A 144,179-nucleotide genomic window follows, 5' to 3' on the forward strand; every position below is an offset into this window, starting at 1 on the left:
CATAACACGTTATAAAGTTGCGATCTAAATGATTCAACACCCAATGCAACATTTACAATCTTTCCGCTGTCTGCAATAAATCAATCAAATAAGAACAATTTAAATAGCCAACCCCAAGAATATTAGTAAACTGGAGGATGCTGGCCAATAGGAAAGAGCTACGATTCCTCAGGAACGCTGCCAAAAGGGAGTGTATAGCTATGCATCATGTTTGGTTGCAGCTTGTCGTGAAGGTGGCTGAATAATTCAGAGACTTCGGCGGTCGTTGAATATGCCTGCTATGGTATAGAATTAATGTGGAACGAAGAATACAAAGCAGACACAAAATCAACTCTTTTTCTACCAAAATGTAAAAGTCGTAAGACTGATTCCTGGGTTCATTTAAGGTGATTCAACACTGCTATAGAACCCAACTTATATTTACGGCAATTAGCAGACATTGTTTACACTGTTTAGTCTATCACTCTTTATTACCAAGGGCTCTTGGTACAGATCTGTTTTTGACCATTGCCATCCATTGACCAAGTACTGAGTGGCTGGTCCATTCTTGGCTTTGTAGGCCAGCCTCAGGGTTTTGGATCTGATGTGGGCAGCAGCTACAGGAAGCCAGTGGAGAGAAGACAGCAGAGGCTGAACTTAGAAAGACAACCTGTGCCGCCGCTTTCAGGATTAGTTGCAGTGGCCTGATGGTATATCAGGAAGACCAGCCAGAGAGGAGTTGCAGTAGTCAAGTGTTGACTGAACAAGCACCTGGGTGGCTTCTCTAGAGAGGAAAGGTCTCCGGATGTTTTAAAGAAGAACTTAGTACAAAACAATACCCTCCTCCCAAAAAACACCCCATTGTTCAGTTCAGTTAAATCACTATACATTGCTGCCTAAATAACAATGACAGCAATAACAATAATGACTATTAAAATATCTAAACACTTTTATATTCAGTCTTAATGGAAGCAGGGGTGTGATTTGATCATGGAAGGAGACGAGCAAACGAACAGACCAACAACAAACGCAAAGCATAGAGCACATTACACTGTAAAAATGAAAAAGGTAAGAAAACAGTAAATTTCAAGGCATCTTACTGCACTAGATTTATTTATATAGAGTTTTGAGGCCAACATTGCACACCCAAGCCCGCTGTATATTACTGAAACTGAAGCACGGCTAAGTCAGTTCCTGGTGTTTGCTGAGAAAAATCAATCTTTATTTTAATGATTAAATCCAATGGCTGGTGGGCTAACCCCGCTCCCCTCCTGCCAGAATTGTCAAAATGAGCATGTGCAAAGTAGTTGGCCTGGCCTCAACTAGGGGTCAACCACAATTTGTGTATTTTGCCAACACAGGTTATATAGTGAGGTCAACTTTTACTAAGAACCAACTAATGTTAGTTTAGGCAAATCAGTTGATATAGTTCACAGTGCAATTCAATATGTTTTGTAATCCATATTAAGGCAAGCAATTTTAAGTTCTGTTTTTTACAGTGTCGTTTATTAATTTATTATACACTGTTTAACCAAACTCAAATATGTAGCATACCTGAATGTAACTTCTTGCTACTGCCTCTTCCCTTTTTAGCCAGTTTAGTCTGCCCATGCCAGCTGGGTGCTTCCAGTGATTTGGAGACTTCCAGTCTTTGGAGAGCAGCTGCAACAATAACATTCAAGGCATTATTCTGCTGTGAAATATACCTCAGTGCTAACAGCTAATCTCTAACAGCTAAACTCTGGTTTGTGCCATAGCAATCCTTCTCCTGAAATGGAGTATCAATAATTTGACCTAAATATTAGACTTCAAACTTAGAATGGTCATAACTTGGAATCATCTCTGGGGTAATATGTAGTTACGCATAACAAGCAGATTTAATCCTGAAGAAATATCAGAAATCAACTCTGATCAATGTTTTTTCCTGATGTTTATTCCATCCGAGGAAGACCATAGTAACACCTTGTTCATCACTGATGGGTTACCATGTGTATTACTTTAATGCATGCTCAGGTTTTCTGTCTTATTTCTTGTTTGTTTCACAATAAAACAAATGATACAACCCCCCCCCCCAAAAAAAAAAAAAAAAATCCATGTTTCTTGTAATGCAAGAAACAAATGAATACTTTTGCAAGGCACTGTACCTTTTAAAGAACAGCAAGTGGCACCTAATATATTATCTAATAATATAAAAATTCTTCATTTAAACCTCCCAGAGAATGAGGACAAATGCTAGAGCATAATGAGCCATATACTTGCGTGAGTTTGATTGACCATATTGTCGGAAGGTCTTTAAAGAAGCACTGCTTTGGAATAAACAACAGAAGAGTGAGACTATGAGATATTGTCGTATGTATGTAAGAGTTAAGAGTTTTTTAGCTGAACAGGTGATGTCAGTAAAGCCAGAAATGAATGAATAGTTATGAAGAAGAAGACATAATTAGTAAACAGTTCTCGAAGGAGATATATAAGACTCAGGAGTTCTTGTTGAGTTAATAGTGAACTACCATAGTCATTGGTTCAGTCAGTAGTTACCTACCTACTGAGTAATTAATCAGTACTGTTTGGAAGTTCACAGTAGTGATGTAGGTGTTAATGAAACACTATTCTTTAGTTCCAGTACCTGTTAACTATAAAACAGTATAGTGAAGTGTTTTACTGGTGAAGGTGTGGCTCATAGTCCCTCAGGCCTGGTTGTGGAGTAGCCTGAGTCCTGAGATATTAAATGGCCTCCAGAATCTCAATGAGCTGCTGGACTTGACATTGCAGATACTCCCACACTGCAGTGGCCAGGTGCCCAGGATTTTCATACTCACACTCCTCCAGAGAGAAGATGAGCGAAATTTCAAACGAGCAATGAGCAATCTCCTTCTGAGAGGCAGAGAAACTGTTAGCAAACGTGACAAAGTATTCTGAACTGCTACACTGTAACACGTATGTGAAATTTGCTCCAAATTGATCCAAATTCAGTGACAGGTTCATTCTACAGTAAACATATTTTATCCTGTAAATCTTAATATGGTCATTTTGAGCAGTTTGAACAACAACCCCTCTTTGCTAAAGGTGTATTTTCTATCATGTCCAACTCAGATACTAGTTTTCCTTAACACTAAGACAGAAGGACGCCTTTATGTCCTCCATAACTGTTTCTAGACACAGAAATCTGTAATGTACACAGAGAAAGGCACCCAGTCTTTTAGACAGACAGACATGTGCTAGTGGTCTGTTACCTCAGCTTGCTAACGTCACTAACCGAGCCTTTTTCAGCTCGTATCTTTCAGCTGGTGAACAGTCAGTCTGAAAGCGTGAAAAGTGGCGTTGAAAGCTTAATTTCCTTCAGTTTATTTTAGTAGAGAGTGATGAGGAACTCGGCTGAACTCGACTCTCCCTGCTGCCATTCTGTGGTCCTGCATTGCTACACTGAACTGAGAGAGAGAGACACGCTACAGAGAGATGCACCTGCATTACCACAATAAACTATCTGTACTATTTTGTTATCTGGTGACATTTAGTTGATAACATCATCAGTTTGGTGTAGGAGTAAAATTAGATAAATGTTTGTGTGTGTGCTTGTGTGTTGGTGTACTAGCTAGCTAGCACTGGCTAGCTTGATTTGGTGAAGGTAGTCACTTGTTTTTTTTTGCTAGCTATAAACAAATTAGTATCTATATATTTTTAAACAGTAAAAAATTACATAATAAATTATTTATGTGACAAAATCTGACTTTATTTTACACTATATAACAGTGTTAAAATGAAATAAGTAATGACTTTTAAAGGCATTTATTTTCTCTAATATTTGATATGATAAAAATAGAGTGACAGTGATTATTACTGTCATTAAAAAAATATTTTAATATGACAATATTTTATAGGTAAGGTGATTAAATGTACAGTCAGCATACTGTCAAATTTACTACAGCAACCTACTAGCTAATTGCTACTGGCAAGTTACTGTACAATACACCATGACCCTGAAACCATAGAGGAGAGAGTTCTAATGAAGTTCACTTGTTGTGTGATGGATACAGATTCTTGCCTGGACGAAAAAACCTGTTCTCCAGCCCTCTCTATTATCTATGAGGTAGTGACAGACAAGAAGTAAAGTATGGCCATCAAATGACAAAGAAACCCACCTCACCCTGATTCTGAAAGTACAAGGAAACATTAGCAACCCATGGTGATAAACAGTGCCATGAATTTGACTAAAGCATGACCAGTCAAACTTACCGCAATCTCTGCCAGCTCCATCTCAATCCATTCAGAAGACATGGTTTTCTGAGCCACTAGCAGGACTCTGCGGTAGACCCCCTGGAAGACAGCAAGATCCTGCAGAAATAAGAGCAATAACTGATTAAGTTGAATGATTCAGTTCATACTGATTCAGTTGGTAAATGTGTTTAGACCATGATGGGTTTGTTAGTCTGGTGTGTCAAGAATTATCCTACCAGCCACAAAGGCATAATGGTAACTCTGTGAGTAGCTCAGAATGGTCTGTAGAAGGAATGTGAGAAGGACGAGGTGAGAACATGTATGGACAGGACACACATCACTACTTTAAGATGATGAGGACCCTTCAACATAAAAAAATGATGCAATGCACTTGCAGTGAAATCCTGATGGATGGCATTGTGGTGCAGAGGAAAATGGGAAATCCAGCATTAGGCAGGCACTGTAGGAACAAACACTGAAGGAGTTAAAGCTGTCACAGTACTCACTGTAAAGTGGACACTGGCCAAGTTTCACTGTTGATACTGTCTCCAGCTGTCCTTAACACCAAATGTTAAGCATGTCAATATTTAAGTGTTGAGTTTAATCTCAGGAACACTCTGCTCAGCAGGGGCTGGGCTGGGATGGGCACAGAGAGCTTCCTGATGAAGGGATGCTGGGTGGACCAGAGGGAGGAGAAGTAGGCCAAAGATTTGGCTCAACTTGAGAGGAGGTAGTGGACACAACATAAAGGAATTGGCTCGGTCTGTGGTGGAGATGTGGGTTTATCTCTTTATGAAGACGTGGACTTAATCTAAGGCAGAGGCATGGGCGGAGCCAATGGTGGAGATGCGAGCTGAAGAGGATGAGAAGAAGAAGTTGGCTCCACACAGGGAGGATGGCTGTACATGAGCTCCCTTTTCTCCATGATGGTCTGCTTCAATGAGAAGAACAAGATCGCTGAGCTTGGTGACCAGCCTTTTGGGGATGAAGGCTGTGTTGAAGGCGAAGCTAAAGTCAATGACCAGCATCCAGATATAGGTCTTAACTGCAAAGGCCTCTGATGGCACCTCACCTTCTGATGCATATGAAACCCTGCATCTGCCAGGCTGCCAGGTATGCAACATTCCAAAGGGTTTTTTTTATATTCAGCTGTTGTAGTCATCATCATTATCTTTATTATCATCATCATCATACAGGACTACAGGAATACCTGGCACCCTGTTTCATTTTCACAGTGTAAAAGCACTGCTTACAGGGAGATGAACTAGGACACAAGGAAAGTGGTGATTTGAGACACAGCCTGAGTTTACTGGGTTTTTCCCAGATCTGATATGGACAGTATTCATGCAGCAGCTTCATCTGTCTTCATGAGTCATGGGCTGGACAACAGTGTGTATGTGTGTGTGTGTGAGGCACTAGAGGTGAAGGGTCTTTTGAAACGAACCGACCTTGTCTACATTATGCCTCTCATTCACTGTGTGATTCATATGCTGGTCAGCATAATGGAGGCTAATAGACAGAAATACAATATTAGCTGATATATATATATATATATTTATGTAAAGTTTCTGCTGTTGGGAGTCTTCTATACTATTGGACTAGTTTTGGGTAACACTGGTTTTACACTGAGGAGCCCACTGTGGACTCTTTGTAGATGCTTATCTTGCATTTATATGACTTGGTAATCAAGAAAAGATGGTAATCAAATAATTATATTATATTATAATAACAATATTATCTGCATTAGGATTATTAGCTGAATAATAAACCTAGGATTCTAGGGGTTAAACTAAATATCCTTAATATTGTCAATATTAAAAAAAGCCATAAGCTTTTCTGTCATGTTATACACTGGCCATAGTTCTTCATTATTTCTAGAGGGAGGAGAAGTAGGCTAAATATTTGGCTCAACTCAACATAGAGGAATTGGCTCTGGAGACAATCTAAGGCAGAGGCATGGGCGGAGCCAATGGTAAAGAGAGGTGGGCTGAGGAGGAAAAGAAGTGGGCTCCAAACAGGGCAGGATGAGCTCTTTTTTGTCCGTAACTGTCTCCTACAATGAGAAGAACAAGATCACTGAGCTTGATCACCAGCCTTTTAGGGATGAAGGCTGTGTTGAAGGTGGAGCTAAAGTCCATGAACAGCATCCAGATATAGCTGTTAACTGCAGTGGCCTGTCATGGCTCTGCACCTTCTGATGCATATGAAAGCCTGCCAGGCTGCCAGGTGTGCAACATTGGTGAATGAGGCCCACTTACTTACTCTACTGTAAGTAATCCCTTCTGTCTTGGCATGGTCCTTTGCCTATGCTTGTTTTAAAATTTTAGTAGTAACCTTCAATTACTCACACAGAAAGTACAAGAACCTCTGATTCATCACAATCTGCTAAGAATCCCCTTAGAGTTTCTCCAGATAGTGTGTTAATATAGAAGACAATCTAAATGGGCTTTCTATCTTTAAGAGTCTTTATATTATTATTATTATTATTATTATTATTATTATTAGTAGTAGTAGTAGTAGTAGTAATAGTAGTAGGTTAGTAGTAGCAGTAGTAGTATTTGCTGTTATTATTACTAGCATTATACACTGTAGTGCAGTGGAGAGGAATGCCAGTAATGGCCTTCTGCAGCTACAGTACAGTCTGCTAGCACACTGCTACTGGCTGCTAATTGGCCCACATCAAATACCAGGTGGTCCTGTGGTCATTATTAGCCATGCACTGCTCATAAATGAGCTCAGGCAATAGAAAGCTGGGTGTGCCCATTCTGATCTGGCCATTGTTGCATTGCTCCAGCACCATCAAACCATATGATAATGTATCACCGACTTGTTTAGATGGAAAGACAGAAGGAGGTAGAGTGTAAGGGGGAGACAGAGATGAAGAGAGAGAGAGAGAGAGAGAGAGAGAGAGAGAGAGCCTTTGTCAGCAAAGACAAGCTCTCAGATTTCTCTGCCATTTACGTCTGCAGGACAGGCCTCTTCAGCTAGACCCCTTAATGTGCATCAGCTTGTGTAGAGGCTGATGGATCTTCTGGGAGTATGTGTGCATGTGTATAAGACTCTGTGTATGTGTGTGTGTGTGTGTGTGTGTGTGTGTGTGTGTGTTTTGAGAGCCTTTGACAATCCTTTTAGATTCTGTTCCATCTTGACATGATTGCATCACACATTTCCTGCAGATTTTTCAGGAGCATGTTCATGCTGTGAGTCTCAGAGTTTTATTGGATTCGGATCCAGTGACTGGGAAGACCACTGAAGCACACTAAACCCATTGTCATGTCCATGAAACCAGTTTGAGACAACCTGTGCTTCGTGACCTGGTGCATCAATATGTAACTTGTGAAGGGATAGCCTATGGTCAGTAACAGTACCCCAATAGTCTGTGGCTTTCAAGCAATGATTTTGGTATGAATGGGCCCAAGGTGCGCGAAGAAGACATTCTCCACACCATTACATCACCTCCACCAGCTTGGACTGTTAACACAAGCAGATTCCTGCTGTTGATGCTAAATTCTGACCCTACCATCTGGGCCTGAGCAGAAATCGAGATTCGTCAGACCAGGCTACATTTTGCAGTCTTCAAATACCCCGTTATGAGGAGCTTATGTTTACAGCAGCCTCAGCTTTCTGTTCGTGACTGAAAAGAAATGGAACCTGACATGGTCTTCTGCTGTTGTAGCCCATCCACCGTTGACTTATTAAGCATTCCCTTTTCTTTAAGCTAACCACAGTTGTTATCGGAGTTACTGTAGCCTTTCTGTCAGCTCGAACCAGTCTAGCCATTATGGCCTTTTGACACTAACAATCTTGCTTCACTAATAAATCAGTGAGACCACTGACAGTGATTCTGATGGTCGATGTGAATATGAAGCTGCTGGCCTGTACCTGCTTAATGTTATGCACTACAACCCTGCCACACAGTTGACTGATTAGATAATTGCGTTAATGAGAAGGTGTTCCTTATAAACTATGCAGTGTGTGTATATATAAAATACATTGGGACATATAACTATTATTACATCCCTACATGGTCCTTACATAAATACAAATACATATGTGATACACACACACAGTTCCCTAGTCTTTGTTTGAGTATTTTAAAGATAATGACACTTCATGAGCTGCAGGTTTCTGACCAGTGAAAAAATGATTGAATTAATTAATTGATTTATTTTTACAATTAACATTTTTTATCAGTTTTTTTGGTCCTTACATTTTCTTGGCTATTTACTGCTTGCCTTTGTACCAATTATTGATGTATGTTGTGTGTGTAGAAGCTGTGCAGCTGGACTGAGAAATACAGTAACATCGGATGCTAATGTTTCATTACTCATTGTGGTGGAATAAAGTAAAGCTGCTGAATGAGAATTCCCACATGAAGCTTAATGCATAAAAAATAAAGCCATCTTTTCCTTTTTAATGTGCTATTATCAAACATGACCATCAAATTACATAATATCATGCATATATTAAATTATGAGCACACACTCACACACCTCATAACACACCACATAAAAAGGAGCATGCATTCAGAGGAGGGAGGGAGGTAGCCCATTGAGCAGCAGGAGTGGAAAGAAAAAAAAAAAACTTTGCAAGGCCTCAATTTTAAAATCCATCACACAGGACAAATTCAGGTCTGCTGAAATTCAATCACAGCAGACTTTGATAAATGTAGAAAAGTTGATATGGAAGAGAGTTTAAGTTTATTACAGAAACTGTGAGTGAATGAACCAATATCGCGCTATTCACTGTAGGTATTAAGCACAAACCTGAAAGAACTTAAAAAATATCAAAAGGTCAGAATTTCTGTTACCATGAATAGTTCCTCATAAAGCATCTCAGAGGACTGATCTCCAAAAGACTGAAGTTGAAGACGAAGTGTTCTTTTCAGCATTTTAATTTTATAAGATTAGTGCATTTGTTTTGTTTCGTACTTTTTTTTATTTAAAAAGGGTGAAAAAAATGAAGCATTCATGCAAAAGTGTGGGCACTCCAAGAAATCTGAACTACCAGATAACTTTGACCAAGATCCAGCCCTTAGCTTAGGAAAGTCCAGGAGATGCAACATTTCAGAGCTTCATTTAAGAGATATCATAACATTGGTACATATCCCACCAAAGTACACCCCAAGAACTGTGTTACATACTTTACGATTCAAGTGAAGCTCCAGTCCAGTGCTGTTTTCCGAAATACACACAACCCAGCCTGTGATGTCCTCGACAAAGAATTGAGATAAACTGCGGCATTCTGCTTGCTGGTCTATTATAGAGTTTGAAAAAAGGAATTAAAGGATGGAAATTCCTGCAGAAAAGTTTACATTCTGCTATGGTTAAATGTAGGGTTTGAGTAGGTTTATGTTAGGTTTAGGTTATGGTTTAGTGTTTGGTTAAGTTACGGGTTACATTAAGTTTAGCCTGTAGTTTAGCATTTATGTTAAAATAAGATTTAGGTGTAGTAGGTTAGGTTAGGTTGTGGTAAAATGTTTGAGGTAATATAGTTATTAATAATTAGGTTAGGTTTAGGATACAGCCATGGGCTCCTCTATGCAGCGGCTTTCTAACCCATCCTACATTCTTACCACAAAATGTATCGTCTAAACAAGCCAGATGCATTTTGGAAACAAGTCCTGATGGAGTTAAATTAAATTTTTTGGTCACAATGAACAAATGCATATTTTAAAAAATATGCAAAATGTAATGGACAAATGTATTTTATTTTATTTATTTTTTACCAGCCAGACACCTTTTACTTTCTAAGCACACGATAAAGGCACCTCTGCAAATGCTCCTTTGTAAAAAATCCTTTATAAAATCTTCAAACATTAACATACCATAAAGTCAAGAAGCCCCCTCCTCCCATTCTATAAAGGTACTGTTTCATCATTCATTGATTTCTAGGATATATAATACAAATAAGCTTAACTGTTGTGCTATGAATATACTATGAGTGCTAAAACTAACAGACCTTACAGCTTTTACATACCGTGGAAAAGAGAGTCAAGAAATTATGCTTCTGTTCAGCATAAATAAAGAATACAGTGCACTCATATGTATTTTTTAAGCTACAGAATGGTCCAGACGGAATGCTGCAATTATTGATGCTGAAATGATGATAGAGCATATCTATAAAGACACACTTGATGCAATGAAAGTGCAGTAAATCAGATTTTAGACAAAAAGGTTTTTTGATAACAAAAGTGCTAGCTTATTGGTACTGTATGGAAGCACAAGAGGTTCTGCATTATAGAGGAGAACCATTTAAGCCTGCAAATTGAGTCATCATAGTTTTATCCCCGTCTAGAAGATGAAATAATCCTTGAAGAAACTCCTTTTAAGGCTAAACATAATCTTAATAACTGTATGCCTTTACCACCTTGCCAGAGTTCACATAAAAATCACATACCTTATTTATGTGTCGGGCAGAAGCCAAACCGGCAAAGTAAACACTGCTGTAAACCGAGAGCATGGTAATTCATGTCAATTAGTAACTGCTTCACTGTTTTGAAGAGATGATTTATGAAATACTAAGCTTAACATTTATTAAAAGCTGTTTCTGGTGTAAGATTGAAAGTGTAGTGCCTAACGCTAGCACTGCACACATGCTGAGCACTTGCCAAGTGGCGGGCGGTCCTTTTGCCAAGCCTTAACTCTGCAGATTGCCAATATTCTTGCTGAGTGTGGGCTTTATTCCTGACAAAGAGTGTAGCTCGAAGCAATGTTCTTGTTTCTCAAGATAACAGTTGTGTATGTGCACCTGAACCCACTGGGCCAGGGTCAACTGTACAGAGCAATGAAAAGGTAAGGTCAAGGAGGCCACATAAGCAATTCCCAACATAGGCAGCAAAAACTGCAAGCACCAGACCAAGCTTTTAGGACCACTCTTTCTTTCTCATTCGCTTTCTGTCATTCTCTTATTTCCCGGCCTCCTTTTTTTGTTTCCAAGAAGAAGAAAGCATGGGCTATATTTGGGAATGGGTAAACAGCATTGAAGTGAACCATTGAACACCATCAAAAATTATATTTGCATTATATTTACAGATCTGTCATTTTCCCAGTTGATCATAATGTTGCTGTCCAAAAAAACAAACATGTATCTCAATTTTTGTTGTTTTTAGTTTTCTCCATCATTTGAACCATGTAGCTGCTCTGTATACTGTGGATGAATTATGGACAAATAGACCAATAGAAATGCTCTGACTGACTTGGAGTGAGCTTTTATTTTACATGAACTTCCATTCATAGTTCAGAAAAGTTTTCTTCAGAACAGTAAAGTCAACATTTTGGGGACACAGGTTTATTATTGGACAGCGATGACACAGTCAATTGCCACAAGGTTCTTTACACTCACATCTCAGTTACCACACACAAAGAACCACACATCAAAAACACAGCAGCCCTACACAAGGCTCCCCAGTCACAGGACACTTCAGTTTCTTGTTCAACCAATAGATGAATATACGGAGCTAGCGCAATCATTTTATTATAATTATTATTATTACCCCTTGAGAGAGAGACAGAGAGTATATCACTCAGGCAGTGAGTATGAGAACACAGCAGAAAGTAAACACCACCAACCACAGTGCAGACCACATTTTACCACCACCAAAAGTACAGTAGCAAAGCTAAAGGAATCATGCCCAGTGTGATGGAGTTTTTAGCACTAGATAAGCAGCCCTTTTCAGTTGTGTTTTTACTCTGAGCTCCACAAGGCAGTTCTGCACAGGAATTCAAGGACTCTCTCAGTTGGTGCTCAGTGTCTCAGAGTTCAACAGTGTTTTAAATGTGGTTGATTCCAAAAAGTACATTTCATCATGAGAGACAATGCAGGAACATGTTGCTTTCATATCATTACTTGATTCATTAAAAGTTAATAGATAATAGATCTTACAATTCAGACTAAAAAACGGGGTTCAAATGGGCTAATAAATCTAGCTTCTTCAATGGTTCATTAGTAAAGGCAATTATTATATATAGAACCATTAAAAAAATAATAACTGACTCCTTGGCTGTTGTGTATATAATTCTTTAAGCAACAATGCTTTTAAAAACAATGGTTCTATACTGCACCAAAAAAAAGTTATTAAAGCTATTGTCACTTGTACTATATGTTTTTGGTATTATGTTAAACCTCTTTTTAGTGTAGAGTGTATGCATCTTTTTTCAAAACCATTTTTTGCCATATTTCTTTTTAAAAGTGGAATCATAACTACGAGGTTTAAGGGTTAAGGATTAGCAGTGCAGTAAGAAATCAGTAGGAAACCAGAGGAACAGTGAGAGAACAGTGAGATGCAACAGTAATATATAGAAACAGCAGAATAAAATGATTCATTCATCTGCATGGTTCTTCCCTGTGATGAAAACCCTAGTAGATGATTCTTTAAAGAACCTTCTACATTTAAGGAACCCTGTTGAATAAAGTTAGTATGATATAGAACAGAAATATAACAGGGTCATAGATAACATATAAAGCTATTGGTAATAAATAAACCATTTTAAAAACTGCCAGAAAAGGCATAGCCTTCTAAAAAACACTTCTGGTTCCCCGAGTAAAAAGTTTTTTTTTTTTTTGTAAATGAGATGTGCAAGTATGAAGAAACTTTGTAAAGTTTAATTCAAGCTAAAAGTCATTTAGAAACATTTATTTTGCAGAGTGTACAGTTAAATCTCATTAAGTTAACAACTGTGAGACATGGCAGCAGTGAAGACCTTGAGACCTCAGGACCAGTACATGGGTTTGTGGCTTAAACATTGAGACTGAAGACATGAATCTCTCTCAGTATAATTGCCACTCCAGGGAAACCTCGTGCTGACCAAAGTGCATGGCCAGAAGGTATGGACCTAACCTCTTACCTTCACAAAATGGTATTTCTGCAGAATTACACATTAGGTAGAGCTTCATGCCTAGCCAAACTAATCTGATACCATTTTCAGGGCCTTGGACAGCAACAACAGGCTCAAAAATCATTAGGGATTAGAAACTGAATTTTGATGGAACTTCAACTGTAATGCACCACCCGAAATTTGAGTTGGTCAACTGAAACCACCTTTCAGATAATTTAAGGTCTTGCAGAGAATAGTTCAATTAAATGAATCTGCATATTCTAATGACATGTCATACACTATTTGTTGACCATGAAAAGCAGCAGTGAACGAAAGCTAACCCACCAACAGTGAACATCCACTTTGAGCTATTTAAAGAAAGCCAGGCAACTGCTGCACTCCACAGCAGCAGAAAAGAGCAGCTCTTGAGAGGTAGAAGCATGCATGTATTCATGATTACAGCTCTGGCCTACTTACAAATGAATGCACAGAGATCCCTGCTAACTCCATGCACAACTCACTCCCTCTCTGAGGAACATGGTAGTTTATGGAATTGCACAGCATGAAAAAAAAATGGAGAGTGGCGTCGTTTGTGTCTTAGACAGTGGTGATTATTTTACCTCTATAAAGACCTTTTGTGAAAGGCTAGTGGGTGTGGAACGATTGCTGTCCGGGGTGCTGAAAATCGTTTCGATTTCAGTTGGGCATTAGTTCATTAAACTGTGGCTGCAGGGCAGGGCAAGACGACTTTCCAAAATTCACCATGACTGTGATGACATCCAGCTCCAAAAAAGCCACCAGAGGAAAAACCTATCACACGCTTGAAACTATTTAAACCTCACTAGACCCCCTGAGCAAATGATCAAAGTCGATGAATCACATGGCAAGTCGAAGGCATGTGGCGGTGATTCCCAATGCAGAAGTACAAATATAAGACAAATTTGAAAATAGGGTAAAACTAATAAGCATTTAAGTAGTTGGGTAACCTACAGGAGTTCTCCGACATATCCAGTTCGAATGGCACTCTTGGGGTTGAGGACAAGGGAAATCATACTTAAACCACAAAGACAGTTATCTGAAACTTATCTGTCACAAAGTGACAGTTGGAAGAATACTCAAATTGCGGTGGATCCTACTGATGATTTCTAGTCTGCTTTACAAATTCATGATGTGATTTATTTGATGCATTTTAAAGGGAAAATCACTGATTTATTTTTTTTGGTGTCAACAAGATTGAAAGTGTTTTTTTAGGTCCAAACCAATGGCATCAGGCCAAACATTTCTAACTGTTTTGTATTATAACTTTAGATTTTTGAAGCATTAAACTCTTTAACCCCCTGGATCCTCACCACCACCACTATGGGCAATTGCATTTTACACCAAACCACACAATATTGTCAGATAAAATGTCCCAGTATTGTTTAGAAAAAATTAAGAACTCTCTTTTTTCATTTTTAAAATGTAATTAATAGAAATGCAATCTTCTTGAGGAAAACATTAGTACACCCCATGCCCTAATAGCTGGTATTTCCATACTTTGGCTGTAATAACCCTAATTAGACATTAATCCTATTAGACCTACAACCATCGATCAGTCTCTGACACTGACTGGGAGAAAGTGTTTCCTACTCCTTCATGCAGGATTCTTTCAGTTCTCTGATACAATAGTGGACTCTCTGTTTGAAAGCTTGTCAGGCCCTCTTGCAGCAAAGCAAACCCTGACATTTCCACCTCCATGCTTCAGAGTTGATATGGATTATTGTGCTCAAACGCTGTGAACCTTGGATTAATTTGCTCAAAGCACATTATTCCAGAAGTCCTGGTCTTGGTCTAGGTGTTGTCTGGCAAACCTGGCCATTTTTTTCTTTTTTTCTCTTCCTCTCATAAAAATCACACGTTAGGTCTCTTGTTGATGGTAGATGTTGTACCTTGACATCAATGTGTGGCGAGAGCTGCCTGTAGGTCTTGCAGTCAGCTTATGGGATGATACTTGCTAGGACTGTTTGACTTGGCCATGTTGGCAGTGGTTTCAGTTAATTTGTGGACAGTGGGATGGCTGATTTCTAATTGTTCTGAGCAATGTGGTCATTAACTGATCATTAGGGTGGACCTAATCTACCTTTGCAGGGAATTACTTGTAGGATGAAGTTCATTCTTATTCTTCTTTTTCTTATTGTTATTATTATTATTATTATTATTATTATTAAAGGATTGTTAAAGGACAACCATACATACTCCCACAATCATGGCCAAAAATATAAAAATATTGGCGTTTCAGAAATGCATCAGTTCATGCTCACTTTTATAGTTATACGCTTTGGTATTCACATGTTTGACTTTTTCCTCTGTATTTTTGTATGGTTCCAATACAAACTAATGTGAATATCAAAATATTATTAATAGTGACCTGGGAGAAGCGGTTTCCTAAAGGAAGTGCAGAAGTCACAATATTCTTGGTCTATATAAATATGTCACTATTATATATGCACTATTATATGAAGACAAGTCTATATATTAAAAAAATCTGAAAAGATTTAGGAAATTGTTGTTCTTATTTACCTACACTTAGGTGGGCAGCAGAGTCCTCTGCTCTGCTCTGTTCTACTCCCCTCTAATTTACTGCTGTAATGACAATATTCACCATCAATATTTTCAGTATTTGTTCTTTTTATCACTTATGTCTACGTCCCCTGCTCTTTCTGTATTTTCCCACTGCTCACAGCTATACTTGTTGTAGAATGTAGGCTGCAGAATGTCACTGCCACCCTTCCTCTTGCTCAACGCTTACTTAATAAATTAAAGCTACTACTCTCCACATCATGCATCACTTCAATGACTGACATTTTACTGAGACTTTATGCATGATTTCTAACAAATATAGCAAATTATAAAGAAAGTAGTGCTAGTTGAATATGCCGTGGCCATTGTTTGCTGCGTAAATGTGTGGCTAGTTCAGTTTCCACATTACTATTTCTACAGAAACAGCTCTAGTGTAAAGTGTTGTATTGGTGTCAACATTTCCTTTTCATGATCCTAACGTTGCTCAAAACTAGTGAGTGAAATATTTTATTTCTATTTTGTACATCAATACGAGGGCGGGAGGCATTTTGAGCATATCTGAATTTTGGAAGTAACACGTCCCTCCCAGTATATATTGTAATTGCTGTGATAGAGAATTTGCAGGTCCTCGTGGTTTCCTTGGTTCGAGCCCCCGAGTGTTCTTGTTTGTTATGTTTTGGGGCAGAGGTTAGATCAATGGGCTGTTGATGACAGACTTGTGGGTTCTATACCCAGGCTCAGCAAGGCTGCAACTGGGCTTGGGCCTTTAAGCAAGGCCCCTCACCCTCCCTGCTCCCCAGGCGCCGCAGCGATGGCGGTCTACGACTCTGGGCTTGTGTGCTCACTGTCACTGTGTGTGTTTGATCACTAGTGGTTTAGTGTGTGTTTACTGCTTAGATGGGTTAATGGTGGAGGCCAAATTCCGTTTTTTTAAATCCCTTCCCAGGCTCATCTGCATCTACAACCTTTTTTCCAGCTTGGTGGAGGATTCCTCCAGAATCCTCTCTAACCATGTTCCAATCATCTGCAGGTGATTCTAATTTGACATAGTTTTAGTAGTTAGAAATGTGGGGGTGTTCTCATTAGAAATTGCATTTCTATTCATTACATTTTACAGATCATTTTTAAAGAGTGTTTAGTTATATTAGCTGCCACCTACCAGTCCGACCATCAGGCCCCCCACCCACCACCACCCATACCAGACCAGCGGCACACCCTCCTACCGCTGCTACCTGTCTAATGACAATGTTAAAACCTAAATGGACTCTATCTATCTATCTGCCACTATTAATATCACCACTATTAACTATCTGTTGTATCTGGTTTGGTCATTTTTATCAATAATGTTTATACAGCTCTGTCCAGAGGAGGACGGGTCAGGTCCCCCTTGTGAGTCTTGGTTCCTCCCAAGGTTTCTTCCTCCAGCTCTGAGGGAGTTTTTCCTTGCCACTGTCGCCGTTGGCTGCTCACGGGGGGTCTTTGATCCTTCATGTCTTACTTCACTTCTTTTTTTGTCTCTGTCTTTTACTAATTACTGATTATGTAAAGCTGCTTTTTGACGGAAACAGTTGTAAAAAGCTATACAAATAAATTTGACTTGACTTGACTTATATTAGCGCCATCCTTTAGTATTGTACACATGAAGATCAAATGTCCAGATGTTCAAATATGATTGTCCTCCAAGTTTTCACATGCTTGGATGGGGTTGGATAGTAAACAGAACTGCATAGAATTACATCACGACCCACCTCACATATCACACCTCCAACATAAAGAAACCACAGTAAGTTTCTGGAAGTTATTTATTACCAGGATGAACCCCGTTAAATGAGGGGTGTGCTCAAGGCTTGTGTCCCCACTTGCTTTTCGGAGTGTGTGTGTTTTAAGACACATCTCTAGAAATGGACAATAAAGTAAAAGGAGCAGTTCTGTGCAGATTTACAGCCCTGCGACCGTCCACCAGCATACTGCTTTAAGATGATGTAATTCTTTATAAGCCATTATGCTTCTCTACCCCCCCCTCCACCCCCCTCTCCACCACCACCACCACCAAACCGCTGAGGCAACATCAGCTGAGGCGCTTCTTTTTCTTTTTTTCCCAGGCACCACCCTGATCGGGAAGAGAGTCGGTGCGCAGTCTCGAGCTGCTCCCCTGCTCTCCTCCTCCTCTTCCTCCTCCTCATTTTGCTCCACCGAGCGCGCGCATCCACCGGACACAAATGACTCCTCTTTCCGAGGCAGAGAGGTGATAAACAAACAACACGACAACCGGGATGGGAAGCTGGGGACTGCTGGGATCGTTCGCTTTGCAGAATCGGCGCGCGGTGCTGGAGCACTCCGAGGGTCCCTGATAGACAAGACGCGAGTGCTCCCTCTCCGAAGTTCCGACCCGGACCACTGCCTTCACGCGTCCGCGAGTTGACTTTCTCCCCCCCCCCCCCGCCTGGCTTTCCCTTTGGTCCGTGGTCAGAAGTTGGACACGCGTTCACGGTTTCAACTTCAGAAGTTGGCGGTGGACTTCCACTTCCAGAAGCGCTGCTGGGGTCCTCCTTTCACTGGCTGTTCTATGGAGGCGTGAATTCTGTTGGAGACAGCCGTCCATCTATAGAGAGAAGCCCCTCCCGGGCTGGTGCAGTTTTACGCACGGATATTTCAGCGTATGTAATCGGCTCACAGAGCCGAGGATCCTGAGGTGAGGGCTGACGCTTCCCACCCAAACTCATCAGTCCAGGGCGTTCAGGTCGGCGAATGGTTTCTGGTGATGTTCCTGGTAAGCGCTTGATCGCAACTCGCTTTGGAGAAGCCTTACGCTCGAGATATTGCGCGTTGGAAGTGGTGGTGGGGGGGCTAGAGGAAACTTTTTTTGTCCCCCCAGCTCCAACACCGTCTCAGTGCAGATAGGTGCCCCTCGCCCAGCCTCCCCATGACCGAAACGATGGCTCTGAGTGGGAACTGCAGGACTCAGCCCACGGCCAAAGACCAAGGGTCCGTCCAGAACAGCTTCCCGGACGTGATTGAGCTCAACGTCGGGGGACAGGTGTACTACACGCGCCACTCCACCCTGACCAACAACCCGGCGTCGTTTCTGGGCAAGCTGTTCTCGCCCAAGAGCAACGCGTCCAACGACCTCGCCCGCGACCCCAAGGGCCGCTACTTCATCGACCGCGACGGCTTTCTGTTCCGCTACGTGCTGGACTACCTCAGGGATCGCCAGGTGGTCCTGCCCGACCACTTCCCCGAGAAGGGCCGCCTGAGGAAGGAGGCCGAGTACTTCCAGCTGCCCGACTTGGTCAAGCTGCTGACGCCCGAGGAGCCCAAGCCCAGCCCGGAGGAGTGCCTGCACAGCGACTATGAGGACGGCTCGCAGGGTAGCGACCAGCGCGCGTGCCCGCCGCCGTCGCTCGTGCCCGCGGACCGGAGGAGCGGATTCATCACGGTCGGCTACCGGGGCTCGTGCACGGCGGGCCGGGAGAGCCAGACGGACGCCCGCTTCAGGCGCGTGCCGCGGATCATGATCTGCGGCAGGATCGCCCTGGCCAAGGAGGTCTTCGGTGAGACCCTGAACGAGAGCAGGGACCCGGACAGGACGCCCGAGCGCTACACGTCCCGCTTCTACCTGAAGTTCAAGCACCTGGAGCGCTCCTTCGACATGCTCTCCGAGTGCGGCTTCCAGATGGTGGCGTGCAACTCGTCCGTCACGGCCTCGTTCGTCAACCAGCACACAGACGACAAGATATGGTCGAGTTACACGGAGTACGTCTTTTACCGTAAGTCCTTATAAATTGTACGCGTACAGTGTCACTCCTGAACGAGCTGCTATGATTAGACGCACATTGAGGCGCCTGCATGTCCTCCAGTCGCCGGCAGAGGGCGCGCTTGGTTTGTAGTCCGCGTCGTGGCTGAGGTACAGACTACAACACGTGCTAAACACCATTTTTTAAACACCATTTTCTCCGTTTTTGACACGATCAAAAGTCTTACAGTGTGTACATGCAAAAAAAGAAAAAGAAAAAGAACAACCACCAGACAATACTCCCCCTCTACAACCCCCCCCCCCCACACACACACATCTACATAAGATCTTAGATCTCTCGTTAGTGCTGTACTGTTTTGTACAGAACAGAAATTCATCAGTTCTATCTAAAATATAAATTGAAGTCTTACAGTGGACACATACACCATATTTAACACCTTTCTGATAATATTTAACCATAGTATATTTGGAAACACATGATCTCACTTCCTGTCGCTTCAGATCAATAGCAGGCTTATGCTATATGGATACTGCAATACATATTAATTATCATAAAAAAGTCTTACTGTGGACACTTACACCTTCTAAACAATTCCAATTTGGAAATGCATGACGCAGGGCGACACATGATCTTACATCCACCCATCAGCGCCATACTGTTCATCTGCAGTATGTCTAGGCTGTAAAGAGACCATGTGTCATTATTTGTTAAACACCATGTTTAAAAAATACGTAGACTTGCAACTTTCCCCCCTGTGGTGCAGGGTTGGTCGTTAGCGCTCTACACTTTCAGCTCAGTAGCAGACCTTGTGCTATTTCCTAGCATAGGCTACTACTTACTTTGCTAATGAGCTGAGCTGATGGTATAGTTCTGTGCTGATGCAGTCTTCAAAGATTTGCTCTAGGTCTACGCTTAGCGCTGTAAACAGTAGGACTTCCTCACCATGGTCTGTTATTGCATGTGTACTGCTTAAGTGACTAAGCAGGTAAAGGTACGGTCAGTAGTTATCTTTGAAGCAGACTAGTTGGCAGTTGTGAATCTCACTATGGTGAAATTTCTAGGACATAATTCGTCCTTATCGGCCCCCAAACCGTTGCCCTTTTTGTTGGCACGCTACTGTTGTTACTATATACAGTGAAATTATTGCATGTTTCATAGCCTTTCTGTTCTGATGCCCAAGTTTTGGCTGTTCCATGAATTGTTTGACATGAATTTTGTTTTATATGAGGCTGGTAACTGCCTAAGCGAAACTCTCCCCCCACCTCCCCTCTTCATCTCAGTCAGCCATCTCAGTGAAGTGGCGAAGGATGATGGCTTTTGTAATGGCTCTCATAATATTTTATAGCGCAACAAAGCACCACCCTCTAATGCGTTACTTGGCCCTAGCACAAGGTAAAATGGAGGAAGCTCATAATGGGGCCTATAGTGGGCCCATTAAAGAAATTACAGCTGCCATCCTCCAGAGGGTTTGCACGTTTTATGTGATGAGGCCTGTTCCATTGTAGTAGTTATTACCTCACAAGCACATTAGAGTAACATAAGCAGCATAATTTGCAATTCTGCATGCTGGACCGTCTCCTGTGACTGGCTGTGTTTTATATTTGTCACAAGTTCCTGATGAGGCTTGCTTGTGGCGCTGACTGATGTGTAGAGAACGGGAATGGGAATATACTCAGGTTAATGATGTTTTGCACAACTGCTTTGCACAACATTCCTGCGGACATGCCAAGAAGTTGCAATGACCTTACGCAACTGTACTGAGCTGTACTGTAAATATTGCACACAGTTCATTCTAGTGACCCTGCCATGTCTCTTGTTCATTATTTATGACATATAAGCATTTCAATGAAGTTGTATTAATGTGGTGCATCACGGCCTGTCTGCTCCATCTGTAACCTTGAACACAGTGTGCACATCGACAAAGTGCTCAAGAAAGTTCGCTGCAGTTTGTTGGGAGTTGCTGGAGTGCTGCCTCACCCCTTCTGTGCCTTCAGCTCTGCTGCCAGGCTGCCACGCTGGCTTTTGCCCCTGGCAGGGGTGCACCAGTTGCTTTTTCAAGGCTTCGTTGCTCCGTTGCGGCGTCTGCTCAGGGTGAGCTCCCCGACAGGCAAATTTATTTACCAATTTGTCGCATGGTTAGAGTGACTGACAATCAATCACTGCTTGTGACAGGCCGAGGACTTCGCCGCTGCGTCTGGCGCCGCTGCCCTCGAGCACGCTATTTGTCGCTTTCAAGGTGGGATAACCTTTTCTCAACCTTTGGAAAAAAAACAGTCCCACCCTCGCTCCTCCCTGGCCTTGGTGTCTGTATCAGCTCAGTCTGGTCTGGAAACAGGGAGACAGTATCTTTTAAAGATCTCAGACTGTCCACCGCTGCCAGAGGATATACTGTCTGTATTGCAATGAACATTGATTTTTAGATGTAGCTGTATTGATAGATCAAGACTATGTAGTTTACTGCCAAGGAACAGTTCAAAATAAGCTCTAAAAATGAACACATCTTAGCAGCCTGTATCATTTCCTCTATAATACTCTGTAAAGTATCCCCTTGCTTTAATTAGAGCAGCAAACAAGTCATGTAAGGACCATGACCATTTCAGACCAGGTACTGGGTAAACATAAAAGCCAGAGTAGGGCCCATAATGGATATTATTCATCTTTAATTAAGTATGACCAACATTTTGGTACCTTTGGTATTAAGGATCCCTGTCTGTTTTTTTAATAATTTAAAAAATATTTTTTCTTAAATTTACACAATGTAAATTCATGTAAACCCCCCTTATCACCTGCCTCTTTTCAAACTGCTGCTCATGCAACACCTTTAGGTGAGGTCAACATGCTCAAAGGAATGCGTGGCTCTCCATCTCCAATACAATAGCTAACCAACATCACACTAATAGTGATGTGGAGGGGGAAGCACCATTAGCCCAATTATGCACTCTCAGGCTCCAGTTGCTGATGGCAAACAGCATGAACTGAGATTCGAACCAGCGATCCTTACTCTACTGGTATTGAGTACTTGTTACCTGGGCAATGGTTATCAAGCCTTATAGAATCACCTTAAGCATTTGTACTAAAAGGTTACTTAATGACAGCACTACCTATGTTGGGTAAGGATTACACCAATCTTTTGTTCCTGTTTATTTGTTTTTCACCAATAACAGGGTGCATATCTCAGCTACTATTATCAGTCAATTAAAACGTTTTTGCACACCACACCATGATTGAGATTAGCATTAGTAAGGAATGCAGCTGTTCATGCTAATCAAAGGCAGAAAACCGGTACTGCTCTTTAGTGGAGAGTAAATGGATGAGCTTGTCCAGAACAGGCTCGGCATGCCCCTGACTGCACTATGTAACTTTGTTGATGCGGGCAGAACAGCGCTTGTGAGAACTGCGTAACTCTGGAACAAAACTCTACCGCACTACTCTAGTGCACATGCTTCTCTCACTTTCAGTGGTGGTTCTGTGTCTCTCAGCTTGTCCAGAAATGCTTGTCGAATTGTGTCCTTTAGGTGCTGAAAGCGTGAATTACACTAATCAACTGTAGGGAGAGCCCAAGAGCAAGAAATGCTAATTCTCACATAATGCTCCTACAGTTGTCTGGGGAGTTTACATCAAAAACACATGAACAGTACGCTGGCAGATAATGAATTTTGTCACTGGTCCTTGTCATACCTTACTATGCCTGGCCACTCCAACAGTGCCACAGAGGAGAGGGCATAACATGGCAGGGGTGGGGAGCGTGTGGCGTGACAGGGACAGGGTGGTTAAAAAAAGACTGGACGGACAGCACAGTGTGGTCTTGTTTAAACTCATTTGCCCAGTGAGGAGATGAGCCATGACAGCTCGGATGCTCCTCTTGTTAAGTGCAGCTGCTCCCCAGTTCAGTCCATCAGGGGACCTGCCACTGAATCCAGCATCTGCATTATTAACTACCAGAGAAAGAGAGAAGGGGGCGATCACATTTAGTTGGGAAAATGGTGGGAAAAACAGGCCTATTAGTTCATTTTCTTGGTAAGGTCATCTTTATTTGCTGTAACTGACAGTGTTGTTCATTTAATGAACACTCGCGCAGTGGCACGTCACTTATGTCGACCACGCGGGCGATTTTTGTGAGCGCATCCTTTTCATCTCCTGGCACATGACGTGTGAAGAGAGAACAGTGTGACTTTCAAAGAGAGTGAATGTGCAGAGTGGTGAAAGACAAGGTTCCATGACAGCAGTCCTGCTGGGCATGTTGACATTTCCAAAAGAGAGAGTGAGAGCGATAGAGCCAGAACCCAGAGACAGTGGTTGGATGTCTGAATTAGTTAACATCAAACCCAATACCATTAAACACCAGTGTAACCAGTATAGTTGGAAATAATCTGGTTGTTGCTGTGGTTGCTATGGTGTAGCTAGGTGGTTGCTATGGTGATATCCATGATATCTCAGGTAAATGCTGTGATGTTGCTCAGTGCTTTCTAAATAAGTGGGATAGAAGTGCAAGGTGGTTGCCAGGGTATTTCAGAAGGTTGCCATGATGTTGCTTTTTGCTTTACAGTGCACATACTGAGTTACTGTATTTTGTTACTGTCTTTTACTCCTTAAAAAAGGAAATTGTTATTACAAACTTCTATTACCAAAGAATAGCCAATCCAGCTTGTACAGAAGTCCCTGTAGTTACTGTGTAATACACCTTAGTGTGTAATAAACCTTGCTGTGTTAAGTATTATTTTGGAAGATTTTGTAATTGGACACTATTAAAATTGAATATGTGTGCTTCTACTCAGTTACATTTGTAATTGTAATTGTACAATGTAATTGAGTAAAAGGTCACTAACAAAAGTACTGTACTCTTTACTTATTACATTTTCTTTTGGACCTTTAAATTGCTTTAAAAGTTTATTCAAGAATAAAAATGGTTACTGGTCAGTTGGACAAAAAAGCAAATGATCAAGCCTCCTACGCAGATTCTAATAAAGGACTACAGCCATTCTTATAAGAAGGAATACCATTTTAGTTTGTATATCTTGATGACATTTTATAGTTTTACAAAGTAATGTTCAGGAATGTTATAAAGGAACATTGTAGTGATATTCAGCCTACATCTTTCCCCAGGTCTTTCCCCCCAAAGTATTCCTTCCTAATTAGTCATTTCCAACTAACTAGTGGAGAAATGAATGAATAAGTGAAGTGAAGTCAGCCAACCACTTATTTTTATGGAGGACACTAACTGCCAATTCCGTAATGTTAACTAACAGACATCTGCATTGGCTAGCATTGTGTTTAGTAATGGGGGGAGAGGGAAAACCATTCTACTCACTCAGAAAGGAATAGAGAGAGAGCGAGGCCAGTTATACTCTCTAATAAGGCTGGGCGAAATGGTAAAAATATTGTATCACAATATTTAAAGACAGTTTCACGAGACACAATATTTAGCATGATAGATGTGATCGCAGACAAAATGCATCAGTAGTGACATATTTTAACAAACTACTATCCAAATACTCTCCCATATTTAGTCATCCAGTGATGTTTATTCCAAATCCGTTGCATGTCATACAGTGAAATCAGACTGATTGCACTGTTTGTAATAAATTGCAATCAGTTTAGCAGTGTTCTTTGAGCACTGACGATATCCTCAATATGCTTAGAAAAGTATATTGTGTATCACGATAACAAGATTCATCACGATACGATAAAAAAATGGATATATTGCCCAGCTGTACTCTCTAAAACTTCAGGCCACAGATGGTTGGGGCATAGATAGGGGTAGAACGGATAATCTCCAATGAAAGGGCTGCAATCAGACTATTAATATGTTTGAAAGATGACTTTGATTGGTGCAAAATAAAGCAGAGATGAATAGAATAAAAAAACATTCCAAATGCAAAACAAATACTTACTTACAATCAGGTCACCTCACTGTGCAGCTTATTTTAAAGTAAAGCAAGAAAAAAGCCTTCCCTTAACACAGTTGCTTGCTTTTTTTGCCTCATGACAGTCATCTAATGGCAGCTCCTAGCTGTTAGAAGTCCTTGTCATCTCTGTTATTCATACCCAGAGATATGACTGCTTTTATGTCGTAAGAATGTTGATAATATAGTTATTCCTATGCCTGCTATAGTTACATAAAAAGGTTGATAACTGCGAGCCTAGGAGTTTGTTTCTCCTTATACATTATTCATTTACATGTTTTTTTTAAGTAAATTGCAACCAAATGAATTTCATTGTAAAATTAGAAAATTTGATTAATTGAGCAAGAATATGATTCAGTCTGGACTCACTGTGGACAGAGATAGCTATTGTTTTTTTTTTTTTTTGTCACAGCATACAGCAGCAAAGTGGAGTTAGGCATGAAAAAGACTGAGACTGAGAGGGTAAGAAGGGTGCAGGGGAGACTGAGAGAGATTGGGGAACCAAAAATACCATGACAGAATGTCTTTAAAGAAAATAAATGGACAGATTTGCTGCCCGCAGAGGTGTCCTCTGAACAACGTTAAGACTATATCTCAAGGACTGAAAGAATCTTCACATAGGTTATCAATCTTCACACGTGTCAAACTGTGTTCTACCCAAGCCACAGTTCTGCAGAGATTGGTGTTTCCAGTTGTGTCACAATCAGAATTCTTGCTTTGCTGACGAACTGTATCAAGTGTGTTTATCAATCAGTAACACTGAATTCAGAGCTGTGGCTCGGAGTGATGGTAAAAGTTATATACAGTGGGGAAAAAATGTATTTAGTTAGTCACAATTGTGCAAGTTCTCCCACTTAAAAAGATGAGAGAGGCCTGTAATTGACATCATAGGTAGATCTCAGCTATGAGAGACAAAATGAGAAAAAAAAAATCAGAAAATCACATTATCAGATTTTTAAAGAATTTATTTGCAAATAATGGTGGAAAATAAGTATTTGGTCAATAACAAAAGTTCACCTCAATACTATACTTTGTTATATATGCATTGTTGGCAATGACAGAGGTCAACCGTTTTCTGTAAGTCTTCACAAGGTTGGCACACAACGTTGCTGGTATGTTGGCCTTCCTCCATGCAGATCTTCTCTAGAGCAGTGATATTTTGGGGCTGTCGGCAGGCAACACAGACTTTCAACTCCCTCCAAAGGTTTTCTATGGGGTTGAGATCTGGAGACTAGCTAGGCCACTCCAGGACCTTGAAATGCTTCTTATGAAGCCACTCCTTTGTTGCCCTGGCAGTGTGCTTGGGATCATTGTCATGCTGAAAGACCCAGCCACGTTTCATCTTCAATGCCCTTGCTGATGGAAGGAGTCGTCCAAGTCCCTTTGCAGAGAAACAGCCTCAAAGCATGATGTTGCCACCCCCATGCTTCACAGTTGGTATGGTGTTCTTTGGATGCAACTCAGCATTCACTCTCCTCCAAACACAACGAGTTGTGTTTGTACCAAACAGTTCTACTTTGGTTTCATCGGACCATAAGACATTATCCAGAACATCCAAATGCTCTCTAGCAAACTTCAGACGCGCCCGGATATGTACTGGCTTAAGCAGAGGAACACGTCTGGCACTGCAAGATCTGAGTCCCTGGCGGCGTAGTGTGTTACTGACGGTAGCCTTTGTAACGTTGGTCCCAGCTTTCTGCAGGTCATTCACTAGGTCCCCCCGTGTGGTTCTGGGATTTTTGCTCACCGTTCTTGTGATCATTTTGACCCCACGGGCTGAGATCTTGCGTGGAGCCCCTGATCGAGGGAGATTAGCAGTGATCTTGTAGGTTTCCCTTTTTCTTGTTATTGCTCCCACAGTAGATTTCTTCACACCGAGCTGCTGCCTATTGCAGATTCAGTCTTCCCAGCCTGGTGCAGGTCTACAATTTTGTTTCTGGTGTCCTTCGACAGCTCTTTGGTCTTCACCATAGTGGAGTTTGGAGTGTGACTGCTTGAGGTTGTGGGCAGGTGTCTTTTATACTGTTTACTAGTTCAAACAGGTGCCATTAATACAGGTAATGAGTGGAGGACAGAGAAGCCTCTTAAAGAAGAAATTGGTGCAAATTGGGGAACAAATCGGATCAAATTTATAACAAAACAAAACAAAAAAGTTCAGAAGGTGTTTTTTTACTTCTCCAGTAAAGTTGGAGATTTCTGTGTGACAGTGATGATTTATTAATAAAACGTTAGGAAGCCAATATTATGATATCTTTAATGTAGAGAAAGCAGAATTAAATGCACAGCTTAACAGTCACGAACTTGACATGACCTGTCATGAACGACAATATTAAAATATAAAATTGTTACAAAAACAACACCGTTTGAACAGAGATGCAGCTACTCCAAGCTATTGATATCATTTGCCTGTTACCTTAAATCTAAAATTATATAACAAATAATCAGGCTAAAACCCTGGGAATAACTATTGCTGTAGTACAATTTGAAACATACACTATGGACACAAGTATTGCAAGTATTGTAAGTACAAGGACTCCTGCTCATTCATTGTTTCTTCTGTAATCAAGGCTATTAAAAAGAGTTTCTCCTGCTTATGTTGGAGTAACTGTCTCTACTGACAGGGAAGACTTTCTACTAGCTTGTGGAGAATTGCTGTGAGGATTTAATTGCATTTAGTGACAAGAGCATTAGTGAGGTGAGGATGTTGGATCTAAAAGCAGCAGTATCTACGCTTCATTGTCTCTGTGGGCTCAACACCCTCCATGCACTGCCTGATTAATCTGGTGACTGAGTCTGCATACTCATCAATGTTGTCTGACAAACCACGGAACATCTTCCAGCCCACATGATCAAAACAGTTCTGCAGAATAGATTCTGATTGGTTCAAACAGCGATGGAGCTTCCTTAAGATGGGCAGCTCCTGTTTCAGCTTCTGTCTACAAGTTGGCAGGGGGAGGATGGAGGAGTGATCTTATTACCTGCCAGATCCACTGATGATACAATAGACCTGGCTTTGCACACTGCCCTTTCCCTCCTAGACAATAAGGACACATATGTGAGAATGTTGTTTGTGGACTACAGTTCAACATTCCACACCATTGTTCCTCTGAGGCTCGACATCATGCTCCGGGATCTGGGTCAGAACGGTTCCCAGTGCAGCTGGAACTTCCTGATGGTCGACGGCAGGTGGTTAGGATGTGTGGCATTATGTCCTCCTCACTAACCCTCAAAGGTGGTGAAGAAGGCACAACAGCAGCTCTTCTACCTCGCAGATGGCTGAGAGGGATATGTTATGAATCTCCACATTCTCAGGACATTCTACACCTGCACTGTGGAGAGCATTCTGACAAGCTGCACCACCACCTGATACGGGAACTACACCACTCTCAAGTGAAAAGCTCTGCAGAGGGTGGGCGCAAGGCCCAGCATGTCATCGGGGTTTAGCCCCCAAACCTTCTGGATGTATTTACCAGTTGCTGTCTGAGGAAGACCAGAGACATAATAAAGGACTCCACCAACCCAATTCACTGTCTGTTCTCACAGCTGCCCAGTGGCAAGCGGGACAGAAGCATGAATGCCCAGAAAAAGCCGGTTTCAAGACAGCAAATAACTGGATCGGGACATCCCTAGTTTGATATGTAGTGGAGTAAACATCTCAAAATGTGGAAACATCTATAGTAAATAAAATAGACCTTCCTTCAATCTGAGCCATTGACAAGGGCCAAATTGTAATGACTAGGAGACAAGGTCAGAGCATCTCTGAAACTATCGGTTCCCTGGGGTGTTCCTGGTATGCTGTGGTTACTACCTAGCCACCAAATATGGTTTAAGAAAGAACAACATGGGCACCCAAGGCTCATTCATTGCGATCAATGGAGACTAATAACATACAGAATTTAAGGATCTGCTGCTAATGTCTTGGTGCCAGACACAACAGGATTCCTTCAGAGCTCTGGTGGAGTCCAAGTCCTGATGGGTCAGAGCTGTTTTGGCAGCATGAGCACCTACACAATATTTGGCATATTTGGTTTTAATGTTATGGCTAATTGGTATAGATGCCCTGCTGTGTTGAGAGGTTTCTGACTGGGATGCAATATTTCACACCCACATTTCACCCAAATTACCACAAAATTAGTCTCAGATCAGAGGTTTAGGCTAGCTTCTCCCGCCCTCAGTGAGTGACGGATCAATATTTCAACGAAACTGCAGATTTCTGACAGCAGCGGGTGCAATAATTAGAAGACAAACCTCATTAGAACAGATGAAGTACCACTATACACACTCAGACTGATGTCTTAGCAGGAAACGTGTACGATCCGCCGTACCTGATCTCAGCTAACACCAGCTGGATTCCGGAGCTAAGTACTTTAGGGCCGTGTGAATGAAAAACTCCTAATCTCTCTTTGATAAAGACTTGCAGTGAGCACCCAGCGTTATTGTTATTGATTCACGAGTGCAATGATGCAGAATACACTGCTTCTAATGTGGGCCCGTATCCAAGAAGGAGTGGCTTTGAAGCACATAACACATAAATAGACATCATATCGCTTCTGTGTGGTAAATCATTTGAGCTCATGAAAAGCTTCATCTGCTGGCACTGCTGTTGAGAGTGCAAACAGTGTGTATGCTGGAGTCAGTTAGCATTCCGCTCCAGGCCAAGATACATCCAAGCTGACTGTTAATAATGAAGCTGCCAAAAAGCTTTTTTAGATGCTCAAAAAAGATCCACTTTTGGTTTATTAAAAATCGTTCAGTTGACTGCTTACAAGCAGCTTTGTAAAGAACCGTACGCTGAAAATGACTTCTGTGGTGGTGTTTTTTTCAACCAGTGGGCCACAGTCCCCACCGCAGTCACGTGTTTAGCGACATGCTGAGCTCGAATGAAAGGCAGAGCAAGCAAACCTGGGTTGAAAGCACTCCTACCACAATTCCCTCGACTCTGTGCCCTGAAGTATGAGGCTTCATCCTCTAAACGTGTGTGTTTTGAGCCTCCATTAGCTGGAGCACAGTCTGTGCTGTGGTGTTTAGCCTGCTAACTAACCTATCTTAGGCCGGCTACAAGTCCAAGCATGGCAGAACCGGTCTTATTATTTCCAACACCAGTCGCTCGACTTCTCTCTCAGACACACAGAAGGTTTTCTGGTCAGCGCTTGTGTGGGAGCTCAGCAGTTAGTCAGCAGCAGCTCGGTGGAGCTGTAGCTGAGCTAGCTCAGCAAAGACTAGCTTAGCGAGTGAGCTACAGATCCAGAACCATGGAGGAAAACGTTCATTTCAGCCTCTGTTCTTTTAGCAGCAGTTGCTCGATCTAAGTGATGGTCAAACACTTAAACAATTGAATGACTGATTTCAAGTTCTGCACAGTGTTCGCTTAGGGGCTGTTTACACTGCCATTGAAATGACTCATAGTGTTCCAAACGCCAAAAAACATCCAAACTTGCCCTGTTCAAATATTTGTGTTAACAGGCCAGTACTAGAAGTTATGGACCAAACGGGGGGCAAATAACTGGGTCGGGGGCGTCAGGATGTCCCTAGTTTGAAATGTAGTGGAGTAAAAATCTCAAAATATGTAAATAAAGTGGACCTTCCTGGAGGTGCTTTTCTGTTGTCCACCACTGCCTTTGTGTGGTTTCTCATTGCTGCTGTCATTTATTGGTCATGTTTAATTTTTCATGTTTATGAATTTTTCTGAACTGTGCTAAACTTTGAAAAATGGAATATCTGAGTGCCAAATTGTGATGGCTAGGAGACAAGGTCAGAGCAAGGTTTTGTGGGGTGTTCCTGGTATGCTGTGGTTAGTACCTAGCTACCAAATATGGTTTAAGAAAGAACAACATGGGCACCCAAGGTTCATTCATTGCGATCAGTGGAGACGCATTAAAATGCATCCGATTTTATCTTCCTGTGTAAAAACCACACCGATGTGTACATCATTTCCATTTAACGTCCTGTAAACAACAGTTTCTCATCAAAATTGTCCTGATTTGAGAGACTATGAACAGTTTCGAGAAATGGTGAGGGTTCTACAACGTGGATTAATAGACTCACAGTTCTCACATTCCCGTAACGACGCTATCAGAAAATGTGATAGACTGTTTAAACAGCATGGGAACTTACACTATAATACTGCTCTCATATATAAGGATAGAGAGATTGAGATGGAGCTCCACGTATTTCCGCCTACCCAGAGAAATACGATCACAGGAAACGCATTCTGTTCACACTCGCATTAAATGTGGACGAGATCCGTCCCTGACCACCTACAAATGTGGCTTTTCATGCAAACATGTAAAATTCAAATGTGATCTGATCACCCAAAAAGACGTGTTAATGCTAGGTGTAAACAGGCTCTTTGTTAGTCACCCTATGAGCAAACTGAGGTTTGTATTTGATCGTTATTCTGTTTAAAATAACGCAGGACGAGATGGGCTACATCTGTGCTACTTGCGCAACTTACGCTACTCTTTACTTTCTCATCATGGCCTTACACACTCTTATACACATGTTTCTCCACAAAGGAGTGCTGCAGGTACTCAAATAGCGATTGGTGCTTTGTATCAATATCACTGTGTGTTCCTATTTGCATACATGGACAGTAATCACATTGGGTAGCAAGCACATAAAAGGTTAGAAAGTATCCGCTCACTAACGGGTTATTTTTCGCCTTCAATTGTATGTTGACTTGCATACCCACCCTCTTTCAGCTTGCTATCACAATGCCATATAATTGATAATTTATGGAAAAATCCTTCTCAGATATATGCAATCAATAACACAAGCCAGGGTTCTCCAGTTCAGGTCATGCAGAGCTAGTGTCTAGCAGAGAAAATCACCAAACTATGCAGGACACCAGCTTTCTAGGACTGGATCTGAAGAACCCTGATATAGGCTATGTGTTCCCCTGTGATTTTGAGCCACTGCATTTCTGGAATATTTATTTCTGGGAGTGTTTGCACAAGAATTTTTAATCGCTTTAAACTCACTCATAATTATGTTTACAGTGTGATGTTTGTTGATGTAAACTAGACTGGCTTTGAATTGAATAAGTATGAAATTCTTCCTGAACTTCAAAGCATATAAAAAAAAAAAAGGCCTTCGGGGCCAGTGAGGAGTCTGTCAGTGTGGAATCTGGCCTTACATCTGAGCTGTGGCGATCAAGTGAATGTTAGTGTCCCGAGTCCAGTGTTATCTAAGAACTTTGACACATCACTAATACTAAAGTGAAGGTGAAGCTGAGGTAGAGTTCAAAAGGCTTATATTATAAGGTTCTGAGAAAAGAAGTCCCAAAGCCATGTGCTGGTGAGAGCTTGGAGCCTTGAAAATCTGCTTGCATTAAAAGCAGGCTGTCACCTCTCCCATTATAGCGCCAGGACTAGCTCTTAATTGTGTAAACGTTAGCATTGATCAGCATGCCTCGGAGGCAGAGGGATAATTGTGTGGTGTGCCTGCTCCGTGGTCTAAGCTGAGGTCTGTGGAGTTAATATGCAAGACACTTTGCGAACCTTGCGCTCCACAGCAAACAGGGCCGACAATTATCAAAATCCATCACCCATGAATCTCATTTTCGCCAATTAAAACCAAGTAAAGTTGCGGCCTGACATCGCGGTGCCAAGCTCCTCTTTAATCATTTGGCTTTTGGTCTTGATGTGCGAGGAATGTTAGCATTTAGAGCAGCCTGTCCAGCTCATGGACATGGGCCAGCAAATATTAGCATTTCTGTTGTGAATCGGACACCCTGGTCGAGTTGATCTGACCTCGCCGTTTAAGCAGTCGATGGATATGCAGTCTCTGGTAAAACAGTACACTTTCCATTCTCCACCTTGAAATATTTCAAATTCCTGCATTTAATTGAGCCACCTTATAATCAGCCCAGGCTGTGTTTTCTCTCCTTCATTTCTTCCTGCTCTGTTGTTCTCATTTTCTCTGAGCCTTGTTTCATACTGAGCACTGACTCGTCTCGTGTTTCCACCCCCGTACCCATCCGGGCATGCGTCTGTTTCTCTTTGAACTGCTCCACAGAGCCAAATTGTTTTCTGTAGCTTGTGAATTTAGACGGAATGCTCATGGCTGCACAGGCAGTGTTTGCCACTCAAACATGGCTAATTCTCTTGCATGCCGTGCATTGGAAATGAGGCCTAAACGAGGCTTCCACTAAAGAAGGACTCTGTGTGCTAAAAGCTTTGAAGGGAACATTCTGGTGCACATGGTATGTTCTTCCCTTTAGCTCTTTAGCTGTCTTCAGCAAAAGTCCAGAAGCAGATCCATTGATTTTTTTTCTTCTTCTTCTACTTCACCTAGCAGTGCTGGAATGGTCTCACTGAGCTTGCAATGCCTCATTATTTCATTATATTTAGGTGAGCACTGTGGGAGTCAGTGGTCTGCTGCATATGAGTACCACAGTTATTATAGCGTTAGTACAGTGTTCGAATGCGTGGTATAATGGGTGGTATCTCAAAATTAGGACGGTATTTCAAAAACCTAGCATGTCTGATGTGTCAGATTTCTGTTTTTTGGCGATCTAGTTCACAGCCAAACGAACGCTCTGAAAACAGGTGGAAAAAATAACAAGCCCATTGTAGTTGTGAGTTAACAACGTGTGGGAGACCATTCCCTTGACTCTTCACTCTCAGGTATACTGCTTAATCCCCTAAAGTGTGTGATTTGAGCCTCAGTTAAAGTCCATACACAGCAAAACCGTCTCATTATGCCTTTATATTTCTCAACACCAGTCGCTTGACTTCTCTCTCAGACACTCAGAAGGTTTTCTGGTCAACGCTTGTGTGGGAGCTCAGCAGTTAGTCAGCAGCAGCTCGGTGGAGCTGTAGCTGAGCTAGCTCAGCAAAGACTAGCTTAGCGAGTGAGCTACAGATCCAGAAAACGTTCATTTCAGCAGCTCTGTCCTTTCTTGTCTATGTTAATTATGTTTGAACGTAAATCGTGCTTGGTCACATGTTACCATATTTGCTGTTGTTCCGGTTCTTTTTCTTCTTCTATCGTCTGATGGATGACGATAGCCTGCCTCAACCTTCTGAAACCGGGCCAAAAGTCCTCACCATCCAAAAAAAGGTTTTCAAACTGCAAACTTTTTTTCAGTTTTGCAGTGGAGCTGCAGGGCTAATGTAACGTCTCAAGGCTCATCTATGCACAGTGTTGCTTCTGCACTGGAAGCCATGGGGGCAGTGTAGCCAACGTTTCAAGCGAAACATGACCACTATGTAATGGCCACAACGAAGAAAAAACGTATGGCGAATCTGTTACGTTGGTATGTAAGGTCAGATAGACTTGCTAGACTTCCTGATAACGTACTGTTATCTGTAAAAACAGTCAAAACCATAGAGAAGTGATAATCAAGTGATAAGGGGTGAGACTACTGAAATATAGAATGTGATTTTATTCATTATGAATGGAAAACTGAACATTTAATTTTTAATCAATAAAGTGCAAACCTCCAGATGTCCCAAATGTCCACACAAAAGATGGTACAGAATGTACCTCTGTGTTTTGCTTCAGTACCCTGTTCACTGTTCTTTTACTTGAGTGCAACGTCTGAAGAACTAAATTCTAAAGCCCCTCTGTGGGTTCTAGCCTAGAGGACACCTGGAGCCCCTGGCTGATTGACAGCTTTGAAAGGTTACGCACACTTCGTCACAGCACCTCAATCTTCTTCTGTAGTTGATTTACTGTGCAGCTGGATGACGCTAGAGACTCCCCAGGGAAAACAGTACCTGTGGTGGCTGGTCTTATCTGTCTACATCTTCACATCGGCAGGGTGGCAAAAAAAAAATAAAAAGAAAAAAGAAGCAAGGGCTAGTGGTCTCAAAATCCATTCGCCACTTAATAGGACCTAAAAGACTATCCTCTGTGAGCTAACGCTCGATTTCTTGCCTCCCGCCACACGGATTTCCTGCCGACCTTCCCAAGGTGAGAAAAGTGGCTCTCGATTGACGCTGGCAGACAGAAGTGGCCTCCCTGTGATTGATGAAGAATGATTTGCTCTGTTGCCTTAGTGCTGCACTTCTCCTCCGTGGACTCTGCGGTGGAGGTTGATCAGGTCGCCCACAAGCTCGTGAGGCAGAGCTTCTAGTGGCTGCACTGCATTAAGTCCATAGTAATGAGCTTTCGCAGGCTCAGTGGGCTGCTAATTTGAACGGGTGCGCTCCAGTTGTGCTGAAAAATTCACAGGCTGTTTGCACTTTAACATGTCGTGTGAATCACATCCAGGCAATGTTGTTCAGATTAGATGCCATTTACACCTAGCTATGTTAAAGCACCTCTGTTAGCTCTGCTTTTCTCATTATATTCACACCCAAGGACTCTCCTGGGATGATGTCATGTCAGAAATGCTGCTCTATACATTGATGCATTTTTGGGATGTACCGATACTACTTTTTCCATTCTGATACCGATTTCAGATTTTCAAGTATCTGCTGATACAGAGTAAGGAGACTGATGCCAACTCTGACTTAAATATTGGATAGATAATCCAGTCCTGATATTTATAGTGTTCTTCTTTTTTAAAGCCTCAACTTTTTTATATCTTATCCCAAATAAGATATAATAAGCTTGGAAAAACAGCAGCTAGTGGTTTTCAGGTCTGCCAAGTAAGACAATGGAGACTTTTGATATATTTTTGACTACATGCTGCAAGTGAGCATAAGTGTGTCTTTGTCGTGAAGAATGTCCGCCCTACGTCATCATTCTCACAACACTCAATCCATTTCCAATTACTCTGTTCACCCACAGTACAAACACATTAGATCCCATAGACTTTGACAAGGTGTACAAATATCCCACTGCACTGCTGACTATTGTACTGAAGTTCTTGTTTAAATCCACAGGTTTGCACTTAATATGTAAACCTTTGTTTACAGTTTAAAAAAAAAAACATAAATGTATACTTGAAATGCACAGTGTACTGTCTTTGGAGGAAGATTAATTGTTTAGAATAATCGGCTAATCTACAAAATGATCCAAAGATTAATTGCAGCCCTGAATGTGAATGAATTAGTCTAGTCAAGTTTTGAACTTGCTGTTCAGTGCTGCTTAAAAAACAGATTTCAGTTCTTTGGCTATCTAGTTCACAGCCAAATAAGCTTAAGTGGTGGTGCTGTGGGAGCTCACAGATTGGTGATGTCACGTTCTGAAAACAGGTGGAAAAAATAACAAACCCACTGTAGTTGTGAGTCAATGACGTGTGGGAGACCATTGAGACCCTTGACTCTTCGCTCTCAGGTGTGCTGCTTTATCCCCTAAGCGTTTGTGATTTGAGCCACAGTTAAAGTGATCCATCATGTCTTACGTTATTTCTTCTTTCTTCTTTGTCTCTGTCTTTTATTAATTACTAATTATGTAAAGCTGCTTTGTGACGACAACAGTTGTAAAAAGCGCTACACAAATAAATCTGACTTGACTTGACTAAAGTATATAAACCTTTATTTACAGTTTTGTCAAAAAATCTTAACTTTATACTTGAAATGCAAACACATTAGATCCCATAGACTTTGACAAGGTGTACAAATATCCCACTGCACTGCTGACTATTGTACTGAAGTTCTTGTTTAAATCTACAGGTTTGCACTTAATATGTAAACCTTTATTTACAGTTTTCAAAAAAAAACATAAATGTATACTTGAAATGCACAGTGTACTGTCTTTGGAGGAAGATTAATTGTTTAGAATAATCAGCTAATCTACAAAATGATCCAAAGATTAATTGCAGCCCTGAATGCGAATGAATTAGTCTAGTCCTCTCAGTTTTGAACTTGCTGTTCAGTGCTGTTTAAAAAACAGATTTCAGTTCTTTGGCTATCTAGTTCACAGCCAAATAAGCTTAAGTGGTGGTGCTGTGGGAGCTCACAGATTGGTGATGTCACGTTCTGAAAACAGGTGGAAAAAATAACAAACCCACTGTAGTTGTGAGTCAATGACGTGTGGGAGACCATTGAGACCCTTGACTCTTCGCTCTCAGGTGTGCTGCTTTATCCCCTAAGCGTTTGTGATTTGAGCCACAGTTAAAGTGATCCATCATGTCTTACGTTATTTCTTCTTTCTTCTTTGTCTCTGTCTTTTATTAATTACTAATTATGTAAAGCTGCTTTGTGACGACAACAGTTGTAAAAAGCGCTACACAAATAAATCTGACTTGACTTGACTAAAGTATGTAAACCTTTATTTACAGTTTTGTCAAAAAATCTTAACTTTATACTTGAAATGCTCAATGTACTGTCTTTGGAGGAAGATTAATCGTTTAGAATAATCGGCTAATCGACAAAATGATGGAAAGATTAATAGCAGCCCTAAAGGTGAGTGCATTAGCCTCTGCCTCCCAGTTATGAACTCGCTGTTCAGTGCTGCTTAAAAACCAAAAAATTAAGTGCAGTTCTGCCAGTAGAACAGAGCATTTCCCCCATAGTTTTGGTTCTAACCAGCCATAATTCAATAGTAAGGGGTGGTGGGAGGGAGTCCATTTGCCCAATCCATATAATGAAATAGAGTATCTTTGTCACTTCAGATGTTCAGCAAAACAAGGTAGTTTTGGCCGTGTGGAGAAAAATGACAATGAAAATGGGCAAACATTTACGGAAGAGTAACTTAAACACAGTCAAAGCTCAGAAAACACACATATTACGTTAAGTTTAATGTTCCGCTGTAATATAGCAGACTCTAAGCTGTTTCTTCTGAGTGCTCCAGAGGCAGCTCTGCCAGAACAAAACAAAAGATCAGAACTATATTGGGCCAATTCCCATTCTATAACAGCCAATCCCCAAGCCATAAAAACATGTCTGGATTGGTATCGGCATCAGGACATCCCTAGTTAAAACTGCTGCTCCGTTTAAGGTGGAATGGATGTCCAAATAAGAAGCCAGCAAGTAAGAAGCCAACTTTAGCAGTGTAAGATCAGCTTGTCAGATTCTGCTGAGGTTGATGTAGCATAGTGGATAACAACATTGCAGACTAGGGTCCAATTTCCCCAGCTGGGCAAGCACAGCATGCTTCGCCAATGACAGTCCTTGGGTAAGACTCTTAAGGCTGCATTCGCATCCCTGTGTAACATGATTTAAATGTAAATTGCCGTGGATAAGTGCATCAGCCAGATGCCTTTAGTGTAAAGGGAAATTCAATGTGCCAACGTGACAGGCAGGGTTCTGGAGACTGTATTACTGTTGGTGCATTACCAATGTAGCAATTTTCAAATGTACATCATGTGAAGATGAACAGCAGTGGCAAGCAGAATGTGCAAAAAAACAAAACAAAAAAAACCCCACAGGGGTGTTGAGTAGGCTAAAAAGAAAAAAAGCAGGAGAAAGGCTGTGAAGAGTTTGGACTGGGCTAGTCTGCAGCATGTAACTCCCAGCCCTCCTCCAGAGCGCATATTATAATCTTACCAAGGCCAAATAAATTCTGCCCGCTGCTGCTTAATTCATCCTTGCTCAACGGTTAATCGCCTTGGCGTGGTTCAGCTGCTACACAGTAGAAGAAGCCGAATGTCCAGCCTGCCCTTTGTTTGAGACCTTTGTTTTGTTCAATTTTTTTCTGCCTGCAAGTGGGTCATGAGTCACTCCCTCAGCGCTGAGAAGTGTGGTTAGGATTTCAGTATGTTCCCTAGTAGACTCAGTCCGTGCTGTACGCTCACGTCTGAGATAAAGAAAGTTATGTGCAGCCATGCGAACTGTTCCAAATAAGTTCACTTGTTCTTGCTCTCTAGTACGCTTGTCTTAAAAAGCACTTTTCATTTCTCTGCTGGCCCGCGTCTGCACAAGGGTGCCAAACACTGGAGAATTAATATTTGGATGCAGTGACTAAACCACGAGCCACTAAATGAAATGGAAATGAGTTACTGTACATCTGTGGAAGACGAGGAGACAGAAAGGGAGAGACAGCAATGGCATTGTTGACAGCGAGAGAACCTCAGAGATGCTCATAGTCAGAGGCCGAAGCCAAACCTAAGGCACAAAAGAGCCTATTTACACTTCATGCATCTTGAGTTGATTAAAGGGCTTTCCAGTCACAACAGATAAGGCAAGTGTAAATTCAGTCTGATCATGCAGACACTTCAGGAAGTGGTATGAGGAACACTAGAGGTGCATCCGAGCCAAGTGTACGTGTTTCCATGAGACACCTACAATACCTGTTCTTCTCTTTTGCATCGAATGTAAGATGATACCTAGAGAACATTATCAAACACAAACTCCTACTATCCATTTATTAATGGATCAAAATGAGCCAACATGCAAATCACCCATGTGAGAAAGCAGTGAGCAATGGTCTCCACAAAAATTAATAATTTGTTGCCTAACCTTGTCCTGAAATTTTATATCAGCCCTTAACACATTTGTGGAGGAACTTTTCAGAACTACTTTTAGCCATCTGGGGTCGGCGTAGCTTGCCGTATCGTGCCGGAGCTTCAAATTCGATGTTTCTTGATGATTCTATTAATATCTTTGTGATAATACAGCACAAAAACTGCTGCACCATTTAACGGAAGGCAGCAAATAAGAAGCACTGAGTCCTTGGGATGTTTCTGTTAATGTCTTTGTGGTAATACAACGGTTCAGGCATTTCCTGACTCTGTAGAGCCCGCCCTCTTTTATTTTATCTTATTGCCAGACTGTACATGACTCACATCTGGAGTTATGAGTCTATGAAGAAGGGTCAAGATCTCCTGCATCATGCATATTTAACTGGTGAATTTGTGGGTCCATCATCTGCCTCTCATCTGTAATTGCTGGATTCGAGGGAACCTAAGACTCTGGTAAACCTATTTTAAGCACCAAAATAGTTCGTCCACATAAAGGGATGTTTTCACAAGGAATATGAAGAATTTCTAAACTCTGATTTCAATTCTTATTGATTATCTTTTCACATAGTGCTCTTGGTCACATGAGGTCTCATTACAGATAGAGCTGAGATTGTTCAGAATGCTTGTGGGTATTATCTAATATACAAGTGCTTTTGAAAGCGAATTAAAGAAGATATGTAAAAATCGAGAAAATGCCCTTATGGTACGTCTCCACAATAAATTCTCTGTCCGCTCCCTTCTCCAGCACCTCATCGCTTGATGGGGGTGTATGTCTACAACACAGGATACTAAGGGACATGGTAATAATGAAGTCTTGGATTTTAAGTAGATCTTCTACTCTCATAAACTTGGTTCTAAAAAAGCCTTTTGGATTTTTTTTGTCTGTTTATAATGGCATCCAAAGAGCACATTCCCATTCAAATTGGCTTTTGAACGGACTGCTTGTGCACGGACAATGGAGTGTTGTTTTTGCCTGATTGGTCAGACCAGCTCTGGTGCAGTGTATAATTTCCATGAAGTTGAAGCCAGCTCAACTTTACTTGGTAAATCATGTTTGTGCGGTATTGTGTCGCACATTTTTCCTTCTATTTTCTTAGCCGTTGAAAATGGATGGAGGCGAAATTTGGATGACGTATCTGCATGCAGTGGATATGTACCATTAGACTCCAAAGGTCTACTAGAGTGATTAACTAGCAGTTGTGTTGCTGTATTGTTTATAAAAACACAAAGATCGGATCGGAACCAGGTGATACTCAGCATTAGGTACTAGGATTGGATTGAATCGGTGAACCCCCAGAAATCCTTACTGTACATTTGAACAAGACAACTTGAGTTTCATCTCATTTCCATCAACTGTATGAGACCACAACCGTAAAACAGGGGCTGTAGCACTTCAAGTGGGAGGTGCTGGTCCTTGTGTTTATATGTATGGGTTTGTGTATTATCTCACAGTTACTGGCCAAAAAAGTTTCCCAAAAGTTACCTTGCTATCCACTCTGGAGTGCTGTAATATGCTGACACACTACAGTGGAGCTGTTGAAATGTCCTTGGTTGCTGAGGAATAAATGGGCAGGTAGCTTTCATGAAAAAATCTTGCTATTCTCAGTGCATCTTCTTAAAATCTGAGAATGAAGAAGAACAAAATGAAATAAATCTCGCTTGCTTTCTCTGAACTTCTTTTCTTGTCAAAAGAGACATGTACTTGTCCCTGCACGTCCTTGAGTCATCAATGGATAAGGTCGTTTTTAATCAAGCAGTCATCTGGCATTATCAGTTCACATTTCTTCTCAATTCACCACCTGGGCTTGCCATCTTTATGGTCAAATTGATCATCTGAAAGCTGCTGCCCTGACAGTTTAGGGGCGTGCTTGGCAATTTGCCTCAACTGGCCCAGGGGGACCTGCGATACACAGAAACCAATCTGAAGTGTATTCTGCAAACAAGGCTTCACAAGGGAGTGATAAAAAGCCTCCTTCCCTTAATGTCTTCTTCTTATGCTTATTTTATTTTCCTGCTTCCTATGAGGGAACATGCTTTATTGATCTGTTATGGCCTTTTATAAGCTGCAGGAATCCCAGCTGAAATCTTGCAAATGTGGCCATCTGACACACCACAGGGCTTTTGTAGGTCCATAGATGACATCACAGCTCTTCTGCAGGCTTGGGCTTTCATAAGATTATATCTGCTTGAATCAGAAGCCCCAAGTGAAAAAGTGTATGAAGAGCTTTTACTTCAGTTGGAGCACAAACTTTTTGTAAAATGGTAAAGAATACATAAGCATGCTGCGCTTGTTTGATATTCGCCGTGCAGCGTTTAGGAGTCTGGCGGAATACTTCACACAAGAGTCCTAAGAGAATCCTGCCTTCAGAAAGAAACAGGCGAAGAAAGTTGAGCATAAACAGCTGACGCTTTTCAGGGGGAAATCAGGTGACGTGAAAGCTGCCACTGTTACACTAGTCACCCATGTGGCAACGTCAGCCTCCTGACACAGCTTCTGGGATGTTATATGATGACATTAGTCGGAATGAACACATAATACGCTTTAAACAGATACAAGTAAAGAGACATTGTTTATCCATCTTGTAATAGTCATGGTGTGTCCAGAGCCTACCCAGGGTCATTGGGCACAAGGTTGAAAAAACACCTGGAAAGGGTGCCAGTACATTGCAGGGTATAAAACATACATACCTAGGGGCATTTTTGACCCTGCATTTCCTGTAGGAAACCTACACACACATGGGCCCTACTTAGCAATCTTTTTAGATGAGCTGTCACCTGTGCACCGTGCAGCTTGATTTGGGCGTGTCAGTGTGTCTTTGCTAAAGTATGCCTTGCGTGACTCGAAATGCATGAAGGGCATGTACTAAGTCTCTTAATTAATCATCGGTGGGTTTTGGGCATAACTTGAAGTAAACCAATCAGTGTGTCACTTGCAATTCCCTTTAAGAGCCAGAGAGAGACTTCAGTGGCTCAGCTTCCTGGCCTACAATTAACTGGCAAGATACCAATGAAAGTCTGATGGTTGACGTCTGACTAGGTTGTTATCAGTCAGTGGAGAGCCTGTGTTCCTGTTGCCAAGATAGCAATATGCCAGAAATTTACCTGAACACACCTCATTTCGAAACCACCACACCCATCGATATAGATGTATTCACAAGCACTGCTGCTATTTAACCGATGCAGGCGGAAGGCGTGAAAATAGACTGTTGGCAATGAGCATCGCAACGCACCTTGCGCAGGGTGTAAGATAGGGCCCATGGAGAGGATACGCCAAACTCCTCCAAACAGTGACCAGTAAGAGTATCCCATTACTCACTACGACAAGCCCCTGGAGCTGTGAGGCACATGCTGCCTGCTGCATCACGTGCTGTCCTTTTTTTCATGTGTAGAAAACAATTAGCAGTTTTTGCAAGTGTTTAACTGACCTCCACACTCGCCATGAACTCTTTCTGCTCATAGGTATCTGTGGTGGCAAAGTTTACAAAGACTGTCTACTGAAACCTGTCTGTTTTTCCATCTGTTCCCAGGCAAAATCTAAGAAATGCTTTATTAGTAAAGTATTCGGACACATCTGTCAGAATACCAGAACACACAGTAGCCTGACCTAAACACTGCCTCGCTGAACTCCAAAATAAAACCGTGTCAGTATAAGAACTGGTCCAAACAACACATGCTTTTGCTTTTGAAATTGTATTGTTACATTTACTGTTAAAAACACTCCCCCACTCCCCTATATGTTCCCCTTTAGGAAGGCAGGTGGTAGACTCCTGTTATGCAGCGTTACGCAGTTCTCGCAAGATCTCACAAGTTCTGCCCGCTTCACCAAAGTTATTTAGTGCGGTTATCAGTGTGCAGAAACTGGATTAGCGTGTCATCCTTGGACAACCGGGTGCATTTCACTGCTTCACATGGACAAGAATTGCCTGCTTTGGCCGGATGAGGTCATGAAAGAGATCACTCAACACTGGTTTGGGGTGATGACAATGGCAACTTCCATGCATATATGTCTAAAAGGTACATTTTTCATTACAATGTTCAGTGCATTGACAGCTTTTCACTGTTGCTGGCTAGAATTCAGCTGATAGTTCATAGTTGTGGCTAGCTAAGCGCACAGGAGTTATCAGAAGCTTTTTTGAGGTTTGAGCACACCTTCTAAGGCTGAGAAGATCAATAGCTTACACACATGATGATCCACTCTGATAGTTAACTGCTATTATGATTGAACAGGCTCATTTAAACATTGCTACTACAGTTGGAGAAATGCATTATGCAGGGCTGATTCCAGGATTTTTTTAAATCAGGTGACACAGGGGGACCAAGAACCAGTCAGGGAGGCCCCTGGGAAATCAGAAATAAAAACAGTGTTGAAAATTGGCTTAGAAAACACTGGGCATGATTTTCAGACTCTTACTTGTGCAGTGCCCTGTGCCCTAATAGAGGTGGTATTACATAAGAAAGTGGCACTGCACAATGGCCTGATAGTCATGTTGTATTGAATATTGTTTTGGAGGAATAGGATAACACAGGACAAAAAAGCCTTAATTATTTATTTAACTTGTTTTGTGTGTGTGTGTGTGTGTGTGTGTGTGTGTATATGTTGTCTGCACTCCATGTTCTGAGCCTGAAATCTGTGAATTCATGTGGGTTAATTGCACCATCCCACATGTAGCCTAAGCTCTGCCTTTGAACGCTGCTGCCTAACATGGGAAAGCCATATCTGTTTCCTAGTCTGCCAAAGTTCCATTGACTAAGCTACCTAACCAGCTATTTAATATTATAATGGGTCTCTTGGGAGATTTTAAAGCTGTTATACCCAGAAGGGTCATCTTTACTAGATCAATAGAGGCTTTAGTAGCCTTCCGCCATCGGTAGGCTAGATCACAAACTACTGTTAATGTAATCTGGATTTCAATTGAAGCAGAGAATGACAACAGCCCTGTCCACATATTTAAAAATATAGAACTGAGTGTGTATGTACCATAGAGACACAGATACATGGCAAGTGGTTGAGTTATGCCTCTTCTCCTGTTTCTCTCCTCAGATTCCACATTGCAAATCAATTAGCAATTGACAGTGTGCTGATCCAATGGTTTACCTCAAGCATGAAGAAGAAAAAAAAATCTGAAAGCTCTGATTTTTGATTTACCTTGACATTGCGTGTCCATTTTGGCTGCCAAACAGGTGCTGGCTGTTGATTAATATGTATTACCTCATTAACATATTGATATGGATGGGCTTTTACCAAGGACTCACATACAGAGTTCTTTAAATGAGCATGGCTTTGAGCAATTTTGCAGATAGCAGAACAGACAAACCCACAGCGGTAGTTTGACCAACCGCAATTAAGCGCACCACTGTTATATGTAATATGTCCAGAGTAATACACTTCGGCAATTTAATTAATTCTCAGGAATGGTGCCATGCTCGCTTGGAATGTACTGACGCAGCATTACGAGGCCAGCGTTAGTCATTTTTGTTTCTGCTACCACAAATGTATGAGTTTCCTAAGCCAGGCACAAAGCCTGTAACATTTTGGGGAAGCTCGCGTCTCATTGGCTAGGCCGTGTTTTCATGCTGCTTCTCCACTGGGCTGTCTCCACAGCAGCTCTATGATTGGCATTCAATTTTCTCGTTTTTGTTTGGCCTGTCACTTTAGCTTATTCCTCAAGTGACAAACCTTAAGCCATCATGTACACTTGCAGCCAGGATTTGCTGCACATGATCAGAGAGGAAATTTAATCTGTTTTGTCAAAAGCCCGAAAGAAAGACCCTGTAGAGAGAAGCACGGCTTAATCTTCCCCATCTATAACAACTGCCCAGTCTTAAGCCGTCACATGGAACGCAGTTTAGCTGTAATAGTGCTTGATATAACAATTACTTTGCTTATTTGTGGCATTATAACTGTTTATCTTTTAAATGAAGGAATACTTGAAAACGTATGGGAGAAAAATGGCACACTTAAGTTGCCACAGGCACTGGCTTAATGATTAGACTGGATTTTTCTGGGTGGAAAAAAAGAACACACAGCAGCAGCTTCAGTCTTTTTCTTTTTTTTTTCAAGAAAATCACTAATGCACCCATGGTGTTCGCTGCTTTCTGTAATTTCTGTAATTAGCACACTGATTGCTGTTCAAATTTCATTAGCGTTGAAGGGACGCTACTGTTAAAGTCAAAGAGCTGTTATTCTTTCTTATTAGGGATTTCTAGGCGACATTCTCAATTAGGTGGATTGCCAAGACTTTACCTTCGTCTGCTAGAGAAAAGATAAAGACCCACACATTTGGGTATGACGGGGTCTGTATCTGTTCAATTCTGTTTGACCAGTATGTTTGACCTCAGCGATTTCCCATATGATCTTTGTCCTAATGTTTCTTCAGATACTAGACGTCTGAAAGTATACGGAACCAATACTCACTTGTGGGAGGTCTTATAAGGGAATTACATTTATATTTCAAAATTTGAACATAATTGTAGTCCTGGGCATTGTAAGGATGGGATTCACAAATATTTATTTTAATAATAAACTATTACACTGCCGTAATTCATAGAATATTTTATTTTAAACTGTAAAATATTTTCTTTTTCTATCCAGAGCCGCTGCATTGCCTGAGTTGCCTCCCCCTTTCTATTTACATGAAATGGTTCAGTCCACCCTCAAAACAATTGAATTGTAATTGTGAGCAGCGTATTGCCAATTGAGAGTGAAGCTTAATATTTCATATAAACAAACAAAATCTGGACACCAGAAATGCAGAACAAAGAAAAGAAAATGCCCTTAGTATGTCACCCAAGTTTTTTTATGAAAGACAGGTGGGTGGTGGAAATTAGCCTGTAAGCTTAATCCTTAGTGAGTTGGGCCAAGTTTGATGATTTAATAAATTCAAATCGTTCACATAAATCTCTGCCCTGTGCCACAGTATACCGGCTCAGTTGGTATAATTGCAAGGGCACTATTGTAAATCTGACACTAAATATAAGTTTAACACTAGTTACTGTAAAATATGGCCTTTAGCACTTTTTCTATTGAGGGTATCAAAAAGTGACCAATGTTATACTTTCAGGGTTGCCGTGGCCTGGGGTGGTTGAAGAAACATATGTTCAGACAGGCAGTCCAGATCCGATTTTTGAATAGTCTGGACAGCCAAAAACCACAGCCATTTGTTTATTTGTTTTTTTTTTTTTTTGCAAATTGCATCCAAAACACATTTGGAGGTGTTTTGAAATGCAATTACTACTGAATATGTACAGATGTGTCTCAGTCTGGATGCTCTGATTCAATCAGTCTTTTGCATCAGTCACAACGCTGATAACAACGACCACGATTCAGAGCAACGTCTATCTCTCCTGCTTTCACATATGAAAGCAGTTTAAAAATGATGTTACAAATGAGGGGACCAGTCACTAGTTGAAATATGAATGGGACATAAACCACACATGTTTTTTGTAACCCTCTGTACCAAACAGAGCCAATCAGCTTGCTGTTTACACTGCGAGCGGAGGAGGGTTGATGTGCTAGTGGAGAAATCCTAAAAATCTTTTTTTTTTTTGCATTATTGAGCCAAACACAATTTAAAATGTCTTTAAAATGGTCATTTGACCTTTAGTTTTGAGTATTTCAGTCTCCCTCATTCATAGAATGGGTCTAGTGTGACTGGAAATAACTGCCCAAATAAACAGACTTGCCTAGGACTTTGATGAAAGCGCCCATGTCTTTAACACAGACCCTCAAGCAGAAGATGTCCAGACACACAAATTCGATCTGATCACTTGCAAATAACAATGTGGATAGTCATCACCAGATTTGCCTGCAGTCTGAACATAGGCTTACTGATTTCTTTACAGTGCTGAGGATAGGAACCCAGGGTAAAAAAAGTGTCCACTCCACAAATATAGCTGTTTTACTTTCTATCCGAAATGACCTGTGATGTTGGTAAGTTGGTAAATATGCTTTTTCCAGAGGCTATTTTGCCATAAAACTCTCTGCACGTACCTCTCCACCGTGATAAGATTGAAAAAGCACACATTTTAAACAAAGCTTTATGCGAGAACTATCGTAAAACAGTGTCTCAGGCATCAGGGAGCACATTCATAAACATTTCATTTAATAACTTTGTGGGAAGAAGCTTTCAGAGACTATAAACTCTTCAGAGCTCCACCACTGTGAACAGTACGTTTCTCCAGAACGGAACATTTCACACCATGCCAATCTGAAAGACCTTGTTTACATCCTAACCATTTAATTTCACAGAGATTTTAAAAAATGGTTGGAATTCCCTTTCAAGCTACAAGACCAACTGTTCAGCCCCAACCTTCAGCCCCAATTGAGCTACTGAGGAAAAGTGTTCACCCCAATCTTAGGAATCGGTTGGGAGAGGCAAATTGGGTCTAAAACTAGATGGAAACGCATTTAGTGTGCCCAGCTTTGTAGCCATACCTCAAAGACAACTTTCTAAAACACATCTTCCCTCATTCTCTACTTAAAGCTCCCTTTTACCGCACTGTGCTGCTCCGTTCGTGGGCCCCAAATTTGCATCTAAAAACGTTAAGTATAATCCTAGCCCACAGACATTGATAAAATCTAATTGTGGCTCCCCCGCTGAAGTAATACTCTCCCTAATTCATTTCATTAAGATTCTGCTGGCCTATAGGTTTAAGCAGAGGAAAGAAGCCCATTGTACTCCAAATGCCCCTCAGCGTTCAGCAGAGTCACAGGGGTGCTGTAGTCTATTATGAGTACTGCCTTTAAGCATCTGTTAGGTTCTCTCTGAACTGCTGGCATTTTGTGGGAGAGTGCTGAACTAGACTGCAGATTTTCTTTATGGAAACATGACGCATGCTTGGTTTTGCTTATACCTTGTCTCTGTGACATAACTTTGTGCAGGAGTTTTTTATTGTGCCTTGCTTGGGTTGACCTGGCCTCTCTCTCTATAGAGGCCACCTAGATGCTCTTCCAGTCTCATGCCTCAACTACTGCAGCTGTCCTGATCCAGAATGCAGCAGCATGACTTGTCTTCAGTCTTTCTAAGCTCAGCCTTGATGTTGGCCTACAAAGCCAAAAACAGACCAGCCCCTTCCTACCTGATACCCAGAGTTCTTCAAGCTTCAAGCACAGCTCGGCTTGATCCGCCAAGATGTATGAAAGACAAGCATGTGGACTTTTCTCTCACCTGGCATCAAGGTGGTGGAACAAATTTTCCCTGGGTGTCCAAAATCGCTGTTTGTCTTCAAGTGAAGCCTGAAGAACTCACTTCATCAGACAGTGATCCTGTATATATTGAAATGCTTACGACTGCACTCTAGTTCTGCATTGTGTATTGCTGTACCTAGGTGTAGGCTGTGGTGCATCTATCTGTCTATCTATCTATCTATCTATCTATCTATCTATCTATCCATCCATCCATCCATCCATCCATGTATCTATCCATCCATCCATGTATCTATACTTTGCATTCTTGTACACTCTTGTGTCTGGCACAAGTTCTTGGCCAGTGAATATATTTGGCCTATTTACACCAGCAAGGATTACTATCTGAGTGGACAAGAAAGGACACTTGAAAGTTGCTCTGTATAAGAGCATTGGTTGCTTGTATGATAAGAAATTTTATGATAAGAAACTTTAATTGGACCTAAAATGTAGTGCATCCAAAAAGTTTTGCATCCAAATTCAGTCTGGGCCTGACCAAATTTTGTCTGAACCTGACAAACCCGAAATTGGGCCGTCATTGCTCAAAGACCCCGTTTACACATGCTCACTTCATGCACCTTAAGTATCAGGATTATATCAGGATCAGACCAAACCATGTGTAAACACACCCAAGACACATTTAAACCAGATACAGATCCGATCACTCACACCACTTCAGGAGCCGGTCTGAGACGCATTTAAACCACGTTGTTATAAAAGTGTAAACACACCCTTCTCCAATATGCAATCGACAAGTACAACCCAAAGACAAGTAATAAAAGCAGCGCACCAAGCAGATTTGCATATTCCATCCCACACGGCGATTGGATTTTGGTCAGACTAGCCGGAAACGTATTTGAAGCGTAAATGCATGTGGCTACAATTTAATCCGGATGCAATCCAGATGCTAGTCACATAAGCAACCAGGTGCAAACAGGGTCAAAGTGTCAAATAAAACCTTTAATTCCTAATAGACCAGGTTAAAATACCATATAGTGACAATAATACAATAGCAACTATTTATTTATTTAAATTTATGTATTTATTTATTTTAGTACTTCCAATTAACCCACCCATTCGAGGCTCCCCCTAGAACTATCAATGCTCCCAACTAAACACTTCTCCTATACATGTGAAGCCAGCCAACACCTATTTTCAAACATGCAGCATTGCGGCTAATTGTGCTTTCTTGCACTCTGGCCGCTGATAGCAAAGCAAAGCAGCATGGCTCGGAATTCGAACTTGCGACCCCTGGTCCATAGGGGTAGAGCATAGACCTGCTAGAGTCACTGTTGTGCCTGTTAAGTTTCAGTTCTTACTAAATGCTTTCATACAACATGCCAGACTTTTTTGTTCTCATGCAAACTGTGAACCCTCACCTGCTTAACCATCCCTAACCTCGATTGCTTTACATAGAATGTTACATACAGCACATTGAACATGTACATCCCTTCACATCTATTGTTGTAGCTGATGTATCACGACTGTACCACACCCAGAAACCTCTGGAAAACAGCTTGAAAACACAGGCTTGGACCATCAGTGAGCCATCAAAAATCTTCTTGTGGAGCTGAAAGATTGCCTCTTCATCTTCTCTTCTCATCTCCATCGCTCTCCCCACACACCATTAGGGGAGTTTTCTTCAAACGCCTTTCTTAGCCTAATCATGTTTGAAGTCTTCGGAGACAGACGAAGTTTTTCCACCGTGAGTTGCTACTTCAAAGCTCAGCCAGGTTTCACAGCTTTTAGAGATAGAAGGAAGCACGTGGCACCACAGCCTGGCTTCGTAGCTGTAGCTGATCAGACGTAAGGGAGAATTTGTGGCCTTTGGTGCATGAATCGCAAGGCATCAGTGCTAACTGCATTAGCTTTGCTGTTACGCACTGTGCCGTAGAAAGACGAGGTGTCCGTGCGGGGCTGTCTGGCTCCTTACACTTTGTAGAGCCACGGCTTCAGATGGGAGAATTCATTGAGGCCTGTCTGACAGGGTCCACACAAAAGCATGTTTGTTCGCTCTTTGTCAAAGTGAACGGTGTCTCTTTTAAGATGGGTTTACTTTCTCTTTGTCTGTGTTTTCTGCATATGACTGTTTTCTGAGCTCAGCATAACCAGCTGACTAGGAAATGTGTTTATTGTTTATCTAATAGTTTTTCCCACCAGAACCAATACCATACATTTGGTAGGCGGTATCAGTACTACTATAATTCTACTACATAATTGTAATAGTACTATGTATATACTACTACTACCACTACTACTAATAATATACTAATAATAATAATAAACTATTAATGCATTATTATTATTATTATTATTATTATTATTATTATTACCATAACAAAAAATATAAGCAATGAAATGAAATATTTAAAAAGGAAACTACACGCCTGCATTTTTTACATTTTGTTTGCTTGTCAGGACTACAAAAACAGTTCACATCTCATAACTTTTACTGGAAATTGATCATCTAGAGTAGTTTTGAGCTGAAAAGGCATGTTAAATGTATTGATTAGATATGGATATTTGTAAGACATTCATTCTAATACTTGACAGTAGTCCACATAAAAAATGAAGAGCGATCTTTAGGTTCCTAGTCCATACAAACAATCTAAGGGTATTGTCTGAGTGCACAGTGAAGCACTTTTGTAAATGTCACTAGATAAGAGTATCTGCTAAATGCTTTAGATATAAATGTAAATTATTGTATATATATAGAGCTGGTCTCTGGGTTTTTATTTTGAAGGGCAGAGCAGGCCTTCCTGCTCATTTTTCCTTAAATGGCAGACTAACTGTGACAGTGACGTCATCACCCCTGCCCCCTCGGCCTTCGTCGCATCAGCTCCTGTCCCTCTTGCTGAAAAACGTCAGAAACAGCAAAAACAGGAGATTTAAATCTGTAATATATTCTTATATTAGTGAGTAAACATGTCATCTGTTGATTGAAAACAGTCAGTATGTATGTGCATGATCCCCTCCTCCTCTGTATGTATGTAGCAATTCTCCTCAGGCTTCTCTGAACGATCAAGTTTCGGTAGTTCCCGTACCATACAAAACAAGTACCCAAAAGTTTTTGGATTTTGTGAGTGACATCCATACTAGCCAGAGATCCTGTTTTGTTGCAATATAGAACTCTTTGAGCCTTTGCATTTAGAAAGCCTGCAGACTTTTCTCTCTGTAATAGCGGAAAAGTGCCAACATGTCAAAACACTGCTTAGTCCAGCTATACCTCTCCACTATGCTGTCTGGGTTATTGTAATAGTAATGCAGTCTCAGTACAGTTTCATTACACTAAATGAAAGCAGGTTTGTTCATTTTATTTATATTTTATATTAGTTATTTTTTAAGGTTGCCAAAAAGGGTTTTGATGTATTAGAATGTTTTTTCTTAAAACAAAACAAGACAAAAATGAAAACATTGGATGGAGACTGACATTTGGGCCGAGAGATGTGTATATATGTAGAGCGCAACCTGTGATCACAACGTGCCTGAGACTAACATTCTTCCTGATCCACCCACATTGTTTTTGTGCTGCCTTCCAGCCAGTGCATTTGCTAGTGGCAGAGAAATGCACTTTATGTTTTTTCTATACACACGGCTCGCAAACTGCACCATAAGCTGCTCATACTCCAGTTCTAACGCGTAACACATGGGCAAAAAAGTGCCTGATTTGTGTCTGGAGCAGACACAAAAATGGCTTAGCACATTTGCCCAGAGAGCATAATTTGCCCGTTGCAAAAAAAGACCATGATTGTATGGACCGTGGCTGAATGCTTCAGAAGCTGGGCAACTGTACAGCGTCTATTACACCAATCAGTGGCATTGCCCTGGGAGACCACGCTGCCATAGCATGGCTTCCAGGGCGCAAAGAGCCCGAAATGTGTTGATAGCTACAAAAGATTCATGCCCAGATTGCTCACATAAGCTCTCCATTATCACGGATTGCTCTCCATCTTTGGCGCTGAACTTGACCCTCTCAAGCAGAAGTCTTTTCGGCGAGCCCCCTGAAGGCATTGCACTATGAAAGAAAAAGATGCTCTGTTGATCTGGTACTTCTTATGAGTATTGCTAAACATTGACTTTCTGATTTGCTTTCTTATTGATTTTCTTATTCATTCATATTCATTTTTTATTTACAGAAATGAAATGTTCTGCACTATGTCAGAATACATGTTCAGGAAACACTGACCATGTTAACAATGTGAACACTGTTTTATTAAAATGTTAGATGATCTTTTAGAAGCTCCTCCAGATGAATTTGATCTGCTCTTCAGAAGCTTTTTCACACATTTGTGAGTTCATGCAGCTCAGGTTTACAATTTTATTATAAAATTTAATTAAAGGCCACCATCAAATTCTCAGGAATTCAGAAATTTCAGCATTCAAAAGGATTTTCACTCATGCTGATCATTTCATTTATAATGAAAAACCTATTTTAGATTTAGAATTATTAGAAAGCAGTGCACAATAGCAGCATTTTCACTACTTTACTTTTGCACTCCACTGTATCTGTCTGCCAAAAAAATGTAATCTATCTAGATTACCTTTTATGAACAGGCTAGAAATGCAGTAAAAGTCAGGCATTTCAGTGTAGTCCAGCATCATCTAAATCTGCCAAAGCATCAGCATCTTTTCAAATATGCTAAATGTAACCATCTGTCTAATGTCCCCAGGTTTCTTTTAAGCTAAAATCTGTTGATACACATATACAGTCATGCCCGAAAGTATTCATACCCCTGTCAAAGTTTGACTTAAATTTACTTTTATTTAACCAGAAATTATATTTTTGCCTGGAAATGACACAGGCATCTCCCAGGAGATAACACGATGATGTACAAGAGGCATCATTGTGGGAAAAAATATTTCTCAGCTTTTATACACATTTGAACAAAAAGTGGCATGTCCAAAATTATTCATACCCTTCTCAATAATTAATAGAAAAGCCTTTATTGGCTATTACAGCAATCAAACGCTTCCTGTAATTGCTGACCAGCTTTTTGCATGTCTCCACTGGTATTTTTGCCCATTCATCTTTAGTGATGAGCTCCAACTCTTTGAGGTTCGAGGGTCTCCTTGCCATCACCCTGATCTTTAGCTCCCTCCACAGATTCTCAATTGGATTCAAGTCAGGACTCTGGCTGGGCCACTGCAAAACATTAATGTTTTTGTCTGCTAACCATTTCTTCACCACTTTGGCTGTGTGTTTTGGGTCGTTGTCGTGCTGAAATGTCCACCGGTTCCCAAGGCCAAGTTTCTCTGCAGACTGCCTGATGTTGTTGTTGAGAATCTTGATGTATTGCTCTTTTTTCATGGTGCCATTTACTGCGATCAAGTTCCCTGGTCCATTGGCTGAAAAACACCCCCAAAACATTAGGTTCCCACCACCATGTTTGACAGTGGGGATGGTGTTCTTAGGGTTGAAGGCTTCTCCTTTTTTACGCCAAATGGTGCACACATCATTGTGGCCAAACAATTAAATTTTTGTTTCATCTGACCATAAAACAGAACACCAGAAGTCTTCTTCTTTGTCCAGATGAGCATTTGCAAAGGTCAAGCGGGCTTTTGTGTGCCTTTTCTGGAGAAGTGGTGTCCTTCTTGGCCTGCGTCCGTGGAACCCAGCAGTGTGCAGTGTCCGTTGAACTGTCTGCCTTGAGATGTCGCCACCAGCAGAGTCCAGATTCACCAGGATGGCCTTGGTGGTGATCCTTGGATTTTTCTTCACCTCTCTCACTATTCTCCTGGCCAGCACAGGTGTCACTTTTGGCTTCCGACCACATCTTCTGAGATTTTCCACAGTGCGGAACTTCTTGTATTTTTTAATAATACTTTGCACTGTAGCCACTGGAACTTGAAAACATTTTGATATGGCTTTATAGCCCTTTCCTGACTTGTGAGCGGCCACAATGCACAGCCGCAGGTCCTTAGTGAGCTCCTTTGTCTTAGCCATGACTGTCCACAAACCAACTGCAGAGAGCTACCTCTTGTACATCATCGTGTTATCTCCTGGGAGATGCCTGTGTCGTTTCAAGGCAAAAATATAACTTCTGGTTAAATAAAAGTAAATTTAAGTCAAACTTTGCCAGGGGTATGAATACTTTCGGGCATGACTGTAGATCATTTTAGTACTGAACAGATACAGGTAGGGAAACAGAGAACCTTGAGGTAGACCCCAAATATTAATATTTATTCATGTCATTTACTGATTTGATATATTTGTATATCTATATATTTATATATTTATATATTTAGGCAGTGGTTAAAAAGAATTTAATGACAAAATTAATGAATTGGCCTAAAAAATTGGCCAAATGTTTCATTTTGTTCAGTCTCGGCCAAGAATTTTCATATTGGTGCTGTAGTGTATATACACTGCCTCTGCGGGTATTTATAGATCTGAAGAAATGGTATGGAGTTGAGAGACAATATGGTGAGGCCCATGGGTTAGACTTGGGGAACGTGATCCATTCTCAGGCCTAATTTGGTAAAGCCATGCATGAACTGAACAAGTATAGTATGTGACAATTGATTTACACCCCTCGTGGAGTTAGACAGTGACATCCTATATATGGATATAGTGCAACGCATGACCTGTAGTAGGGTATAAAATGTGAGGTGTTCCTCTGTCTGGAGAGAGAGCAGAGGGGCACCGAGAATTAACAGGCTCTCTCCACACTGTACTTTTGATTAAAATGTTTCATCATTGCAACTGAAAGACAGTGGACACGAGTCTCCTTTCACGAAGAAGTCCTTCCAAGAACACCACGACAGTGCACCCATACTCAGTGGCATTGACAACAATTCTTAATTTTAAAGGATTATACACAAGAAGAACCTGATCAGAGACAGCCGAATCCAGTACATGGAAACTTTCAGCATTGGAAACTTAAACATATCAAGAACATCAGTTGGCTGTATTGTTTGGAGCTTTGCAGGTGAACACATACAGCGATCGCACTGAATTGGAGTCATTACTGGTTATGCTAGTAGATTGACACACGGCTCATTTGGTCCATTCTTGTTGTGTTGCTTAGGAATTGCAAAAGTTTTCATCAGTCCTCACTTTTCTTTGCCAGCAGTTAGTCTTTGCTTTAGAGTTTGCGATTTGCTCCATGGATTCTGGCAGCCCTCAAAACTCTTTCAAAGAAGTTCTCCCAAATTCACGCCATGAATAATGAAACAATCCCGTCAGCAGCTGACGAATCGATACCTCTAAAACACAAGCCAACTTCCAGTGCCTGAGCCGTCCTAGGGTAGCAGCTCTCACTCTGGTGCTTTTAGTCTCGTGGATCCGCCACACTCAATAGCAATATGATTAGATATCCTGGAATAGCTTCCCAGTCTGAGGTCTCCCTTCATTAACTGGGTGCTAGGGCGGGGAGTGGACAGAGCTAACAGCCCTGGAGGCAGAGTGGTGCCTACGGGACTTTGTTCTTCCCAGCGCTAGTGCATTAGCTGTGGTAAAAAGCTGCCGGACCCTCATTAATTTTGCTGACAGGAGACAGACTTCCTGTACCAGCATCAGTATAGCAGTGTTCTCTGTTCTGCCAACGTGCTTCGTCCCTGGTTAGCTGGCCTCCAAAGTTAGCTCTGTTCAGTTGAAAACTGAAACTGAGTCTACACGAGTCAGCAGTTTGCACACTGCCCCCATTGTGTTAAAATGTTGAGTTATGGATCAAGCTGTCGTAGCCACTGATGCCAATACTGAGGAAGTCAGATGGAATGTTATGCCTCTGAAATATCTGTTTAATAGCCAATGTTTAATATCTGTCTAAAATTATGTTAAAATTTGTGTATTTAATCAGGTATGTAAATGTCTTGAGCACTAAGATTACTTTGAGTTTTAAAGACCTATTATTCAGTAACTACTATAAATGATTTAATAACTGCAATAAATGATTCTGTATCTGCCATAAATCATTCATTAACTGCTGCAAACAATTCAGTATCTACTATACATGATTCAGTACGTGCTATAAACAATTCAGTAACTACTACAAACAATTCAGTATCTACTATAAATGATTCTGTATCTGCCATAAATCATTCAGTAACTACTACAAATGATTCAGTAGCTGCTATATATGATTCAGTAACTACTACAAATGATGTAGCATCTACTATAAATGATTTAGCAACTGCTATAAATGATGTAGCATCTACTATAAATGATTCCACATCTGCAATAAATGATTCTGTCTCGGCTAGAAATTATTCAGTACCTGCTATGAACAATTCAGTAACTACTACAAATGATTCAGTGTATACTGTAAATGAATCAGTAACGCTATACACGATTTAGTAACAGCCATAAATGATTTAGTAACAGCTATAAGAGATTCTGTAACTACTACAAATGATTCATTGTCTATAGTGTCTACTCTACTAAATTACTCTGTAACTGCTATAAATGATTTAGTATCTGCAATAAATGATTCAGTAACTGCTGTAAATGATTCAATATCTTCTATAAAGGATACAGTATCTTCTATAAATGATTCCAGTAGCTGCTGTAAATGATTCAGTAGCTGCTATAAATGATTTGGTAACTACTCTAAATAATTCAATATCTACTGTAAATAATTCAGTAACTACTACAAACGATTCAGGAACTGATATAAACAATCCAGTATGTGTGATTTGCAGAAATGGAATGGGCCCGCTTGCAGCCCTTTAAAAGGGTTATAGGGCCCACATAGTGAAAGGTCTTCCTGTTGTATATTAAATAGTTTAATGTAATGTAACATCCGGGCCTGCCTTGCCCTTGATTCTGCCCCTGTTACTTTGTATACATCTGCCATGTGCTCCACTCCGACTCACGTGTGTCTGTTGCGCCCCCTAGTCTCGCCTAGTCTTCAATGTTTCCATTTCAGTAATCCCTATCAGTTGTTCCTCACTCTGTTCTATGTATTTTACTTATTTTGTTTCTTTTGCCTTTGTGTAGAATTTCCGGTCATATCATATCAAATGGTTTGTGGTCGTATCATTTATATTATTTGAATGTGGTGTGACGTAGCCTACTCCTGTTGACACGGATCATAAAGAGGCTAGATATGCTAACCCAACATTCCTACAGGCTCTTTAATGTTATTCAGAGCTATTTAGAGCAGAGCTGACTAGCTTTCACATATAACACAAAAAGACTGTAGTGTTGTGGAGCTCTAAATAACTTATATCCACCATCTTCCAATGAAGAGGACCTGCGTCTATATATAAACAGAAATATTTTTAAAACCTATTCCTAGCGGAGAGCTTCATGCAGGGCGATATAATATTATCTGATTTATCACTGTTTTACGATCATTAACAATACATATGAAAACGAAAATACACATGTAGCTTCACTGGTGAGTTTGATAGTAAACCTACATAGTAAACCCACTGTTTACCACAGCTTCTGCATTGCCACTGGGAGGAACTTGAAGTCCCTTAGGCACCACTCTATCTCCAGGGCTGTCAGGCCTGTCCTCTTCCCTCTCTAGCGCCCAGTTAATGATGGAAGACCTGTGACTGCTAGGCTATTCTGGGACATTTTAAAAATACATTTTCAATCTTAAAAATTTCCCTGTAATTGTCAGCTTCTGCTTTTTGTATACAGCTCACCAATCATATCACAGCCTTTCTAACTGCTTCCTATGGAGTTTAATACTGAGCATGATGTGAATCTACCTGATATGAGATGGCAGGTGTATGGGAAGCAGAACACCTCCAGTGTTTTTCTTAGCTCTCGAAAGGTACTGCAAGACCCCCCACTGCGTGCCTGTCACTCTGCAGACAGCTCTCATCTTCCTGAAGTTTGAAAAGAGTATAATTTTAGATCACGTTCGGCTCATCATTGAGGTGATTACTGAACAGGCAGTCGCGACTGCTGGATGTGTACCAGCCTCAGGAGCATGCTGTAGACGTAAGCTTTCGCTGTAGAAGATTAATAAAAACGTACTGCTCATTAATGAAACACAGCATTCATTCCATGGTGACACTAGTGCATGGGTGCGGTGGTTGGGAGGCAGGGAACACCGCTCTTGGTAATTTATGCAAGTATAAGTGTGATCCGCAAATCAAATAAGAGCCAGTTGCAACACCTTGTTTTCCCCTCAATCCATCATGGTGTGCCCTTTTATTGGCTAAAGTGGCCCTCCAGACGAAGTTACTGAGGTAAGGTGTTTGGGACTGTCTTTTAGATTTAGCGAGTTTACACAACAACACTGTCTGGAAGCAAATGGGCCGAGTCGGAGGTAATGTCCGGCAGCAGTGAAATTGTCGCTGCTCAGTTAACTCCAAGAAAGTTGAAACCAAATCAGATGTGGCCATGCAGGACAAACGTAAGTTTCCTGCAGCTTTACTTATGTGTTTTCATATGCAGGCCTCGCACAGTTGTCTGTGTTTTAATCGAGGGTCGCTTAACTATGTCTGTCATGCTTGTAATTACTGTAATCGCATCTCTTTAAACCCTGTAATTGCTTATTTATTTGTGTATTCCAAATCACAAGTGAGAGAACGTTAACCTCTTGGCTTCTTAGAATGATTGTCTCTACCTTAACCTTTTCATACCCACATTAAAGTCAGCACGTCCTCGGCTATTGAGATTACTCAGTAAACACTCCTGTGCATGACTAGAGAGTCCATACACAGACGAAAGTTTTATTGCTCAGTGTTGATCTGTGGTGTCTCAGGAGACTTATTTGTTGTGATCTCACTTCCGTTTCATTTAGAGATTTCTCCTGAAACTGCTTAGGAGAAATTGCATTAGACACAAATAAGACATAAGATCGCTTTCTTGTCTTGATTTATTCTCATTAAAGACTACATTTTTATTACATTTTTGTGAACTGTCTGATCACTTTTACCTTTTATTCCTCAACCTTTTAGTTCTTCAACAGTGCCATGGGCTGTCGTTACGCACAGTGGACACAGGAACATTAAAGATCTCTGGAGATGGACTTGTCTGTTTTTTTGTCTTTTCCACAATTTTGGTTCTCAAATCGTTTGACGATTCTTTGCTATTATTTCTTTTCTTCATCCAGTGGCACACAGACAAGATTTGGTTAATTTCTATATTGCCAGCACTTTTGACTTGCCGTAAGTACCAGTTGCCACAAGTGCAAGTTAAAGAAGCATCACATGAATTAAATTCAGTTATTTCTTAAGTTTTTGACAAGGTGGCAGTGATTTCATTGAGTTTAGAATCAGAATCTCTTTATTTCACCAAGTATGTTACACATACAAGGAATTTGTCTTGGTGAGAGCAACACATATGACAAGTAACAAAAACACAGAACACAGATTATTGACAGTATTAAACTAAAGGAAAATGACACTAAACAATAAATAGGATTGGGGATAAATTTTTAAAAGTATAAAGTACTAAAGGTAACAAAGAGATGAGAGATGTGAAACAGATTTAGTTGAAAAATATTATATATAGAAAGTTACACATGACCTGAATATTTACAGAAAGAGAACATCTATACAGGTGTGCAAATAGGCATAGTGCAAATAGCAGAGTGCAAATAGCTGTTCAGTCCGGTTTGGTACAGTTCAGTTGTATGTTTTGAGGTTTACAGTGGGAGGTGTCCACTGTGGTTGAGGAGCGCTACAGCTCTGGGGAAAAAGCTGTTAGCATGACGTGTTGTGCTGGTTTTGATGGACCGCAGTCTTCTACCAGAGGGGAGTGTCTGGAAGAGGAGGTGTCCAGGATGTGAGGGGTCAGATGTAATTTTGCCAGCACACTTCCTCACCCTGCTGGTGTAGATCTGCTGAAGTGATGGCAGGTTTCATCCAATGATCCTCTCTGCTGTCCTAATGATGCGCTGGAGTTTGGCTCTTTCTTGTGAGGTAGAGGAACCAAACCAGATGGTTATGGAGGCTGTGAGAATGGACTCAGTGATCGCTGTGTAGAACTGGATCATCAGGGTCTGTGGCAGGTTGAATTTCTTGAGCTGTGTCAAGAAGAAGTCAGATTTGGGCTTTTTTTGTGTTGTTCCAAAGCAAGTAAAAGTGGTGTATTATCTAAAAGAGGTTTTTGGCCATGACTGTATTTCTGGTTTCATACTTTTAATCGTACACTTTTACTTCGGGTGCTTTCACACCTAACTTGTTTGGTCTGTACTCTCAGACTTTCGGTTTGGTTCATGTGCAGTTTAAAAACACTTGTTTGGATGGTTCAGAGCTAGTGTAATTCAGAAGTCGAGTCACCCATCAGACAACAGACGATAAAAAAGAACCGGAAATGCAGCAAAAATGAGACGTGGTAGCATGAGGAGAGGAAGAGACGAAATCATGCAAAGTTCTTTAGTGAGCTCACAAAAATGCAGTGTGAAACCAAACTGAACTGGATCAAATGTATACAATCTAACAAAAAGACCAACCTTGGTTTGGACTTTTAGGTGTAAAAATGCCCCACAGTAGTCATACTTTTGCTGAAGCACGGTTTCTCTGGTCTTTTTCCACCTCTGAAGACAACTAGACTACGGGTGCATCAAACATATTCATGCTGAGCTCACTGAACAGTTAGAGTTAGATGGTCCCAGAAATCAGAAAAGGCATGCCTTGATTCTCAAAATGCAGCAAAAATCCCTTTTCTGCCTTTCTTGCTGACTCACTGTGGCTATGCTAGCTTTACCAAAAGGCCCTGTGTTCTTTGTACCAGTTCTGCACTTTAGACTCAGTCACTCCTGGCAGACTCAAAGACACACTAAAGAAGGGCAAGCTGCAGGCCTCTGAGCCTCATACACTGCCAAAACCTGAACATGCTAGTCAAAGTGTCAAATGCAGACAGCCAAAAAAAAAAAGAGTCCCAGAGCCTACGAGTTGAACAGTCCCCCAAGGTTTGATGGGAGATGTTGGTTGCTGGTGTTAGAAGTTATTGCTGAAGAAGCCCACGTATTGCTTTGCAGTATGAGCAAGGCAGCCACAGGGGGTGAGAAGTACATGGCATTACGATCCTGACTTGTGTGATTTGATTGCTGTAGCTTTTACAGCTAGTAATAAAGCACCCCTCTAGCTGAGCAGGGTTCTTAAACCGCACGTTGAAAAACAGTCAACTTCGTTGCTGAGTATCCACAAAAGCGCTCTATAGGTCATCACAGCTGACCAATAAAGGTTGAATTGAGAGGTTTTCAGTTCTTTTAAAAGTGTAGGAAGTTGTGCAGAAATGGCCTGTGGTAGCTGACCTTGCATTACAGGTGCAGAAGATAGAGATTTGCGTTTGCATTTGAACATTTATTCTCCCATGAAACGGAAATTAACCAAGAATATTAAAAGAAATGATTCATCATGAAAACTCATGCTTCTTTTTAGGCTTATGGAAGACTGAAGATGGCGTCATGCTGGTCATTTCGTACCTGGTTTTGAGCGGTAATTGCGTTCACAGACATCAGATATCAGGTCACATAATTCCCCTGGCCATTAACTCAGCTGTGGCTGACTGACACAGACTTGGGGTTGTCTCAAGGTTTATTTTTTTTACTCTGCCGAGAAGAAAAGGCTTTCTCCTAAAAACAATCACTGCATGATGGGGCTAGCTTAGGTCACCACCTGCTCAGGAGGCCCTTCCCCTGTCCTCGTTCGTCCCAGCACTGGAAAGCTTGGTAGGGCTGCCAGTCAGTAAGAAAGGCGTTGGCCAGCAGGGACAGGATGACGGTGTCAGGTTTACTCAGCCAGTCAATAACTCCCCTCCCCCCCTCCATGTCGGGCCAAACATCACCATCGGCCAGAAAAGTAATTTCGCTCTGACCAATTTTAATGTTTCGAAACCGAGGCGGCCTGTTCATTACATTTCCTAAATGTCGCCTGCATTGATTTCACCCCCGCTCCGCTCTCAGATGGATGTTTTTGGGCTGTTGGAGGCTAGATGGAGGAGAAAGGAACAGTGGCGAACCTTGTTTGTGTGTTTATCTTGTTTTTGAGTGGATCCTAATTTTCGACCCCAACGACCTCCTTCCTTTTCAGAGGTGGGTGATGTTGTTTACATCAGTGGTGTAAGAAGGTGTTGCAGACTTTCCAAGCTCTGTTCCAAAGGAAATCTTGTACATATCCTTATATAAACACGCAGTGCTTGGTTTATTCAGACATTTGGCAAAAGAGCTCTCTGCCAAGGTTAATTACTTTGTCAACATGAATCCAAAGGTCTGGAGAAGATGATTAATGCTGCCGCTCACTTTGCCCCTGTATCATTTCTTTTCAAATGCTCATAAGAGCATTCACTTGATGGGTGCTTGATAGGCCAGGAGTATTTTTAAATGCTGGCACACAGTTAGCGTCCTGTCCACTGTTATGTTCCTGAAAGATGCTAAAAGGAGATCCAGTTACCGAGCGGAGGAGGCATGCTGCTGTGAAACACCGCGAATATTCCTGTGGGTGGGCGGATGCAGTCTATTTATGGGGAGTCAATAGTAGACGCTGTGGCCCTGTATAGCACTGGACTATTTACTGACTAAGGCTTTGTTCCAAATTGGTTTCTTAAACCTGTTTTTTTTTTCGAGTGTTCAAATCACAACTAACAATCAGATTTGTTTTGGTATTGGGACAGCAGACTAGACAGCGTCACACAATCAGTTTCTGTGTCACAGAGAAGAGGACCCAGATGGGAAGGAAGAAGCTATATCTTTTTAAATATTTGGGCACTGTACGTGGTCAGGGGCTACTAATATAGATAAACATATGGAGTAACTGATGATGGTGATAATGATGAAGATGAGGAGCCACGCTTTAAAAAAAGTGGAACATGGCAGAAGTTTTAAAGCAGCATCATGCGAGAATTGGTGTTTTTGTTCCAGGGCTCCCTCTACTGTTAGGGTGTGTAATTCACTTTCACCCCACTGCCATAAATACATTAACAGCTTCCCCGTATGGACAGCTATAAACATGCATTTGTTAACAAGCGCATTGAAAGACACAGATCCGACATCTGAATTAAAATAATCATTCCGATTGACATGGAAGCGTAATGTTATAGGATTTTACACAAATATGACTCTGGGTGCTCAGAGTACACGGGAGACGTCTTGTGCATGCCCAACCAAAGTTACGAAGTGCAGTATTAGCATTCTGGACCGGAGTAGCAATGATAGAGATGCTATTTCCTCTATCACCAGTCAAGGCAACATCATCCATCTGCAGAGCCGAAAAGACAGAGATCCAGCAGTTCCAAGGCGTGCCATAGTTTAACCGTTTTTAAACCCTATAGCCTATTTTTGCAAACTTCCATTAGGCTTTACATCTCTTCATATCTTCTCTGGAAGAATTACAAAATAACAACAAGGTTCTTGTTATGTTATGTGGCTTCTGTGTCGTGGTGCCATAAACCAGCCAATCAGAGCAGAGCTATGTCAAATTATTCATCAGCCCACCATAAGAGGAAAATCACAGGGTTCTTATTCAGTATGTAAAACCACATTTGCGCATCTTTGAGTCCGACCAAAGTCACATACTTATATACAGACTTTATACATCAAAACCCAGATTACAAAACTGAATAAATGCATTCAATGGAACCTTTAATAAACTGTGCCGGATGCGATGCGTTTCACACTATATGACAACTTGAAGAATGTGTTTTCCCTTTGTTTATTCACCATGGCCTTTTAGGTACATGACAGATCTTTGCCCACCTGTGTTGTTAACAAAGCTAAGACATATGGTGTAACCCTCTCCCAGATGTACTCCAAATGTCTTCACTTTTCTCTGTTATCTCTGTTTTCACTCTTGAGAAAATCCATCACATATAAAGGAACAATTTCAGTGCTCGGTAAAGGTCTGCCTGTTAAAGCTCCACAATTGGGGTGGCTCAGGCTCTTGGCAAAATGGGGGGGGGGGGGGGGGGGGGGGAGTGAAGAAAAGGTTAAAATACAACCACGAACCTGCTGCAGGGGCCTCCACTCCGCCAACGTGAAGTCATGAACAAAACGTTATTTGCATTCGTAATGAAAGAGCGCTTAGAGAGGCACTCGGCGGTAATTGTGGAGGCGGCGGCAGGCAGCATGTAAACAAAACCAAAATGGGCCCCTCTCTTATTGGAGTTAATGCGTGCTGTCAAGATGTCCCTCGTTCCACGAATTTGAAAAAGACGGAGGGACACGGAGGTCGATCTATTTAATTTTTATTTGGATAGTGCTTTTTTGCAATAGACATGGTCACAGAGCTGCTGTGCGGAAATTTGGCCTAGACATAATGAGCAAGGTGAGGGTGACACACTTCCTAAAGCACTGAGAGGAGCTAGGACTCAAAAGAACAGCTCTAACGAAGCCATAAAGCTGAAGTCTGATGGGAGGTTTACAATTAAGTTAAAAATAGGAAGTGGAACAACCTGTGTGCCAGAGCCAGTGTTTAAAGTAAAACATCTGGTAGACTGTAGGACTTATCAGACGTATATAGGATCAGTAGTGGTGTGTAAGGATCAGTATAAGATCCTTGTCTAGTTTGTATCGGCTAGGATCCAAAAGATCTATAAGCTTAGATGCTACTAAATACAGAGGTCAGTATGTAGCCCACAATACTTGACACTACACTTCGCCCAAGTACTCTCCAGTCTCCAGTCTCCAGTCTGTGTTTGAAGACAGCGAGCGACTCTGCTGTTCGGACACCCAGGGGGAGTTCGTTCCACCACTTCGGTGCCAGGACAGCCTTCGGAAAGCCTGGACGCTTGTCTACCGTGGATCTTAAAGGATGGCGGGTCAAGCAGAGCCATACCTGAAGCACGAAGGGCTCTTAGTACTGATCAGCTTTCGACCATTTTGGAAGACCAGCCAGAAAGGAGTCTTAGTAATCAATTCTTGAAGTGACAAGAGACTGAACAAGCACCTGAGTGGCCTCTCTTGAGAGGAAGGGTCGAATTCTCTAGATGTTGTAAATGAGAAATCTATGTGACTGAATGGGATTTGCAACATGACTTGAGAACGATAACTGATCATCCATCCACCAAGGCTTCGAGCTTCTGTAGATCAGTAAGTTCTTAAAGGAGATGGCAAGATTATTGTGAAGTCCAGGAAGTTCTCAGGATATACAGCAGCTCTGTCCTGCTGGGGTTGAGTTCTACATCTGTCTTTTTGCAATACTACACTAATATATAGGATGTTAGAAAGGACAACGTGGTACTATAAGGCAAGTTTACAACTTAAATGGGTATACTCACCTGAATCTACTGTTTATTGTTATTCAGCATGTTATGCAGTGTTCTGTTGTAGCATTGTAGTAGCACCTCAGCCTCGATGGTGTTACAGAAACTGTATTATTCCTAGACACGGTTGAGACCTGTTTGAGACCAGTGTGAGACTTCTCTTGTACATCTCAGAGATCTGAGCAGTCTAGCAGAGCAGAGATCTCATGCTTTTCTCATTTGTGTCTAAAACCCTAAAAAGGGCTGATGATGCTCCTTTTTCAGAGAACGATGAAACAGTAGAAGAAATGAATAAACTTATAAAGTTATCATCCTGCCCTCCTGCTCTAGATAACCCCCACCTCAAAAGGGTTTACAGCATACCCCAAAGGTGGGGGTGTTCCCTCAGTCGGAGGTTGCAACATGTGGCCACTTTGGATTGGCTGGTTAGACCAACGCTTGTGTAAAGAATAACGATCTGGTCAAGATAAATGTCAGGATCTCTGAGTAAGAACTCAGAGAGAGAATCCCAGGTGGGTGGCATGGGCTCCTCACATGAGTCTATCCCTCTCCCTGGCTCTGTCTCTTACTCTTTCTCTCTTTCTCTCTCTTGCTTTACACAGTCTGAGCTTTCCTTTTGCACTGTTATACATGGTATCTACCCTGTTTTATCTGCATTATAGCCTCATTACCAGCTGGGTCATGTAAAGGCCCATTCACACCAAGTACGATTTTTTCTGATGAAAACGGATGTGATGTTTTAACATAGTGGAACCTTCACACAAAGTCTGATGCATTTTTGTGCCATCTGTGCTCTGGCCTAGAAACTCCATAGCTCTCACAAATTAACACTCATTGTTTTTCTCTGCTTCCTGTCCTTTTTTTTCTCTTTATTTTCCCTCCTCCACACGAGTGGTCATTGGAGAGAGAAGCTATAGTTCGTAGAGTATTTAGTTGATGTGTCAGATGTATCAGATTCCTGTTCTCTGTCTATCTAGTTCACGGCCAAATTGCTTACTGATTGGTGATGTCACACTCTGAAAACAGGTGGGGAAAAAGATAAGCCCACCAGCCCGGTTAAGGATGCGGTGAGTTCGTATGAAAGGAAGAATCAAGCAAACCTGGATATCAAATGCACCTGAAAACAGTTGAAAACAGCTCTGCTCCGTCATGTATTTCCCTCCGCATTTTTGCTCATCATAAAAGCTTTTGTGTACTGCTACAAACACAATAAGGTGTTCTGTTGCTGTCTGGAGGCTCATTTGGTTGGTCTGCAACCATGACAACGGAGCACTGACTGGTCAGCCAGATTTTAACGCATCCACACAACGCAGAAAATAGAGCAGGGTCCTATTGAAAAACGTACGCAGCATCACAGTCCGTCTGTTTCAGACTTGATGTGAAAGACGTCATTAACATACTCATGTTTTTGTCTGACTTTGAAAGGGCCTTAATTCAGGACATAGTTGGTTTGATATTAAGCCTACTGGTTTGCATTGTTTATTATTCTAAAATATAGACCATAATGCCATGCTAACCCTTAATAATACCTCTTTGGGTATTCATGTTTATACTTAGAGATTACTCATAGAATTGAATTTGTATGGGGTCAGATTAAATCAGCTATCATAGTGACACATTAACCTACACCGGTACTGGTAACTGCCGTTGGGCCAGGTTTCTGGAGTAGGTAGTAGTGGTGTTTCCGCATTAAGCATTGCTATGGAATGCCATGCTGTCTCCAAGATGAGCAATGGCACCTTCTCTTTCGTCTGAACTGAGCACTTCATATGCTTCAACACGTACGACACAGGCATGTTGAAATGAACTCTGTCCTGCTGTTCCAGAACAGCAAAATTTCCCATACTACCTTGGCGGTTGCTGTCTTCATCTGTGGATGTGGTAGCCTTTTTTAAGACACAGATTACTTCATGATTTCTCAATTTGACGACACTAAAACCTCACGCAGGAAAGTACATAGGCCGTATCCCCATGTCTGTCTCTCAGGCATGGAGGCTAGCAGGTTAGCGGGTCTTTGCAGGAGGTAATATAGGAGAGAAGAATGATGACAAGCTTTTAGATATTGTTTTTTAACACCCGTAACTTTTCCACGTTTCCACATTTCTCCAGCAAATGCCTCATGTAAAATTCAAAGCTATTCAGGGAGCGTTCTTGAGATGCAGAGCAAAAAGGGAGCAGTATTGAAACACCAGAGTAATGGTGCTAATAGAGGCAATTATACATTCAGCCATGGCCTCATTTGGCACCGCCTGTCGCGCCCCTTCCCTGCCGTCTATCGTTATTTATTTCCACTGACTCTTCTTCATTTGCCACCCCGCCTTTTTCTCCAGCACCCACCAGCCGCTACCCGTTTCCCTTTGCTCTCTCCATCTGTCTCTCCCTAATGTCGTGCTTGCAGGCGGCAAGGCGCAATTGCTGGCAGCCCGCCGCTTGTCTGGCGCAGCCACTGGTGTGTAGAGGCGCAGCGTGGAGAAATTGCCAGGTGCGCCGAGGCTAGATGGCCCGCAGGTTGTGTACGCTGTCAGCTGCGACGTCTTCACCAAAGCAAATGGTGCGCGGCAGATGCAGCTCCCAGATATTAGCATGTTAGCGGCGAGAGTTTTTGCTGGGGCTTGTTGCTTACATCAGGAAAATAAGACTTGTGTACATACTTGATTATGCCCTAAAGTTTTGGAGAAGATGAAAGGAGATGCGTTGTGTGGTTCAGGTTGCATTGTGTGGTGTGTTGGGTTGCGAGTACAGCACAGCTATAGGCTTACAGCATCAAGATCAAGTTAACACTGAAGATATTAGCAGTAATTTGGATATGCTTGGGTATGCTTCTTCATGCTTGTCAGTTCTCGTATTCGTTCATTTATTCAGGTAATTGGAGACAGTATATATACAGAAAGAAATATAAGACTTGAAAAGCTAGAAAATGAAAAGCTGTAAATAACCAGACAAGTAATATGTCTCTTTTTCCACTTTAGGCTAAGACTTTGCGGCCTGTGGGTGGTGGGCAGAAAGTGCGGATTGTGGAAAGCAGTCTTTCAGGTCAGAATGCCTCAAAAATGTGCGAATGCCTTGCTTTGAGCCAATAGACAAGCTATAGCAAGCAAGTGCAGCAATACACAGCAGTTATTAAAGGGTAGATGGGGATAAAAGGCTGGTGATATGGCTTTATATTTTAGGTGTGTAGTGATATGTGATAGTATGGTTTGGTGTGTGCGGCCGTACGAAGAAGACATCATTGGCATCTTGACTATGAGGAGTGCAAACGACGATGCACAGGGGCTAGAAGATGGGTGTTGCCTTTGGGAGGGTTGGACTTTGAATGCTTAAATATAGCCCAGGCAGAAAAAATCTAAACCATGGGTCTCCTCCTAAAGCATATGTTATTTTTTTTTTATTCTAATTATTTTATAATTTGTAACATCTTTTAAAGGAGATGGATTTCTGTTTTGTAGTCAGTTGTGACTTACTGCCTTTTTCTCATCTTCCCCATGTACCTATGATGACCTATGTTGTTAAAAATACATTAAAAAACATTACAAAAGTACATTAAAACTACATTCCACTTTGGATGAAAGTGAAACTTGAAAAAGATGTCGAGTCACCTTTCACTTTCAACAAAAATGGGATATTTTTCTACATCTTTTTAGTGACATAGTGTTAGGTGGGCTATTTCTAAAAACTTAAAGGATCAGTATGTAGCATTTTTACCTTAAATCTGCAGTTTCAAAATCATGTTAGTGCTCCACCAGCCTGTAAAAGGGAGAACAGTGTCTCTGTTGTTGCTACTCCTGGCTCGGCATGCTGCTAACTGCACTATGTAACTCATGTAAGTGCAGGATAGTGCTCGCGAGAAGTGCATAATGCTGCACAACCTGAGTCATATTCATGTAAAATATGGTAATATTACTCTACCGCTTCAGTTCACATGCTCTCTTTCAATGGTCAGGTTCTATATCTCTCAGCTTGTCCATAAATGCAGTGTGAAGCCTGTCCTTCAGTGGCGGCTCAAAGAAGGAATTACACTTCCTGACTGTAGGGGGAGCCCAGGGGCAAGATAGGACCAGTTCTTGCATAATGCTGCTTTAAATAAACATGTGCAATTAAATGAATTGACAAGTGAAACAAATTATACATGTGCCAGTGTCCAGGTTTTCAAACTGAAAGTAGGACCAGGTTCAGTTTTTACAGTTAATTGTTTCGTCCATACACCCTTGAGAAACTAAGCATTTTCAAATCAACACAGAAACCCTTTTGTGTACCCTTGATACAGCCTCTCTTTGAATCTAACCCTCCTGTATTGTGTTTAAATAAGCTGGTAACCATGTTTGCCTGGTTTTGTCACAGATATGCCAGGTTCAGCCTCTTTGTAAAGATCATCAGTCTTCTGCAGTATGTTACCCATCATCCAAGCCCCTCTCTGCCGCAGCTGTGCGCCATCCTCCCGACACCCATTTGACTCCCAGTTTGAGCAGTTTGTGTACCTGAAGCATTCTAGCCCCAGGTGTGCGTTGCTCCCTATCCTCATCTTCTGATCCATGATTTATGAAGCTCCGTGTGAATAAGTAATCTTCCTCCGCCGAATTCCCTGAATATGTTACAGGGGCTGTAGGCGGAGGGAGGGAGAAGGTGTTGAGATGGTAGCGTGCCGCGAGGAGGTGTTCGCTTCATTACCTTCCTGAGGTCAAGGCGGGCCTTTGGATTGACTGAATTAGACCTGCTCTGAAGGTGGGCAGCATAAATATCACACTTCTCACACTTCTTCAGATCGCTGTAGTGTAGCTAGCATAGGTTTTGCCCTGTTGCCAGGATATTGTGGCTTTGAAGACCACCAATTCTGGAAGCTAGCGATGGACCGATCAGTGATTTTAGGGCAGATGTAGATCGCCAGATTGCTGATACTGGTTAAAGGCGGGACCTTTCCAGGCATCATTGTGCACTTCACTCCCATGTCAGCCACATTTAAAACATTGTGGCACTCCAGCTAAAAGAGGACCAGCTGAGAGCCATGAATTCCAGCCATGAATTGTACAGAACAGCACCATAGAGCTCAGAGTGGAAACACAATTGACAAGGGCTGCGTATCTAGCGCTAACAAACCTCCATCACTTTGGATGTGATTCCTATAGCTTTCTGGTGGTTGTTGTTGTACTTTTGGTGGTGGTAAAATGTGGTCTGCACTATTTGCTGTTTTGTGTGGTTGGCAGTGTTTGTTAGCTGTGTTGTTAGCTGTGGTAACACCACTGTTGTTAGCTGGGATAACACCACTACCTACCAGTGAGCTACCACACCATGTGGGAGACTGGGGTTTGATTCCCGGTCTTGGTGACTATGCTGTGCTACACCAATAAGAATCCTTGGGCAAGACTCCTAACACTACATTGGCCCACCTCTGTAATACGAGTAACCTTGTAAGTCGCTCTGGATAAGAGCGTCAGCTAAATACCATGAATGTAAATGTAATGTGTTCGAGTCAAACACGTCTTTAAAAAAATAATAATTCCAGACTGACGAAGTGGAGTTAGCACGTCTAGCAGCAGACTTCAACATTAGCTCTAATGGGCTGCTCCAGCCATGTCAAGTCAAATTTATTTGTATAGCTTTTTACAACTGTTGTCGTCACAAAGCCGCTTTACATAATTAGTAATTAGTAAAAGACAGAGACAAAAACGAAGTGACATAAGACATGAAGGATCAAAGAACCCCAGTGAGCAGCCAACGGCGACAGTGGCAAGGAAAAAGTCCCTCAGAGCTGGAGGAAGAACAACTGATAGTTAACAGTGGTGATATTAATAGTGGCAGATAGTTACGAGTCCATTTAGGTTTAAACATGGTCATTAAACAGGTAGCAGTGGTAGGAGGGTGTGCCGCTGGTATGGGTGGTGGTGGGGGGGGGCATGATGGTCGGACTGGTAGGTGGCAGCTGATCTGATGCAGGTAGAGGGGACCTCTGTGGGCAATCTTCCAGCAGGTCAGGCTGGGTGGCCATGTGTAAAGTTCTGTAGTTCTTCAATCCTAGTGGATGAGCAAGAAACTGCAGCATTATGTGAGTCCAAGAAGCCTCATACAGAGCTGCTGCTGTAATCCTTTACCTGCGATTATGATCACATATTTTCCCTGAAAATCGGGAGGTACTGATGATTTGATTTTTCCATCTCTAGTGGAAGCCAATGGGAGCATGTTGGTTCTGTTTTACTGGGTGTGCAGTAACACATTGTGTACTCATGCAGATGGGTGTCCAATTAAAATAAAGACATTGTGTTCATTGGGCTTCATTCACCAGAATTTAATTTAATTAGTTCTTGAGAAAAGTCCTTACAAAAAGTCTACGTCTGACTCATGATGTGTTTTTTAAACCGCAGGATTGTTTACCGCTCTGTTCTTATAATGATGGATCCCATTGTCCCTGTAAACTGAACAAATCTGCCTTAAAAGTGGCTTTTACAAAGAAATTTCTACTTGAAACTTTGATGCAGTTGTGCAGTCTTTCTACAATGAAGAACCCTCTCTCATAGTCACTAATCCTAATATATGCTAACCGTTCACTAGAGGACTAAAGTCTGACACTCTCTCACTCTCTCTCTGATACTAAAGTCTGACACTCTCTCTCTCTCTGATACTTAAGTCTGACACTTTTCACTCTCTCTCTCTCTCTCTCTCTGATACTTAAGTCTGACACTTTTCACTCTCTCTCTCTCTCTCTGATACTTAAGTCTGACACTCTCTCACTCTCTTTGTGATACTAATCTAAAGTCTGACACTCTTTCACTCTCTCTGATACTAAACTAAAGTCTGACTCTCTCACTCTCTCTGATACTAAACTAAAGTCTGACTCTCTCACTCTCTCTGATACTAAACTAAAGTCTGACACTCTCTCACTCTCTCTCTGATACTAAACTAAAGTCTGACTCTCTCACTCTTTCTCTGATACTGAACTAAAGTCTGACTCTCTCACTCTCTCTGACACTAAACTAAAGTCTGCCACTCTCTCACTGATACTAAAGTCTGACACTCTCTCACTCTCTCTGATACTAAACTAAAGTCTGACACTCTCTCACTCTCTTTGTGATACTAATCTAAAGTCTGACTCTCTCACTCTTTCTCTGATACTGAACTAAAGTCTGACTCTCTCTCACTCTCTGATACTAAACAAAAGTCTGGCTCTCTCACTCTCTCTGATACTAAACTAAAGTCTGACACTCTCTTACTCTCTCTGATACTAAAGTCTGACACTCTCTCACTCTCTTTGTGATACTAATCTAAAGTCTGACTCTCTCACTCTTTCTCTGATACTGAACTAAAGTCTGACTCTCACTCTCTGATACTAAACAAAAGTCTGGCTCTCTCACACTCTTTGATACTAAACTAAAGTCTGACACTCTCTTACTCTCTCTGATACTAAAGTCTGACACTCTCTTACTCTCTCTGATACTAAAGTCTGACACTCTCTCACACTCTGATACTAAACTAAAGTCTGACACTCTCTCACTCTCTCTGTGATACTAAACTAAAGTCTGACACTCTCTCACTCTCTCTGTGATACTAAACTAAAGTCTGACACTCTCTCACTCTCTCTGTGATACTAAACTAAAGTCTGGCTCTCTCACACTCTCTGATACTAAACTAAAGTCTGACACTCTCACGTTTAAAGACAATTTGTTCTTACTCACAAATGATTTAACAGAGATTGAAAATTTTGCAGGCTCACCATTTGCAAGACTGCAGCATCCTGCAGCTCATTTCCCATCATGCTTCTGGTGGAAATATACAAGAAGAGAAACTGTTGAACAATGGGGCAGAAACAGAAGCAGCTTTTGGCCACAGCTGTCATTGTAGTTAAATGAACGACAATAGCAAGGGCGCTTTGCTGTGACCTGTTTGGTGCCGGAGAAAGCTCACCTATCGGTTGTTCATAATGCTGCAGTTTCTTGTTCATCCACTAGGATTGAACAAGAACTACAGAACTTTGTGCATGGCTGGAGTATCCCATTAGAGTTAATGCTGAAGTCTGCTGCTAGACGTGCTGCCTCCACTCCGTCAGTCTGGAATTATTATTTTTTTAAACACGTGTCTGACTCGAACACAGCTAACAAACACTGCCAACCACACAAAACAGCAAATAGTGCAGACCACATTTTACCACCATGTCCATAATACCACAATATCACAATGTCCATGTCACAGTTTGCATAAGCATAAGCCAAGACTAAAAACTAGCAAAACACATGTGATTTTAAGGCTGATGTTACTTACATACCCTAATCTTTTTCTCTTGCATCTTGATCCACAGTCGAGGGATCTGCATCCCTCATCCATAGTTTTGATAGGAATTGGTTATTTGATTATTGTATTGCTTTTTGTCAGTTCCAATTTTTTTAACTCCAGACAAATGTAATATTGGGTAAAATTTCATTTTACATTTGTATTGGAGAGAGAGAGAGAGAGAGAGAGAGAGAGAGAGAGAGAGAAATTATTCTGATGCAAACTTTCAGCCTATAGGTCTTGAGGAAGTGGTGGAATGTTTTAAGACGGCCTTCTGAAACACTTTGAGCTACTGGGTATGAGGTCACCATTACTCCTAGTAAGATGATGTCTTATCACCTGTTTCACTTACTGAATGTCAATCAATCAAAAGGTTCACATTGCTGTTTTTTGAGTTTGTGTTCTTTATCTTAAGAAATCCATTTTCTGCCCTTGTCTATTCTGGAGGTCTGTCACACATTGATACCTTTCCTTCAATAACTGCATCCCCAAACATTAAAGATCATGAAAGAGTTTGTTGTTGATCAACTTGACACCAAAAAGTGTAAATAACAAAAACAAACATCCCCCCAACATTTTAATTAATGTAATGATTAGGAGGTTGAGGCAGGATATAAGCACAGAGTAGCTTTATTTAATAACTATGAACAATACAATGCACAGGCAGGGGTCAGTACACTGGTGGGCAGCAACATCACAGGCTCAGATTGCACAAAAGAATGGCAAGCCTTTACAAATAGCAGCTAGAACAATGGAGTTATAAATGGTTGGAGCCATGGTGGAGCCAGGGTGGAGTCAGAGCTGGAGTGGGCCAGTCCTGGATTTCTTAGGCCACAGTCACAAAACCTTTTGATATCTATGATACCCCTTACCGGTTTGTTGTGGTGTGTTTGTGGGTGGGGATCAATGCAAGCAGGAAAGCTTGTTAAGTCCTCCAGGACTATGGTGCACCATGGAGGAAAACCAATGATACAGTACAGATAAATAAAGTGCAAACATGGAATACAACAGACACTAGATGCAGTAAACAGCAGTTAAGCACGTACTCCACCTCGCTTCCCGCGCATTCAGTCCGTCTGAATGCAAAGGTCGTGGCTGATTCCTCATCTGTAGCAGGGTCTGGGGTTGGGAAATGTTGGTGCTGGTTGTCGTAGCCATGATTTACTCAGAATCAATGTGACTGACTGAAGTCACATCCCATGCTGTCTTCTATTGGCTAGCATATTAGTATATCAGAGTAGGTTCTGTGAAAAGTTCATAACAGCGGAATTTTCACACATCATGCATTGGTATCTGCTTGCTATCAGCTCATAATTTCCATTTAAATCAATGGCAAAAACCTTTTTTACGCTCGTCGTTATATTTCCAGCAGAAGTATTTGGATGCAGTTACACTGGGTCAGTGTACGAATAGGAGTAGGATCAGCCAGCCAGATTTGAGAGGTCTCTTGACAGCTTTGGTCATGTGCTTCTCTTCTTTCTCAGCTATTGCTAAATGCCCTTCAGGCACACCCTGCACTTCCGATCCAGGGTGCCGACAGCATGTGTGTGTGATTAGTGGCTACTATCATCCTGTCCATCAATGTCCTAGCATTTGTGCCCTCATCTGTCTGGCTGAAGGACCAATTTAAGCAAACCACACTTGGTCCGAATCCAAATCCGGATGCATTTGCTCCGGTGATGCCCTGCAGGGTTTAGAAGGTCCTCATTCTGGTCATCTGACAGAATATGACAAGTGAAAAAAACATGGTTTCAAGCCCTAAATGTTCTTGCGCTGAGAGTTAATTTAGCAAAGCCTAGTCATTAGAAAGGTCACATCGGTAATCCCTATTTAAAGACACTTTAGGCCGAGTAATTGGCTGTGTGCTCTTGCGCTAATGGATTCTGGACTGGAGGATTTAGTTTGTGCTGGATGCCTCAGAGGTCTTGAAGTCAGAGCCACATGTAACATTCTTAAATTAGAGGAGTCAGAATCCAAGAGATTAAAAAAACTGTGAAATGAAAGTGTCTGGAGTTTTCCCCTCTGCATAATAAGGCTAAGATTTCCTGACATAATACAATTTGGCATTCATTGTGATAGCGGGTGAAAAGGTTTCAAGAGCTTATGAATGAATCAGCAGTCATAGTTCATGCTCATGCTTGAAGCTCAATGGCAATTCTAGGCTGGTGATGACAATTATTAGAACAGGCAGTCTATGAAATTGCTCATAAGCATAATATAACAAATGAGACTAGCTACCTTCTGTGTCCTCATTATTTCTGATATTAAAGGTTCTTACTAATAGAAAAAGCAGGAAAGGGCTGTGTTTCAAATGTTAAAACACACACATGCTGGATGCAGCTTTTTAAACCAATTTGAGAACTTCCGTTTTTTTAATTGTGCTACTGAGTCTGTATTTAATCACCACATCAATTATTGCGCAAAAAGGAAAGAGGATTAAATTATACCCAAAATCAGATTATCCTTCTGAGATTAATGGCAGGTGTTTACTTACAGGGAGGCAGCTAAAGCTGTAAGGAGCACCTATTCCAGACATAGGCATTCAGTTGTGTACACGCTTCTTGTATGATCCCTATTGAAAAGCATCACTGTCTGTAGAGTGGGATGCCTAACGTCACTATGCCCAATGCCAAGCATCAGCTAGAGTAGCAGATATCCCTTCCCAGCACTGGGCTGTGGAGCAGCAGAACAGTGGTCTCTGGAGTAATGGACCTTTGGGACGAGATAGAGTGGGGTTTGTGATCCGGAACTGAACATCCAGCACCAGCACCTGACTTTACTAATGCTCTTGTGGCTGAATGCAGTCAAATTGCCACACCAAACTTCTAAAAATAACTTGTATACTCTTTTGCCTTCGCAGAACAATAGAGGCAGTTACTGTAGTACAACAAACACACTATGATGACCCTGGATGTCAGATGGGCTTAATCTTGTACTTGGAGGCCAAAGTCTTTGTAGGACTAAGTTCGTGTATAGTATAGGATTGCATGACTTGTAGTGATCCGACTTCAAAATCCTCCTTAGTCTTGACCTGATCTAGGTTTGATAAATTGGCTCAGTGTGTAGTTGACCTAAAGTAATTAGTATACATGCAGCATATGGTTTAGTCAGGCAAGGCAGTTTTTTTCCTGTTCAAAAATCTAACTTTCCATCACAGACACGTGATAAACTAACGTTTATACCAGCAGGGCTTCTGTGAGAAGGATTAAACCAGGGGTGTGACAAGATAAGGGGCTTAGATAGAGGGTTTTGGGAGAATGCTCCCCCAGGATAAATAAAAAAGCCACAAAATGACTGGTCATCATGAATTCAGTAGGTGACAGGTTGGGACACTGTAGATGTGCCTCTTCATAGTTGGTATTAGACACTGATCTAATATGATTTAAATGCTCTTCATCGCTCTTCACCAAATGGCTTGCGCTCACTGGAATTTCCATTACTGCTTCACTTTACATGTATATTTACATAGTCTTGTTTAAGTATTTAGCCAACATCCCGTCAGAGTTTTATCTATTCTCTTAGCAGCTGAGATGTATACAGTCTTTTACTTCTATGTATATTTTAAAGCCATGCATGAAAAACTAAGTACACCCCATGAATAAATAAGTTGTAGAACAACCTTTAACAGCAATTAATTGATGTAATGGTTTTCTGTATGACTATTAGTCTGGAAGAATTTTGGTTTGCTTATCTTTACAACCAAGTTGATTGAGGTTTGAAGTTCTGTCACAGCATTTCAATAAGGTTGAGGCAACACCTTGATTCTTTTTTTTTTTCAGCTGTTCTATTGTGAATTTGCTGGTCATTGGGATCATTGTCCTGTTGCATGACCCAATTTCAGCCATGCTTTGACTGTCGGATAAATGGCCTACCAAAGAACACTTCGGTATACAGGGGGTCGAGGTCACAAACTTTGCAAACGTAAGTCATGCGTCCATGTTCTCTTTAAAAACAAGATGCTTTGTCCTGGCAACCGTTTCCAACAAGCCATACTTGTTCAGTCTTTTCTAATTGTACTGTCATGAACCTGAACATTTTACATGCTAACTGAGACCTATAGAAAGGTGTGGCATCTTGGGTTTTTTGTAGTTTCTGACCTTGGGGTAAATTTGGGGTAAACATCCACTCTTATTAAGATTGGGAACGTTATTTGGCCATAAACTAAGTAGACACATCAGACACTTTGTCATTTTGAAATGGCGTCAACATTTTAAAATTTCCATTCATTTATTAGGTCTAAAGAGCAATTAGAGATATGTAGCAACGCCCCTGGCTTGAACTCTGTTGCAGCGTTATTTTACCTCCTTAAGACATTTATGTTCCCCTAATTCATGGGCTATCATTGAACACGCAATTTAGAAAAATGCATTTTCTCAAGTAAAGGACAGCAGTGTTTTCCTTTCTCATTTAATAGCATGTGATGGATGGATGGATGAAATTCAACTAGCACTCATGAGCTACTCGTCTCATGTTGGAAGACAGAGCTAAAAGACTGTGATGATGCCCACATTCATCTTCTCCATCTTGCCAGTGGGAGAACATTCGACTCCAGAGAACATTAGCAATATAGCAATGTCAGTGGTCATTAAATTATTAATGGGTACTGACATCCCTATTTCTATTTCAAGATTCCTCACTAAATGGTCTCGGCCTGGCTGCTCACTCAACTTTATTTTCCATTCATTTAGATCTACTACCAAAGTCCATTAAAACCCGCAAGTAAGGCACTACCCTCATAAAGTCAAAGGCAGATGGATCCATTTGCCAATACCTGGGTGAATTGTAAATTGAAATCTCCTAATTGTCTTCTAACCCAAAACTGAGAGTGGAAAAAAACAAGATGTAAAAAGAATCAGTCAGACTGAGGTCTGATGGATGTTACAAATTAGCCGACAAGCAATCAACAACTCCATATTGGATTTTACCCCTCACCTGGTGATGGATGCTGCAATACCTTCCTTATGATGAAATCATGTACCATTCAGCTTCAGCACATCACTAGTTCTCTCTCCCATCCTTCAGCTAATGACAGCGATCATTTGCCAGTTACTAAAGTCAAAAGGTCTTGAACTGACATTTAGCTTTTGGAAATTCAGGCCTTTGCAGGAGCTCCGATGGAAGAGGGAAGTATCTGGCTACGTTCCGGAACTTCTGTTCGACATGCCTCAACGTGGTGATATTTGAGATGCAACATCTGGTCGCGGCGTAGGAAGAGCATTTTAGCTTCTAAAGACTAAAACATCGCTTAGGGGAGTGGCATCTGTCTGGAACCATCCGTCTCTCTGTGCCAGCTATTCCGTACCTTTACGATGTGGCAGCATCTGTCAGCTGTACTGAGGATCTGCAACGGGATTTGATGAGTCTTGCCGGGCCTCATGCTTTGCAAATGAAAAGACATAAAACTACAGGAGAGCTGGTCACGCACCAGTAAGCCCCATGCCTTCATTCCCCCAACGCTACATAAATCCATCCATCCAAAGTGCGCTCACTTCACAGCACGGAATTTTCCATACACAAATATTCTGCAGGAGTACTCCACATGCCATTTGGGTGATTCGATCAGGAAATTCTTTGCCTTGTACCCGGCACCATTCTACCACACTGCAGCAGTGCCTTGTGCATTTTAATATAGATGAGATAGGGTTGTAATGTGGCAGATCTGCTCCTGTAAAGACAGCCTGTGTGTATAGAGCTAAATTAACAGGCCAAACAGACACACGCTCACAAATGCCACATCTAAGCACTTCTCCTGAGTAGAGCACCCTGGGCTATGCCCTTGCCAGATGAGAAAGGGTGATAGGTGCATAATAAGGTGAAAACTGGAATTGCAGATTTTGGATGTGTCAAAAGTTGACAGTTAATCCTTGACTATGCCTTTGTTAACTTTCATGCATTTTTGGTTCAAACTGCAATTAAATTAGCAACAAAACAGACAGAGCATGCACACACACAATAAAATGAGCTTGAATAAAAACAATAGATGATTATTGTCACTCCATTAGATGATTTACTACAACATGATGTTGCATTTTTACCTTCAATAACAGTTTCAAAATTATTGTGACGCTCCACTGACTGTAAAAAGGTGAGTATAGCTCCTCTGCTGTTGCTACTCTGGGCTATGCCCACTGCTAACTACACATTGTAACTCTGGTGAAGCAGGACAATGCTTGCGAGAACTGTGTAACACTGTAACCCGAGTCACTGCCTCAGTCCACAAGCTTCTTTCCCTTTCAGTGAAGGTTCTATATCTCTTAGCTTGTCCAGAAAAGCCTCACCCTTTATGGGTGGCTCAATGTGCGGATTTCACTTCCCGACTGTAGGGGGAGCCCATGAGTGAGAAACAGCAATTCTCACATAATTTTGCTTTTAGACATTGTGTGCTGTAGGAATAGACAGGGTTGGGAACATTACTTTAAAATTTATTCTAGTAAAGGTTAGTGATTACCTGTTAAAAAACATTTTAAAAAAATTACTAGTAAAAGTTAGACTCAATACTAACATAACATAACATAACCTTTGTTGGCAATGACAGAGGTCAAACGTTTCTTTTTCACCAGGTTTGCACACACTGTAGCTGGTATTGTGGTCCATTCCTCCATGCAGATCTCCTCTAGAGCAGTGATGTTTTGGGGCTGTCGCTGGGCAACACAGACTTTCAACTCCCTCCACATTTTCTATGGGGTTGAGGTCTGGAGACTGGCTCTCTGGCAAACTTCAGACAGGCCTGGACAACTACTGGCTTAAGCAGGGGGATATGCCTGGCTCTGCAGTATTTGAGTCCCTCTCTGCGTAGTGTGTTACGGATGGTAGCCTTTGTTACTTTGGTCCCAGCTTTCTGCAGGTCATTCATCAGGTCCCTCCGTGTAGTTCTGGGATTTTTGTTCTCCGTTCTCATGATCATTTTGACCCCACGGGATGAGATCTTGCATGGGGCCCCAGATTGAGGGAGATTATCAATGGTTTTGTATGTCTTCTATTTTCTTACAATTGCTCCCACAGTTGATTTATTCACACTAACCTGCTTGCCTATTGTAGATGAACTTATCCAGCCTGGTGCAGGTCCTGGTGTCCTTCGACAGCTCTTCATTCTTGGCCATGGTTAAGTTTGGAGTCTGACTGTTTGAGGCTGTGAACAGGTGTCTTTTATACAGATAACGAGGTCAAACAGGTGCCATTATTACAGGTAATGAGTGGAGGACAGAAGAGCTTCTTAAAGAAGTTGTTACAGGTCTGTGAGAGCCAGAAATCTTGCTTGTTTATGGGTGACCAAATACTTATTTTCCACCATAATTTACAAATATTTTAAATTCTTTAAAAATCAATATATATATATATAATAAACAAACCATTAAAAAATCTAAATACATGTTTCGTTTAGTTTTATATAGCTTTTAATTCTAATGCTGAAACTATTGTGAATTATTCTGTAACCACTTGGTTTAGCATAGTCCCACGGAGGCCTATGTCACTGATGTTAAATTTGACAGCAGTGTAGTTGTGAGAGTGAGGAACTGAAGTGTAGGCTTACATGCAGTGTCGAAAGGTTTGATGACCTTAAATATTCTGTCTGACATTCAGAGATGAACTAATGTGCTTTACAAGACATATATACATTCCATATCTACCCAACCCTAGAAATACATTACAAATAAGATAATATGAGTAAAGGACAAAAAATAAGAAACTCAATGTTGCTTCATTGCATAGGAGAAGACCACAGCATCTGGTGGCTACATGAATTTTTGCTGCCAAGTCATGGCTAGTGAAATAGTGTGACGGGGCTCAGACACCCTGAAGCCTGACAATGCGCAGATGTGTGAAAAGCTGCCACTTTGCGAGAGCTTGCAAAAGTCTGCGTAGCTCTGAGCTGCAAAGTCGAGGAGAGCCAAAGTATGCTGTGCCTAATGACCTAGCCTACACTGAGCATAGCTCCAGCCAAGCCAGCACCACTGAAGATATATCAGTGCTAATAGCTGTTTCCAAGAATGGCCATGCTTTGCTGGAGAGCACATGTAAGAAGAAGGTTCTAGGAATGCACAAGCAGACTGATACTCAGAAATCTGGCCTGCAAAGGATAAAGTCTTTTTTATATAAAATACCTTGAATATGTATTGTTTTTTAAATGAAAAAGATGTACCCCTGATAGGCTAATTACCCCCAAAGCCATATTGGGTTGAAATCCCGTCAGAGCTGTTCATTTTCTTGGACCGTAATTGCGTTTTTGTGAAAAAGGAGCCCGTTATTTTCAGCATTGACAGTTTTGCCTGGACTGCTCTCCTCCTTAAAGACTTAAATGAGGATACTAAATGCAAATGCACGCATTCATTCCTAATAAAATAATAGATCTGAAGTTGACTGTCTCATTGAGATGCACCCAGCCTTTGGTAGCGAAATCCATTTGAGCGAGCTGTTGCAGTTACTCTGACGAACACATGGCTTAATTATTACGGGATGCATTAGCATCCCGCTTGCATATTTTGCAGCCTGCTTTGGCGCGTATATCTGCGGCCTCCAAACCTTTCCCAGAGTTGGCACTTCTCGTGCCACTTCTAATGAGTCTCTTGGGAAACTGTGCCATTGATTTCCCAGTGGTGCCAGTGGCTTTTGGCATTTGTGAGAAGAACAAACTGTTGGTGTGATGTTCGGTGATGATCCATTCACCAGCAAATGTGCTCTCCCTCCGTTTCACAGTGGAGAAACTGGTCAGCTTGTGACCATCTGCAAAATCAATACTCCTTCACAGCCTGTTCAGACACCGCAAGGGCCTAAACGTCAAGGAGTCCCTGTTTCTGTTTTCAAGAGGTATCTATTAACTCTTCATTTAGACATCACATACGTCATGGGACTTGTCTTAACATTGTTTCCTTTTTCGCATACCCTCGAGATCATTGCATCACGGGTCAGTTGTTTGGACACTGCAAAGAAAAGGGAGAGTTACTCTTTGCACTGTATTGATCCGCTCTCAATCGGTCTCCTCTGTCCCCCGTTAAAATATTTTCTCAGCGTTTCACACTGCTCTCGTTTGTGAGGAAAATGTTTTCCTCTACTCTGCTGGCCTCACACGGTCGTCCAGGAGACCGGAGTGAGAAAAAAGAGATAGAAAGAGCTCAATGTCTAGTTTCCCTCCTGTCACATCGCTTATCGCCACTCTCAATCCATCACCAGGAGCCGTGACGGATGCAGCATCAACACTTTGCACCCATGGTCGGCTAGATAAAGAAGTCTGCCCGGCCAAACCAATATGTTTGCTCTTTGTATGTGGCTGCAGCGGATGGCAGGAGATTGACACAAACAAGAGAGACGGAGAGCTCTTGGCAGCAGAAGTCTGCTTGATAATTAGCAGGAGGAGTTCTCGCAGGCCTCTCCGATCAAGTGGAAGACCGCTCCATTGTATCTAAATAGTTGAGTGGGGGTTTAGGGATAAATAGCCATTGGCCATTTGTCCTGCATGGTATCTGCATTGCATTTACATTTCAGTGTTATAACATGAGCGTTAGTTTCTATTTATCTTGGTTTTATTAATTTTAGTGGAAATATTATTTAGTTGGAATATTTTGACCACCCCTGGTTTGCAATCAGCTTCACTGACCATATATAAGCACTGTGTAGTTCTATAATTACAGACTGTAGTCCATCTTCTCTGTTAACCTTCTTTCACTCTGTTCTTTAATGGGCAGGACCTCACAGGACCACCACAGAGCATGTATGATTTGGGGGGGGGTCATTCTCAGCACTGCAGTGACACTGATCTGGTGGTGGAGTGTTAGTGTGCATTGTGCTGGTACGAGCGGATCAGTTATTAAACACTGAGTTCACTCACTCTCCACTCTATTAGACACTGCTACCTAGTTTGCCCACCTTGTAGATGTAAAGTTAGAGGCGGAAGCTCTTCGGTTGCTGCACAGTTTGGTCATCCTCTAGTCCTTCATCAGTGGTCACAGGACACTGCCCACAGGATGCTTGATGTTTCTGGTTGGTGGAGTGTTTAAAAACTCCAGCAGCACTGCTGTGTCCGGTCCACCATCCAAATGGTACCTGATGTTTACTGATGTTTATATTACTTCTGTTTTCAGGTCTTCAAACAGTGGCTTAGAAGAGCTTGTATTTGTTAAGTATTAGCACAGTGTTTGAAGATTCTGAGAATTTATAAAGCTTGGAAATTTGATTCTGAGCCTGAGCCTTTGCAATGCTTAAGGTGCCCACACTTTGGCACAGGCCACATTGATGATTTTATTTATGGTTTTTAATTGGAGAGTAACATTACCAACACTTTTGCATAAGACTTTATTTCCATTGTATGGCAATTTGCCATTCTCCTGAGAGTGGAACTGGCTGCAGAAAGGAACAATACCTTGCAGGAGTTACAGTATATTATCTGCACCTTTTTTTTCTTTTTTTTGAGGGGACTGACAAGCTGCATGCGCAGCATTTTATTTATTTATTTTTGTGCATCCAGTTGGTGTGAAAGCTCTTTTTTTCAGGAGCATTAGACAACAAACAAAAACATAAACCCAAAAATATGGTTATGCTTTCATGGCTTGAAATAGATGGGCCTAATTAAGACTACTTCTTCACAACAGAGAAAAGCACAGCAGGGCTGGCTGAAGGCTGGCATATTGCGCAGCAGTGGAGGCTGTCTTGCTTCAGCCGAGCGGAGAGAAGCCCGATGCTCGATAGGAATGAAAGAAGTCGTGGCGGTGCTGGCGCAGTAGGGACAGGAAGGGAAAGTGGGTTCAACTTAAAAGCAGTGCTTAATGAAAGAATGCTCTCCAAAGAGCCTTTATAATTGCATTTTAGATGACAACATAAAAATGCCCCAGCTTGTTCTGTGCTGTGGCTCGCCAGCAGAACGCTCATGCTAAGCACGCTCGTTACTCACATAATGGCTTGAAATAAACCCAAACATCCAGCTTCTGGTTTTTAGATGCGACAGCAGGAAAGGGTCTTTAAACCAGGGAGGCAAAACTCCTTACATATCAGGGCTGGTTTTGAGAAACGATGTCTGTCAAAAACCCCATCAACATCCATTACGAGTGTTCTGGTACTGCAGCGATTGTACAGGTTTGTAGTGGAACCACTTCAGTTCATAGCTACTGTACTTACAGGGCAGTATGTACAGGTACAGTCCAGGTGGAGGTTAAATAAGGGTACTTTTATATATTTGATATCTTTTCATGTTATGTATTTTATCCTTTCCCCTCTTCATGGCACTATAATGTTTGGAATATGAGGCTTCACAGGTGTGTTTGAATGCTATATCGGTACTGGTATGTGGCCTAAAGGTTAGAGGAGTGGGCTTAGGACACAAAGGTCGCTGGTTCTATCCCTAGTACAGGCTGGAAGTGGAAGTGGAAGTAGGGGTGAGGAGAAACAATGTCGTCTACTTCCTCAAAATTTAAGCATCTCTCTCCAATTGCTTTCTGGGCGCTGAGGTGGCTGCCCACTACGCCAGGTATGTTTTCTACCTGCCCTAATCTCTAGTATGTGTGTGTATGTGTTTGTTCACTGCCATCCATGAGTTAAATGTGAGGATTGAATTCTGTTGTGCTTGTGTGCCATTGGCATGAAGTGGCCATAAAGTGTGTTTTCAGTTTCTCTGTGAGAAACTGCTCTATTCAGCAGTATTTTGACCACAGTTGTGCCAATAAAGGTCATGGAAACCTTTTTAAGGTTGAGAAGTAAGAAAAAGATAGTTAGATATTTGTAAGAATTAAATTTCAGATCTGTTGACTCTCTCTTAAAAGAGAAATCATATAAAGAAGTGTGAAACTGTATTTCCTGAAGAAAACTGAATGTTCTTGCAGCTTAAGTGGTTCAGAATTTATCTAAGAAAAAACAAAACAGCATTGATATGATATTTCAGATGGATGCTATAATGTTGCTTACTGGTTGCTAGGCTGTTGGATTGTGGTTGCTAGACAGTTGCCATGGTATGCCAGATGTTTGCAATGGGGTGTCAGGTGGTTGCTCAGGTGTTGCCAAGTGGTTGTGCTGGAACCCAATGTGGTCTGTTTGGTGTTTCTGGGGTATATTGATTACTGGCACATATAAAGAGTGCACAAACCTTTGCACCCCATTCATTACTATGGGGAAAAATTTGGACAAAAAGCTCTATAAAAGACTTTCAGACTTTCACAATCAGGCACAATCTGGAGCTGATATCTTGAAAACTACAACTATATGAGCTAAAGCAAAACGAGTGAAATACACACACTTTTAATTGCAGAGCTACCAGTTAATGAGTCAGCCAGTGCCTTTGGCAGGATACAGTAACTGTCGTCGCTCTCCAGACCATGCCGTTCTTCACAGCTCGGCAGAGCTTGTGGGTAGTAAGTCCTCCGCAAAGTTTACAGCTCCTGCTCTGGCATAAAGAGTACTGTCTTACGCATCCAGAACTCGCACATCATTGACTCGACAGGTTGAAGTGAAACAAACGATAAAAAAATACAGCTTATTCTCTCCCTCACTGCCGCCACCGTCCATCTTCTCTCGCGTTTTCAGCACATGTCGATGCTTTATGACGCGGATCAGTCAACGGCCAAGCGCTTCTGCGTCTCTGCTGGCCAGCTGATGAATTGATAAGAGCAAGGAGGCGAGGAAGATTGATGGGCCTGAGGGCGGGCGGATGGATCGTGCCCATGTAGGCCGGAGGAGCAGATTGATCTGGGTTCGATAGCCAGCAGGGGATGGTGTTTGAAGGGAGGGAGGCAGTGCCACCCTGTCAGAGAGAGACCACTGCTGTGGCAGAATAGGCCACTACTGTGAGTTGATGGTAGTTCATCAAATGATATCTGGACATGCTTTGAGTTAAGAAAAAAACACTCGAGTGACTTAAGTACTAAGCCTTTTGCGGCAATTTCAGGCACTAATCAGACACATTCTGTCTGAGCAGTGTATGGACTTCTGGACCGCATGGGTGGAAGATTGTACAATGAATATCTGTCCCTCACATTTGCATTTGAGGGATGATTACACAAAAGCATCATGCAAAAAAAAGGAGATGGAGACATTCAGTGTATAACTGATTACTATTTTGATGTTCGAACAACATACGGCTTTAAAATTCACAGTCATGTCAGAATATTACTGACCCCCCTGGTTTGGTTTGAACCCAGCCTACTCTATTAGACACCCCTACCAAGTTGGGCCCACCTTGTAGATGTAGCAGTCAAATGCAGAAGCTCATCTGTTGCAACACAGTTTAAGTTGGTCATCCTTTAGTCTTTCATCAGTGCTAATAGGTTGCTGCTCTCAGGACACTGTTAGCTGGATATTTCTGATTGGTGGACAGTTCTCAGTCTAGCAGTGATGCTGATGTGTTTAAAAACTCCAGCAGCACTGCCATGTCTGATCCACTCAAACCAGGGCAGCACACACTACTAACACACCACCACCATGTCAGTGTCTCTGCAGTGCTAAGAATGACCCACCATCCAAATAGTACCTGCTCTGTGGTGGTCCTGTGGGGTCCTGACATTGAAGAACAGGGTCAAAGGAGGCAAAGTATGAGGAGAAACAGATTGACTACAGTATAATAATCTGAGACAGCAGCTTCAAATCATTGTGATAGTCCACTGATCTGTAATAGGGAGAGTATAACTGTGCTGCCAGGAAGTCCTGTACACTGTTTACTTGAATAACTATAATATAATATAATATATATAATATCTAATATAATTCTTCTCCCAGATACCTATCTTCTTTTCCAAATCATGCAATCCAGCTATGGTATCACAAATGTTTGAAGAATATGGATGGGTTAAAGCTAAAGGCTGGAGGAAAGAGGATTTCCAGGAGTAGGTTTAATGATAAGTCCAGTTTCCTTCTAAAAAGTGTAGCTTATTTCTAATGTAAATTGCACAAGACGATGGGCTATATTCATAAAAGTCAATGGTAACTGCACTGTGTTGCACAAAATGTATGCCTTAGTTATAAAGTGCTATTCCACTGTGGTGGTGATCAGTCTCTTTACAGCTGCAGTACTTTTCCACCTGCTCAGAGAAAAAAAAAAGAAGCAGAAAAAGTATTTGGTAAAATATAGCAACAAAGAAACAGCTGAATAAATACAGGCCTAATAGAAATATCTGGTAAAGCATACAGGAGGTGACCTACTTTCTGGCTGTCCCTGCCTGGTAAAAGACTCAAGCCTTGCCCTCAGAGCCTTAAGATGTGGACCACATATTTACTAGTTATTAGATTTGAAGGATCCAGTACCTCATGAACATGGCTTGTGACTAAGACTGCAGTAGCGATGCTTGGTGAGTATGGTGGTCACCACAGTAACTATGCTAGGCGATAGCAGCACTCGCCATGGTAGCTATGCTAAAGCTATGATGCTAATGCAGAGGGCGGTGGCTTGCACGCTTACACCATGGTAGCGATGCTGGGCGGGGCCGGCAGTAGAAGTCGGCATGCAATCGCTACAGACTTTGACTCACACATTAATGCCACAGTATGTCTTTGCACCACTTTCCTTTACAATAATACTTCAATCAAGGATACACAACCTCATCTTACCTCAGATTACATTTCACCTCAACAGCACATATACTTGTTAGCTTTGTGGCAAAATGTAGTCCTTGGACCGTCAGTACGAGAAAATGTCTTCTAGGCAAACAAAAGGCAGACCCTGTGCATGCATGTTCAAGGTCTGTCAGTCACTCACTCAGCCAGTCAGTAAGCGAAATTGCCTCCTTTAGACCTGGCAAAAAAGTAAAGGTAAAAGCATCTAGAAATATCTGTGTCTGTATATCTAGGGGTCCTTGAGAACCAGTTTGTGAACATCTCATATTTCTACAATACTGTGTGTAATGATAATGCTTTGGGGACTACAGGAGTAAGGACAGATCCCTTTTTTATTTTCAGATCAGAAAAAGCTGACACCTAATTGAAGACGGCCTAGTGAAGAGCATTTGTAGCGCGTATGCTAGGCTGAGGAGGTGACAATAGACGGGTAACATCTTTATCAGAGAAGATCTTTTAAACAAGACCCCATAAAAGTGAAATCTGAGGGTTGATATGCTTCAAAATACCTGCACCAGAATTCTAGGTAACATATTAGCAATGCCTCCATTGTGGATCAACAGTAAATGGCGTAGCCAGACATAGGAAGGGCCATGTGTACAAGTGATCTTGCTCCTTATCTGTTAATCAAAGCCCCTTAAGCTAGCATTGTTAAGTTATATAGCATTGTTAAACCGCCTGCTTCAAACTTTTCTTATCTACAGAGTTGCTTTTTGTTTGCATGGAGATAGTTTGAGCAAACAAGATGTTGTCTGGCGTTCTCGTCTGATGCACAGACGGTTCTGTCAGACAACAGTGGACACCGTTCTGCACTATGAGCACTTTGATGCAAGCAGTTTTGCACACATGGCAATGTGCTGCTGCTAAAGAATGCAGTTATCAGTTTAGCTGCTTCTGAAATGAGTGCAGTCATTAGGGGTCTTATTACTAACATCCTACAGGCACACCTCTGGGGACACCGAAAGGACGAGCCTGCTAATGGGAAACCTTCTGCTGACATCTGGAACACTAATCATGCTTTCTCCTTATTTAAACCCAACGCTACCGCAGCAGCCAGTAGTGATAGTTCTCAAAAGAGCTCCTGGAAGTCGTAGAATTATTAACTTCTCTGCAGAAGCTAGACATTGATGTAGTAGACAGAGTCTAGATCCTCCCACCACTGTGCATTTCTCAGAAAAAGGGTTTTGGGTGCCTTTGCCAAAAAGATGGCACAGCAGACATAAAATAACGTCTGTAAGATGTGTATTACATTGTTGTCATTTCAGCATGTAAAGCCGTATGTCACTTTTGCTGTAGTTTTTGAATGCGGGATGATATAAAACCAGAATGTCAGAGTATTCCCCCAGACAGCAGTTCTATGCTTGGCCAGATTATTCACCACAAAGGTTTTTCATTACGTAGTATTTGTCAGAGCTGCTTTGGTGCATCCTGATAATTCTATTTAGACAAGAAAATTGGCTACCAGCAGATTTAGCTGTTCTTCCAAGTCATGGCCTATTTTTCAGAACACCAATTATGAGACTCCAGCTCATCGATCAAAGGTTCCTCTTTATGCCAACTGACACAAATGAATTCCGAACCCTACAGAGTTATATAAAAAGTGAAAAAGGGGTCAATTCCTGCTGCTCTTGGTGGGCCACGATATCCTATTTAGAATAGGTCGTGATTCAGCATTCCGAGTATAAGAAGGTGTTCTGTTTAGCTAATGGGAGGTTTGGGTAATTGGGAGCTATTGCCATACTATCACTTTCTTATAGGCACTAGATAAGACATGGAGTTAAAAGCTAGGGGTCAAAGGGATTTTTGCTCATTCTTCCTTTCAAAACTCTTTCTGTGAAAGTTTTGGGCCATCTTGCATGCACTGCAGGAATTTTTCCTTTTTCTCCCAATTTGGTTCTCCCACCCATGTGTAATTCTCCCTAGTACTTGAAATGGTCCAGACACTAGAAGGGTAAGGACTTAACACATACATGTCTCCTCCAATACATGCAAAGCCAACCACCACCTTATTTTGGAACAACCGATACGCTCAGAGGAGGAAAGCAACAGGCCAGTGCATCAGCGATGGGCCAGTGCTGGCCAACATTGTTTCAAGAGTGATGAGGGGAGCAAGTGCCATCTACCCACTTGGAGAGTCCAAAGCCAATTGTGCTCACCTGGACTCCGGCCGCTGATGGCAAAGCGGAATTGCTCAAGGTTCAACCTTGCAACCCATAGTGGTAGTGCATTAGATCACTGAGCCACTCATAGCCCATGCACCACCCTCCTAGGGTCTTCATCAGTCCACAGGTCTTGTTTCTGACATGCATCAGGCTTGTTATGAAGATGAATTTTGTCCTGAGTCCTGATGCCGGAAAGGTTTTCAGTATAGGCTTTAAGCTTCGTGGGAATCAATTATGTTCATTTTCAGAGTGGGCTAGGCTGCTGCTGATTGTTGGGGGAATTTGCTTCACCTTGCCTTGAACAAGCAATAGTCTTAACATGCTAATTAAGCATTAAGATAAAAGACCTTTTTATTCGAGAGCTCAAATCTGAAGTATCCAAACATTGCATGGAGTTCCTGTTTTTAAAAAAAAAAAAAATAATACACTAATCTTGCTTAAAATGTTATTAAAGTAAAATTAAAGTTATGTCTTTAACTTTATGCCGTTTGTAGATCAGTTCTTCTACTCACTTAACTATTCACAGTAATACAGTAGTTCAGATCAGCTGTGCCCACATTTTTGCCTAATGCTGTACATGACATCATTTTTGCTGAGTATATATTTAATTATTTGTTTATTTGTGTTTATGCATGTGGCTTGCTCTCAGACATCCCTCTGTGTTATTGTATGACCACTAATAATGATAATTTCCTTTCCAAAAATCAGATTGTTTCTATTGTAACTGGTACTTCTCACTTGTTCTTTCGTCTCATAGGGCTGTTGCGTAAATCTGCGCCTCTTCGATTCATTTCCATTAACTTTTAATCCATCATGAACAAGACTGCACTGTATTGCACTTTGTTCAGCTCTAATCAATAACTCATCAATCCGGAGACTAATCGAAACCTTTACTAGCACTTCTATCATGCATATATCATTTAGAGGAGTTAAAACAAAGTTTGCAGTGATGAACTATTGATCCGCAACTCCTCTCATAAGACTTTGATGAGAAGATAAGTTATTTTATGCTTTTACAGATACTGTACTCCACTGTCTGAAAAACTGTGGTCAAACAGTTTGCTGGCGATGTATCATTCTTCGGTCTGTATGACTGTTTGGTCGGTTTCGTCACTCCTGACGCGTCAGGTGTCTTCCAGAGGTATCCTCCACACATTGACACGGCCACACCATAACTGCCCCCGATTACGTGCATAAACATCCATATAGGCAACTAATGGGTCCAATCAAGAGCATGCTTGCATGCTGTGAATCATTTCTGACATCCAGAGTGGAATTTGCATAATTAAATGCAAATGGAGTGAAGTTGCATAATTAAAAATCTGACATGGATCAGTGTTGTGAAATAGTGTAGATCGGTGAGGGTTGGGGCATGCAGACACAATGGCTTAGTGACGGCCCTCAGAAAACACTGCCTGTGTAATTGACTTTATTAGGGACACTGTGCGTGGTGAATTGTGTTGGAAATTGCCTTTCCACCTCAGATGGTGTCCCTTTATAATGGACACATACAGTACGCTTCAGATCATTTACCGGTGACTTATGCTTTAGTCATATCTTCAAGTGTAGTGCTCTGTTTGTTTTTATACCTGGGAAAGTCGGAGGGCTTATCTCTGCTCTGTGAGCCTCTGTGAGCCTCTGTGTAGGACAGTCAACTTCGAAACACACAACATCTGTTGTCATTCATAGTTTATCTTAACAGCTATGTATTCATCTGTGTTTAGGAAAAGGCTGTGTTCAATAAAGTAACGAGATGCCGAGTTTAAGTGTTGTAGTAGCATTCCGAGGCAATCGCCCCCTGGCTAATGTCACCTACATGGTTTAATTCCATGATCTAAAGTGCAGCAACATTAATCCCCTAGGTTTATTCAGTTATTAATCCAAATGAGAAATATTTGGCAATCGTTTGCTTTAGAAGATCTTGTGGAGTCCCACAGGGTTCCATTGTAGGGCCTATGAAACTGATGTTAATTATGATAGAGAGTAAAGAAGTGAAGTGTGGGCTTACACACAGGGTCGATGGGGTTAAAGCAGTGCAAGAAAAATACTGTTTCTGTTCAGAACGATCCAAAACGAACATTTGGTTTGTAATCCTCGCAGCCAAATCAAGGTCGCCTCTGTGCTGTGATGCTCAGCACTAATCCTGTGACGCACAGAAACAAATCCTGTGTTAAACACTTCCTCTTTCTTCAGGGACTGATTTGTTTTAGGGGCCACCGAGAAATGAACTGGAAAATACATTTAGTTAAACTTCATGGCGGCATTAGTGACTGTACGCTTGCAGCAGGAGCAGTAGTGATATGACCCGAGTGAGAGAGTACTTACTTGTGACGACTGTGTTTAACCAATCAGCGGCGGTCTGCACTGTTTCTAGCACCATCTATCCGTCCTGGTTGGGTATGCCAACATGAGGGGTAACAAAAATGAGCAAGGGCTTAAGTATGGGAATGGGTTGCCTGGTAGTGGAAATAATAACACAATTAGAACTCAAGGCTTCACAGGCTACCTCACATAATTAGGGCCCTGTGATTTGCACCCTGCAGAGAACAGAACTGTGGAATAAGAACAGATTTTAGCTACAATGCATGTATATATCCAAAATATGGTGTTTTAAGGGTGAATATTACCAAACATTTCATATGTTTTAAAGTTTGGTGTCATTTGAGCATATACCATGCAGTGTCTCCTATGTGAAAACATTACTTATAGGTTTAATTTACTTGACTGTGTAAGTGCATCTCATCTCAGTAAACACCTGTTTGTTTCTGAAGCTGTGAGTTTGTTACAGTCCTTTCTCTTAACAATTCACAAAAAAGTATTACTTAATGACATTTTCTATTAGCAGCCCCTTGTTGAGAATCTTTGGTTCTCCTGAACAGCAAATTAGAAATTTCATTCATTAATTTATGAATGTAATTTAAGTCTGGAACGTTCCTGCTGTTAGGGTTGTAAATAAGTAAACTTTCCACTGGTTTCAATAAAAATAAACCATCCGTTTGTGCTTCCTCTCCATCCCTCCTCCCCGTGTTGCTTATCCTCATCACTCCTACTCTCTGTGTTCTTTCTCCTCTCACTCCTTCTCTCTGTTGCTTCTTCTCAATCACTCATTCTCTGTTGTTTCACCTCCATCACGCCTTCTCTGTTACTTCGCCACAATTAATCGTTCTCTGTGCTGCTTCTCCTCTCACAAATTCTCTGGATGGCTGCTCCTCCCATCCATTCTCTGTGCTGCAGCTCTTCCCACTCATTCTTTGTGCTGCAGCTCTTCCCACTCATTCTCTGTGCTGCAGCTCCTCCCACCCATTTAATGTGTTGCTGCTCTTCCCACCCATTCTCTGTGCTGCAGCTCTTCCCACTCATTCTTTGTGCTGCAGCTCTTCCCACCCATTCTCTGTGCTGCTGCTCCTCCCACCCATTTAATGTGTTGCTGCTCTTCCCACACATTCTCTGTGCTGCATTCTCTCCCACACATTCTCTGTGCTGTTCATTCTCCTCCATAACATGTTCAGTTGACTCTGTTCTCATTCATATTCGTATCTATCTATTTCAGGTGGCCCATCACGCTGGTCTTCACCACCTTGCGACTGCTGCTGCAAGGGCCACAAAGGTGATGGTGAGGGCGAGAGTGGTACATCCTTCAACGAGCTTTCCACGTCCAGCTCCGAGAGCCAGTCAGAGGCCAGCTCCCCCCAGGGCACGGTCATCCGCGGGCCCGTGAGCCGGCAGTCGCATGTCCAGACGCTGGATCGGCCACCCAAGAAAGGCCCTGTGCAACATCTTTTGCAGCAGCAGCAGTCGGAGCAGCGCCGCAAGAGTGATCTCCTTCGCACCCTCACCGCAAGTGCCCGGGACACCAGCACCAGCAAGAAGCGCCCCACTAAGGAGAAGATGACCGTGGAGGAGGAGCTTGAGAAGTGCATCCAGGACTTTCGCAAGATCAAGATCCCAGATCGCTTCCCAGAGCGCAAGTACATGTGGCAGGCTGACCTGCTGCGCAAGTACCGCCTTTGAGGAACCGGGGGCCCTGGGAGAACTTTCGGACCCCTATCAAAGCAGGAGTACAAAACTGTGAGCTGTGACGACGTACGCAAATCTGCACTACTGCCTCAGACTCGGTGTCTGTTCTCAGATCTTGTTTAAACTGATTGATTTGGTGGAGGAGCACTTGAGACTTCAAGTTGACTCGTAAGCATCCTCTGTTTACGTAGCCCAGAAAAGGCATGGTTTTCATGAGAGAAGCATACTTTCCTGGTGTTTTGCTTTGTGGCGTCCTCTTTTGAGCTAGCACTGATGAGCACAAATGTATGTCTGTCATTGACCTCAGCATGTCTGTGGCGCTAGCGGTTGCGTTCAGGTGGCCCAAAGGTCGGATGAAGAACGCGCATCCGTATCATAAATAATTCATGCTGTCCCCACAGCGCCCTCGCTAAAAATAGCTGGTGCCTTGTGGCGGACGTGAGAGCCAGGTTTGATTTCAACACTTCGGGAAGCACAGAAGACCATGTGTGATCCCCACCCCCCCTCTTTTCAGCTTTCCCTTGCTCCATTTCCAAACCCCAGCTAGCTTTCCAATTCCTTCTCCTTATCAGCCTCCATATAGACTTAGTCATGGTGTAAAAAGGGTTACACACAGTAGGTGGAAACTCACACAATCCCTCCTTTATGTATTGAAAGTGCGGCCTGAACTATATTGATCCGAGTGTGATATTTTAAAACGGGATAAGTGAGGTCTTACTTTGAAGGAGAGATGAAAAGTTAAATGTGGGGTAGGAGTAAATAATGCTCTGCATTTTAAGTTTATATCTCAAAAACACATGTAAGCACACACACACACACACACACACACAAAATGGGCAAAAGTGCACACCAGGACAAACACTGTCCGATACTGCCACTGATGACAACACTGAACAATGACAAATGGATCGCATTCATAACCGACAGTGTGGTGAGTAAACATCTAACCATTAGGTTTTACTTCCTATTGATGGACCAACTATAGGCAACAGATCACATCTCTGTTTATTCTTATGGGTATAATCAATAACCACTAATTACTTATTATAACAGCAGGGTTGGTGTAATATTTGTAAACTGAAAAGTGTTTAATGTAAAGTGCAAACAAAAAATCACTATAAAAATCTAATTATTTAAACAGAATTTTATTTTTGGTGAAATACAACTTATTAAAAAACGTATATTATTAAATCCTTAGAAGTGATCATTTATGCAAATATCGGTGTAGAATTTCTGTTCATTCAAAAAAGACAGCACTTCCCTGCAAAACAGAGCGAAGTGACATGCTCTAATAATTCTCAGTGTAATGTAATTAATTTATTTTGACACACCAGTTGAAGCCATGCTCTGATTATGAGGCTTATAATGGTTGGAGAGAGAGGGAAAATGTCATGCATCTATTAATCAGTGGTGTAATTGATTTTTATGCTCTTTTCATTTGAGGCATGAAAAGTAAAAAAAAAAAGTTCTTGACTCGCTCTGTTGAGCACACTTGGCATCGCAGAGTTTGGTAGCTTGGAATATCAACCTTGTCTCTTTTGGTTATGCGAACAGCATGGCGGCTTGGAGACGAGCGAATCGGCGGCCTGCTTTTTGTTTTATCCACGACACAACAAATATAGTTCATCACGTGGCTGTGAAGAGCTTGAAAAGCTGGGCTAACCAGAAAATAAGGCTTAGTAGGTTTTTGAGTTTTCACAGATAGCAGTTCTAAATCCAAACAGCCTTGTCTAAAACAGTACATTTCACCGCTCTTACCTCTGCCAGTAACTTGAATGTAAAAATAAACAACAGAGCAGACATTGCGTGGCCAATGTGTTAAAAATCTAGTCTATTTAGGATCATAATACAAGGTTATAGAATGTTATAGACCAAACCAAAGGAACAGGATAGGGGTGATGGGCAAAGCTCTTAAACTCTTACTTAACGTAAGCTTACATTTCTTGTCTATACTTTTATTTTGTTGTTGACACAGATTATATGATGGCACATCACAACCCTTAGCCTCAATACTGCCATCCAAACCCAAATCTAAGGTGGGAGTACCTCGGACAGAGAAAAGTTTAATCTCACATATTAAATACTTTCAAGATGAAAGTATTTAATATGTTGATATTAAGTTGATAAAAGTTGAGGCCTTGTGACTAGCTGATATAGCCGTATATAGCACAGGCTCCCTGAGAAACGCCAGCCTCGATCATGCTATAACATTCCCATCCCATTGGTACAGCAGCGATTTGTGACTGGCTGAGTTGCCGTGCACATAACTGTATAATCTTTTGTACCATCGACGTATTTCAGCTATGTCAAAAGAAAATCACTGCAGTCTGTGAATATTGTAAAATAATAGCTCTATAAATCACATGTAAATAAGTGTAGAATTGAAAAGAAAAATGTATTATGTCTTATCTGCACATATTGCCTACCAGTGAAAGGTACTGTAAACCCTAATCCTTGAGGATGTGAATTATAACAAAGATTGATGGAACGCATAATAAAACTTTTTTTTGTTTTTAAAGAAAAACAAACAAACAAACAAAAAAAGTACTAAGCAAGATGCATCCAAATCAGCGGGACATGATACAGCCCTGATTTTGAAAGCCATTGTGGATGCGAGAGCACAAATGCACCTGGAAGCACAAACACTATGTCCAAAAGCCCTAAAGTAGTGCTTAAGGTTCATCACTAAGTACACAGAAACGTTTGTGCAGTGTCTAGAAAGGTGAGCACATACTCACACCAGCCCGTCTGGCACCAACAATCATGCCATGCCTAAAATTACATTTTCCTCATTCAGTTGGTTAATGTGAATATCATCCAAAGCTGTCGGCCCCTATCCGCTTAGTTTTATGCTTTCCACTGCTGTCACATGATTGGCTGATTAGATAATTGCATGAATGAGTAGGTGTTCCTAATAATTTGCTCAGTGAGTGCATATATATATATATATATATATATATAAAAGTTATGCAAAAACTGGAACACCCCAAATCAAATGACATGTTTTGTTTATTTCTTAAATGCCATAATTTGACCGGGGTGCTCAAACTTCTGCACACGACACTCTTTCTTCGGTCTTACATTAAAGTGTTAAAAACAAATGTAGAATCAAGGAAGAAATTATTATTGGAGAAAACACATCTGTTTGTGCAATACAATAACAAACCCCGCTAGGGAGCACTTCATGTAACATCAGGATTGTTTAAGAGATAATTTGGCATTTTTTGAACTACAGTTCTTTATTTTTGTTGGATCACATGAATAATCTTTATTTCTAACAAAAGGTAACTATAGACTTAAAGTAATGTATGAAACCCCTAACTAGCCGAATTGACTCACAGCCCTCAAAGCTATAGAGCACTGTGCGCCAGTCTGAGACCACCCCACATTTATTTCATTTCCAGTCAAAATAATAGAATCTATACTAATCTGAATATCTCAATACTAATAAGGAGTATTAAGTTATTCATTTTCCAGCCTGTTCTTAGTAAGAGCTTCTCGATCAACTCCAGATCCTTTTCAGATCTGAGCGAGAATGAAGCTTGAGTTTCTCCTGTCTCTCAAAGACAAACGCTTAAAGAGCTTGTTGTAATCTAATGTAGGCCATTTTGGTGTTCTACCAGGCTGGGCTGGATTAAACAATTTTGTGGCCCTAGGTTATGAAAAATCGGAGGGCCCTCTTAGATGAAGACTTTTGCTCTATATATGCTATATAAAATGCATAATAAAATGTGAGGCGACTGGGTTGATATTTCTCAGTGGGCTAGAGTTAGACTGGAGTGAATATTAGCACGGATAAGAGCATTTCATTTGTTACACTGCATAAACCATAATAATAAGTCATTTGGACCGCAACTCAAGTCAGCATGAAGATCCATTTTCAAACCAGAGTCCACATTTTTGTGTTTTCTTGCAATGGATAATGTTGTAGTCCATCACATTACCATAAAATAAGCAATTGTAAATGAGGAACTATTTCTTTTTATATAAAAGATAGGAAAGTAAAGTATTATTAGCGTCAGATGATGAGGAGACACGTAAGCAGTTGAAATAAGAAGCTGAGCACGTTCTTATGGGATGTCAGAGCGACATTCAAAGTAATCAAGGCCTTTAGTGCTCAAGATTTCTAAACCTGTTCCTGGTTCTGCTTAGAAATTGAAGCATTCCACTCTGCTATTAATGGCACTTTAGTGAGGGACACTCAGTGTCATTTATTTGAAGCACCAAAAGCTAGTTGAGTGCTAATGGTGGCCCTTGTGCAGTTACAAGGCAGGTCCATGAGGTGCTTTGCATCTAAAAAGCTGGCACTGTAGCAGAAACAGCGAATCACTGCCTTGAGATTTCTTTGTACAGTGGGAGAGCTTAAGAAAAAAAGTTAAAAGTACAAGAGATGGCAACCTCAAAAACGAATAATTACATCCTAATACAATTTGCAAAGTTAGCATGTTAAAGATCCAGTATAGCCTGTACGGTTAATCCAGCAATGCTAACACATTCTGCATGGGTGTTAAAAGTGCATATTCTTTTTCTTCCTTCGATTTTGGTTTGACATTTTATGCAAGTACATTATCTTTGATCTAACCTCCTCATAAATATCTCCTGAAGAATGATTGACTTGTACTTCAGTTAACAGTTTGGCGATGTTTGCTAGCTAACACGGGCTGCTTTAGTTTGCAACAGGGGGATGCTAGGTTAACATTGTCAACACATTTGCCCAAAATCTTTATTTGTTTGCTTCAAAATCCAATTAAAAACATAAACTGGCATGGGATAGATCATCCGTAAACACTTAAGCTAAGCTTGAAATGGTTGTTCAACATGGCTGCCCCACCATTCAGCGCTGATCATTTTTGGGTGCATAGACCAAAGTACGTTTTCTAAACCAAATGGATATGTCTGTGCCTAACAAATAAAAATCTGGATGCATGTTAAGTGGTTTGAGAGGTGTATTTGGACCTGTATTTACAGTCCTTGTCCATTGGTTGTTAGCAGTGTTAGCCTAGCATCACCCATTCTAAACTAAGGAAGTACATTTAGATATTAGATGTCTTGGCTGATCGACTGACTCATGTTTATTCAATATTATTTTTTAATCACTTTAATGCCTGCTTTAACTGGAAGTTAAATTAGTGATGGGTGCTCTCTGACTTTTACGCAGCACTGTAGATAATTTTATCCTTTTTTTTCATTATCAACAGATTCACTGTAACAGTGTATTTTCCAGACTGAGAGTCTTACTCCAACATAGGGTGAATTCGCCGAATGTTGGACATTTATATGATTTAAGAATGTCCAGATCTAAAATTGGACATTTGAGATATCATGTGATTTTGATCCCATGCTATCACAACTTGTTTTAATCCATAGTTTATTTGACTTATTCATAGCTAATGTCCCACATTAGGGCAATGAAACCTACTATAACAATCCCACTGGGTACGGCACAGTGTTCTCTCCCGTCACCTGATAGTCTGACTCGTGGCTGTGTGTAGATTAGCAGTGCACGCTCCCTAATCCTGGTGCTGTTTCTGTTTTAGCACACTGGTTTGGTCTGGGATCATACAGCTGTAATTCTGGGGCTGATATAACATGAGCGTGAGAGCAGTAGCTCAGTGCTAGAAGAAATAACGCAGAGAACGCACTAGTTCCTGCTGCTCTCTGAGTACTGCATAAGCAAATTGCAAAGATGTGTAAAAAAATAATTTAAAAATATATATAAATTATATAAATAAATAAATAAATAAATAAATAACACCTACATCTTCACAAACTCTAAAAATGGCATCATACGGCGTGTTTGCCTGCCATAGAGTTTGGATGAGCTCCGATACGAAGCGAACAGTAACCGAAAGGACTTCTTCGGTCTCACTTTAGCAATCACCTCATCAGCCTTGAAGATTTCAACGCATGATCAAATGGTCATGAAGTCCTTTACTTTAACCTTCATAACCACTTATGATCCGCTCACACAAGACCTCAGAGAGCCTTTTGCACATGGTATTAGGTTAACCACTGTATGATGAGAGTATGCGTTCTACAAACGATGTAAATAGTCTCCAAATGTACACACTAGCGAAGAGAAGTCAATCGAGTTTCATTGTGAGGTGCGTTGATCACACACACGTGGAGAATGTTACGTGTGTCAATTTGTAAAAAAAAAAAAAAAAAAAGAAAAGAAATCTACAAATATAAGAACTTAAGAACGGGGAATCGGTATGAAGGGTAAACTCCGCCCCCTAACATTAAAGGTGTTTTTTCTAAAATTCCCGCAGAAGTAAATTACAAGTAAAAACCACAATCTTTCTACCAGTCAATATGATTTGGAAAACTGGGTCCAGGGTGGTTAGGTGTAAAACGTTCAGTGAAACTCTACCTAGACAGAATTCTTTACAGTGGTGGTGAAAGAAACCAGATGTCTAGATTCTAGAGTTTTTGCATGTCTTGGTGTCTGAGGCATTATTTAATGAACATTTTGGCCTAAAAGGAGACATGCGTACAGACATTGTCCAATAAAATATTCCCCATTTAATTATTATTTTTTTCATCATTAAGCATTATATTAAAAACATAAAACTCAGATGGTTCTTATCACCACCACTGCAAAGACACCTGATGCTCTACAGATTCTCTACAATGAACCATTTCACACCTAACTACTCGGAATGACTCAAGCACTGAATTATGCAGGGTTTTTTTTATTATTTTAATAAATGGTATTTCCCTTTAACCCCTGTTCAATGTGTAAGGATTTGTAATACTGGTACAACCCTAACATAAACAGAGCTGGTCCAAAGAGTAGTTTTGGATGACTAATGCTCAGTGTTTTAAGAACACTGAATCCCAATAACTGAAAAAGCCTTGTTTTATATTTGTTTTGTGTTTGTTTTTTTATTCTTTGCATTCTTCTTCTTCACACTGGCCCTGCAGCTGAATGCATTTGCATAGCCTTTGTTCATTACTCTGGTCCCTTGGGTCATAGCTGAACTCAAAACTGCATGGGCTAAGATCAGCTGCGTTGCTGTGTATGCACACACTGTCAACTACAGCTAACGCTCTTTTAATGGTGAACTGATTGTAAGTGAGTACGATGCCCATGTAGTTTCATTCCATAAGGCCACCTTGGAAGATGAATGCAACCACAAAAACAGAAAAAAACACAGAATCAACAGAATTGAGTCAAAGTCATTGAAGAAGATGCAAATCTCAACTAAAGGATTGTGAGCAAGTTGATTACATTTTGGCAAGATCCAGAACATTGTGCGCATGTTGAGTAATGAATTCTGCAGATGCTTTGATTTGTGACGATGTTAAAATGAAAATAAAAATAGTAAAGAGTATAAGCACAATGTGTGAACTGCATCTGCTACTGTTTTTCCACAGATGTACATTGTTATGTTAAAAAAAAGAAAGAAAAAAAAAGACAACCACGTCATCTGAAATGTCTTTAGATACAAGCACAGGGGATTTGAAAATTGTACTAGCGCATAAAAATAAAGTTCTATATAAATATGCTTGGTCTGGCCTTTGTGCTTGGGATTTGGGCTGTAAAATTTGGTCGTCAAACAAAGGGATTATGGTGTTGTTCTGCAGAAGACAGAGAAGAAAGCGATTCACATCAAAGGCAGACGCAGAAAAGAGAGCTAACAAGTTGGGACAACATGATGATTATTTGTGCTTTGCTCTGTAACCATCTCTCCACAGAATTTATTTGTTACATATAATTCAATGCTGAACATTTGATTTGCAAATCATCTGCATATACATTTCTTTTCATCTATTTTAGCAGAAACTCCTACATTACCTACATTCACTGGCCACTTTATGAATGACATGAACTTTTAGGTCCAATATATATTTACATTTGTGGCACTTGCAGAAGCTCTTAGTTTTCCAATCAATAAATTCATTCAGTGGGGACAAAAGTATTTAGTCAGCCACTGATTGTGCAAGTTCTCCTACTTAGAAAGATGATAGAGGTCTGTAATTTTCATCATAGGTACACTTCAACTATTAGAGACAAAATGAGAAAAAAATCCAGGAAATCACATAGTAGGATTTGTAAATAATTTATTTGTAAATTATGGTGGAAAATAAGTATTTGGTTCTCACAGACCTGTAACAACTTCTTTAAGAAGCTCTTCTGTCCTCCACTCATTACCTGTATTAATGGCACCTGTTTGACCTAGTTATCTGTATAAAAGGCTGTCCACAGCCTCAAACAGTCAGACCCCAAACTTAATCATGGCCAAGACCAAAGAGCTGTCGAAGGACACCAGAAAGAATAGAAGACATAAAAGACCATTGATAATCTCCCTCGATCTGGGGCCCCAGGCAAGATCTCAGCCTGTGGGGTCAAAATGATCATGAGAACGGTGAACAAAAATCCCAGAACCACACGGAGGGACCTGATGAATGACCTGCAGAAAGCTGGGACCAAAGTAACAAAGGCTACCATCCGTAACACACTACGCAGAGAGAGACTCAAATATTGCAGTGCCAGACGTGTTTCCCTGCTTAAGCCTGTACATGTCCAGGCCCGTCTGAAGTTTGCCAGAGAGCAAATGGATGATCCAGAAGAGGATTGGGAGAATATCATGTGGTCAGATAAAACCAAAATAGAACTTCTTGGTAAAAACATAACTCGTCGTGTTTGGAGGAAGAAGAATGCCGAGTTGCATCCCAAGAACACCATACCTACTGTGAAGCATGGGGGTGTTTTTCTGCAAAGGGGACAGGACGACTGATTCGTGTTAATGGAAGAATGAACGGGGCCATGTATCGTGAGATTTTAAGCCAAAACCTCAGTGAGACATTGAAGATGGACCGTGGCTGGGTCTTCCAACATGACCATGATCCCAAACACAGCGCTCTGGCAACGAAGGAGTGGCTCTGCCAGTCTCCAGACCTCAACCCTATAGAAAATATGGAGGAAGTTGAAAGTCTGTGTTGCCCAGCGACAGCCCCAAAACATCACTGCTCTAGAGGAGATCTGCATGGAGTAATGGGCCTAAATACCAGCAATAGTGTGTGCAAACCTGGTAAAGACTGTCATTGCCAACAAAGGTTGTATTACAAGTATTGAATTGAACTTTTAACTTACAAATAAATTCTCATTTTGTGTCTCATAGTTGAATACCTATAATTAAAATTACAGGCCTCTCTCATTTTTCTAAGTAGGAGAACTTGCACAATCAGCGGCTGACTAAATACTTTTTGGCCCCACTGTATCTTATCTTATTGATATTATTGGGAAGGCCCAGTGCACTGCAAATTAAAACCAAACTTGAACATGTGAGCTACATTATATAAATGCACTGCAAATTCACGAAAAAATCTGAAGCACTTCCATCAAAATCACATGCACTTGACACAATGCAAATTCAGTAACACTGCAAATCCAGAGCACAATGAAAGTGCTGTTTCCATGGAAAATCCTAAAAGTCTACTGAGCGCCCATAAAGCCATTTAAAACATATGACTTTCCACATTACTGGCTACGAAGTCACTAGTTTGTGACGCACAGTGCTTGTGTCTGGATCAAAATGTGTCATCTATTGGGTTTTCTCTGCTCTCTGCTTCTATACTTTACATACTGTGCTAATGACTGCACTTCTAATGGTGGTGCACAACATTAACTTAGGTCTTAGGGTTCCAGCACCTTTCAGTTTCCTCTAGAAACAGCATTTAGTGATGTGTCAGCAGTAGTTTGGAAGGAGACACTGGCTGGGTGTGCACGGTTCAGGGAAGGCATTTGTCAGTCTTTACCCTCCCAGTGTCAGAAGCATGTGATGGGGGGAGAGTATATATGGGTTAGGTAATTGGCGACCCATATTGGGGACAAAATGGGTAAAAAAAATTAGAAATGAAAAATTGTAAAAGAGTTTTCCAATTTTGTGTAGCATCTGTGAATTCACAGCATGTTTGAAAATTGTAGTGCATTTGCTTTCTCAGCCACTGTAAATATTCCTACCTACCTAACCTAGAGTCCAAAGACACTTTTAAGCTTAGCTACTGACAAATACAAAAGTTAGTATGGATACCTAGACAGAAAAGATGCACAACACTCAACAGCTAAATACATATACTACACTAGGCCTGAATGTCAAGGAAATCAAAGTATGACATTTAAGTGCAATCGCAAGCCTTGTGCTCTTAAAAGGTCTTCAGTTAACAGTGAGCGACTCAGCTGGTTGTTCCACCACCTTGGTGCTAGGACAAAAAGTCTAAATGCTTGTCTTCCAAGGATGCAACTTCCAAAGATGCTGGGTCAAGCCAAGAAACATGTATAGCTTAAAGGACTATGGCTTTTTAATCTGGTATAAGGACAAAAAGTCCCTACATTTTTAGGATATTCACATGTAATGCTCCCGACACTGGGAGGGTGAGGCCAGACACACACCTCCTCGGACACTCCTGCGCAACTAGCCACTGCCTCTTTTCTAACAGCCAACAGTACCCGGCTTGATGCATAGGCAGACGCCCTTGCCGGCCAGCATCACACAGATGTGGGGAGAGAGCCACCTTCCCACCCGGAGAGAGCAAGGCCAATTGCTGATGGCAGGGATTTGAGCTGGGATTTAAACCAGCGGGTCATAGTGGCACCTCCTTAGTCCGCTGGACCACTCAGAGCCCCTGGGAAAACATTTACAACTATTTTACCATCATCAATGTTACATTAGACACATTTAGGCCCACTGGTCATTTTGTAAAGTAAATAAATTGCCTAGGTTTCGGAACCACCACAACCCTGACCAGGAAAATGCGGACAAGAAAATGGATGTATGGATAAATGCGTGACCCCTGATTCCATTCACCATTACTGTTAAATTTTTCCACCATTGATGTTTCACACCTAAGCCACTCTGAACGCTGAATCACACATCTCAGCCACTGAATTATGCAGCCATTTCTAAAAATTGTCAGAACAGAAGGCTGTGTCATTCAGCCACATTTAGAGGTGTCTGTGCAAATGTTTGTGCATTGCAAGCACATTCCTTTAATCTATCAGCTACACTGATCAGCCAATAGTAGTGAAAATGATCTCAAATAAAGTCAAATGGGGAGATGGCAAAACTCCTTTTCTCAATATTGTTGCCTGGAGGAATTTCAGAGGCAGGTCCGCAGCCGGTGCTGGTGCCAGTTATCTCTCAGTGATCGCTCTTTGGAGGGCACTATCTATCTCTGCCGCACTCCGTCTCCCTGGAAGGAGACATGGTGCTGTCAGGATTACACAGATAAGGCGGCAACATGCACCCATTTTTCTGCATAACAGACGAAGGCACTTCGCCTTATGAGGGAATCACATGATCAGTGAAGCTCTGCTTCCAAACATCCACAACATCTTAGCTGTACATCAAAGAAAATCTCCAGAGCCTGTTTATGTCTGGCTGTCATGACATTTTCTTGAGGACCATTACAAGATGTACTTGAGGGAAGGGTGGTACATGAAGGAAAGGAGGCTTTAGGAAGACAATGGAGTTTGATCAGCGTGATTGCATGTGCAAAGCTCAAATAAAACCAACTGATCATACTGGTATTACTGTCCATCAGATCAGACTATACACAAGCTATACATGTCAGTGTTGTATTCAGATTATAGCAGAATGGCAATTACTGGTAGTTCCTCTCACCACAAATCACATGCACACCCTTGACAATGTTTAGGTCTGGAAGTATTTTTGAGCAAAGTCATGGGCTTTTATTCTGAAGGTGTGGTTTATATCAAGTCAGCGACCAAAACAGCATAATATCTCACAGCTGAAGTCACTTCACACATGCTGTTTTGTTCTCAATCTCTTTGCAACGTTTGCCGCAGAGTCTCCTGACACTTGGTTATGAAGTACAATGGTCAGCTTCTGAAGCTGATTCAAATAGCTTTTCTAATGTGTACATTATAGCATTCTCAAATGGTGTACATTGTGGCATGAACCCATAATGTTTGAGTGGAGGGGGGCTCACAGGGTTCATTGAAGGTCTGTGATCATCACTGAGGTGGCCAACGAACTGGCTACTGCATCCACAGCACTGATCTGTGCTACTGAGAGCACCAGCATGGCCAACGGTGCCAGTCACTGTGCCAGTGGTTCTAGCTCCTCCAGCTCCTGTGCCAGTCACTCCAGTGTCTGTGTCAGTGGTTTCAGCCACTCCAGTGTCTGTCCCAGAGGTTTCAGAAGTGGCCAGTAGTTCCAGACACTCTTGCATCAAAGCCAGCAGTCCAGTTGCCCCTGTCTTCCTGTGTCAGTTGTCCCAGCTGCTACTGTCCCTATGCCAGTGGTCCCAGTCTCCAATGGTCCAGCAGACCCCTTCTCTGGTGGCCTCATGGCCACCTGCTTCCAGACCTGTGCCCAGGTTGGCTTTACACACTGCTTGGAAGTCCCTATCTGTTTTAGTATTCTACGTGTCATTTTGCCCGTTGTCCCATTTTGTCCCAGATCCTGTTTCTGCCTCTGCCTGCGTCTTTCCCAGTCTCCTTGGTAATACCAGTTGCTTTTGTTCCAATTCAGGTCCCAGTACCTGTCCTGTCTTTGGTCTTGCCCACTGTCTTGTGTTCCATCCTGCTTGTCATTCTATCAAGCTCTCTGTTCAGCATCCTGTCCAGTCTTTTGTGTACTACCTGGCCTGTTTATTTTGTTGTTTGTTACCTGTGTAGTAATATTCAGGTTTTGTCTGCCTGTTGCCCCCATTCCAGTGTAGTGTACTAGTTGTGCTTTCCTGACCTATACCTGCCCCAGATTGTACACCATGTTGTTCATTGTAGGAAAGTAGGTTCTGTCATAATTGCCCTGCCTTGACTTCTCTGTCTTTCCTGTCTTGTAGTTTTAAATTTGTTTACATCTAACTTGTGCTGCCTTGTCCACATGTACAGCTCTGGAAAAAAGAGACCACTTTATTCTTTTTTTTTAATTTGCATCTCTACATGTGTGGCACCCATTGTATTCCAGGCATTTCATCACACAAAGCTGAGTTACTTGAATTTGTATGAACTATAAATGGCATTAAGTCACCCAGCAGCAATGTGAAAAACTAGTGAAGAGCCTGGAAGACATGGAAGACATCATAATTTATTTGCATTATTATATAGCAGTTGTCATTTCTGCAAATAAATGCTCTAAATAGCTATATTTTTATCTGGAATTTGGGGGAAATGTTGTCCATGGTTTATGAAATACAATACAAATGTTAATTTCCTTAAACACATTGCCTATAAATAGTAAAACCAGAGAAACTGATCATGTAGGGTCTTCATTTTTTCCAAAGCTGTATGCTTATTTATTTGCCATGACATGCCTTGCCACTCACTGTCGCCTATGTTAGCTATATATATTCATTTTCATTGTTGTATCTGCCTGCTCCTGTTTGTTTTCTGTTAGAATTGGTTGGTGGTTGCAGAGGTTGCAGCCTCTATTTAACCAAAAGAGCTGTGGATTAGAGCTGTACCAGCAGTGCCTCCCCCAGGTCCTAGAGGCCTGCTTATTTTGAATTTCTTTATATTTTGAATTTCTTTATATTTTGAATTTGAAGAAGCAACAGCACTGTTAAATAAATATATATCTTTCTAATTATAAGCTTATTATAAGCATTAGAGCTTTGTTGCAGCTTTCATCTTTATACCCTTCAGCTTGTTAACTAAGAGCTTTGCTCACCATTTTGCCAAGCAAGGGCTGGAATCAGACATTTTAAACACGTGAGGCTTAGCCCAAATGTCCAGGACCATGAAATATTGTTCAATCTATTGTGAATAACTTCACATCAGTGAAATGCTATTCCCCGTTTCTTACTTTAACATTTATTTTGTTATAATATCTACAGGAGCACAAAAGTCTGGCATTTTAATGGATCAGATTACTACTGTTAGGTTGTGATGGCAGAGCCAAAGACACATCTCACAAGCCCCAACAGAGCATTTTTATAACTCCATCTCAAGGGTTCTCACATTGACCAGCAAGCTAACCTCATCTAACATTGCCCCCGCTTAAAACTACATCTTTCCGCTGTTCACCGATCAATGCTAATGCTGCTGAGGCTGGATCACTTTCTATGGCTGACGGCTGTAGTTTACTCCTGTTAAAATAATGTTCTTATATCCATGGTTACCTTACCTTTAGCTTCCTACTAGCAAGCTTGCTGACCACTGTTTAAAGTATAAGATCCTTGAGGAACATTTGGAGATCTTTCAGCTTAAGGTGCTTAGAGAAACCCTCAAGAAAAGGATTTTAGATGAAAAGGGTTCCTCAAAGCACTTTAAGAGCTTTCTCCAACTGAAGAACCTCCAAAATTTCCTCAAGGATCTTAAACTTTTTAACAGTGTGGGGTAAAAGACTGAATGGGGAGACACCAAAATACCAGAAATCTGCTTGCAAAGATGTCCACGTTGAGGACACATTCCCCACTAGCATGAGGACTCTCCTTTGCTTGCAGCATAACCAGCAAGCTGATTGGCTGTTTTTGTGTTTTGATGTTCTAGCATTGGACGAACATATTTTACTCAGTGGCCGGTGTCCTCATTAATAACGTCTGTTATCACACACAAGTTATTTTTTAAAGCTTTATCATCAAAGCAATAATAATAAAAAACATTCAGGGCTTGAGCCCCATAAGCCCACCTCGCTCCACCTCAATCACTCAATGCCTCGGCCTTGTGAAGGCTCATTTAACAAGCTTTACTTGCGCTAATGTAGTAAATGATTGGCCCTTATAACGCTGTCAGGGATTTCCCTTAGGGCAAATGGTGAGGCCAAGTGGGTGAAGGCTTGTTTAAACTGCTACTGAAGAGGGCAGTGACAATAGAGCCTGAATCCCAGCAGCACAGTTTTGACCCTCCATGTACTTCTACAAGACTAAAGCACAAGAGTAAAGCACATTTGTGTACTCTGAATTACCCAAAACAAAATCTTATTAAATGACTTTAGCAAAAGACATGGTAAACAACTACTATTCACTAGTGCCTTTTCCCACCACTGTACTGCTGGACTGTGAATCATCATCTCTGACTGGGGTTCTGTTGACAAATCTCCTGCACTCATTCTCAGCAGAGCGGAGATGGGCCAGAGATGATTTTCTCGCTCCTTTATGAACAGACAGCATAAAGAACCCGCTCTTCAGGGGAAACATGATAAGCCCTACACATTGTGGCTGCGATTAAATGAATCAGAGCTTTGACATTTCCTATTCATTTCTTTCCCGTCTCACTCACTTTGTTCTTCCTGTCACAATAACTCCTATCCTACTACTTCTGAAAACTAGAAGCTCTCAAAGCACGGTACTGAAGCGGTGGTGAGAAGGAAGACTTTGCAAACACTATTTCTATTAAAGGCATGCTTTTTATTGCTCTTTAAAACAGTGCAGCCTTAACAAAAGCTAGCACAGGCAACAGGCAGAAATGAACTCGCTGAGCTTCACACACGCCCGATACTGCAGCAAAAGCCACCAACCACCACAAGCTTCCACAAGAGCATGCAGAAAAGGCACCTGACAGCATAACCAATGTGTTTACACACATTTCTGAACCATAGTGTAGGTACAACACATAATAGCCATGAAACTCTCTGCTCAGCAGCAACCCAGAATTCCTAGTAACCATAGCCTGCATAGCTGCGCCCCCAGTACTATTCATTGGAGTGGTGGATGCCGCAGTACAGCGTAGTAGTTTGAGTAGGAGAAGTAGAAGAAGGATCTAATTACCAAACCATTAGAACATTTTTGGAAGCTTAGGAGATTTCTCCTCATCTATCTGTGAAATTAGCTTAATTAATGATTACCACACCATCTTGTTTGCAAGATCACAAACTGTGCAGAGCACGGGGTCCTCAGGACCGGGATTTGTTAGCCTTCAAAAAGCAGATGCTCTTCTCCAGAGTGACTTACAAGAGTGCTTCATTGTTTACTCAGAAAATACCCTTTGGTAGTTTGTATAGACTAGGATCCAAAAGATACCTCTAAGCATAGAAGCTACTAAATACAAAAGTCAGTATGGAGACCACAATACTCGACACAACACTTGTCTTCAGTCTGCCGTTCGGACAGCCAGGGGGAGTTCGTTCCACCACTTCGGTTGTCTTCCGTAGATCTTAAAGGATGGTGCGTCAAGCTGAGCCATTATGAAGACATATCAGTCACACCTTTTACTTTTGCTTAAAGCTTTTATGTCATCATTGTGTGTTATCGTATTTGACCTGAGAAAAGGACAAACAGGCATGTTGGAGTGAATGAAAAGGATACAGTACTCAGACCTCTGCCTTATTTAAGTCAATCTTCATCTCCAGTTCAGGAATTCTCCTGGCACCACACAAATTTATTTGCTCCTGATTCAGCTCATGAAGAGCTTGATAATTAACTGATGATATGACTCAGGTGTATTAGAGCAGGGAGCATCAGGATTAAAGTTAAGAGCTACTGATGTAAGTCATCAGAAAGTAAAATTAGAGAATTAAGGAATTCTGGAAGAGCCACGCTTTGTTCTTCAGTCTGGTCCGTGACTGTGTGGAGTTGGTGTGTTTTCCATGTGTCTGTGCATGTTTTCTTCTGGGTGTTCCGGTTTCCTCCCGCCTCCCACAAACACACATGGTAGGTGAACTGGTCATGCCGAATTACCCCAAGGTATAAGGGTGTGTTGGGTGTATGGTTTTGTGTGGTTCTCTACAATGGACTGGCACCCTGTTCAGGGGTATTCCTGCCTTGTGCCCAATGATCATCAAACCTGGACCCTCCGTGGCCCTGACCAGGAAGACTTAAATAAGAAGATTTTGGATCACAAAATTACAGTTGGTTGATGTGGAAAAATTGGTTTAATGATAAAGAAGAAATTTGAAATATTAATGGAAATGGCTGTAGAGGCAATTACAGGGGTTTGGTGGTCAATGACAATGACCTCAGCCCTCATTAAATGGGCCACTCTCTGTTCTGTGTGGAAATTTGCTTAAAAATTGTAAAGCATTTTATTGGAAACCGAGCAAACAGCTGAGCAACAGCTAAAGATAACATACAGAAAGAAGGATTCTTTAACCCATGTTTAAACCAACAACTGACCAGGTATTTTTTTCATAGTTTGCCAGCAGTGAGATTTGTGAACTAAAGCCCCACTCAATTTTATAATGTTCATATCTCTGTTGGGTATCCTAGACTGTTTTCTGTTGAACTGTTGAGATTATTCTACAGTCACTTGACTATTGTACAATAAAGCAAAAGCTCACAAAGTGTCCTTGATTGTATTTAAAAGTTACTCAGGCCTAATTCCTAATTTATGGATCTGATTTACATTTACTCTGCAGAAATTGAAAACAGGTAAGAATCCTTGGCTTGAAACACCATAAAAATGCTGTATATTATTTAAATGAGTGGAACGATACCAGATAGAAGAGTAAATCACTTGTTCGTGGAAATTGCAGAGCCTATGTATTTTTAATTATGTTAATGTTTGTTGTACTGTAGGTCCCTACCAAGGAATTTTTACTAAAAGCCTGCATTTGACTCGATATCTCCGTATAATGAGGCTACGAACACAGGCTCACCAGAACGGTGCCACCAGAATGAAAATGATTCATGCCCCAAGCATCTTATTAGTCTTAAGCAGGGCACTGTGAAAATTTTAAAAGGATTAAAGTGGCAAAGCACACATAAAGCGGTGTAGCATTATTAGTGCATCATGTTCGAATATTTACAGTGTTAATTAACGTCCCCCAGGGAACAACAAACATCACGCATCAGTAGCCTTCTGCAAAATCACCTCATAAATCTAAACGATGTGCAGACACTCGCTTACAGTGATTTGACACCACGGCCGCGGATGAAATAACACGATCTGAATAGGCGCATTAGGAGTGTTAGCCAAAGCCTCGAATGCTTTAATGGCGGTTGACAATGTTGCTAGAGTCCAAGTGATGGAACAAAGCCAAGGAGAATGTGTGCCAGCACGACTTGCGTTCCCCGCGACGTGAACTACTGCGATGGTGCTACAGAGGGAATATTGCTCATTTTGCTTTATTAGAAACGCTGCGTTAGCTAATGATTCAGCAACCTGGCTTCCACCTCCAGCTCTAAAGCCCAGATTATCTTAAAAACATCAGCATAAACACTCACACCTGCAATCCCTGTTTAGCAATGTGATTAGCATAATTACCAACTGAGCACAGTAGGACAGCTAAGTTCATTTGACGGAAGCCTTGGACTTAAATTCTGAGATTCAGAGGGGCAGTGGTGGCTCAGTGGTTAGAGTGCCGGGCTATCGATAACAGGGTTGTGGGTTTGATTCCCGGGCTTGGCAAGCTGCCACTGTTGGGCCCTTGAGCAAGGCCCCTTACTCTCTCTGCTCCCGGGGCGCTGGAGTTGGCTGCCTACCGCTATGTGTGTGTGTGTGTGTGTGTGTGTGTGTGTGTGTGTGTGTGTGTGTGTGTACTCACTGGCTCTAGTTCGCTAGTGTATGTTCACTAGTGTATGTTCACTAGTGTGTGTTCACTGCCACAGATGGGTTAAACGCAGAGAACACATTTTGCTGTACAGTGACAAATACATGCACCTTTACTTTACCTTTAGATTCCTGGACACTTGAGAAGTGCTAAATCTAAACGACAGAACAAATAAATACACATTTTAGTAGCTTTTCGACTGAGGCACCCGGAGACTAACACAGGCATGGATGACAGAGTGGGGATGTAAGATGCATATTCTGAAAATTCTGTGTCGGCAAATGAATGGAGAAAACGGAGCAAAGCAGAAGTACAAACAAAGCAGAGTGTGCGTTTTTCCTGGAACATCGCTAATGCTTCAGAGCACTGTGGAGCTGATGACAGGGGAGAGAGCAGGAAAGAGGGATGGAAAGAGTGGGGACGAATGAAAGGCAGCAGCTCAAGTAGACAGAAGAAGCGTAAGCGAGCTGTTTGCCATTTCCACTAATGTGTAGGCGGGATTAGTAGGCATGATTACAGAGGACAGGACATTAAAACAACCTTTTGAGTAAGCGCAATGGGCAGGTCACAGGGCTTGAAGCAGGTACCTTTAAATGGCTTAGCCAGCATTGTGCTAAGAACTGTGGGTCAGTGTTCTTGGCCAGATTACCACCAGAGGATAAGTTAAGCACTCAGTCCTCAGAAACATCATTTTAGATTAATGGCCAGGGGTGGCCTGCTGTCGGCAACAGTTTTTTTGCTAACAGACACACGCTTTTGCTTGAATTGCATTGACTAATAGGAGAAGAGGGAGGGTCATCCTACTTATCTAAAGAGAATGAGGCCAATTAGGGACTCCTGGACACTTGGACATCACCAAGGTTTGAACTTGCAAACAGATAATCGGACAGGTCAAATCCATCCATCCAAGTACACTAGTCACCCAGTACACACTGGGTACACTGCTCTTCTTTTTTCTGTCCGGGAAACAGTTCTTGTTAACAAATTTCAGGGGTTTTAATAGATGGTCTGCAGCTATATACTTATCCTGCATATGCTATTTCAAACCTCAGCAGGCACGAATGTACAGTTTCTAGTGTTAACATTCTTCTATGTGTTCTCCCACTTTATCCATTTTCACATTGCATATATTGCTTTAATGAAACAGGTACAGTCACTACTAACTTTATTACTGTTTTAATCGCTTGCTGCTGCCTAGAAACACATTTATTTGGTATTGTATTTTTATAACTGCCATTGTCACAAAACTGCTTCACAGGAATCAGTAAGAAGGCAGGAGATCAACAAAACATAAAGACCTAAGACCCCCGGTGAGCAAGCCAAAGATGAAACTCTGGGAGGAACCAAGACTCACAAGGGGGGCCATCCTCTTTTGAAAATTCCCACTGAGCCCCTGCAATTATTCCAATGGATAATTCGTTCAACACAGTGCTTCTCACCTCCTTCTTCAGATGGGAGTAGGCCTGAGATATGGGGATGGGGGAGAAGGGCTGCTGAGCCTGAAGCTGCTTCTGCCTCTTCTGGCACAGGGCAGAGAGAGGCACCGTGCATTTAGTATGAATAGTTGCAAAAAAAAATTCATATAAATTGAACCATTTCATATAAATAGGAAGGGGGAGGCAAACCAGGCAATGCAGAGGCTCTGGATGTTTACTTTTTGACAAACAGAAAAAAAGAAAACCGTTTTAATATCTTGAATAAAAGATTATCTGAATAATGAAAGTGTATTAGTTATAATAGTGAAATAAATAATGTTTTAAATGTTCAATTCATTTCATAGGGCCCCTGTCAGTCCCAGATGAATAGAATAGAAGAAAAAGCCTTGCTAAATGTCTTTTTTCATCTCAGCCAACGTTACTGGCCTAGTCATACTGTAATTTCAACTCCTACATTATAATAACCAGAAAATAGTGAGTTTGTGAAGTTTCTTTTTCCTATTCTAAACTTGATTGTTTCAGGAAATGACATTCAAATAGCTGAATTCCATTAAAACTTTATGACCATGTTAAGGTAGAATGTATTTTGTAATGTATCCTGAACTAAAGCTCGAGTGTGTACATGACGTGGTTGTGATCTGGCCAATCGACTGTGACATTCTCCACCTAAACAATCCAGGTCCACCATACACTACTGTCTACGGTTTGATTCTCATAACATGAGACTAATGATCCTTTTTTCATTGAAATACTGAGCTGTTCCAGTGAAATGATACAAAAGCAGCTTATTATTCTCTGTTTCTGTTCCTTCTCTTGGCTTAAAAGTCAGAGTAAAAAAAAAGTCAAAAGTTTATAATGAGACAGACATCAAACTGATATTTAATGGTATATTGATAGAATTCCACAAGAGCAAAGTGTTTAGGTGACCCAGGAGAACCGCTCTACAATATCAGCATTTTATTCACTTTACTGCAGCCAAACAGAAATGAATTTTATATTTCTCTTTTATGACGATGCAGGGAGATTCAGTCCAAAATTCTTATATCCATTTAAACCTATAAATTACGTCGCTAGCTGACAAAAACCTTGTATCTTTATTTATATCATTGTTCACTTTTTGATGTAATGTGAATCTGGCAGTTTTTCTTTACATTGTGTACAAATATCATGATTAATGGACCAATAGAAATACTACAAAATGTCTTGGACTCTTTTGACTTACATTTACTTCCACTGAAAGAATTGTTTTCTCTTCCTGAAAAGTTGCTTTACGAAATGCACCTTAATATCAGATATTGGTGCTACACTGTTTGTTACCATTGCCAAATGTCTCTTTAGCAAATCTAACATCTCAAAGAATGTGGTAAATTACTTGCTCATCAGATCAGGAAACAGGATGGTATAAGGGGACAGAAAGAGACTGTGGTGAGTTTTTGGGGGAAATGGCCTGAGAAGGGGGACTTGCGAGCCTGATGTGACCAAGGCAAATGAACCACGGTGGCTTTTCTCCCAGAGAAGAAAGCAGCTCTCAGCCATTGTTAGTGGCTAATGCACCCTAACATGCAAAGAATGGACTATTGAATCACCCGTGCTATAAATAGGCTTATTTAATCTCTTGAAGAAATTCCCTGAATCCTGTGTGGGGTAATTGAATTATGATTAACTGTGCATTGCCCCTACCAGCAGAAAGCTTGAAATCCCTGCCACAGGCAATAAGTTAGTATGAGTAGTCTTGAGAATCAGACAAGATGACAAGTCTGTGGTGTCAGGATATAATTCCACAATGGTCACCAAACCTTATACAAATATTACTAAACTTTTTATACTTCTTATTTAATAACAGAAAGTAATACTCCATTTACAGAAAATTGGGGGGCAAAGGCTTATTTCTCTGACAGATATTGCACTGAAATGTAGATCTATGGCAACACACCGCATATTCATTTTCTGAGTGAGAGTGTGGTTCTCAGTGGTGAATTGAGTCATATCTCATACATTATGCAGGAGACAGGCCATTTGTTTTTGTTTTTTTTGTTTTTTTCACAGCCATTACAATGAAGTGAAGCAACACTAAGAGAAGAGCCCTGGCATCTCCCTCGCTTTTCTGTTGTGCCCTCACCATCCACTTTAGTAGAAACACTTACTTTGTACTTCCACTTACTGGCCAACTCACAAGGTCTACTTACTTTATAGGTGTACATCTACAGACGGGAGTCCATTAAGTCCATAAGTCCATCTTATGCAATTTGTCTGCCACCCTCTACTATATTCATCACTACTACAGGATTGGTGTTGGCCTGGTATTATTAGGGTGATGGACTAACCTCAGCACAGCAGTGGCACTGATAAGGTACTCATATGGTAGTTTGTCTGGTTCCGATACAAGATTTTCAGGCACTGTGGTGTTACTAAGTTTGGTACATGCGTCAAGGTCAGTCTTCGGTTGTGGTACCCTTTGCCAGCTATTCACTCTCCTAAAGTGAGGTCTGAACCCAACCAACCAACCAATCCAAAGTAACCCAATTTTAACATCCCCTGAAAGACACTTCTCCTGGGCCATGCTGTAAAATAAGTGTCCTTTTAAGATGAGGTTCAAGCAGCTTCCCATGGAAGAACAGTTTTTAAATATTGCACTACAGAGCTCAGTATTGCCATATTGCAGTATCACAATCTTATCATGAATCCTTAAAAAAACTATGCCAATGGTATGACAAGAATACGGGCTAAACTATAATACAGGCACCACTACTATGTTAGCATTGCTACATTGGCATTAGCTTCCCAATCGTGGCAACTGCCAGCCTTGACCGTCATCGCTACCATGTTAGCATCACTATTGCTGCATTAGCATTGCTACCAAGCCAACCACTGGCCTCATCAAGCATCACTACCATGGCACTAGCAACGCTGTTGCAGCATTACCACTGATATTGTAGCTTTATTATTGCCTTGCCCGCCATCAATACTGCAGTGACTGCTGGCCTTTGCCTATGCTATAGCAGGGTAAGCTTTGCTACCACAACGACTGCTGGCCTTATCCATCATCGTTACTGGGGCGTTAGCATCGCTACTGCAGCGACTTAAGGCCTCGCCCAGCATTGCTACCATGTTAGCATTGCTGTTTTTTAGGGTGATGTACTTTGAATGACCTGTACTTTAAAGTATACATAGTCAATATGATCATGAGACATCAGTAGCATTTTCAAAGATTAAAGAAGAAATAAAGAAAGAGAAAGTAAGTGAACCCGTTGGAATGACCTGGATGACAAATAACAAACAATCGAACCCTATATCAGCTTAATATCACCTCATTGAGTCTTTACTTGTATGAAGAGAATGTGAACATTGTCTTGACACAACTTCTTACCAAGTTAAGATGGTAACAACAGCATATTCTGCAAATTTGAGTTCAACAAGTGTGTCAGTAATCAGAATCAAGACTGTTATCAGTACAGTCAACGGATTTGTCATATGTCTTGTGCCCTAGCTGTTATCACCACTTATTCGCTAAGTGATAAAGAATACATAACTCATAAATGCTCCTGAAAAGCTCAAAATGCCACATGCACAACTGGTAATATCACACAACAGCTGTGGATTACTCATACTCACAGACGCTGTTGCTTTGACAACATATCAGATTGGATTATAATGTGCTTTGCATTTGCAGAGGAAAACACAGGAGGAACACAAAAGCTGAAAGCAAAACAACAAACACTGTACACTCAGCTCTCACACACTGGAAGTGTGACATAATTCACATTAGATTAGTGAGCAAGTAAAGTGAGGACACTGGCAGATAAGTGCTGGTGACAGAGCCAAAAACTAAAAGCACTGCTGCTGGATTGATGCTGAGCTCTATGTAAGGCTAATAAAAAAACTGCTGGATGTGATTCTACATGCTTCAATGGGTGACCTACATCTTTACTGTCAGATCTGAAGTGGGCGGGAGATTGAATGACATTCTTTTATTTGTATAGGACTGATTGCAAAATAGTTACCTCAGGGCATCATGTATTTTCTTAAAACAAAACCCTAAGTCTTTCAAACATGCCGAAATGTGCTCCCTATATGTTTTAGCCATAATCTTTACAGATTGCCAGCATATATACTATGCAATATGCAATAACTACCCACTGAATGCTAATATGTGACTGGATTAAGATGAAAAAGTAATTCAATAAAAATAGAATCAAAAACTAAATGCTTTCATTTCAATCCACAGTTTTCCTAGAAAATACACACAGCTCAGTGGAATTAGTGGAAAGGTGCACTTCTCTTGTCCGAGAATTGAAGTGTGCTTTGTTGTATACATGGAAAGTATGCGACTTTAGTTGGGATGAGAAATGCTCAGACGCAGTGTTATTAAACTATATACAACTATTTAATAATTATTTTCTGTCATTCATTCCTGAGTCTAATCGGATGGCAATGCTGTATTCTCGGTGTCCTCTTTGAACAGTGTGTGGTCAGTTATCTGAAGAGACTGTAGCTGGATTAGCCTTTAGCCTAACACCTGCTCACTTCCTACAAATGGTAGGTCAGTGCTTTCCCCTCTGATGTACAGTTATGCCCAGTTGGATTATCTGCAGAGAAAATGCACTTTGTTTTTGAGGGAGTGGACACTGGAGACAAGAAATGGAAAATACCATCGACCACATGAGATTAGCATTAGCTTTTAGCCTAGCATGGCTCCCCATTTGTCGCATGCCGAGTTTAAGCTCTTCTTGCATGAACACTGCACAGGAAAAGGCCTGGTTCACAAAGTAACACATGTTCCTAAAACTAGCATGACGGAGTATGCTGGTGATGTGCTGCTCTCCAGTATTACAAGGTGTCAACCAACCAATATAAAATGAGCCAAGACTGTTACATGACTTGTTAGGTGGTTTCAGACTTGACCTGTTTTACAGCCCTGTTTTGATTATGCCAGAATTTTTATCTCCATGTATAAACTTTTTTTTTTCATTATTCAGCTATGCCAAGATGTATCATTCTAGGGCAGCTTTAAAATAAACCTGAAAAGGCCTCAAGGCTTTTTGTGTTCACAGTTTAGGTGAACTCTCTAAAGGGGACTCTTTCCAATCCTTTTTAGCACTGATGAGATCTCAGACCTCTTTCTGCTCACACCACTAGTCATTTAGAACTCAGATCCCACCTGAGGGACACTGAATTATGTATAGTGTTGTTCAAGTAGGTTCATCCTATAACAGATGTGATTTGCTAAGCCTGGTTGAAATTCTTGATAGAAAAAAAAATACTAACAGCACCAATAAGCTATTAAAACCATTATGGCTAAATGGCTTGGTCACTAATTTAGAAAGCCGTAGTCACTCAAGGATGTGCATTACTGTGGTGGGGGAAGGGGAAGTATCTGCATTTTTGCTTTTGTCTATTTGCTATTTAATTGGGCTTTTGTAGTTGTAATGACAGCACTTCTATCTTTTGCAAGATCACACAAGCCTGCAGGCAGCCGTTCTCCTGTGGAGTTTGTTTTTACCCGCTAAGCTCTGAAACATTGTAGCATGGTTTATGCGGTAAGCTTTGAGATTCTTTGACCCTAAAGCAAAACGCGATGCAGACCGGCTGTTCTGCTTTCACAATGCCCAAATCAATCCTCTGGAGGTGGTCTGAGTACAGTTTGTTGACTGTTGACTGTGAGTCAACTGATGTGTTCACATATGCAAAAGAAGCCGTGACTCAGCATTCAGAGATCACTTGAGACCCCAAGAGCATTGAGTTCTCAGATAACTTTGACCAAAGTCTCAGACCTTAATTTGCTGTGACGAGGGCTGTAGCTTGTTCACAACCATTCTTAGAAAAGTGATGAAAATTTCAAAGCTTTATAAATAACCTATTCAAACCTTGTCCCAACAATCAGCAGCCATGGGGGCTTCAGACAATTTAAATAAATAATACCCAAAAAGCTGGAGAAGGCTAGAAGAAGACTGCAATGCTTTTTTTTAGGTCTGGAGGACCAAGAAAACTTTGTAGGACTGGTAGAAAGGCAAACCAACATACCTGTTTGACTGCAAATGGGATTCAGAAAGATTTAGTAGACTCTGTGGCCAACTGTTCTACCTTTATGGAAAGTCAGTAAAAGAAAACCTTTCCTGCATCCTTACCACAAAATTGTCTGAAACTTTCAAGGGATCATCTGAACAAGTCTGACACATTTTGAAAACAAGAATTTTTGCCTGCAAAAAACATATATGTTTGAGGGAAAACGTGCAAAAGTTTATTGAAAGAACACTTCTCTAACTGTGAAGCACAGGGATAGATAAATTATGCTTTGGGCTTGGGTTGTGGCCAATGAAACAAGGAACATTTCACTAGTAGACGAAAGCATGGATTTAGTTAAATGCCAGCAAAACATCATAAACATATATCCAAATGCACACTGAACACCTAAACTTAAGGTATTTGCCTTTTAAAAGTTTACTGAGAAATCTTTGTTAAGAAGGTTATACATTCTTCAATTTCTTGTCAAGAGGAATTATCATATACTGCATCTCCTGCAGAGGTACCAAGTAAGTGCCCCCCCCTTGCTGCCCCCCCCCCCCTTTTTTTTTTGCTAAAACATAAAAAAACATCAATTTTACAAACATTTCAACATCATCATCTAATGATTCCAGAATGGATCTTTGCATTTTGCATCACCTCAAAGGCAAAATGCTTTTTCTTGGATCCCCTGCCTCAAGCTGATTTTAAATGGATTTCAGAATACCCAAACAGCCACCAGGACTAGTCATCATTGCTTCATTACACCTGCCGGACAGACCTTGAAAGTCATGAGAATGTCAGGAGACTACTCATTGCCCAGTTCTAGAAAATGTCAGTGACACCAGGAGCAGAAAGCAGGTATTCAAATGAAATCAGCTTGAGGCAGTGTATCCTAGGGAAGCACACTGCCTGTCAGTATGATGGAAATGGTGGCTGGGATCCATTCCGGAAACATAAGATAACTTTTGAAAATTTAATGCATCCTCATGGCCCAACAAAATCATTTTGATGGCCATCAAGACAGGATACTTGTTGGGTGCCTCCGCAGGAAATTCTGTGTGTAACAGATCGCTCAGTAAAAATGGCATGGAAGAACATATTACCTCTTATAAACATAAATGTCAACCTGGGTTATATATAATTTACCCATATAAAAATAGGTGTTCTTTGCAATCATGGATGTATTCATATGAGGCTGAAAAACTGGGACTAAGGCCTGTTTCATTCACTGTATGACATATGAGTGTTGCGGCAGCGTGACTGCTACAGTTTGCATGTGTTAGCTATCCACACATGCAATTGTGCTGTGGGTTGAACAGCAGAAAGAAAATATTAATGCTTGTAAACAAGACGTCCAGACATCATTTTCCTTTCAGATATATAGTCAAATCAGTTACTTTGCTTTGCTCTTAATGCAACTTTTTATCATTAAAAATGGTATACTTTGTTGACCAGATCTGTGCAGCCTAATTTATTTGGATGTGTGGAAATATACCACATTCTACAACATTCAGACTAACCATTTTACCAAGTAATTAGCTTTATAGCTGGCTGTATAAAACCATAAATGACCACTACATTATTGCTCACCTAAAACAAGTAAACTTTGTCTTAGGACCATTCTGCAGACCTTGAGACATCTTCTTAAAGAAACGTTGTGTAGCATTTTTACCTTTAAATAACATCTTCCAAATCATTGCAATGCTCCATTGACATGTCGGCATGCCAGCTACTGCACAATGTAACTTTAGTGAGATTTAGTGAGATACACTTGTATGGAGGGCCCTGGAGTATGACTGTATGGGGGGCCCTGGAGCAAGCAATACCAATTCTCACATAATGCTGCTTTAAACGTCTAGCAAATGTATGTTCTATAATGACATAAAAGTGGTTCTTCTATTAAATATTGTACATATTGTATAGCTGAGAGATCTGTGAAAGTTGTATCCTGTGGACTTTAAAATCTTCTTGACTCTTGAAATTTTGCAATACTAACATGTGCTTAAACAGAGGTCCATGTTTATTTAGGCCACAGGCCTAAAATAAGATCCATCATCTTTGTTCCATCTATCAGACGGAATTAATGGAATTTAACTGTGAAATTCTAAACCAACAAACTTGATGCCTGTCCTGTTTAGGCACTGTAACTTTAAACAGGAGGCTTCTTGCACAACATGCAGTCTCCTATTTCCACAAGACTGCGAAAGAGTGTAGCTGAAAATAGCTTCACTTCTGCAGCGCAACAGTGTTTCTAATGAAGAGCACTGCAGGCTATGGGACTAAAAGGGAACCAAGTCCCTTTTGCAGGCATGTTCAGGGACACTCCTGTTTCATTAAAGGAAACCCAGAGGTACGACATGCTTATGAAAGCTATTCCTTGTTTTTCTTTACCAAAAAAAGAAAAAAGTGGGCTCATCAAGACATTTTTATTTGGTTTCTGATAATTCATCAGAAATGCACTTCAGTCTTGCATCTCAGTGCAAAAATCAAGCTTACTACCTTAAAAACTTTAAATAGGCGTGCAAGGATACAGAAACTGGAGGCCGATATTGATATTGAGCAATGACAATATCTATGTTTATGTGTATACAAAGCATGTAAATCTGGACTAAATCCATCTAGATCAGCATTACAGAAAAATATAACTTTTATTTTTAGAGACTTACAAATAGTCCAGTGCCACCTAAACATTCTGCCCTTCTGGTAAAATAAATACATTGTCAAATATTAGTTTGACATATCTATCAAATCAAATTGAATCAAATTTATTTGTGTAGCTCTTTTTTTTTAAAGTAGCTTCACACAATCAGTAATCAGTACATCTGTCCTGCTCCTTTGTTTTTTATACCTCCTTAACTTTAATTATTCATTACATACAGAGAGGGATTATAGTGACAGTGCACTCATTTATGAAAACTGGTGTCTGAGCCTGTTATGGAGGGTGAACGGGAGTTCACTTGCCTTAACTGAAAGGGACACAACAGTTTAGCTCACAACCCAACACATGGAGCAAAATGTGGAACTGTCTGGTGGGCCCCAAAGAATGTCTTGAAAAACACTGGTTTAGACATGAGGAATATTGCTGGATATTGATGAAAACCCAAACTTGGTTTTGCAAATATACAAATACTGAATAAGCAAAATGAACAAGCTCTGACTTTAGGCCTCTCTCTTAAATGCACCACCCATGAGCTTTCCAGTGTCTCTTAACATTAAGGCACTGTGCATCACAGTTTTGTAGGAAGAAAGCTGGGCACAGGGGTTATCTATTTCTGTTTGTGCCCTGGATGAGGATGTCAGCGTAACAAAAGTACATCGCCAGGCCATCTGGCCCTCCATGTTCTAGTCCCAGATGACTTCAGCAGCTTTTGCAAAGAAGCCTAGAAGCGTTCCCCTTCCCTCCCTGTGGGGAAAAGAACGGAAGCCAGCCGGTCCTACTGTCGTCAACAGAAAGCTGCGAAAGAGCAGTTTCATTTCGGCTGCTTAATACGAAGCAATGTGTGACTTGCAGCAGAACACTTGCAAACGTGAAATGAGTCAGTCTGAAGCGATTCTGTGTCCCTTTAAGTAAATCAGAGGAGGCAAGCGTAAAATGAAATTATCCGGACATCATTGCAGCCTCTCTCAGGCATCTATAGTATGAAAGGAATTACCTCAGCCTGGTAATGGGACCTAACCTGTAGGTGAGAATTCTAGAATAGAGCGCTATGAAGGTTCAGACCAAGGCATTCCAAGATAAGGACCTTACCTGCTGCTATATGCATCAACAAGATTTTATTCTCCATTGTGAATCGAAGTCTTAGCCTAAATGAATCTACCATGTAATGTTGAACACACTAAAAATTGGAACTGCACAGGCATAACAGTGTAGAGCAAGAATTGGTGAAGACTGACTACATTGTGATGTTCTAAAGGCTCAAATATTGTACTTTCATAAAGTTGTATATGCTAATAAACTGATAACTCAAAATTAATCTCTCAGTCTGACCCACCTTGATATTCAGTAAGGGCTCTTACCAATGCAATCCAGTCCTTCATATATAATATAGGCACACAGTCTGTCCGATATGCTAATTACCACCACAGTAAAATCACTTTGTTTTTACACTCAAAAAACAACCATTTTTGTAATAGAAATATGTGTGAAGTGTGAAGAACCTTCTAGAGGTCTAACTTCACACTTACATCTTTATTACAAAAGGTTCTTTGTGGAACCAAAACTGGGTCTTCCATGGCATCGCTTAAAGAAGCATTTGCAGTCTTTATTTTTAGGACTGCAGTACATATAAAATGTGATGCCAGTAGTTTATGTTATATTCCAATTTTACTCACCTCTCAGATGATTTGGCAACCAGTTACTTTAAAATGCTACAGTGGAATAACTTCATTTGTTGTATATAAATAGAAGTACACACTGGCTTGTGTTTTCTGTGGACTACTTATATGAAACAACCACTTTTTTAGTGTTATGAATGTGCAAGGATTCTAAGTTGTATGCAGTAGCTGCTCTTTCTACCAGTTTTGAAGCTGTTCTTAACCCAAAATAGGCATCCAGCACTGCCATCGGTAGATTTATTTTTAGCCAGAAAACCCACATGCTTTTGGCAATTTATAGACCACTAAAGTCTTGCATCATTCTGTAGTCCTCATTACGCCCATATAATGTATTCCAGCTCTAAGCTCAATTTTTAGTGGCAGAAATGCATTGGGTTTCCCACAAATCATCTCTATCATGTTCTGTGGTAAATAAATAGACTCAGAACCCAAAAATATGACCATTTCTTAATGTAAGCGAATGATCCTACATACTGAATTGACGCCATTAGACTGGCAGCCGCACAAACCAACACGCATGTGGTAGTCAAGTCAAGTAGTTTTAGAAACTTCAGTTTGAGAAGCAGTTGTTTACCATGCTAGTCCATCAGTATGGTCAGCTTGATCAAATTGGTACACCACATTGTAACCATCAAATGCAATGACATGTGCAGGGTTCTGAACATATTTTTTTAACACAGAACATGATAGAAGCCATTTTTTGAAAACCCCACTCATTTCTGCAATTCAAAATCCAGCTTACACCCGGAGTGCCAAATACGGGCCTAACAACATGGCGCCGACTACAGAATGCTCAGGGTAAACTGTGGGAACAGCTGTGTGCTTACATTGTACATGTCTGGAGGAAAGGCAGCTAGATTCTAACGGCCTTGTTATCATCTCACAACAGACCTCGCTGCTGCAGGTTGTGTGCATGATATCCGTTTACTGCACCTGTTTTCACTGCTGCACCTGCTATAAACAAAGGATGGGAAGTGGACTGGGCTAAAAGGAATAGTTCTGGTGTGGGCTACCTTAGGTTAGACTGAGAGATGCTATACACTAACGTTGCGACTAAACACTGGGCAGACTGTGTCATTTCTGTGAATACAAGCCCAAAAACATCTCTTAACCCATTCAAAACTAGTGCTGTCAACGTTAATGCGTTAACGCACAAGTTTAATCTGCAAACTTTTATGCATTAACTTCCTTTAAATTAATTATATAACCAAGTTAGGCCCCAACTACCTCCCGTAGGTCACTCTCTTTGCAGAGCCTGGTGACGTATCAGCAGCTTTATTTAGCAATCTATACCCAGCGTCAGTACTGTTGAGTTCGGAGAGTAAATTACACTTTAATTATGCTGAAACATGGATTAAATTTCATAAATCATAAGTCAGATTCTCTTACACACACACACATACACACACACAGCTGCTCCTCTCTTAGCTAGTTCAATCCAGTCCAATGACTGATCATCCATTTATCTCTTAAAAGATTGTTGAAGCATTTTCTCAATTAAAGCTTCTGTGTCTGAGCTTTGTCATGTTGGAGGCTAAAGTTGACAAAACTACACTGAGATTATTTTAAAAAGCATGGATTCCTCTAGCTAGTTTATTAGGCATACCACACATTTATTTGTTTGCCCCAAAATTCTACATTTTAGCTAGCATTTTAACTTGTGATGAATGCTGATTTAATCACAGAATATTTTGTTATTAACACAATTAAACTTTTTAATAGATTGACACCACTACTCAAAACACACCCAGATCTGTTTCACACAGACAAACCCATGTGGTTTACAACTTGGTATATGTGGAACCACTTCAACCTCAGCACAATATACGGTAGCACTTTACACATTGTAGCTCAGTTTGAAATGTTCCAGTTCCAACTTATTTTCAAAAGATTTTTAGCGTTCAGCCATTTGAGAGCTGAGAATCATTAAAGGTAATGTTATTACGCACTTAATGCTCATAACAGATTTGAGATAGAGATTTGAGAGATTGCACCATTTACTGTACTTTTAATTGTGACGTACATTGTGTAAGTGCATCAGCAGTGAATATCAGTCAGATCTAATCCAAATTAAAATAAATGTAAATTATAACCAAAAAACACTGCTTCTTCATAACATGAAAGAACTTTTGTGTCCCTGGGCCTGTTTATGAGTCTATGGGTCTGATGTGCACACAAAACTCCTTTCTTTTCAGGGAGAAAAATAGAAGAAATAAGAAAAATGACCTTGCACATAAACAAAGAGGTGTAAGGGATGACTGCGTGTGGGTTTATGCTGATACTAATCAAAGAAAGAAAGACTCTTCCGCCGGGGCGAGGTCTGGAAGAGCCAGCTGCGTCCCATTGTTAAGTCCCTGTTTACCCCGGGGCATAAATCTTAGCAACACTATTAGCTAATTTTAGAATCAATGTCTGGAGGATAGGAACCAAATATTCACAGCATAAGGCCTTGCATATGAAGGACTTATAGGTCAGCTGGCCTTCGTGCTAAAATTTCTTCTTCATGTTTCATATTTTTTTCATATTTGTATGCTTACGTCTGGTGTGGAGCAATAGTTAAGGCTCACTCAATGCATTCATGCGTTCATGACCTAGAGGTTTTTTTGCCCGGCTATGAAGCGGGAAACACTCGATTTGCCTGATTAACTCTCGAGGCATGGAGGCAAACTAATTAGCGGAATCAGGTGGAGTAGTGCTTGGTCAACACAAAAACCCATGGACCATTTAGTTCAAGCACTGTGTACAGAATAGCTCTGTGGTACACTGTTGTCAATTTCAGTTAGGGTTTGAGAGCAGGAATCCAACAAGTCAATTACAGTGAATAAATTGAACACGAGAAACGTTGCATTACTTGTTACTGGGATGAATAAAGTGCTCTTCAGCAATTTCTGTCTAAAGTGTTCAAGCATGTGATTTTCTTGAGATTTACAACAGGTTCAAGCACAGGCAAATTGTAGTCAGAGCACTTCAGAAATACCCCCTTTTGTACCTTCTACTCACAAGCAACTTACTGAGCCACACTTACTATTGGTCACAGGTCTATGCATGTATATATATATATTTACAGCTCTGGAAAACATTAAGAGACCACTTAATTTTGTTTCGTAAAGGTGCATCTCTATGTGTATGGCAGCCATTTTATTACAGGCATTTCAGCAAACAAAGCTGATTTACCTGATTTATCACTTCCTGACCACTGTTGACTATTATTTGAGTGGTTGACCTTTTTCAGCAATAACACTGATACAGTGTGTAGCATTGGTATGAATGTATGAGGTCCAGCAGTTGGTCTCCAATGGGTTGCTTTTGGCACACAGTAAGATAATTTATTGGAAGCCTATTAAACAGCATTTAACAGGCTTCCAGTAAATGGTGGTGGTCACAAAAACACTCTTAAAAAATAAATTCTTCAAGATTTATTCAAGTAAAGCCAATGGTTCTATACAGAATAGTGACAAATCAAAGACTTGATCAAGGACAAGGACCTGGACAAATGGTTCTTTAAAAGACTTTTTTAGCACTATATAGAACCTATTTTACTTATGACGTAGATGTAATATATTAATAGTGTACAGTGGTGATATTGTAAATGAACTGAAAACAGCCACAGTTTAGGGATAAGGATCCCTATATTTACATATTTCATAAGTTATCAAATCTGAGCGAACTGAGCATTTTTCAATTGAAGTGCTCTACCTTTTGTAGGCATATTAGCGCTTTCAATTTCAGAGGCCAGGAGAATTCATTTATTGTGCTCTGAGGGGAAATGACTAGGGTTAGGGAATCATTGCTTAAATTGATGATGCATTTGATTAAACCTCCTACAACAGATATTTTTTGTTAACATGTTTTAGTTAATAAAGCAACATTAGTTTAATAACAACATTTAATAAAGCAATTTGATCTTTATTAAAAGGGAGGTTGGCTAGTTTGCCATTGCCAATCAGGGCTTAACACATCGGAACATGCACACAAGCTCTTGCGAGAACTGCGTAATGCTGCATAACCGTATTAATATTTGTGTTAAATAATTCATTATTATAACTCTACCGTGTCAGTCCACATACTGTTTTTCCTTTCAGGTGACAAACGCTTATTTATAGCTTTTCATGTAATGTGGAGTACAATCACAAACACCATGACATGTTTCCTTCAGATCCATACTGGATGGCAAACTGACTCTAACATCTCCTAAGCAGACCAATAAACTGACCACTGCTAAATATGAAACATGATTCTGTAACCAGAGATTTAAATGAAGAGCCAGGAGATTCTATCAGGTGAGGCAGCAAAAGGATGCACTGCACAATCGTCTATCACACAGATTGCATCTTGACTAGGGGGTCTAATCATTCCAGAGGATGCTGTAGATTTGATTACATTTTCAATTTAGAGCTGTTGGACACTATTAAGCCAGTGTAAATGTAGCTTTATTTAGCAGCAGGTAATATGTTAGCATGACACCACAGTACGCTTTTCTGTGTATGTCTTTTGTATCAGCATAGGCAGAGATTTATGGCGGACAGGGGTAATGTGTACCCTTTAATGCCTGGAGGGGATACATTGCCCCACACATAATTTGCTTTTTTATCAGAGTGTTGTGACTGCTTGTAGTCAGTATTGTAGTCATACAATAGTAGTATGTACTCACTATTTCATCAGAAAGATCCTCCCTTGTACCATCACTTTGGTTGTTAAATGTGGCTGTTAAATATTTAATACGAATTGGGTTAAATTTGTATTTTGCTATTGTGGACCATGCCTGGAGATGGAACGGGAGGGCAGACTCAGAATATATTTGGCCTGGAGTTCAGCTCAGCTCTTCTGTGGTCTGTGCAAGAAGCCAGGTCCCCCAGTTAGTGTGGTGAGTGCTGGAAGAAAGGGAAGAGAGGGAGTGGAGGTGGGTGTGATGTGAGAACAGAAAAGCAGGGTACATAAGGGTTTAAGGGACGGGAGGAGGAGTTCCGGGAATGGTGCATTGCCTGCACTAATGTTTAAACATTAAACAACCACATTGACAATTTGGCTTACGCATTTATCCCATCTGTGCAGTAACAGTGAGCACACATGCCCGGTGCAGTGGGCAGCCATTGCTGCAGCGCCCGGGGAGCAGAGAGAGTATCGAGCACGGGTATCGAACCCAAAACCCTGTCATCAATAACCCAGAGCTCTAACCACTGAGCCACCACTGCCACAGAACCAAAAGCAGAATCCTGTAAGAAGTCAGCTTCTGTCAAATCAATACTATCTATCAATCTATCAAATTATACTTAACGCAACCAGTGAGAAGTGGACTCGTTTGAGTATTGAAGCATAGCATGACCGACCGGCTGGGGGAGCTGCAAGGGTTCTATCTATTTATTATGAATCAAGTTTCCAATTACAGTATGATTTCATATTGAGGTAAACTAAGCAGTTTATCTGTGATAATGTAAGACACGGTCAGCTTTTGCTGTAGTTCTATTCTAGAAGCTTGATATTAGAAATGCCATGAACGTCATCGGTGTGAGGAGGTGTTTTTACTCAGAACCAGTGCAATGCAGCACTTACTTTCTACACGGTACTCTTTTCTGCCCTCTCCCTATCAGGTTCTCAGCGATTCATAATGCCACTACATAAGCTGCATTACCCAGGAGCACTGCATTACACTCACCTGTTCTACTTCTCTCAACAAGTCAAATAACAGTAGCCCTGCTGTAAATTCTGTAGCAACGCTCCATCTCTAGCCGCTCAGAAAGAGCACATACATAATAGGCTATATAGGAGTATTATGTATGGACCAATAGAAATGCTCCAAAAATGACCTGGAATACAATGCTTTTACTTTGCCGCCATTGAAAGGTATGACGTTATGACATGACTAAAATAGTGGAAGACAGAATGCTCCCCAAACTCCTCCTAAATCCTTTATATACCCTCCTTTCTTGCCAGTGTTGCCAACTTAGTGATATATATCTAGCGACTTTTCAGACCACTCTAGCGACTTTTTCTGGTGTTATTGGAGACTTTTGGAGACTCTGAGGTGAACACACATGTTCTTCAGTTACTGTCCTCAGCAACAGGTGCTGCCATGAGCCCCATCCCACAACACTCCCAGTGCTCGGTCTCACATCAGAGCAGACCCACACCGCTCCACGTCCACACCGCAAGGGGAGGGTTGAACGTAGAGTAGCAGTTCCACCCGACATTACAGTCTTTTGATTAAATTTGATATTTAACAACACAGGGCAAAATTGATTTATGGAATTTATGTAAAATATTTATGTAATGTGGGACTAGACAACGCATTAAAGTCATGAAGTTACTTTGAGAAGTGATGGTTAATTTCAAATGCCAAAAATAAAGAAAATCAACAGTTCAAAAGTTCATGTGTTCATTTGTAGTTCTAACATATTTAGAGTGTTTCATACAATTTTTGTCTCTCCCACAACGTTATTTCTATTCTACAGCTTCAAATACACATAAATGAACAATTATGCAAATTAGGCGATGACGTCATTTAGCGAATTCTAGCGACTTTAAAGGCCCAGCCAAAGGCTACTTTCCTTACTGAGGAGTTGGTAACACTGTTTCTCACCTCACCTTCATAACAACCTACTTTGCATCCACCTCCAGCCCATTTTCTCCCTTGTTCTCCATGTTTATCTCTGCTGCAGAGGTTAGTGTGGGGAGGGAGGGGGGGCTACCTCGAAGCCACCCTGAACTCCAGCCCAAAAGCCTTCACCTCCCCGTTCTAGCTCCCTCAGCGTGGTTCACACTAGCAAAAAGAATGTTTCTTCCTTCTTCTATAAAGCTACCATATTGGAGATTTAGCATAGCAGCAACTAATTAATAAAATAAATAGCTCTGTGAAAGGTTTTCTCTTTGAGTAAATAAATGTGCTGTGATATAAACATCAGCAATATCTCCTAGCATGTTTAATTCACTAGAGAAATTCAGAATGTAATACTTGATTTGATGGCACTTTTCCCTCCCTCTCCGAGCACAGTTTAAAACATCAAACAGATCTTTACTATTCTTCGATTTAAGTCTAAATAGATAGATTTTCCAGTGTCTGCATAAATAATTAATGATAATAAACAAAATTTGTTCATGGGAAAAGTCCTAATGAGAATTTTTACCTTAAAAATGCTTGGTAAAAAAGGCCTAATGTTTTCATCATGATCCTTGATTTTTCCATGAACTTCTAGAAGAAGGAAATCTTATATTGTTATAAACAAATGCAAGGCTGTATGATAATTATGACAATTAAGTGACTGTGGTAACACGTACATGTCCATTGCTGAGGCTGGTGAACCGCATTACATAAAAGCTGATGTTAATGAAGCTAATAAAGAAGTCAGTTACAACACTGTAAGAAAAGTGTATTACAGTTAAAATTATTCAACCCCCATTCCAAATTAGGTTTATTAGCAAAATGTTTAGCTGTTTGCAATAAACCAATGAAATAAGAACTGTTAAAATAGCTCAACACAGCTAATATAACATTCAACAACAATGGCACTTTTAATGAATGTTGCAGTCTCAGCAAGATTCATGAAGATGATGTGTGTTAAAAGCAGGTAAAATGGGCAAGCAGAAAGATCTGAGCCACTTTGACAATCTGTGATGGCTAAATGGTGTAGAACATCTCCAAAACATCACCCATTTTTTGGGGTGTTCCCAGGATATGCAGTGTTCAGTACTTACCAAATGTGCTTTAAAGAACTTCCAACCATGGATGGGGCCAACGAAATGCACCAGCTGTGCCATATATATTGATATTGTTGCATATAGTGTATAGGGGTTCTTTTATATATATATATATATATATATATATATATATATATATATATATATATATATATATATATATATATATTTACCATTTGGTCGCTCACACCCACAAGCTAGGTCCCCCTTGTTCACTTGATGTAACTAGGCTAAAGAGATGAAGGCTAGCATGTCTTTCTGTTATATTAGCTACCGAATCCCTGCCATGCCATGGGGGGCCACTTTACCCACTCGGAGAAAGTGAAGCCAATATGCTATATGTTTGCAATAATGCCCACCATTACCATTTGATTCATTTCAGATTTATATGTATAGCAGTTTTCAAGACAAATGCTGCAAGGCAGCTTTACAGAGAACCGAGAAGCCCAGGCCCCAATGAATCTCAAAATGGGAACCCATCCTTGGCTGAGCCACATGGGATGGTAAAGGTATATTTAAAAGGATTAAAGGAAATAGAGCTATTTATATGGTACAATATGCTCAGTATGAAGGCCAATTTGTTTTTATTTTTACATAAAGCACTAAGTAAACAGTGCAGAGCAGTAATAGGCTACTTAATGTTTGGGATTACAATATAATATTAATATTAGTGTGACTGTTATAATGTTACAGTACCTGGAGAACGATAGCATCAGAAGCAGGCCACACAGGGTGAAAAAGTATCTTTTGTTGTTTGTGACAAAGTCAATTTAACTAAGCAAAGGCTTCCCAAAAAAGGTCAAAGTGGTTTCTCTTGCATAAGCATTTGAAATATCAGCAACGTAATCTTTCTGAATACTGCTGAAGAACGAACGGGAAATGTAAAGTGAGGCTGATAAGGTGTTTTAGTGGTTTTCTATGATGGCATCAGATGGAGTTTCAGTAGATTAACACCGGCTCTTTGTGTCAGCGATGCGAGGAGCAAGTGGAAAACGACAAGGTCATTAAAAGGAGTTCCACTACCATTATAAGCTTTTAGGCTCCATCAGTCCTGTAATTTAATACACTGGTGAGAGGCGGACAGCTCCCGAGATGTAGGCTCATGCATATTTATGCATTTATGATTGTCTCCCAGGTTCATTGTGAGCGATTTCCCAACAACGACTTGGAAAAGGAGCTTCAGTGGGGGCTTGCGGTTTGACACTTGGCTCTTTTTTCCTCGAAACATTGAGAATCTGCATTTGTAATCACCCTCTCAGTCGCTTTGTAAGAGTTTTCAAATGTATATGAGAGCAGTTTCCTCTGGAACATGAGAATGCTGTGTTGTTTCGTATCTCGTGGCTAATTAGAATTTTAATTTGAATTCACACATTATCACCTTGCGTGATCTGTTGAGTGAGAACCGCACTCAAACTGAAAAAATTGTCAACAAGGCAAGGAAGTTACAGTTTAACACGTCGGAAATGAAGTGAGAAACACTCCTGAATCCAAGCCCATCAAAAAGGCTTCATCTGTCTTTAGTGCCAAGACAGGACTTTTTTTACCAGCAGAGTCGGATTAACATATGTGCAAAATTGGGCCTGAGCATGCAAGAGGCCTCATTGGTTGACTGGGAAGAGGCAGGAAAAGTCCTTTAGTAAAAGTGCATGCTTGCATGGTTGATTGACATGCACAAGTGTTTGCTCAGCATCTAATTTTAATGAAAATAGATGAGTGCTGAACCTGTGTGATCTGTGTTCTGCTTCCTGGTGCAATGGAAATATTGCTTTTCACAATGACATTAAAAGACTGCTTTTTCATACTGCTGTAGGTTAAGCAGAATGAAACACCATGCATCCATGTCAGAGCTTGATTCATTTTCATTTAAATAATTTAATTAATCATTTAAATTCATTCATTTACCCTTTTCTGGTCAGTGCTGCCGTGGGTCCAGCACCCACTGATAATTATTGAGCGCAAGGCAGGAATTCCCCCAGGACAGGACACCAGTCCCATCTCAGAGTACACACTCATTCACTCATACCTAGGGGTAGCCAATTTATCTATCATGTGTTTTTGGGAGGTGGGAAGAAAAACAAAGGAAGAACACACCAAACTTCTCACAGGCCGAGACCAGAGAAAGGATTGGCACACAGTGCCACAATGCTGAACAACTGTACAACCCTGGTTTAAAATTAATTACATGTAATTACAAATGCTGTTGTTTATCTGTTTGTGTTTTAAAAGTATATTCCCAACCCCCCTTATTTGTCCTCCAATTTGAAAGAACTGATATTTTCCATTTAGAAATCTGAATGCATATACACTGCTTAAAAAATAAAGAGAACACTAGCACTAGAACACTAGAAATAAGCACTGGCTAGCACATGGAGGGCTGTGCGGCCCTCCAAAGAAATGCCTCCCCACACCATTATTGACCCACTGCCAAAGCAGTCATGCTGGAGGATGTTGCAGGTAGCAGAACGTTCTCCACAGCGTCTCCAGACTCCAGTCACGTCTGTCACATGTGCTCAGTGTGAACCTGCTCTCATCTGTGAAGAGCACAGGGCGCCAATGGCGAATTTGCCAATCTTGGTGTTCTCTAGCAAATGCTAATCGACCTGCACGGTCTTGGGCTGTAAGCACAAGCCCCACCTGTGGACGTCGGGTCCTTATACCACCCTCATGGAATCTGTTTCTGAAAGTTTGAGCAGAAACATGGATATTAGTGGCCGACTGGAGGTCATTTTGCAGGGCTCTGGCACTGCTTCTCCTGTCCCTCCTTGCACAAAGGAGGAGGTAGCGGTCTTGCTGGTGGGTTGTTGCCCTCCTACGGCCCCCCCCACGTCTTCTGGTGTACTGGCCTGTCTCTTGATATTTGCTCCATGCTCTAGACACTGTGCTGACAGACACAGCAACTTTTAACTTTCTTGCCACAGCTAGCATGGATGTGCCATCCTGGATAAGCTGCACTACCAACTACAAACTTCTGTGGGTTGTAGACAACACCTCATGCTACCTCTAGGGGTGAGAGCACTGACAAAATGCAAAAGTGAACAAAACATGAGCTAGAAATGGTCTGTGGCCACCACCTGCAGAACCACTCCTTTATAGGGGTTGTCTTGCAAATGGCCTCTCATTTCTCAACAGCACAACAGCAGGTAAAACTGATTCACAATCACTGTTGCTTCCTAACTGGACAGGTTGATTTCACAGAAGTGGAGTTACATTGTGTTGTTCAGGTGTTCCCTTAATTTTTTGAGCAGTGTATTTATCTGGTGCATGAAGTGCACAGATTATCCACCAGGGAGCAAAAATCATGCATATGATTTTATTTTCATATTTAATTTATTCAAACCTTGCATTTTGTAGAGATTGTAAACTCTTATGTTCACAAAATGCAGCTCTCTGCAGTTTTTTATGTGTGTGTTAGCTGACAGTATAGTACCACAATAGCTGTAGAGTCTGTAAGTGTGATCTTAAATGATAAGTTTAGATGTGTATTGACTTTTAATCCTGCATGGCAGATTGTGGGCCTTGCGTGTATAACCTTCAGCTGAGAAGATGCGTATTAAACCGCCTATCTCCAAGCAAACCTTGCTGAGTATGTCACATTGTGAAATAACACATCTAAGCAAAACTCCCAAAACAGATTTGTCTACTATGAGAACACTGTGACTAAAACAGGGCTGCCAACTCTCACGCATGGCTGTGAGACTCGTGCAATTGTGCTCTAATCTCATGCCACACTTTCTCACCCCTTGTTCATTGCCAGCTGAGTTTGACCACAGCTGTTGGATTTCTCTGATTAAACACAATCTGGATGGACAATGGCCACCTACTGAAGGAGTTAAGGAGAGGACTAGGAGGGTGCATGTGTCCTAGCATGTGTATATACGTGAAGCCAAGTTAAAAATTCCATTAAAAAATCATATGAATTAGATATAGAATTTAGATAACTTATCTCAGTGTTTCTAAGTTTGGTTCAAACTATAGTTACACTTGTCAAAAGTCTGTGGGTCAGTCCAAGTCATTACACTTGGGCTCCACTGACCTACTTTTGGAGCCAGCTCCCAGGTTTAGCCTATGAAAAATAGACCTGGGGAAAAGGACAAGGAGCAAAGCACCTGAAATTTCAGCTGAGTCTGCTTCAAAACGCTGTGGAAATGCTTTAATTTCTCAAAATGCATTTGACACCCTAGGCACCTTGCTGGGAACAGCTGGCAGTAGGTAGGAGTCAGTACGTCACAAAGTCAAATCTATGTTTTTATGAATAATGCTGATGCAGTTTGGGAAACAGCGTTAAGATGCATATATGTGACTTTCTGAATCAAGTTAGCATATTAGGCTCAATTCAGTCCAAACATTTAATAGATTGCCAAATGAATCTTTTAGGCCTGTTTAGATTATAGGATTGCTTGAGCTATTGATATGATATTAGAGCTGGACCAAGGTTCATATTTTGTTACGTTGTGTACATTTGATTTGGTTAGTTTTGGTCATCACCTATGTGTGCTGCGTCTCCATACTTTCATTGATTCTTGACTGATGGTCATTTATAATGGCATTACTATCAGCAGCACCAACTTTAGGCACAGTACCTGAGACTAGTTCGAATTTGTCAAATGAACGTGGTCGCTGAGCAACAGTCATATTATCCTAGACAGATCGAATTGTCTCCATGTGTTCCTGTGGCTCATTTGACTTCTTTTACGATTCTTTTTCTTCTCCCATGATTTAATGGATGCCAATAGCTTTCCTCAACTGTCTGTAAATTGTCTTAAACCATCCAAAAAGCGTTTTCACACTGCAAATGAAATTGTTTTCATTTAGTCTGGACCAATCGGAAAGAGATCTCTTTTGGTCAGACAAAATTTAAGTTCTTTGGTCTGGACAGTGGTCCCAGGCACCTTCCATGCCCGCTACTTTGTTCAAGTCTGATGGTCCAGACCAAATAAGGTAAGTGTGGATGCAACCTTAGTTTCACGCTGCCTAGCTTTTTCGTAATTGAACCCCTGTGTGAGTTTAGAAGATTCTGTTCTGACACTGTTCTAATGATTGAGATTTATCCATTACTTTAGATTCTTTAGCTTACTTTCAAACAAGAAAAAGAAAAACCAAACGAATCATCTCAGTAAATTTAGCTCCATGCACATCACTTGCTCTCAGTATTTCAAAACATACTAAATCCTTTCATCACCCCATCAGCCATATAACAGCCATTTCATATCATTAGTGATATGGGAGTGGGCATGGGGGAGGGGTTATTGCACTCTGTTATCCAGCTGGCCCACTCTATGCCATGATGCACAGGAGGCACTCATTTTTAACAGCCAGAGTGCAATCAGCAAGCTTGAGATGGAGGAAATGGCAATTAACAACCTACCGGGCAGCCCTCCAATTCACACCGGTGAGGCAGGCACATTTGGAGACGTGATTACTGTACTGGAGAGAACAGCAGATTGAAAATAGATGGGAAGCTTGGTAGTCGGAGGCAGTCTGCTGGTGGTTAGGCATTAACGTGGCACTGACGATGAAGGGAAAACAATGCTAAAGTATAAGAGATAAACACACTGTACCGCTAATGACCGGAGGACAGTGGGGTCGGCCATGCTTTAACTAAAAGGGGGCCTAACACCAGTCCCTCCTCCACCTCCAGGCCTGCTCTGAATAAGCTGTGCACATTGCTGTATGACAAGTCACATATTTAACACTCCTTTGGAGCTATCTGCAAGGTATTGCAGCATGACCAGAAGTTCAATTGTATTCAAATCTATTTGTGTGAGCCTTTTTCCAACAGACACTGCCCTGAAGCAATTTAACTGCAATGTAGGTCTAGACCCATAATGAGCAGGTCAAGCAAGTCAGCATCAGGAAGAAACACTGCGAATGGTGACTCAAAGGAGGAATCGTTCTCCTATAGGTGACAGTGGAGAGTCAAGCTACAACACAGTAGTCTAATTCTGCAAATGGGGTTAAAAGAAGTACTTGAATGTAAAATATGTAAATACTCATGGGGGGGGGTAGTCAACAGTTTGTACAGTGATACTGTTTGTAAGCTAATACTGATGCACATGACCATTTCCTGCCAGTTCTTGATCAAATGTGAACCTGCTAACATGGCCATCATAAGACCTACAGGTAGCTCTTGCCACAGCTGATGCCAAAATACAGCATCTACCATCAAAATGAGACCAAAAAGTCTGATTTTCATGAAAGGTGTGCAAGGAAAAACACATCCTTTAGTACCTTTAGTACTTCTTACTTTTTTTATTTATCCCCTACCCTATTTATTGTTTAGTGTCATTTTTCCTTTAGTTTAAGACCGTGTTCTGTGTTTTTTGTTACTTGTCATGTGTTGCTCTCACCAAGACAAATTCCTTGTATGTGCAACATACTTGGTGAAATTCTGATTCTGATTCTGATCAGGGCAAGACTAAAGCTTGACAGAGACGCCCTAGACAAAGTTCAGGACGTCTGGAACAATATGCTTTTGAGAGATTAATCTTGAGTCTAGCCTTAATGTATTTTTTATATTTCTTCAAATATCCATATGTTTAAAACAAAGGACAAAGGTTTTAATGCACCCTTTCAAATTTTTACTCACCATTCAGAAGAGGAAGGAGAAGGAGAAAGAGCCACACTGTTGTGGAGAGCAAGAGTCACCCTTCATGCTAAACATTTTGTCAGAAATAGATTAGATGTTAAAAATGTAAATGGATGGAGAAAAATATGTAGTCCTGTTTAAATGTGAGAAACTCATGACCACGCTTACGTGCATGTAAACAGGACAGTAAATGGTCTTGTATTCCGCTTGTATAAGCGTCTTGATCAGTCCCAACCACTGAAAATTACATAACATGATTTTTTGACTCCACTCTCACTGCTACGTTAGTATGTTATTAATTATATGTGACATGTTAGGCCTTCCGTCCAGCTGCTGAAGTACAAATTAACTAGAGAGCTTGCTAAGCTGTATGTAGTTAGACATAATGAGGAAAAATTAGACAATCTTACCTTATCAACCTTTTGTTTCCAAATAAAATTTGTGATACTTGTGATTTGTGATACTTATGACTGCAATTTATCGCATTAGTTATCTAAAGTCATCCACAATAAAGACTCTTTTAATTAGGATGCTATGGTCAAATCTGCCACATTCTGATAATGTTCACATTCTCCATCAATCCAATCAGAACTAATTATATCTCTTTACCTTCTCAGAGCTAATGACTGCCCACTTGTCCAACCTCACTCTACCCGCATCAGACCAGATGTCCACCCACCAGACTGACGGGCTGTCGAGCTTTCTTGCTACCTGAGATTTTTTCTTCACTGAGACTGATACTGTACCTATTCAAAGCTCTCATTTCATCCAACATATTGATGAATCAGTGTGTATCATTAACTTAACATGTGTCACAATACTGAGTCTCACTACCAACATATCACCAAGTCATTGTTTGACTTTACCCTTGACCCTGCCTCTCCAGTGGCCTCTCCTCTGTCTGAGCTACTGCACAGTCGGGTTGTTTTTGTTATTATTGTTGACATTTTTCTTTGACTTCGTGTAAAGTAGCTTCTAAAGTCCACGTTTCTTTTTTTGGCTACCATCCTGACTATCCTGAGTGTATCACCAAATTAGGCTAATTGCCATACACACACATACACACTAACGTTTCGGATTGCCATCAGTTCCGTATAATAGCCTCATTATGGATTTTTTTTTCATTTAATAATAAACTAATAATAAAGTTCATTGTCCTGTACTGACTCAATTCGAGACAGCGCTTTTTTTTATAGCATACTGCTGCTGGATGGTGTCTCTCTCTCAGCCTTCATGCATATCTTTAACAAGCTTTAGCACTTCTTACAACCACAGCCTCTCACACGTTAGCAAGAAATGGCAAAGCCATTCCTGTTAGCGATGTGGGTCAGGCAGGACTTGTAGTACACAATGAGATCTGTTGATTATTTGTGTACCAAATACATTAGATATTGATTAGATATTGGTAGGGACATGTCAATTCAATGCCTTTGCTTACAAAGTTAATATAGGTAACATTTCATTTTTAGTTCTTGAAATAATTAAGCCTTCTCTGAAGGCCTAGCAGGCTCAAGGGTTCCCAACTGATGATCAATCTCATGAGGAACTGGCTAGGAGTGAATTAAAAATGAGGCAGTGTAATAGACTCATGTATAACTGTGTAAGATTCAATCTTTAAGGGTAAGGTATGCTGCCTGATGCCAATTTACTACAGATGTAGCTAAACATTATTGGCACCCCTGCACTTTTTTCAGAAAATGCAGCACATCTCCCAGAACATTGCTGCAAATACAAATGCTTTGGTATTCACATGTTTATTTCTTTTGTTTGCACTGGAACAACCGAAAACAAATATCATTCCACACATGGCAAAATTATTGGCAATAATTCATATATGGTAGCACACTGTTTAAAAACAACAACTGAAATGAGTTGCTTCCTGTAACCATGAATGAGTTTCTGACACATCTCTACTAGAATTTTGGACCACCCTGCTTTGCCAACTGCTCCAGGTCTCACAGAATTGAAGGGTGCATTCTTCCAACAGCAGTTTTGAGATCTCAAAACACTTCAGAAGAGTTTTGTCTTTAAAGAGTAAGAGTTTTGTCTTTAAAAATTGTCCTGACCCATTACCTCTGACTGAGAGCCAGCTTTTTGAAACTGGGCTTTACACTGTGCTCCAAAATGTGCTGGTAGTTTTCCGATTTCATAATGTCATACACACAGTCAAGGCATTCAACCCCCACATTTTCTGAACCTCCACCATATTTGACCATGGGAAATGTGTTATTTTCTTTGGAGGCATTCTTTAACTTTCTGGAAATGGCACAATGATGTGCTTTACCAAAACGTTCTATTTTGGTCTGATCTGTCCACAGGGCATTCTGCTAGAAGGACTATGTTCTGAACTACCTTAGGTACTTTCTGCCTTTTTTTTTGTTAAGAGTGAGGTCAAATTTTATTTAGATCTTGTGTCTGCAGGTTAACTTGAATTTGTTTGTTGAAAGTTGATTTACATTCCTTAGCCACCATTTAAATAATCCTTAATTGCAATCTTCCATCAAATTTACACTTTATAGCCTTGAGGTTGTCCATACACTTCCACAATTTTAGTTCTTACATCCGAGGACAACTCTGAGCTCTTATTACTTTTCTGCCAGCTGCATTGTGCTGAGAGCAGTAATGCTATTTCTAAAAGAAGTGCAGAGATGCCAATATTTTTGCCCATGATTGGATTAGCAGGAGTCAAAATAAATTGAAGTTTGTATGTGTTATCAAGCAGTGAATGAATAAACAAGAACCTCCTGTTTTAAAAGTTAACCGTTCAGGTAATATTAATAAAATCTGTCCTACTACGATACTCATTATAGCAAAAATGGTTGCCATGGCAAGTACATTGCAAAATTGTAATGAAATGAAAATACGAAAGTCCTGGAATGTAATAATTATCTACGTCTTCTGGCAGGTTCAATTCTCTAAAAATGAACTATATTATGAATGACAAAGTGCTGACATTAGGGACTTACCAAAAGCAGAGATCTTGAATAAACTGCCTTCAGAATGTGGAAGGAAATCCAATCAGTTCTTTTGGAAGAAAGATTTGTAAAATTGCGACACCAGGGTCAAGGCAGAAGAACGCACTGAGCAGGTGAAGGAAATGGGCACAATTTATCTCCATTTCAGCCTCTACGCTCCACAAACTAATCACTGAGAATTCCTCTGATCTGCCCCCTCCTTCTCTGCACGCCCCTCAAAGCCAGTGGAAAAAAATGATTTATTCATGTTTCATTTGCTCACTTGTTTCATTCAAAGTCACATATCAGTTACGAGGACTCCTTTAAGGCCAGAGGAACCAAGGCAAAATGTTCTCCTCAGTGTGCCAGAGAGCTGAGATTGCATTAAGGGCTTGATTTGACAGTCGGTGACAGATTTTACATACCACTGTAACTGACCCAATTCAAATTAGCTCCCACTGGACTAACCGCTAATGTTTGTAGTTTCATGAGAGTTGAGAAATGATTTTGCCATGTAATGGATGTAGCAGCTAGACAGCACAGTGGATAACTCCACAGGATTTGTTCTTAGATTTGTTTGTGTGTAACTAAGGATTTGTTTATCTAAATCCTGAGATACACCAGTTCTTTTCAAACTACCCTTTTACTAAATCCAAAACTAATGCACACTGTTGCTTTTACATGACAACAAACAATTATTGACCTGTCAGTCAACATGGTGCAATGAAAGCATTGATAGCAACCAGCACAGAATTATTCCCATTTGTCTTGACACTCCCTCGTGATGACTGAACATGTGATCAAAGTTCATAATAACAGTTTCTGCTTAAAGGCACCAGTAATGCACTGAATTGCAAGACTCTATAGTCTTTATAACACCCAACGACAAAAGTTATTTCTGTCATTCTGCTCCAAGCTCTCAGAATGAGCCACATTTTGTTTTCAGCACAACTTACACCTGTTTAGGGGTAGGTGTAAATACACCTCTAGTAGCTACAGCCTCTTACGTACATTCTAGTTTGTGTGGTGCAACTCGTTTTGATTTAGTAGTGCATAAACCTGAACTTAGTAAACAACTAGCCTACGCTTAAACTTATGCACAGCCATTGCAACTGGGTCCAGGAGTATTAGATTCTGTTCCCAGTTCACAAAGCAGTACAGTTTAGATTCCTATTCTTGACTTTGTCTACCATATTAAGCTGGATGGAGAAAAGGTCTAACACCTTCTTTATGCTGTTTTAAACATTTCAAGCAGCATCCCCATCAGCATAACAGACATATTTTACACCATTTGTTTTTATGTTTGTTTATTTATGTAACTTTACTTTACTTTCTTTTAGCACTTATGATAGCATTAGCATTTGGAATCTATATGGCAACATCCAAGTCTTTGGATTTTACGGTTATTCAGTCCAATTATGGTTCTTCTGATTTTGTAAATCATTCGTTAAAGTAATTTCAAAAAGGATATCACTATTTAGAAAAAAAAAGTATTGTTTGTTCGCTCATCTTATCAATATTGATGGATGAATAGTGTTTGACCTGTGTGCCACATCCTATTTATGCCCCAGTACACCAGGATGTCATGGACAACTTCAAGACCACTGCAGTGTTTCTACAGGGCACTCTATAGGCAAGCCCAGAATAACACCACACAGGGCTCTTGTGTTGAGCAAATTTAAGGCACTACAGTGTCACCAAATAGTTTATGCTATTGCGCTATTACACTGTCAGCTAATACACACACACACACACACACACACAAATGAACAAAGCTACACACATGTGCAAGCATAAGCAGACATGTTAAGCTGCATGTTATAAACTAGAGCAAAACAACATATACCACATGAAATCTAAACTACACAGCCTTTGGACATTGTAGTCAGGTGTGAATAGACTAAACACTCTAAAATATGCATATTTTATTTTTATAATATAATATAATAATAAGAAGACATTATAATAGATGCAATGTATCCTTAAATTTCAAAAATAAT

The 144,179-nt window shown here is 41.0% G+C and overlaps 1 protein-coding gene across 1 annotated transcript; it reads left to right on the forward strand.

Annotated features, from left to right (window-relative positions):
- The first annotated feature begins 17,635 nt into the window (after positions 1–17,635).
- Positions 17,636–102,283, forward strand: kctd16b (potassium channel tetramerization domain containing 16b). The gene is made up of 2 exons (XM_072661678.1): positions 17,636–19,333; positions 94,306–102,283. The coding sequence occupies exons 1-2, from the start codon at positions 18,490–18,492 to the stop codon at positions 94,764–94,766; spliced, it is 1,305 nt and encodes a 434-aa protein (XP_072517779.1). The 5' UTR covers positions 17,636–18,489; the 3' UTR covers positions 94,767–102,283.
- The last annotated feature ends 41,896 nt before the right edge of the window (positions 102,284–144,179 follow it).

The sequence above is a fragment of the Salminus brasiliensis genome, chromosome 18, assembly GCF_030463535.1.
Source record: "Salminus brasiliensis chromosome 18, fSalBra1.hap2, whole genome shotgun sequence".
Classification (NCBI taxonomy): Eukaryota; Metazoa; Chordata; class Actinopteri; order Characiformes; family Bryconidae; genus Salminus; species Salminus brasiliensis.

What these genes read in the sequence shown, in the direction of transcription:
- kctd16b (XM_072661678.1), top strand. Translation starts at nt 18,490, where the DNA reads ATGACCGAAACGATGGCTCTGAGTGGGAACTGCAGGACTCAGCCCACG. An exon ending in CACGGAGTACGTCTTTTACC is followed by an intron (nt 19,334 to 94,305) that starts GTAAGTCCTTAT and finishes TATCTATTTCAG; the next exon opens with GTGGCCCATCACGCTGGTCT.